This window comes from Panthera leo, chromosome D4 (assembly GCF_018350215.1).
Source record: "Panthera leo isolate Ple1 chromosome D4, P.leo_Ple1_pat1.1, whole genome shotgun sequence".
In the NCBI taxonomy this organism is placed as follows: Eukaryota; Metazoa; Chordata; class Mammalia; order Carnivora; family Felidae; genus Panthera; species Panthera leo.
The window spans coordinates 11,983,581-12,085,000 of NC_056691.1; the positions used below are offsets into that span (position 1 = coordinate 11,983,581).

The 101,420-nt window shown below is 45.8% G+C and overlaps 2 protein-coding genes and 1 pseudogene across 5 annotated transcripts in view; 1 reads left to right on the forward strand and 2 right to left on the reverse strand.

Moving 5' to 3' along the window:
• Nucleotides 1-7,667: 7,667 nt before the first annotated feature.
• FAM189A2 (family with sequence similarity 189 member A2) lies at nt 7,668-74,383 on the forward strand. The gene is made up of 11 exons (XM_042912666.1): nt 7,668-8,084; nt 18,150-18,206; nt 48,457-48,567; nt 57,154-57,282; nt 59,121-59,228; nt 59,317-59,450; nt 65,322-65,451; nt 65,621-65,699; nt 67,538-67,696; nt 70,205-70,497; nt 73,547-74,383. The coding sequence occupies exons 1-11, from the start codon at nt 7,668-7,670 to the stop codon at nt 73,748-73,750; spliced, it is 1,821 nt and encodes a 606-aa protein (XP_042768600.1). The 3' UTR covers nt 73,751-74,383.
• LOC122204877 lies at nt 18,518-19,046 on the reverse strand (annotated as a pseudogene).
• A 20,138-nt stretch (nt 74,384-94,521) lies between the features above and the next one.
• Nucleotides 94,522-101,420, reverse strand: part of APBA1 (amyloid beta precursor protein binding family A member 1) — a 211,583-nt gene continuing 204,684 nt past the window's right edge. For all 4 annotated transcript variants that reach the window (XM_042914031.1, XM_042914032.1, XM_042914030.1 and 1 more), the window contains 3 exons: nt 100,306-100,425; nt 97,330-97,470; nt 94,522-96,551 (listed from right to left, as the gene is read on the reverse strand). In XM_042914031.1, coding sequence (XP_042769965.1) covers nt 96,480-96,551; nt 97,330-97,470; nt 100,306-100,425 — 333 coding nt within the window. In that variant the 3' untranslated portion in view covers nt 94,522-96,479. The remainder of the gene's footprint in view (nt 96,552-97,329; nt 97,471-100,305; nt 100,426-101,420) is intronic.

Consider the following 101,420-nt stretch of genomic DNA (forward strand, 5'->3'; position numbering starts at 1 on the left):
GTTGGAGAGATGGAAGGATTCTCCTTTTCTTGGCTGCACGTTGTAAAGATGAGATGCCAGAGTATCTACAGTCCTGTCTGCCATCATGGGGACAAGCCTGGCACAATGTCATGAGATAGAAAAGTCCTGGCAGGTTACATCACTGTTTCTTATCTCTGGTGGGCAATATATACCTCTTTCCATTCATTTTTTAATTTGACAATTAAAATAATAATTTAATAATCATGTGATGTACATATAACTTAATACATTTGTTATTTAAGATAAAGCCAATGCAACAAAAAAATATAAAAGAGTGTATTAAAAACACACTTAAAGTCAGAAATCCTGGCAGGTATAGATGCTTCAAAAATAATTTTTTAGAGACTGCTGTGTCTATGGGGGTAGATCCAAGAATACTTTTTCTTTTTAATGTTCTAAATGTTTTATTTTCTTCTAAAAAATTTAAATTTTTTTTGCTTAAATCTAAGTTAGTTAACATATAGTGTAATAGTGATTTCAGGAGTAGAATTTAGTGATTCATCACGTACATATAACACCCAGTGCTCATCTCTTTCCATTCAAACTGACATATATTGGGCTCTTGAGCTTTGGGGGAAAGGATCTGAACAAACAGCCAACTCCTTCATAACCAAACCTTACGCTTCAGAGATGGTCTGGGCAGACTTAGTTTTTGAGAGATGGCAAGGAGGACTCATGGCTGCACTTCATTTGGTAGAACGAATTACATGCTCTTATCAGCAGTTGCTGGTAGGGCTGAACAGGAACAGGAACTTCCAGCGTTTCAAAAAAGATCTTGTCTTGACCATGCTCAACAATATGGGTGTGTCCAACATGCAGAGTCTAGACAGGAATCTAGACAAGAAATCAGGCAATCACAATACGGTGTGGGGAAAACTATGAAGGGAAGCAGAAGGTGATACAAAGCACAAAGCAGACTCACCTCCTGTGATCTCTGGGGTGGCCCATGGGGATGCTGAGGATGATCTCCTGGACAAAGGAGCTCCAACTTGTAGTCTGGGGATGGGCAGAAGTGTCCCAGGAAATGTGTATGATTTTTAGTTGGGTACCAAGGGGGAGGCATGGAACAGTGTTCTTTGTAGAGGGAACAGCACATTTGAAAGTCCAAAAGTAGAAATGAGTTTGGCACAAAAGACTGACATTATGTCAGGATGCCAATTTGTTAAATCAGAACTAGGTGTGCCGGTAAGTATGCATAGAACTTTCGAATGCACAGAACTTTCAAATGCACAGACCAATAGAAGGGCAGCTGTTTACTGGCTCAGAAGTGCTAGGAGAGTGATTTAATATCATAACACTGCATGCAGAGAAACTATTTTTCGGCAATCCTTATGGACTGTTGAAAGGCAAATAGGGACTATGAGCGCAGGAGGCACAAAGATGAATAATGATCCTTCCCTTTCTTCTTCTTTCTGGCCCAGTGAAGCCAAGGATCGACCTGACCTATTCTACGAGGGTTAGAAATAATGTGTGCAAAGCTGGGTCATGGCAGACAGTCAAGCAAAGTGGTGTTCCTCTTCCTGGACCTAAGCTCCAAATTTCCTCAGGTCTCGTTTCCTGTCCCAGGAAGGCCCTCCCGCTGGATGGCAGACAGTAGTTGTGCCTTCTCCTTCTGGGGATACCCCACCTCTTGCCCCCGGGGTGACTGTGTGGTCTTCAGTAGGTCAATGGCTAAGACATAGCAGATCCAGTGACTTTGTACATTTTCCAGTTAGGGTGTGTCAGTCTGGAAAAACCCAGTACGTGGGGGCATGTCCAGCTCAGTCTACATGAGCCCAGGCCAAGTCCCTTTTATTGTCTCTTCTGCAGCTTGTTGGGCAGTAATGCCCATCCTCTGACTCAATCTTTGGGGGGCCTGAGATTCTCTCTTCCATGAATGGTTGCTGGAAAGAAGAAAACACACACACACCCGCTTACACAGTCACAGAGGTATATTTGAGGGCATCTACAAACTCTGGGGAGCTTTTTACTTAGTATATCTGCATGGGCCTTACCCCAGTGCAGAGCTCACAAGTCAATATCTCTACAACTGGGGGCTTACAAATTATCTGTGTGAATTATATGTATGTGTATACATACACACACATATGTATATGTATATGTATATGTATATGTATATGTATATGTATATGTATATATATATTAATTTTTTAAATGTTTATTTCTGAAAGAGAGAGAGACAGTGTGAGCAGGGAAGGAGCAGAGAGAGAGAGGGAGACACAGAATCCAAAGCAGGCTCCAGGCTCTGAGCTGTCAGCACGGAGCCCCTTGAGGGGCTCAAACTCAGAAACCGTGACATCATGACCTGAGCCAAGAGCATGACCTAAGTCAGACGCTTAACCGCCTGAGCCACCCAGGCACCCCGAAATTGTATATATTCTCAAAGTTCCCCTGGTGAGTCTGACAAGCACCCAGACCAAGAGCCCCTTAGTGGAGGAGGCTATGTACCACTGCTCACACCGGCCAGAGGTAGCCTCTCATGCGTGTTATTACATGGCTCTTTCCTAAACATCTTTGTTTCCAAATGGTCTAGGCTTCACATTTGCATCACTGAAAGGCCTGTTGAAGAGATTTCCCCAGAACAGAAGGAATAGTCTCTGCTCAAAGATGAATTGCAGTTTTGACTTCTACTGAAATGTGAGTCTTCAGGAACCTTGGCTATTACGAGGTTTCTCCCTCTCTCTCTCTCTCTCTCTCTCCCCCCCCCCCCACCTCTCTCTCTCACACACACACACACACACACACACTCTCACACACTCATACCCTCACACATGCTCACATACCCACACATTCACACACACACACACTCACACACACACACTCTTACGAGACACACTTTATTACATCTCTCTGTGTAGCTTATCTACCCTAGAAATTTATAAGCCATAAATTGTAGGGCAGTGGACTTGAATTGTCTTTTGTGGGATTTGCATCATAGGAAGTTTTCAGTGTTTGCTTCAACAATGCGAACAGTACGGCTGCAGCCCTTTGGCTTAACAAATAAGTCTGTCTCGAGGCCAGTGGCATTAGAAATCTGCTCCATTATTTCAGAAAAATGGGGGGCCCAGCCTGCCAGCACTGCTCAGGGTTGCTTGCTTTCTTCTATTCTTGCTCTCTTAATTTAAAAAAAAACAAAAACCGTTCTGCAGCCCTTTCTCTGTGAAGGGAAACAGTTATCATTGAAGTTGCCTCTCCGTTTCCTTGACACAATTCTCATGCAATCCTGTACCTCATGGAAAAATGAGAACATGGAATGCAAGGCCTTAAAGTTCAGGATGAATCTCCGGTTTGGTCCTGGGTAGTTTGGGTCTGCAGGTTTAGCCATTCCACACCCCAGTTCATCTGCTTTTCTTGGTCCCGGCTGTCTTGATGGTCAGCTGAGAAATCGGGGAGATAAGAATGGCTGAACTTCAAAACTGCAAGTCTCAGGGACTCCAGCTGGCTGCATGGCCCCGCCTCAGGCTGCTGGAGCATCGCAAACTTGCACTTGACAGATGAAGTAACTGAGAGCTAGAGAAGCTTGGAACTGGCTCCAGATCAGAGTGGAGGAGGGCCTGGAGCTCAGGAAGTCTGGCTTCTAATGTGGTACCCTTCCCCTTAGAACACGGTGGTCTCCTTCCTCCCTGTGCATACAAGTCACCTGGGCAGCAGTGTGTGGCTGGGGACCTGCAGAGCCCCTCCCTCCAGCATATTTCCATCTCAGGTTGTTTTCGAGCCAAACCCTCTACCTTCCCTTCCAACTAATTTGCTACCCAAAGTCCCCTCTCCTACAAAAATTCCCATGTAAATATTCTGGAGTCTGAATAGTACCATCCACCAATGTTGTTTTGAATTTGTTAAAATGCAGGTTCCCAGGCCTCTCATCCAGACTGTTGGATTCCACGGGTGTTAGGGAAGCCCGCAGACTTGCATATTGACATGGCCCCCCAAATGGTTCTGGGGTCCAAGGACCACACTCTGTGAAGCTGCCCAAGTCAGACGCTTAACTGAGTCATCCAGGTGCCCCTACGTGTGTCTTTATTGAGAAACAATTTACCCATTTAAAGCACAATTCAGTGGTTTTTAGTCTCTTCACAGCAGAGTACAATCCTCACCACAATCGATTTGAGAACATTTTATCACCTCAAAAAGTAACCCCAGACCTTTATCTCTCACCCTTCCCCCCATTCAGTCTCTCCCCACACCCCCTGCCACGGATGCAACTGCTAATCTACTTTCTGTCTGTATGGATTCATGTGTTCCGGGAATTTCATACAAATGGAATCATATAATATGTGGTCTGTTGTTACTGGCTTCTTTTACTTAGCATAATGCTTTCAAGGTTCTTCATGTTGTAGTATTCCTTTTTATGGCCAAAAATGTTCCATTTTCATGGATTAACGCATTTTGTTTATCCATGTATCCACAACTCGGTTGTTTCTAACATTCGGTGCAGGTGAATAATGCTATTTGTGTACAAGCTTTTATTTTCATTTCTCTTGGGTGTATACTCTATGTTTAACTTTTAGAAGAATTGCCACACTGTGTTTCTAAAGTCTTCACTTTATTACTTTTTTAAGTCCACCAGAAGCCAATGACTCTGAATCACCTTATATGGTCTCACTTATATACAGCTCAGCTTGGTCAGGTGTCACTAAGGACTTACTGTAAGCGAGTGTTGGAGGAAGCCGAGAATCAAGCTTGGGTTACGACATCCAAAGTCCAAACACTGAAGAGTGTATTTGGTGTAACTTTAAAGGTTGGGGCAATGTCACTTGGGTTCACATTTATGAGAAGCAGAAAAAGAAACCCACAGCTTATAAATGTGGCCAAAAAACAAAAAAAGAAAACTACAGGACAAAAACTCGTAATCAGCAGCTTTGGAAAAGGTTTAGTGGCTTGAAACTATGGGTTTTCATGACCCATGCTAGCATCTGTTTCCGTATAGTAGTCCCCTCTTTATGTGCAGGAAATATGGTCCAGGGCCCCCTAGTGAACACTGGAACCCATAGACAGTGCCAAACTATAGACAGATCGAGATATAGATGATACAGATAGATAGTACCTAACCATATGTATATGTATATATATATATATATATATATATATATATATATATATATATATATATATTCCTCTACATATATACCTATGATAAAGTTTTACTTATAAATTCGGCACAGTAAGAGAGCAACAATAACTAAAAATAAAATAGGACAATTATAACGATATACTGTAGTAAAAGCAAAGCTGTGTGAATGTGGTCTCTCCATCTTTCAAAATGTCTTAATATACTATACTCACCCTTCTTGTGATGATGTGAGAAGATAAAATGCCTACAGGATGAGAAGAAGTGAGGTGAGTGACGTCGGCATTGTGACCTGGTGCTAGGCTCCTAGTGACCTTCTGATGCTCTGTCAGGAGGATCATCTGCTTTGGACAGCAGTTGACTGCGGGTAACTGAAACCACAGAAACCGAAACTGTGGATAAGGGAGGACTCCTGTAGAGGGACATTCACTTTAAAAATTTAAGGGGAAAGTACTTAGAATTACTTTAAAGTGTTTAAGTGTAAAATACAGAGAAGTATGCAAAGTGTGACTACATGAATTTTCTCAAAATGAACCTCACCCTTGTAACCAGCACCCACAGCAAGAAACAGATGGTTATCAGCTTCTCTGGAACTCTTCTCTTTCTAGTCATTAACCATCTGCAGAGAAGGAGGATAACCAAGTTCTAGCACCAACATTCCCAGACCCAAACAATACATTTTTGATAGTACATTTCAGGTGTCAAGGATTGACCTTCGGAGTACATTCATTACGCTGAGTGTTTCTCAAGACTCATTCAGACTTTTTTTTTTTTTTTATATTGCACGGTGTAATAGAATCTTAAAAATTAAATACCTTCAGGCTTGCATGTAAAATAAGGTGTAAACTAAACACACAAACTTTTAGCATTACCTGCAATTTAAGAACATGTACTGTAAGATGTTTTTTAAAGTGCATGTAACAACATACTTTAAACATTTATTTTAAAATACAGTTCCTGGGGTGCCTGGGTGGCTCAGTTGGTTGAGTGTGGGACTCTTGATTTTGGCTCAGGTCATGATCCGAGGGTCCTGGGATCAAGCCCAGAGGCAGGCTCGCCACTGAGCATGAAGCCTGCTTAAGATTCTCTCCCTCTCTCTCTGTTTCTCCCTCTGCCCCTCCCCCGCTCTCTCTCAAAAATAGAATAGAATTGAATATAGCTCCCCGTTTCTCCAGAAAATGGAGTTTGAAGTTTACTTCCAAGGAGACTTTGTAAAAGAAGCCCTAGGGACTATTAACCACAGATGCTTGAATAATTCAAAAAGTATATATGTAAACACACATGCCCATTGGCAATGCATCACATTGTGGGTTGAAGTAAGTAAGACCAAAATAAATACAGCTTTTGCAAGCAGCGCATAAAAACGGATACATATTTCTCGTGGTTTATTGGGCAGGAGGTTAAATACCTTCACTCTACTTACAAAATGAACTGCCAAATACAGAGACTGACTTGCAGCAAAGCGACACTGCCCTGTTCTTAACCTGGAAAAAAAATCTATTATAATGGTATTATGCATAAGAACACTTTCAATACATAAGAAGAATCTTTGGAAAGAAGGGCATGTATTCTTAGAGAAAATCCTTTTGCAAAGGCTAATCATTTTTTTTAAGCTCTAAATATGCCTTATCAATGACCAAAAAACAGATTAGGATTTTATTAGGATATATCTTCGGGAAGTTTGGGATTCTGTGTTCCACCAGATGCTGCCTAATAGAGCGCACAAGTCAAGGAGAGGCGGACACCCTGGAACCTTTGCCCCGGGGCGCCAGACCGCCCCAGTTCGTTCTTTCTGGATGCTGGACACCTCCAAGGTAACCTCACGCTGACGCTGGCTCTTACCCCGGTGCCAGGAACGCACCCCTCCGCCGCCGCCCCTCCCCCCTCCTTCCACGCGCAGTGTCAGTGCCCGGAAGCCTCACGCGAGTGGTGACTTCGCTCTGCCTCGTCCTTCCCCGAAGCCCTGAGGCTTAGACTTTTCCCACCAAGTCACCCACAACCCCTCCTCCTGCCTTCCCCCCCTCAGGAGGGGGAAAAAGTTTAAAGCCGGACTCCCTTTGCGTTACGCTGGCCAGGGGGTCCCTCTTGGCTGGACTGGAAGGGGGCGAGGGTCCGCGGCGCTTCTTCCGCGCCTCTGCCCAGCCCCAGCTCGGCGCGTGGGGGACAGCGTGTTAGATCGTCCGCCACCGGCTCCTACGCGCCCAGACTGCGAGGTCCTTCCTAGCCCGAGCGACTCCCTTAAAAACTTGGGGCCGGGCGCCTTTCCCGGACGCCGGGGAGCGGGGCGTTCGGCGGTGCCCCGGAGCGGGCAGCAGCCGCGCGGCGCGGGCGTGTGTGGGTGAGAGCGAGGGCGCGCCCGCGGCCGGCGGGAGGCGGACGCCCGGGTGGCAGGTGGGTGCGGCCGGCGGGAGCCGGGGCAGCGGCGGCGGCGGCGGCAGCAAGTGGTTGGGCCGTGCTCATTTCCTACCCTCCCCCTCGGCCTCGGGGTCCGCCCGCGGTGCCCAGTGCGCGGCGCCCGCGGCTCCGCGCCGCGTCCCCCCTCGCCGCCGCCGCCGGCCGCTCCCTTCCCCGCCGGTCCATGTCCCTGCCCGTGGTGCTCCCGGGCTCCTGCTGCCCTGTGGCCGGGCTCTCGGGCGGGCCGCAGGCCGGGGGCCCGGGCGCCGGGGCCGCCGCCGCGCAGGAGCCGCCACTGCCCCCGCTGCGGCCGCGCTGGCCCCGGGCGGCTTTGCAGCCCCCCGCGCGGCCTCGCTGCGCGGGCACCGCCGCCGCCGCCGGGGTGCTGGCGGCTCCGCCCGCGCTCTCCTCCCGCCGGGCCGCCGCCGCCGCCGCCGCCGCCGCCCCGGGCTCGGCGCTGCTGCCCGCTCGCCCGCTCCTGTCGCTCGGGCTGCTGCAGCTGATCCTGGGCTGTTGCATGGTGGCACTGAGCTTCGGGGCGCTGTCGCTGAGCAGCTCCCCGCAGGTGAAGAACTCGTGTCCGTTCTGGGCCGGCTCCTCGGTGAGTGCCGCGCGTGCCCCGCTCGCCTGGACAGGGCCCACCGGGGGCGGCGGGGGGGGGGGGGGGGAGCAGGGACCTCCGACCGGTCCCCTCCGCTGCCCCAGGACTGGCTCCCCAGCCCCGAGGGCTGTGGTTGGGGAACACGGTCCTTTGGGCCAAATGAAGTTTTTGGAGGCGTTGAGGCTGGGGGAAAAACAAAGGCTCAAACGGAGAGCAGCTCAAGGGTGACTTGGGATGCACTTGGACAGTGTTCCGTACCTCACAGCTGAAGGATTGTGTTCCTGGCAAGTTACTAGAATACAATAGACTTCCAGCTCCGGGAGAGTGGAAGAATGGGGGTGGAAGATAGGAAAGTAGGAGAAAATGATTCAACTTTGGGCCATTGAGTATTTACTTCACCCACCGTGTCTGCGCAGGGAGGCCGGGCATTTGATCTCTTTTCTCCATGGAGGCATCAACAGTGCCTGGCACATAGTAGGTGTACTTGTGGGGTGATTGAAGTGACAGCTTGACTTGGGGCACGTCATTTATTTTATTCCACTTTAAGGCACATGTAAATGTGAAATGTATCTGGTGTAGTATGGCTCCACTCTATTTGGGGACAAGCTCAGGAGGTAATGACAGGGTGTGTGCAAACATACTTGTACCTGGTCATTAAAGGAGGCCCCTACTTGATTATTGGAGCCAGGCAGGCTGCTGCACAGAATTTAGTTCTCAAGAACCCAAATGGTCATTATGCTGAGCTCCCAAAGCCCCAGGAGCAGGGGGCAGCTCACTGGAGATACCTGACCCCCTTCAGTGACCTGACCCTGTTTCCTCCAATGGGGAAGGCTGATCTGGAGAAAAAGGTGCCCAGCCCCTGGAGAAGGTGCTGCCTCCACTGTGTTTGGACTCCAGGAGGCCCCTCACCCCTGCCTCCTAAAATGTCACAGCTTCTAAGGCGTATGTCCTCCTGAGGCTTGTTGGGGGTTGACAGACTTGGAAATAGGTCTTTGTGGAATGATTGTAGAAGATGCGTATTTGAAAGTAAACGACCTTTTTATGGAGCAAGTCAGTCTAAGTCTGGGAGTGCCAATAGTTTGATTAAGATCTGCAAGGAGTGTATATGCTGATAAAATCGTCCTTCTGCAGTCCCCACACACCCAGATTCAAGGCCAAATTTTAAGACTATAGGGAGAACTAATTGAACCCAAAGTAATTGTTTGAATGAGAACATTAAGAATATTAAGTACCCTGAGCCCTGCCTGACATTTTATACTTAAACCGATGCCAATTTGCTCTCCCTTGGAAATACTTTGACGCTGGATGGTCTTACGCTGGATCAGCCCATGCTGTGGTAGCCAGAGTTCATGCTCTGTGCCTCATGTGAGAGGAATCCCACCCTCCTGGACCTGCTATTGGGCTCTCCCTGTGGCCTTCCTGAGTCTTTTTTAAAACAACAGGGTAGGGATTAGATTCATTATGCTCCCTAGTCCATTCACCAGACTAAAGTCAGCCAAATGGTGGATGCATTTCATTTCTCTAAATACCATGGGCCAGAAGTGAATGTTGCATACATTTTTAGGGATTTCGTCTTTATAAAATCATAATCTCTTGTCCTCTCAAAGATAGCTAGTTTGGGCTTAAAAAATTTTTTTTTAATGTTTATTTTTGTTTTTAGAGAGAGAGAGAGACAGAGCACAAGCAGGACAGGGGCAAAGAGAGAGAGAGGGAGACACAGAATCCGAAGCAGGCTCCAGGCTCCCAGCTGTCCTCACAGAGCCCGATGCAGAGCTCGAACTCACAAACTGCAAGATCATGACCTGGGCTGAAGTCAGATGCTTAACTGACTGAGCCACCCAGGCAGCCCCAGTTTAGGATTATTTAAAACTATTTTTTCCCTTTGGAAATCAAAACCTCGAATCAGTGTACTATTGTGAATTATTTCAGAGGTGAATGCCGTTAGATGTCCGTCAAGCCACAGTTGGGTTTGATGAAGTATTAAAAAAAAAAAAAAAAGGGCTTTAGCCAGAAAATGAAAGTCGTTAACCAGGACCTGCTGACTTGCTGACTGGGAGCATAGTAGGTGTACTTGAACCCGGCAAAACAGAGCAGGGAAAGAATTACTAACTTGGAACTAAATTCTCTTTTATAGGGTTGTTTTCCACACCCCACCCCACCCCAGCTCTATATGCAAACCTGCAGTTGTTCATTATTCTTTTTTTGTGTGTGTGGCCTATTTCTGAGGTTGACCACAGAATTTACAAAGTAACAATAGAACCAACAAAAACTGTATGTTCAGAATGACTGGATAGGATTGGAGGATGACATTAGGCACCATGACCATGGTATTATAGGAAGAAGTTTTACCAGTAGCACATACCTTCTGAATTTATGTACACGAGAGAGGCTTTGTTCTTGTTTTTTAATTCTGCATTATGGGAAAATTTAAATTTATTCGAACACTGCCCAGCAAACCCTCCTATCCCTCTTACCCAGCGCCAACAATTGTTTTGTCTCTGCCGCCTCCTGGCTTTGCGGCTGGCTCCGTGTGTTCTGATAATATCAGAAGGATGAGTGTTTGAGGCAGGGTAGGAACGAGCTCCATCATGCTCCCTAGGCTCTTTGTCAGATTAACTTCCCACATTATTTTGGAGCAAATCTCAGCCATCACATCATTTCATCTGTAAATGGTTCCATGTGTGTATTGTTTTTGAAAGAAAATCTAAACAGAAAGAAAATATAAACAGAATAGAGAGACAGCATAGAAGTGACCGGGCAGTCTTAAGACCCCCCCTTCCATTTTTAACATTTTACTAGGAAAATTTTAAATCTCCGCAAAAAATGTACAAAGAATACTATAGTGAACCCCTATTTATTTATCATCAAGCCTCAGTAGTGATCAACACATGGCCGTTTCCCGCCCACACCCACTTCCCCTATTGGATTATTTTAAGGCAACTCTCTGGTATCGTAATTTTAGCCATTCAATATTTCAGTATGGATTTCTTAAAAAAGGGGGTTACTAGATAAAGAGAGGGACTCAATAGCATATAGTAATGTGCTGATTATAAAGATAGCTAAACTAAGATTTTTATGAAAAAAGCTTAAAAATTATGACTCGAGGGCTGCAGGTTTTTTTTTTTTAAGTAACAGCTTTATTGAGATCTGATTCACACTCCATACATGTCACCTATTTAAGGTGTGCAATTCAGTGGTTTTTAGTGAATTCACGGAGGTACACAACCATAACCACAATCAATCTCAGAAAATTTTCATCATCCCGTAAAGAAACTCTGTTCCCATTAGCAGTCACTCCCCATTTCCCCCGACCCCTTTATCCCTAGGCAACCACTGATTAACCGCCTTTCAGTGTCTGTGGATTATTCTGGACATTTCGTATAGATGGAATCATACAACATGTGGTCCTTTGCAGCTGGCTCCTTTCACTTAGCACAGTGTCCGCAAAGTTCATTCATAATTACGGCATGTCACTACTTCCTTCCTGTTCGTTGCCGAATGAGATTCCACTGTATGGATATGCCACGTTTTATTTTTCACTCGGAAGTTTTGTTGGCATATGGAACTAGGTAGTTGAGAGGCAGTGCCAGTTTGTCGCAGGTTGCTTTGGACCCCCGTAGGAACACAGAAGATAGAAAAAAAAAAGCTCATATTCCAAGCTTTGAATGACCATTATGTGCCTTAGTCTGCTCTAGCCATTAAATTGGCAGATCTTTCTTCAGTTTCAGTAAAAATTCTGCTTCTGTATTTGATACAAAATTAAATTCAAGGTACAGATATATTCACTGAAAGGACTATTAACACAGTATAATTCAAGAATATTTTTCCATATGTACTTCCGTAAGTGCTCTCACCTTGAGCTTGAGATTTGGAAGCTTCCTTCGTTTGCCTGGACCTTGAAGGTATTTTATCTATTTTAATATATATTTAAGAATTAACAAGTTCTATAAAGGGTCTTTCCCCATGCTTTACATGTTTTTAACATATTCATTGTTTTTGAGCATTCTCTGATCATTTTTCTTCCTGGTCTCTTCGGTTAATGACTCAATCTGTTATTATTCCTGAAGGGCATGAAGCTAAGAGATTAGCCACTTTTAAAAGCATCTTCAAGTTTGACTCCAGGTAGGTGACAGATGGAGGGTCTCCCAGACCGTGTTCAAGACATGCTGTCCTGGCTCTTGATTTGGGGGCATATTTAGTTACTACCATACTACACTGGATTAATGATAGAGAGGATTGCATTGGTTTGCATCTCCTCCTTCAGAAAACAAAATATCTGGGGCGCCTGGGTGGCCCAGTAGGTTAAGCGTCTGACTTTGACTCAGGTCATGATTTCGCTGTTTGTGGGTTCAAGCCCCATGTCGGGCTCTGCGCTGACAGCTCGGAGCCTGTAACCTGCTTCGGATTCTGTGTTTCCCTCTCTTTTTGACCCTCTCCCTGCTCATACTCTGTCTCTCTCTCAAAAAATAAATATTAAAAAAAATAAGAAAGAAAACAAAATACCTTACTCTGATGACATATACGATCCTTGGAAGATATCTGAGGCAAATGGTAGAGAATTGGCTATTATTATTTTTTTTTTTGCTCTTCTCTGGGAACCCTAATACCCTTAATGTTCTGCTTTGAGTCACTGACCTAAACTCATGGTTACCCCTCCCTTGAGTCTGTAATTCTTGGACAAGATTCCAGTTCCTTATAAAGAGACAGACAAGAGCGAACGTTAAGGTAAACCATTTTTTAAAAATTGCAGTGATGAAACAAACTTAAAAAAGAATGAATGGTTCAAAGGAGAAACTAGCTCAAAAATTCTGAAGTCTCTACTAGTTAAACAAACAATAAATACATTTTTTTCTACCGTATCATCAAATACTTAATATTAATGGGCCGTTTAAAATATAATTTTTTGTGATGAATTTTATTGATTTTCTTTGGTCATTTATTTTCCACAGCAGCAGAGTGACATTGATAAATTCTTGAATGAGTCATTGAGCCTCCCAACCTCAGTTACTAATCTGTAAAATGGGTGCAATGATTCTTGCCTCAGAACTGATTTTGTGAGGGTGTAGTTAGAGAACAAACTCTATCAGTGTTTTTTAAACATCAAGGTCATATTTAATCCAAATAAGGTAAAAAGGCCAGTTTTCTGTGGGACATTCTAGTAACCACCATGCATACATTAGAAATATTCAGTTGCCTACTTCCTCAGTTTTTTAATGAATCATGCTGGACATATAAGGAAGAATAATATACATGAACACATACACACATGCACACACACACATTTTTTCAAGTTTCCAGTATAAAAGCTATAGGGCAAAGTAAATTTTTGAGAGCTTTGATTATTGTGTGTTTAATTTATAAGGCAAACATGGGACATTTACAGCTTGGCTCTTTTTATCTCTGTGTTTAGATATAGCAACTTTTGGCAAACAATCCAGAACATTTCTGCCCTGAGGCATGTTAATGGATAGCAAAGAAAAATAATAAGGGCAGTAAAATAATAAGCTTTTGATCTTAATGATTTGATTTTCAAGTTGGGAAATTAAGGCACATTAACCATATGTGGTGAGTAACAATGATTCTTGCATGGAGTATCTCAGAATCCTTTGCAATATCAGAAAAAAGAAAGGCCTCTGCTTTTTCCTAAAAGCTACAAGGAATGGGTTACAAGTAAGTGAAAACAAAATTATAATAAACCTCATTATAATAATATAGAGCTAATTTAATGTTAGAAAATAGGTTTTTGCTTGTTCATTCAGGGCAAGCTGTATCTTGCACTTGGTGGAAAGAATGCTATGAAGTTGCTTTTTAGTGTTGAGTTTAATTGAGCTTGAAGAATGGGAGAAATTGAGTAGAAGTAGGTATATGCCTTTGTTGCTGCGTTCAGGACTGGATGTAACCACAATTTTCACCTGCCATTGGAGTATAATTTCTTAAAACATCCCTGTAAAGAAGGGTGGTTTACAAAAATCCTGTTGTGATTTAGTGTGAGTGTGTGTTGAGTCTATAAATAATTCAAATGGAAATTTATTACCTTTAAATATTTTGCCTTACAATCCATGAGCATAGTATATGTCTTCATTTATTTGGGTCTTCCTTTAATATTGCTTACTAAGGTTTATATTTCTTCCTACTAGGTCTTAAGTATTTTTGAAGTTATATGTATTTTGAAATTTCTGGTATTTATTATTTGTCAAATGCATTTTTAAAAAAGTTTTATTTATTAATTTTTGAGAGAGAGAGAGAGAGCATGAAAATCCTGAGCAGGCTCTGCTGACAACATGGAGCCTGATACAAGGCTCGAACCCATGCACTGTGAGATCATGACCTGAGCCAAACCAAGAGTCAGATGCTCAATGATTGAGGCACCCAAGCATCCCTGTACATATTTTTAAAATTATGTTTGGAGTTTAGTTTTTTGCTTATATATGTAAAATACCCCTCAAAAAATAATAAAGATAGCTTAGTTCCTTAATTCCAGAGACCTTTGATTTTAAATGACAATTGTATCTGCCATGATCTACTGAATACATCTATATTCACCTTGGCAACACTATTCCTGGGACTTTATCCAACAGAAATAAAAAGCAATTGTTTTTAAGCATTATATGGCCATGGATGTTTACCATAGCATTGATTGTGAGGGCAAAAAGCTGGAAATAGAGTGAATACTAATGAATATGGAAATAATCGAATACAGGAGGTAAGCCATACAAGGAAATATTATGTAGCCATTAAGCAGAAATGAATGAGAGCTATTCCAGTGGACATGAAGCGATTTCCTTGAAGTATTTACTGAGAAAGAAAAAGGAGGAAAAGTATCTTTTATGACCCATTTTTTATAAAATACATATGCACATATACATGTTTGTCTAGTAATAAGAATTTAAAGAAAAATATGTCCATGTGTAATATATGTAAACGTACCAAATTGTTAATGTGGGGAGGGTTGGGTGATGTGGCTGGTGGGGGAGGTGGAAAGCATAGCTGAGGCCTCTTGCTACTTTTATGGGTGTTTATGGTCTGGGCTGGACACCTCATTTTAATGATAATGCTGTTTTAATGAAAAACATGTGTTCCAAAAAGCTGAATCACAGAGTTCTCTATTAATGGAGATGGTCTAAATATCAAACACTAACTGATAATTTGCATTATACTTAGATTTTAGTGAAGTGGGCAGGTTGTGTTTCCCTCAAGGGCAGTCAAAATTTTCAGTTTTGTTTTTACAAAAATAGTTGCAATTCTGGGTCGACTGGGTGGCTCACTCGGTTAAGCGTCTGCCTTCGGCTCAGGTCATAATCTCACAGTTCACGGGTTTGAGCCCCGTGTCTGGCTCTCTGTTGTCCACACAGAGCCTGCTACGGATCCTCTGTCCCCCTTTCTCTCTGCCCCTCCCTGACTCATGCTCTCTCTCTCTCTCTCTCTCTCTCTCTCTCATAAATAAATAAATAAATAAAACCTTAAAAAAAAATAGTTGTATTACCTCAGCTAAGTCCAGTAAGCCGCTGGTCGGGCGGGCAGGGAACACGTGCCCACGTGGGTGCACGCGCACGCACACACGTATACACACACACAGACATAACATGCGCATGTCCACACACAGCCTGCAGGTGGAGCCAGCACTGGATTGCAGGGGATCCTGAGGACTTTCTATCTTCACAGCAGGGCACATTTTTGAGTTAGAAGAGACCCGCAGATGGAGTTTCCTTCACTGAAACCACACTTCTAAGGAAACAAGAGTGAGGACCAGAAAAGCGATAAGACTTGGCCAAGTTCGTATAGTTATTTAAAAGCCAGGTGGGGAACCCACACCCCAAGGTCTCCTGGATTTCAAGTCACAATTTGTAAAGTAGATGCAACCACATGTAGACACACGCCCTGTGTGTCTCCAGGCAGAAATCATTCAGAACAAAGAAATAGCCTATTGACTTTAAAAAAAAATTTTTTTTAATATATGAAATTTATTGTCAAATTGGTTTCCATACAACACCCAGTGCTCATCCCAAAAGGTGCCCTCCTCAATACCCATCGCCCACCCTCCCCTCCCTCCCACCCCCCATCAACCCTCAGTTTGTTCTCAGTTTTTAAGAGTCTCTTATGCTTTGGCTCTCTCCCACTCTAACCTCTTTTTTTTTTTTTCCCTTCCCCTCCCCCATGGGTTTCTGTTAAGTTTCTCAGGATCCACATAAGAGTGAAACCATATGGTATCTGTCTTTCTCTGTATGGCTTATTTCACTTAGCATCACACTCTCCAGTTCCATCCACGTTGCTACAAAAGGCCATATTTCATTCTTTCTCATTGCCACGTAGTATTCCATTGTGTATATAAACCACAATTTCTTTATCCATTCATCAGTTGATGGACATTTATAGCCTATTGACTTTAAGATGATTGCAAGAATACAGTGCCTGGTGGGCAGGCAGCTGACAGTATGTTTAAACATAAATGGGATATAAGGATCTGTTGCCTGTCTGCCCATACATGGTCTTTAAGTCCTTGATATAAGTGGGTAGACTTGTCCTCTGCTCATTTGACAATGATTTACTCTCAGCCAGTAAATGGAGAATGGTGAGTCTTTAGAAGCAACACTGTAAAATCCCTTCAGACTTGTCGTTGAGAAACCATCACTGTGAACTGGTACATTGGAGGGATTTTGGTTAAAAGCGCACATAAAGGAAAACCCTCATAACCGCATTCTGCAGATGCGTGCACCCTGTTATACAAAGGTAAATGTGCCCCAGTGACATCGGAATGTCCCTGAGCTGAATAATTACTTTGATTGTTCTTTCCCAACTGCTTAGTGAACCGTGTTATCCAAAGGGCTGACATTGATTTCCAGTTTTCATTTTGGCAAAATGCTGATTCTTCTTTACCAAGGGGTTTAATTAGTTGTTTATTGAAGTGTCATTTTACAATATGAGACTTCTCTCACTGTAGTCCCCTCTCCCTTTTGTGGAATAAATGCTCAGGAACAGTTATCAGTTGCCCGTCACGTGACAGGTGCCAGGCTGGGAGCTGAGGATTTGGGAGACAAGAGTTCATGGTCAGTGGGCAAGGCAGAGATGCACCTCTCAAGTTATAATGACAGAGAGTGTTTGGGGGGAAAATTGTGTAGAGGGCTTCCAGGAGTGTGGGGTGGTGGGATCAGCGAAGGCTTCTTGGAGGAGGTGAGTGTTAGCCAGGATCTTGCAGGATGTGTAGGAGTTCTCAGATAGCTATGAGGGGAGCTGAGAGGAGAAGATACTGCAACCAAGAGAAGTGCAGAGCCCCTCAGTGTTAAAGCCTGGCCAGTCTGGGGTGCCTGGGTAGCTCATTCGGCTAAGCGTCTGACTGTTGGGTTTCAGTTCAGGTCATAATCTCATGGTTTTGTGAATTCGAGCCCCAAATTGGGCTCCATGCTGACAGTGTGGAGCCTACTTGGATTCTCTCTCTCTCTCCCTCTCTCTGTGCCCCTCCCCAACTGATGCTGTCTCTGTCTCTCTCAAAATAAATAAGTAAACTTAAAAAAAAAGAGGCTGGCCAATCTGATGGGGGACAGGTGTGCCTGGGCGGAAGATGGGCAGGGGGCAGTGGTGCATAGAAACCAGCCTTGAGAAGTGGGCAGAGGAAGATCCTGAGAGACCTTGTGTACCATTTCAGAGCACTTACTTGGCCCGTAAAGGGTGGGTACCCACCTAACGAATGGAGGGTTGTAGCCACACACATGTCTTACGAGGCTGACAATGGTAACAGGTTGGGTGCTCTGGGGCAGGGAGCTTGGGTCAGCAATACTGACTCCTTCACTAACTGGAAGGATAGCCTACTCTCTCTATGTTCCTAATTGACCTTAAGAAAAAACATACACAGTCAATAAAAAAGCTTTGGGGGCTTTGTGGGAAGGAGAGTCCAAAGTGGTCTACCAGGGCTCAGATAATCAGCAGGAATATCAAATGTTTGAGTTAGAAGACTTTGAAATTTCAGGGTTTTTTTTTTTTTTTTTTTGAAAAAAGTATACTTTAGAGACTAGGATTAGTTTGTTGGAATTGGTCCCTTTTCTAGATTTATGATACTGTTTATCCTTGTAGGTGATCCTCTCTGGAATCATAGGATTAACAACTTGGAAACGGCCTATGATACTGCTGGTATGTACTGATCTCATAAATTGTTACCCTTTGTAAAATGTGCTGTGTATGAAGGCTGTGAAATCAGTCACTGAAGAAAAACGCCCAAGCTTTCTTGTTCATGAAAAAAAAGAAGCTAACAACTGACAATATTAGAAGTCAGATGTTCTCCTAATGACAAAGTGAGATGATAATTTTGCCAGTTTTCCTTTTTTTGGGGGGTTACCTTTTTGTTGTTCTTATTATGTACCACATTGACACAATGCATAACCTTCTAGAAGGGGTGGATGAGCATAACCAAGTTATTTTTCATCAATCAGGAAAAGGCTTCCTTAATTGATATTATCCAAACCCTTTGACACATAGTAACGATTAACTCCAGAGACAAGCCTATCTCTTTGCATCAAACTCCACTGAAAAGGTTAACAGGCAGCCCTTTTTCCCTCGCCCCCCGTTACTGCACCTGCGGATGTATGCAGTGGCTATGCTAGGGATGACCAAGCACATGACCATGATGCCGATCCCGGGCAGAATCTCGAACCACATTGCACCGAGGTTGCCAGGACTGAACCCTTCCTTCCTGTCCTTCTAGAGGAAACCCGGCCTCAGTTTTGTCAATTTTCTGATTTATTTTAAGCTTCTTAATGTACCCAGTGCTGTCTATGTGTTTTTAGTTCCAGAATTAGATCTGTTGTAAAGATATAATTAAAAAAAAAAGGTTTACTATGGACATTTTTAAACATACACTAAAGCGAAGGGAATAATATAATGAACTCCCTGTACCAATCACCCAGCTTCAACAACTACCAACTCAGCCAATCTTGTTCAGCTAGACCCTTACCCATTCCTCGGCTCCCCATATTTTCCCCTGCATGTTCTTTTGAAGTAAATCTCAGACATTAAATCATGATACATAATTTTTTATTGTTATAATGCTTTGGTTGGACAACCTTACAGTTTCATTGCTTAGACTTTCTATATTCTCTATCACATATATATTTTCATGGTACTATAAGCATATATTGGTAACTTTATCCCTTTTTTTAGTTAAGGTAAAATTCACATAATATAAAGTTAACTGTTTTAAAGTTTTCATTTCAGTGGCATTTAGTACATTCCCAATGTTCATTTTTTTGTTTGTTTTTATTTGCTATGTCCTTTGGATTCAGGGAATACTATATAAAACCGATGATTGCCAATGGAGTTACCAACTTTCAAGATGAAGTAGAGGATCTAAGAAATTTGATTTGAAGTATATATAATGAAAACAAAATTTAAAAAATTTTTATTTATTTTTTTTTATTAAAAAAAAATTTTTTTTAACGTTTATTTATTTTTGAGACAGAGAGAGACAGAGCATGAATGGGGGAGGGTCAGAGAGAGGGAGACACAGAATCTGAAACAGGCTCCAGGCTCTGAGCTGTCAGCACAGAGCCCGACACGGGGCTTGAACTCACGGACCGCGAGATCATGACCTGAGCCGAAGTCGGCGGCTTAACCGACTGAGCCACCCAGGCGCCCCAACAAATTTTTTTTTCTATAGGGCATTTCTTTTGACTTTTCTCCCGTTCATTTTAATGTAGGGTTAAATAGTTTTCTAAATTCATTTTGTATATACACTTAACAGTTCATCTTAAACAGGCCACTGTTTGCTGGGCAGCGGGTGATAAATACAAAAGTAGCTAAATTCGTACATTCAAGGAGAAGAAACACACTGCAGAAGACAGAGTAATGGGTCCCAGAACTGTGTTGATGGTTTTGAACAACTTAAAAGTTTTCAGGCCCACTAGACAATTTAGGCAGCATTTTGGAAGCCCTTCAATTATTACATTTCGTGAAACTCTGTAAATATTTCTGGAAGGAGTAAATTATTGGTGCAGCATTTTAATCTCTGAGATAGCAGGGTAGGAGAAAAATGAGGCTTCAGATGAGTTTTATGGCATGTGTTATGAGCGGGTGATGTTTATTTTGCAACAATTCTCTAGAAAAATGTTGGATGGTGTTCAATGTTTATACTAATATTTGGCTTTAAGAGTCATTTTTTGCCCTGATTTTTCCATTGGGTCACTATTGAAATGTCGAGTAATACATCCCTCAGGTATTTAAATTAAAATCAGAAAATCTCTAATGCTATTTGTATTTTTAAGATTGTAAGTGGGGAGGAGAATATGAGGCTGTGTTCTGGGTAGATATTAAGAAAGTTGACCTTTTAAGACATTTATTTCTCTAACATTGTTTTCTTTTGGAAAGGTGCCTCATAGATTTATTTAGTGAGCTCAAGGCACTGTGAAAGAAACTGACCTTCATAGAAATGTATCTTTATTTTATGCCTTTAAATTTATTTCTCATCTTTGTTGATAAGTATATGTACAACTTTGTCAAAGTTATAACCAATTTGTACACACCATGTTGTGCTTTGCTTTTTCTGTTTAATATTGCATTAATTAAATTCATATCAGTAAATATGATGTTTCCATGTACAAGGGGTCCAAACCTGCCTGAATGGCCTGCTGTCATATTTCTGTATTACCATCAGTTGTAAGCCTGTTGGACCCATAAGCTTCTATATTTCAATTTGTATGAATTATGTATTTAGAAGATCCTGTAGAGATTGTTTCCAAGTGTTAATTAACATCAATTTATAAAGAAGATAAATTAATTGATAGGAATTGTATAAGGACAAACTTTCTGGGTACATCAAGGGATCATTTGAGCCTTGGTCAATATCATAAGTGAAAAATCCTCAGTTCACATGAATCTTAATATTCTATTATAACTTCTGCCAGATGCTTTTGTTATGTTAAAAAATGGAAAAAAATCATGGGATGTAATGAAAGGAATTGGATATACCAGTCAGACACTCCTAGTCTGTGTCCTAGCTCATCCCCTGGAGAGCTGTGTAATGTACAAGCCACTTAACTTTTCTGAGTCTAGTTTCTTTTTTGCATGCAGGGGATAATCTAGTGACACCAAGGGGTACCTCTGCCCTCCCTCCCCCCACCCCACTTAGTGGATGCTTCACCTTTTCTTTGGCTTTTTGAATTTAAGGACTGTGCCCCTGGATGATTTTGGGCGGGAGGTCAAGTTCTATCAGAGAGCTAGTAGGGACCTTTAGGTCTCTGTTCCCACAAAGCAGAGTGGACTTCGCTGGTCAGTTCTAGCCCTTCTCCCCTTCACGTCTTATACTCTACCCACAGCTTGTACCTTCTGATTCCGACACAGCCAGACTGTCTTATTCCAACTTGGGACCTTCTTCCCCAACTGTTTGCTCGGCTAGCTCCTTTTCTTCTGGGTCTCAGCTCAGCAGTCCCTTCCTGAGACAGACCTTCCCTGACCACCCTGCTAACAGTGGCCCTGCGTCCCTGCCTCTCATCATGTCTCAGCACTGACTCTGGGCTTCACGGTCCATAATTCACCTGTGTGCTGCTGGCGTACCACTTGCTGTCTGTCTCCCCACCATAGATGGTTGTATGAAGACAGGGGTCCTGTCTGTCCTCTTCACCCTGTTTCCCCAGGGCCAGTGTGCTCACTACACCTCTGTTGTTGACCGTGAAGTTAATTTGGCAGCCAAAAAGAAATTTAGGTCCCAGGTTCTCGACATTTCTTTTTTACTTTTGTCTTAAATTTCTCGCACTTGTTTTTGTTCTGTAGAACGTTGTATTCTTCCCCTTTTTACTTCAGGGTGGTTAGTATGATGGTGATGGAGGCTGGGAGGGGGCAGGTTGGTCTTTCCAGGGCCCTTTGAGAGGCCAGCTGGCCTCATTTTGAGTTGTTGGGCACACACTAATCTAGAACACTTGGATATTTCCTTTTGAAAACCATTTCTATTTGTGCTCCTTCTTTTGTGATTGTCTCAGCGATTACATTAGGTTTTATACTGGTGTGAACAAAGAAGGCTCAGTCTGACCCAATTCTTTCACACTCAAGTTTTCATGGAAACTCAGAGTTGGAAGCTTTCATTTACTGGATCTTCTTCCTTATGCTGAGAAAATACTCATGTGTCCAGAACAAAAATAATAATGTTGGAACATAGTTTGTAAATACTTATAGTTATTTTTTTTAAAGAAATCTTTCCTATTTAAAAAAAAGTTTAGAGTAAGAGAGAACAGGGGAGATGGGCAGAGGGGGAGAGAGAGAGAGAGAGAGAGAGAGAGAGAGAGAGAGAGAGAGAGAGAGAGAGAATCCCTTGGGACTCAATCCCATGACCCTGGGATCACAATCTGAACCAAAATCAAGAGTCAGGCACTCTACCACTGAGCCACCCAGGCGCCCCATATTTATAGCTGTTTTTGACTATGAATAGAATGAAGCCAGGGTGTGTGTGCATGTGTATGCATTTGTATGTGCACATCATTCCAGGTTGTGTATTTTCTATCAAGAAGAAACATTTCCTTTATGTATGTATGTATGTATGTATGTATGTATGTATTTATGTCTATTTATTTTTGAGAAAGAGAGAGAGACAGAGACAGAGTGTGAGTGGGGAGGGGCAGGGAGAAAGGGAGACACAGAATCCCAAGCAGGCTCCAGCCTCTGAGCTGTCAGCACAGAACCCAATGGGGGGCTCAAACTTACGAACTCTGAGATCATTATCTGAGCCGAAGTCAGATGCTTAACCCCAGGCACCCCCCAAACATTTCCATTTAAAAACATTTTTTTAATGTTTATTTAGTTTTTGAGAGAGAGAGAGACAGAGTGCAAGCGGAGGAAGGGCAGAGAGAGAGGGAGACACAGAATCCGAAATAGGCTCCAGGCTCTGAGCTGTCAGCGCAGAGCCAATGTGGGGCCCGAACTCACGAACTGTGAGATCATGACCTGAGCTGAAGTCAGATGCTTAACCAACTGAGCCACCCAGACGCCCCAAACATTTCCATTTTTAAAGAATGTTCTTATTTCTTCTAGGTATCTCCTTTTTCATTCAAATAAAATGTTTTATAAATTTTTAGAAATTATAAACTCACAGCTGGAAATGACCTAAAAGATAGTCTTGTCTCAGCACCTCAGTTAAAAAATGGAATTGCCCTACTAAGATGTTTTTCTTTGGTGGTGCATTTGGTAAGAATTGCTACCATGAAAGTCCAGCCAGAGTTTTGGCCTGTAATTTTGGTTGCTTATGAATTTTGATTTGAACTATTGTTATTTATTTATTTTTTTAATTAAAAAATTTTTTTATGTTTATTTTTGAGAGAGAGAGAGAGACAGAGAGTAAGTGGGATAGGGGCAGAGAGGCAGGGAGACATAGCATCTGAAGCAAGCTCCAGGCTCTGAGCTGTCAGCACAGAGCTCGATGCGGGCCTCGAACCCACAAGACTGCAAGATCATGATTCGACCTGAAGTCGGATGCTTAACCGAATCAGCCATCCAGGCGCTCCATATTGGTTTTTTTTTTTCCCATGCAGTTTGGAAGAGATTGGGTGAATATGACCTTAAAGCTGATAAAAAGACAGGTTTATTCTTTAGCATCAAGAATGAAAGTACTTCCCTGGTAATGTTCTTCGGTCACATATGTGGTTTATTCCCAGCTATGAGCCATGTGGATTTGCACCCTAGATGGACAATAGAGAAGAGGTTAATGAACTGGCTATTTTAAAAAATGATCCGTCAGTTTCCCTTCTAACTTCAATATTATGGAATTTAGGGTAAAACTTCATTACCCAAAAGAGACTCAAAACTGGTTTCAGTAAGATATACAGACATTCTGCCCCTCTCATCTAGTGGTCCAAATAGGCTAGGCTGGCAAGGTGGTTCTTTTCCACAAAGCCATTTGGGGATCCAGGTTCTTTCCATTTTATTGTGCCTTGAAGGGAGAGTCATGGATCACACAGATCCTTGGTGAAGAGATTGAGAAATTAGCCCACCAGATAGTTAGAAATACTTGTAGGTAGGGGTGCCTGGGTGACTCCATCGGTTAAGCATTTGACTCTTGATCTCAGCTCAGGTCTTGATCTCAGGGTCATGAGTTCAAGCCCCGTGTAGGACTCTGCACTGGATGTGGGGCCTACATAAAAAAAAAAAAAAAAAAAAAAAAAGAAAAGAAATACTTGTAGGCACGTTAGCTGCAAGATGGACGGTGGTCCTTTCATTCTGATGACATGGAGACCAGGAGGGTTCAGAATACCTGTGGACACTTTAGGAATCCGTACATTTATAAGATGAGCTCTGAATTTGTACATTCTGGTTCTTTCACGTATATTTCCTAGCGGTCAAAAATTTGGAATAAGCCTTGGTTTGAGAGTTCAAGAAACCTGCATTTTAATGCTGACACGTTACCACTAATTATCCGTGACCTTGGGGAAATCTCATGGTTTCTGTGACTGAAAAATGAGGCACTTACATCAGAACGTTCTTTTTAAGAGTCTTTTAACTCTCATTTTGTAGATTTCCAGAATCCTCTTTAGTTACCCAGAGGGCGTTTTAACTTTAGATGGACATTTTCAGCAGGCCATTAGAAGCTCCCTGTGGATAAATGCTATGATTATTTCAGTGTTGTTTTTTTTTTTTTTTCCTAAGGTATAAAATGGATGGCTGTTCTCCCTCTTCGGAATACTTAATAATACTCTGCTGCACATATATAATGCTTAAGAGTTTATATCTTTAGTCATGTGATTTGCATGGCAGGTAGTTTTCCTATTTGATAGATAAGGGACCCGTGGCTCAGGAGTTAACGGGCTTGTCCAGTTCACAAACACAGGAACTATTTTTAGAAAGAACCAGGGACGGTGACTCCTAGTCTAGTGCTCCTCTCATTATACCATTCCATCACCTCCATTAGCACATTGCTGGGTACTTCTCTCTGGCAGAAGTGTGTGTGTGTGTGTGTGTGTGTGTGTGTGTAATTCAAATTAATTATTTTCTTATTTGTGACTGCCCAGTTCTTCTTTAAGTTCCACAGTGGCAGGAGGTTCAGCAAGTTTATCCTTGATTGAAAAGAGCCAGAGGCAGAACTGAACAAGGTAACAGGAGGTAGGCTTGGAGTCTTAGTCATGCTACAGCCAACCAGTGAGCGGCCAAGGAAATGATCTGATCCATTTCCTCACATGTACAATGGGGATGCACCCACCTCTCAGGCTTGTAGACGGGGATGCATGTTGAATCTGTAACATGTAAAACAAGATCTAAGGCTAGGCAACCACCTTATAAATCATTTTCAACAGCCACTGAGAAAATCTTCGAGAGGAGATTTGGTCTGTTGGTTGGCTGTGTCGTTAGGGAACCTATGGCAGCAAGGTATGGACTTAGGCATCATGAAAGGCCCCCGGGCTGGCTTTGGGCTTCTCTGCGACCACAGTGGGTTTAGTCTGCTGGCAACCGAGCTCTTGTTTTTCTGCTCTGATTGGCTGCTCCCCAAAACTGTGAATTGGGTGAGAACCTGGCATCCTCAAAAACTGGAAGCACTTTGGGTGGCCTGTCTCTGGGCGGAATCAAGGCCCGGGCGACTCCTTGCTTTGCAGAGTGGCCTCAGCCATATGGGTGTGCTCTCATTAGCAGGTTTGGTTTGTCAGAGACAGGTAATCACCAAAGCTTTGGGGTAACCTTCCTGCCAAGTCAATTATTACAATGAAAGTGAGCCTCAGGCCAAATTCTGCTGTACACGCAAACACTTACTAGCCAACAGACAAAACAAATGTTCATGCATTCTGTTCTGTGAGTGTAAAGGGTAGAGGGCTAAGATTTTTACTGAGCTTACAGAGCAGTGTGAACAATTTTTTACCTCTAATTTTAGTTGCACCCATTCGTCTTGAAAACCATTGCTGATTCCCTGAAATCCTGTGGAGCAAGCAGAGCTCAGTTGATTGGATCTGCGGCAGTACGGGAGGTGTTCTCAGAAGGGGTGAATCAAGAGAGCATGTTTGTAGGGTTGAGGACCCCTGCTGGGGGATTGTAAGGTGAGCTTTTTGAGATAGGGAATTGATAGGGTTTGAGCAGAGCTTATCACATAATAGCTTTGGATTGGTGGGTGAATGGAGGGGAGGGCCTGGAAGCAAGATGTGATGAATAACCTGTTAGTTTTGATCAACTCTTCTAGTTGGTTCCCAGTCTTACATTTGAGGAACAAGTATTTCCTGGGGCAAGTAGCTAAGTTATCTTGCTTGTTTTCAGTGTTGTTTAATATAGAGTCAGAAAAGTATGGCCAATCCCAGAACTGATTAACGTTGGGACGGACAGGAAATATGTTGGTTTTAGATCTCACCACGAGTTTCACGGAGAACCCATTTTTATCATCCATTGTGCTAATTAAAGAAGCCAACGGTTCCATCCACTGAACAAAACTCATTTCCACAATCACTCTGCTAATTTAACAAAGTCGCTCAGATGCTGTTGAGAGATGAAGGCAAAGGAAGCTTCTGGAGTGTGGCCTTTCTCATAAATGCTAGCTGACTGTCCTGGAATTTGAATTCCTGACTGTCCTTAGGGTGTCGCTTGGACCAACCGATATGTACATAGTATCCCACTGTCTGTGCCGAAGTATTTCGAAGTGCATTGCAGACACACTGTGGTGGTAGCTGAGTGTCTGGGTTACAGACTAACAGACTAGAGGGATCTATTTCTGATATGACTACAAGAGAACTGCAGGAACCAAGAGTGATTTGGGGCAAGAGGAGAGACCATTTTGAGTTGGCGAGCATCTTAGATACATTGTCATGGGGAAAGTTATGATGTGTGGAGTGCTACTGTGTGTGTGTGTGTGTGTGTGTGTGTAAGCCTGGGGGATCTATACATATGTGTTTGTTGTCACTTGGGAAATTTTTGAAATGATATGCAAGAAAGCATTTACAGAAGGCACTTCTGTTGAGTGCAGTGGGAAGGGGAATGGGGGAGACTGACTTTCCACTTTATATCTGGAGAGGACATGCATTAGATTGTGCAACCAAGAGGCTGTTTTGGTTTCCTTGTTTTGTTTGGGTTTGGTGGCCCGTATCTCTCTATCAGAGCTCTCTTTTTGGGTTTTGTTTATTTGCCTTTGTATGAATCTCAGTGGGAGGCAGGGCCATGCTTCAAGCGATGGAAGCTTCCGAGGCCAGATGCTAACACTTCTGGATGCCGGCAGCCAGGATGTGAGCTCCTTGACCTCCACTCAGGAAGCTCCTGCCCAGGACTCTGAAGCTAGAGCTGTTGATGCGGAACAGCTCAGGCAATGTCCAAGGCTGGCAACCGAGGCTCTGGTTTTCCTGGGGCACGACCTTGGTAGAGGTCCCAGTTCCCAGCTTCCCTTGGCTCCTTCCCAGGTTTCTGAGCCTGGTTCCTGGGGATTCTGTGAGCTACCTGATAACCCTGCAAGAAATTCCTCTTCTGCTTAAATAGCCTGAATTGGTTTCCATTATTCATAAGATAATTAAGAAATCTGCTGTAGGACCGTGATTTTTTTTTCTTCTATGAATGTTACTTTTATAACAATTTAAAAAACTAATCCAAAAATAAATTAAAGGGATTCACTTTAAATGTTTGGCCATTTATGGTACTTCCACTGAAGAATAAGGAATGCAGTGGGTAATCAAATTAGATTCATTAATGGTGAGTGCTTGATGTTGGATGTCAGGGCTGGGGTGGTGGCACAACTGGGTCTTACTAAATGTAATTTTTTTTTAAAGATTATTTATTTATTTTGAGAGAGACAGAACACAAGTGGGGGAGGGGCAGAGAGAGAGGAGGGCAGAAGATCCAAAGCAGGTTCCGTGGTGACAGCACAGAGCCCGATGCGGGGCTCCAACTCACGAACCATGAGATCATGACCTGAGGCAAAGTCAGCTGCTTAACCTACTGAGCTGCCCAGGTGCCCCTCTAGCTCTAATTTCTTATTGAGGATAGTAGAGGGTTGCCTTGGGAAGTTCTTACTTATTTATTTAAAAAGATTTTTAAGATTATTTATTTATTTTGAGAGAGAGAGCATGAGCAGGGTAGGGGCAAAAAGAGGTGGGAGAGACAGAGAATCCCAAGCAGGTTCTGCACTGTCAGCACAGATCCCCGTGGAGGGTTTGATCTCACAAATGGTGAGATCATGACCTGAGCCAAAATCAAGAGTTGGACAGTTAACCAACTGAGCCACCGAGGCACCCTGTGAAGTTCTTTAATGAAGAAAACAGAATAATTTATAAACAGACATTGTCTTTTAGCAAGTATTCTGTAAGTTTTTTTTTAATGTTTATTTTATTTTTGAGACAGAGAGAAACAGAGCATGAGTGGGGGAGGGGCAGAAAGAGAGGGAGACACAGAATCCGAAGCAGGCTCCAGGCTCCGAGCTGTCAGCGCAGAGCCCGATGTGGGGCTCGGACCCACCAACTGTGAGATCATGACCTGAGCCAAAGTCAGACGCTTAACCAACTGAGCCACCCAGGCGCCCCATTCTGTAAGTTGATGGAGACAAAAGAGTATAGATTTGAGTCAGACCTGGACCTGATTGGGGTCCCCTAATTAGCTTTATAATTTAGGGCATAGTAAATAAATCACCTCTTTCAGACTGTCTCATATTTATTTTATGTCTATATCTACAAAATATATTTATTTATATTTATAAAGTTATAAATTTAAATACATGTAAAATATAAATTTAAATATATGTAAATATATTTATAAATTTATAAATTATGTATCTATTAGCCAAACATATATGGCTAATATAAACACACTGTATATTTATCAAACATATATATGGCATATACAGGCACTACATACATATCAAACACACCACTGTGACATCGTGACATTTGCTACTTTACTAAATGCCTTTTAAGAGGAAGAAAATCTTAAAAAACATCTTTTTAAAAATTTTATCTTAGAGAGAGAGAGTGGGGGAGAGGGGAAGAGGGAGGAAGAGAGAGTGAGAGAGAAAGAACCTTAAGCAGGCTCCACACTCAGCACAGAGCCCAATACAGAGCTCCACCCACGCTCAACTGACTGAGCCACCCAGGCGCCCCTAGAGAAGAAAATCTTAATTAATAAATTAATTATTTCATCTCCAATTTTAACTTTACTTAATTTTTTAAAATTTACATTCAAGTTAATTAACATATAGTGCAACAATGATTTCAGGAGTAGATTCCTTACTGCCCCTTACCCATTGAGCCCATCCCCCCTCCCACAACCCCTCCAGTAACCCTCTGTTTGTTCTCCGTACTTAAGAGTCTCTTATGTTTTGTCCCCCTCCCTGTTTTTATATCATTTTTGCTTCCCTTCCCTTATGGTCATCTGTTTTGTATCTTAAAGTCTTCATATGAGTGAAGTCATAGGATACTTGTCTTTCTCTGACTGATTTCGCTTAGCATAATACCCTCCAGTTCCATCCATGTAGTTGCAAATGGCAAGATTTCATTCTTTTTGATTGCCGAGTAATACTCCATTGTATATATATACCACACCTTCTTCTTTTTTTTTAAAATATGAAATTTATTGTCAAATTGGTTTCCATACAACACCCAGTGCTCATCCCAACAGGTGCCCTCCTCAGTACCCATCACCCACCCTCCACTCCCTCCCACCCCCCATCAACCCTCAGTTTATTCTCAGTTTTTAAGAGTCTCATGTTTTGGCTCCCTCCCTCTCTAACCTCTTTTTTTTTTTTTTTCCTTCCCCTCCCCCATGGTCTTCTGTTAAGTTTCTCAGGATCCACATAAGAGTGAAAACTTATGGTATCTGTCTTTCTCTGCCTGACTTATTTCACTTAGCATAACACTCTCCAGTTCCATCCACGTTGCTACAAAAGGCCATATTTCATTCTTTCTCATTGCTATGTAGTATTCCATTGTGTATATAAACCACAATTTCTTTTTCCATTCATCAGGCTCTTTCCATAATTTGGCTATTGTTGAAAGTGCTGCTATAAACATTGGGGTACAAGTGCCCCTATGCATCAGCACTCCTGTATCCCTTGGGTAAATTCCTAGCAGTGCTATTGCTGGGTCATAAGGTAGATGTATTTTTAATTTTTTGAGGAACCTCCACACTGTTTTCCAGAGTGGCTACACCAGTTTGCATTTCCACCTACAGTGCAAGAGGGTTCCCGTTTCTCCACATCCTCTCCAGCATCTATAGTCTCCTGATTTGTTCATTTTAGCCACTCTGACTGGCATGAGGTGTATACCACATCTTCTTTTTCCATTCAACCATTGATGGACATTTGGGCCCTTTCCATACTTTGGCTATTGTTGATAGTGCTGCTGTAAACATTGCAGTACATGTGTCCCTTCAAAATAGCACACCTGTATCCCTTGGATATATATTTATTTATATATAAATACCTAGTAGTACAATTGTTGGGTTGTAGGGTAGTTCTATTTTTACCTTTTTGAGGAACCTCCATACTGTTTTCCAGAGTGGCTGCACCAGTTTGCATTCCCACCAGCAGTGCAAAAGAGATCTTCTTTCTCCGCATCCTTGTCAACATCTGTTGTTGCCTGAGTTGTTAACATTAACATTCTGATAGGTATGAGGTGGTATCTCATTGTGGTTTTGATTTGTATTTCCCTGATGATGAGCAATGTTAAGCATTTTTTCATGTGTTGGTTGGCCATCGGGATGTCTTCTTTGAGAAGTGTCTATTCATGTCTTTTGCCCATTTCTTCACTGGACTATTTGTTTTTTGGGTGTTGAGTTTGGTAAGTTCTTCAGGATTGTGGATACTAACCCTTTATCTGATATGTCGTTTGCACATATCTTCTCCCATTCTATCAGTTGCCTTTTAGTTATGCTGATCATTTCCTTTGCTGTGCAGAAGCTTTTTATTTTGATGAGGTCCCAATAGTTCATTTTTGCTTTTGTTTCCCTTGCCTCCGGAGACGTGTTGAGTAAGAAGTTGCTGCAACCAAGATCAAAGAGGTTTTTGCCTGCTTTCTCTTTGAGGATTTTGTTGGCTTCCTGTCTTACATTTAGGTCTTTCATCCATTTTGAGTTTATTTTTGTGTATGGTGTAAGAAAGTGGTCCAGGTACATCCTTTGGCATGTTGCTGTCCAGTTTTTCCCAGTACCACTTGCTGAAGAGAGTCTTTATTCCATTGGATATTCTTTCCTGCTTTGTCAAAGATTAGTTGGCCCTAAGTTTGTGGGTCCATTTCTGGGTTCTCTATTCTGTTCCATTGATCTGAGTGTTTTTGTGCCAGAATCTTTTTTATTTATAAAAGGGGGAACTCATGAGCCTTCCTACACTTATTAAAAATAGTCAGTAGACCTCTGTGCTTTTCTCTAAGCCCCCAAACCTGATCACACTCCCCAAATTCCCCATTACAAATTTTCTGATTTTAGTGCAAACCTGATCACACTCCCCAAATTAGCCATTATAAACTCTTTCTGATTTTAGTGCCCTGGTGGTTGTCTCCATCCTAAAAGTGAGGGATTCATAACATGCTCTCCCATTTATCCTCTCCTATTTTTTTTTGAAATTTACTACTCCTCTCAATGACTTTACAATTTTAAATAATATTATAAACTTCTTAATTCATCAACTTTGAATAGTATCTTTTGACTCTTTTTTATAAGATGAAGAAATTAGCCCTTCAATCTAGTTCTATTCTCCTTATGATTGTAAAACCATTACTGTTATATTCTTAGTGTTTTAACATTTATATTTCGCTCTATATTATACCATTCAAATTTTGTCTATAAATTGTTTCCAAAATAGTGAAAACCAATGATAGCATTTGGAGTATTTTCATTATGTGAATGTGATTGTAATAGGTTGTCAGAATTGGATTCTTTTTTTTCAGATTCACCTGGGGCTGCATTACAGCCAACATCTCCCACATTCCAGCGTTAGACTATCTAAGCAGGACTTGTAAAGCTTCTGGGTGAAAACCAGTTTTGCAACCCTTAGCTGATCTTCATCCCCCAGCCTATAAAAAGATTAGGGATTAAAGAGACAAATGTTTTGGAGAATGTTACCGAATTGCTGTGGCATTTTGAGTCCACCTCCGCAGGGGGGAGGGAATGAGTGCTTAAAGATAAGCACTTGGAGAACCTGATATGGGTCCTTTGGTCGACTGGACCGGTGTCAGGCACTTGCCTGGGGAATTTTAAAGGGTTGGTTGGAGTGCCTTGTGGCCTCAGAGTTAAAGACTGCCGGGAAATTCTTGTACTTTCCTATACCCAGCCCAAGAGGGGTGAGGCCTGGCCTGCACTGCTGGGTGCTCGAGTGGAGGGAACAGCAGGCTCAACAATCCGTGTCTCAGAGGAACCAAGAACACCATCTGGGAGAATGTCCTCTGTAAACACTGGCCGAATGTAGACATGAAGAGTCAAGTGAACTTTTGGCGCCCTTATCCTCTTTACCAACGGGGCCCAGTCTCCGCCTTACTCCCTCCTCTTCAAAATGATAGAGCTGTGCCTGGCAGACCTCAGAAGTGGCCACAAGATTTCAGTCACTGCCTGCAATGATCAGCCTGATAAGAGCGAGACAAGCTTAAATTTAAACATGAATTTCCAAGTTTTGACTGGGACATTTTATGGAAATGAGCAGGGGAGGGACGGAGGCGGGGTGCGGGGGGAGGGAGAGAGAGAGAATCTCAAGCAGGTTCCATGCTCTGCACAGAGCCCAATACGGGGCTTGATCGATGACCCTGGCATCATGACCTGAGCCAAAACCAGAGTCGGAGGCTTAACTGACTGCACCACCAGGGGCGCCCCAGGAAAAGAGACTGTTTGTAACTTAAAGTGAATGGAGAACTTTCTGCACCTGATATTGACCAGAGAAGTCATGGGCCTGACCCCAGATTTCATCTAAGGGGTCTGGACAAACTAGCCCTACAAAGTGGGCTTGAACAACATTGAGGAAGAGACCAAAGTGGTTTTCTATTGGCCCCCATGAACCTTGCTTGCTCGAGGGATTGGTGACATTATTTTTAGTAGCACCATCATGAATGATTGGGTCTAGGGAGACGAAATGTAACCCCATGTCCCTAAAAGGAGGACAGTTTTGGGCAGCCACGTCAAATCTATTATTCTTTCTTATTCTCTGTCATTTGCTTAGTATCATGCCACATTTCAGTTTGCTTCAGCTTTAGGCCATGACTTTGGTAGATAGGTTTATATTATTTCTGGAGGTTTTTTTTTTTTTAATATTTTTTAATGTTTATTTTTGAGAGAAAGAGAGAGAGGGATAGAGCATGAGCCGAGGTGGGGCAGAGAAGAGGGAGACAGAGAGTCTGAAGCAGGCTCCAGGCTCTGAGCCGTCAACACAGAGTGCGATGCGGGGCTTGAACCCACGAACCACGAGATCATGAACCAGATGCTCAACTGACTGAGCCACCCAGGCACCCCTATTTCTGGAGTTTCTAAATGCCTTTTTTTCTTTTTAGTCTGACAAAGAAAGCCCCTAATCTTGGAGATCATATAGCTGCTCTTTCTCCTCTTCCTCCTCCTCCTCCTCCTTTTTCTTCTTTATTGAAATATATTTGACATAGTATAACATTTACCCATGTAAAATGTACAGTCCAATAGTTGTTAGCATGTTCACAGATAGGCACAAACATCTTCAGCAACAATTCTAGAACATTTTCATCATCTCAGAAAAAAATCTAGGACCCATTAGGAGTCCCTCCCATTTCTTTCCAATACCCCCAGCCCTCAGAAACCACTAATGAACTGTCCCCATATATTTGCCTATTCTGGTTATTTCAAATAAATGGAATCATATAAGGGGCACCTGGGTGGCTTAGTCGGTTAAGCGTCCAATTCTTGATTTTGGCTCAGGTCATGATTTCACAGTTTCCTGAGTTCGAGGTCCACGTTGTCAGTTCAGAGCCTGCTTGGGATTCTTCCTTTTCTCTCTACCCCTCTCCCACTTGTGCTATCTCTGTCTCTGTCAAATAAATAAACTTTAAAAAATGGAATCATATAACATGTGATCCTTTGTAACTGGCTTCTTTCACTTAGCATATTTTTTAGCAGAGTATTTTTAAGGGTCATCCATGTTATAACATGTATTAGCATGTTTTCCCACTTTTATTGTTGGATACTATTCCAGTGATGGATGTTAGTTAATACATTTTATTTGTCTATTCATCACTTGGTGAACATGCCCACTTTCTGGCTATCATGAATACTGCTGCTGTGAACATTAGCTTGCAAGTTTTTTTGTGGCCATGTTTTCATTTCCCTTGCCTATTTGCCTAGGATCGAATGGCTGAGTCATATGGTAACTCCGTGTTTAATATTTTGATGAGCTGTTTTCCAAAGCAGCTGTGTCATTTTACATTCCCATCAGCGGAGTGTCTGGGTTCCAGTTTCTTCGCATGTTTGTCCACACTTTTACTGCCTGTCTTTTTGATTAGAGCCATTTTTATGTGATTAGAGCCACATTTTATGTGATGTGGTCTCTCAGAGTGTTTTTGATTTGATGTTGAGAATCTTCCCATGTGCTTATTGACCATTTGAATGTCTTCTTCGGAGAAATGTCTATTTAAAAATTTTTAATTTTTAATGTTTATTTTTCGCACACACACACACACACACACACACACACACACAGAGTGAGTGGGGGAGGGGCAGAGTAATGGTGACACAGAATCCAAAGCAGGCTCCAGGCTCTGAGCTGTCAGCACAGAACCTGAGGTGGGGCTTGAACTCATGAACCGTGAGATCATGACCTGAACTGAAGTCGGACACTTAATTGACAGAGCCACCCAGACACCCTGAGAAATGTCTTATTTAGATTCTTTGCCCATTTTTCGATTAGGTTATTTGTCTTTTTATTGCAAGTCCCTTATCAGATATATGATTAGCAGTTTACTTTTTTGATGGTGTCCTTTGAAGCACAAAAATGTTTTTATTGTGATGATGTCCAGTTTACTTTGTCTTTAGTTGCAAAACAGTCGTATTTAAGAAGGCTGATCTAACCCAAGGTCATAAAGATTTACTTCTATATTTTCTTTAATTAATTAATTAATTAATTTTGTGAGACAGAGCACAAGCAGGGGAGTGGCAGAGAGAAGGAGAGACAGAATCCCAAGCAGGTGCCACACTGTCAGCTCAGAGCCGACGTGGGGCTTGAACTCATGAACTGTGAGATCATGACCTGAGCTGAGATCAAGAGTCAGATGCTTAACCGACTGAACCACCCATGGGCCCCACTTGTATATTTTCTTGTAAGAGTTTTATTGTTCCAGCTCATGCTTGGGTCTGTGGTCCATTTTGAATTAATTTTTGCATATGGTGTGAGGCAGTGGTCCAACCAAGTTCATTCTTGTGCATGCGGGTGTCCAGTTGTCCTAACATCATTTATTGAAAAGACGGTTCTTTCCTCACTGAATTGTTTTGGAGCACTTGTTGAAAATCAGCTGAGTCTGACTGTGAGATTTCTTCACCTGGCTTCTTAATCACACTCCCCATTAGTTATGCCACTTTTTCCTTTGGACATTTCTAAGACTCCTGACTTCTTGTTCCAGTTTGGACCTAATTGTTTTCTAGGCTTGCTACACAGATGTCATCTGAATATTTCTTTTCTTTGTATTCTTGGATGACAGCCACTGTTTCTGAGACCTCGTGCCTCATGCATTTTTTTTCCCCCTTGAATCCCTTTTTCATTTTACCAGAGAACATGATCAACTAAAACTTTTCAGAAATGATGTGAGGGAAGAGGGGAGCTCTCTTAGGGTTTAAATGTCTTGATGTGTCTTTGTTTTGCCCTCCCACTTGAATGATGGTTTGGCTGGATAGAGAATTCTAGGGTCAAAAAGTTTTCTATCCAAAATTTGAAGGTATTGCTTAATGAGACCTCTGCCACTGATGAGAAGCTTGATGCTGACTGATTCTTGTTCCTTAGTAAGCAGCCTCTTTTTTTTTTTTCCTCCTGTCTGGAAGCTTTTAGAATCTTTTTTTTTTTTTTTTTTTTTTACCTTGGTATTGATAAAACTTAATTTTCAAGAAGATAAAATCACAACTCCTGGGAAATCGTACAGTGTACATGTGTCATTAATGAGGGAAAACTGTTTCAAGGAACATTTGAGAAGTGTTTATAGATGATGCTAGGAGCTGACTGCCAGGATGGACACAAAACTGGTGGATGTCCAGCAGGGCCCTATACGGCACCTTTGAGGTTTTCTGTTCCTTTGGACAGAATTCATCTCTACTGAAAAAAAAATCTGCAACGTCAACTGTGCCTTTACAGAATTGTAAAGTAGTCAAACAGGCAGATAACTAAATGGAATCCTCAGTAATCTCCTTTGCTTTTTTCCAAGTTTCAGATAATTAAAAATTTTTTTAATTTTTTTTTTTTTTTTAATTTTTGAGAGAGAGAGAGAGAGAGAGAGCGAGCACGGGAGGGGCAGAGAGAGAAGGAGACACAGAATCCGAAGCAGGCTCCAGCCTCCAAGCTGGGAGCACAGAGCTTGACGTGGGGCTCAAACTCAGAAACCGCAAGATCGTGATCTGAGCTGAAGTCAGATGCTCAACCAACTGAGCCACCCAGGCGCCTCTCAGATAATTTTTTTGACGGTCTTCTGAAATTACATGAGGATGTGTCTAGGTGTGGGTCTCCTCTCCCTTCATCCTTTTTTGAGTACATTTACTCCCTGAGGCTTTGAGGTCTTTTACTGAGAAGACATGTACCTTTCTCCAACACTGAGAAATTTTCTTTATCGTTTCTTTGATTATTTTCTTCCCTCCGTTTGCTCTTTCTTCCTAGAATATCTAATAGGCAGATGTTGGACCTCTGGAACTTTTGCTTTTTGTTTCTTAATTTTTCAAAGCCTTAGATTTCTGGTACTTCACTCCTATGTATGTTATGAGGCATCTCCTAAAAATAAGACATTCTTCTACCTTCCAGTAATAACATTATCACAACTAAGAAAGTTATTGGTAATTTCTTAATGCAATGTGATATTCAGCCCATTTTAACATTTCCCCCATTACTCCAAAATTTTGTGTAACTTTTTCAGAATCAAAGCTTAACTGAAGTGTGGTGGTGTGTGTATATTTCCATATGTGTAAGTAAACAGTTTGGTGTGCTATCAAAAAGTAAGCCTGTGTAGACTAGCTCTTCTTTTTAGTTGTTGTAAAATCCAGTACCCAATCAAGTTTCAGTCATTTCATTTGATTATTCTGTCTCTTTAGTCTTTCATGTTCTAGAACACCCTTCCTGCTCCTTTACCCCTCTTTGTCCCCAGGAATTGACTTTGTGAAGACATGAGTCCATTGGTTTATTTCTTCCTTTCCTCCTCCTCCTTTATCTTTGCCCCTTCCCCATTTCCTTCATTCTTCTTTTGATATGGGAAATTTCAAATATGCTCCTAATCTGAGAGAAAAACAACAGCTCCCCTAGCACCTACAGCCCAGCTATCATAATCATTGGCCCATGTTCAGACTTGCCTCCTCTATACCCCTTACCACTTCTCTTCTCTTTCTCTTGCCATTGGATTGTGTTGAAATCAATCAGCCTTCAGAACATTTCATCCTCAAATATTTCAGTGTGTATTTATAAATGATACAGCCGGTAGCTCAGCAAGGACTGTTGGCTAGAGCGTAGATGTGTGGCCTTCCCACATAACAGCTACCCAGCATGGTGTCTGGGTTCTGAGAGGGACTGTCTCAGGTGGGTGTTCCAAGGGCCCAGGGGTTGGGGTGGGGTGCCCAGGCTTCCTAGGATCCAACCTTGAATGTCTGCTACATTCTGTTGGCACACAAGATCCTAAGGCCAGCTTAGAATCAAGAGAAGGGAAATTGTTGCACTCTACCTCTTTTCCTCTTTTCCTTTTTTCTTTTGCAATTCTTAAAAATTGGGATAAAATGTACCCCAATTAAAATTTACCATTGTAGAGTATACAGTGGCATTAAGTATATTCACAATGCTGTGCGACCATCATTACTGAACTTGTTCATCATCTCAAACAGAAACTCTGTACCCATTGAACCATAGCTCCTCAATGCCCCCTTGGTAATTACCATTCTTCTTTCTGTCTCTGTGAATTGGACTACTCTAGGTGCCTCACTACAATACGTGTCCTTTTGTATCTGGCTTACTTCGCTTAGCATAGTGCTTTCCAGGTCATTCATGTTGTAGCGTGTGTCAGTACTTGCTTCCTCTTTAAGACTGGATAATATTCCTCAGAATGTATTAAACTCCACCTCTTGTGAGGGACAGCCTGTGGGTAAAGAGGAAGGACTTGATGGCGGCCGTCTGTGGAGACTGTTGATTCTGCAGAGCTTCTTGAGAGCTAAGATCTTCCCTACTGGGGAGTCAAAAGGTCTGACTCTCCAACTTGCTGAACCTTAAGAAGCTGACAGCAGTGGAGAAGCAACTGGAAGCAGGGAAAGACCAAAATCAGAGAAACATGGAGGAAAGCAAGAAAGAATAATGGAGTAAGGAATGTGGTGTCTCAAGAATCACAGATCTGCAAGTTCGTTTAAACCTCTCTGTGGCTTCTTGTATCTTCAGATCCAAACTTACTTCTGCCACCTAATTCCCAAGGGCCACAGCAAACCACATTCCTGCTCCTTTCACCTTGTTCAAATAGCCAATGTCATGTGTCATGTCATTTCTCCTGAGACTCTCATTAGGATATTTTCCTCCTGGTCCTTAACACATTCCCAGTGGGTACATGCTAATTTAGGTTGGTATCTCTAAGTTGTATTGGGGAATAATGGAGCTAAACACACTAAGGGCACCCCCTTCTCTGCTATGCCTGATTGCTAGGGTCATGAAGAAAGAGACTTTTCTGGGCAATGAGGGTGATGTGTTGAAAAGGAGGCCTAGGAGACTGGGGGGCCAGTGTCTGCCAGGAACAGGGGAAAGGACCCCATGGTAAGGCAGAATTTCTTTTTCACAAGCAAGGAACCTCAAAAGTGCCCCTGAGATGTGTACATTTTCACTAGGAATTAACAGCTCTCAGTTCCAAGTGCTTTTAGCTCACCTTGAAGCTGTATCCCAAACTGATGACAATTTGTCTGACTGTGGTGCAGATAGGAGGAAGCCTTTCACTGCTATTGGAAAAGGAATTGGAAATAAATGTTCCTGTATTTTAAACACTTTTGGAAAAGAAAATCTGGGGACAGCCATAACATGAATAAATCTGATACTTAAACATCCTTGAGAGAAAAGGGAGATGGCTGGTTCCATTCACAGCAACAGGCCTGTGTTTGGTTTGTTGGCAAAGAGAACCAGTCTGGACGTTGGTAATATATCTGCCAAGCTTCTGGAAGAAGTTTAAAGAGTGTCAGGGAAGTGAAGGCCTGGAGTAGGTTCTTTGGGGATCTAAAGATTAAAGGCACACACAGGCAAACCAAGTCAGTGCATGTGTGAGCTCCTGAAATAGGTTTAAAGCAAGAGTCTGGGCTTTGTGAGTGGCTGTGATTTGTTATGTTTTGTTGGTTGTCATGGTACTGGGTGGTCAGTCTTAACATTCATTTTGCTTAAATGGTTCAGAAAAGTTTTAGTTTGGTGTCTTCAGTTTTTTTTTTTTTTTCTCTCAGTGCCTGTGTGTTGTGTTCAGATAACTTTGCTTATGATTCTAATCTTTGTATTAAAATCCTTCTCCAGGGGCACCTGGGTGGCTCAGTCAGGTAAACATCTGACATTGGCTCAGATCATGATCTCGCAGTTCATGGGTTTGAGCCTTGTGTCGGACTCTGTGCTGACAGCTCAGAGCCTAGAGCCTGCTTCAGATTCTTTGTCTTCAGCCTCTCTCTCTGTCCCTCCCCTGCTTGTGCTCTGTCTCTGTCTCTCTCAAAAATTAAAAAAAAATGCTCTCCAAACTGAATTAAAATGTTAAACATTAAGAGTTAACTAAATAGTTAACCAACTCCTATGACATTTGTCTTATTAACCAGTGACTAATCAGTGGCTTGGAGCTTGGACTCCCTGTCTCTGAGGACATAAATGTCAAAATGTTGGTTCGATTCCCAGCTAAATCACACAATGTTCTTGTTTCAATTGGAAAATATAACTTAATTCTAAGGACTGGGTTCTTTGTTCTTCTACACACTCACTCACCACCCATATTCCTTCTTTCTTTGAAATAATGGGACAGGAGTCCCAGCTTCTTTCCCCAGAAAGTGATAGTTCCCACCAGGAGCAGTGGTGGTAGCCATTTTCACACAAGCAGTGGTAGTAAATCCAGTGTTTGTCTTTCAGAGCCTGTTCTGTATATGTTCCAGAATATTCATAAGAACGCATGATGCCTCCACGTAATATTTATCATAATGAATTGACTTTCTTTCCTTTGTTTATTAATTGATTGATGGATTCCTGTGTCCACTCATTCAGGATAATTTCAGACCACCTATGTTTTTGTGTCTTTGGTTCAGATTTGGTGCCCCACTGGAGAGAAGTGTATTTTGGTCTTCATTTATCTTGAGCAGTATCAAAAGGCTATATGGGGGGAGCAGGGTGGAAGAAAGTGATTAAACAACCACCAGTGATAGTTTCTTGGGAAATGGAAAGATGAATAAAAGTGTGAATGGGAAGAATTCTGAGGCGATCCTAGTATTTTTTAAATTGAAGTTTTTCGAAACTTTCTCTTCATGAGGAAGGAATTTGGTGAGCTTTTGACATTTAAATAGAAGCATACGTACACCAGTTCACTAATCCCGTTCATGAAGCTCCACCATCATGACCTCATCACCTCCCAGAGGCACCACCTCCCGACACCCAACACCTCAGAGTTAGGATTTTAACATATGTGTTTTTGGGGGACACAGACATTTAGACACAGCACTTGAGTTTTATTCCATTTGTGAGCTTCCTCTAATTCATTCCTCCATTCTCCTATTCTTGGACATTTGGGTTGTTTCCAGGTTTGGGCTGTTATGAACCAGTGCTGTGGCATTCCTGTACATGTCTTTTGGTGGACATATGCATTAATTTGTCTTGAGCACACACCTCAAAGTGAATTGCTGAGTCATAGGGCAGTAGATGTTGAATTTTGTTAGAGGTAGTAAATGCCAGTCGTTTCTCATAGTGGTTGTTCCAATGTCTAACTGCTTCTTAGACTCTCGGTCAGTCCTATTTTCAGCCTCGCTTCCTTTCATTGCTGCAGCCTATTTCTGAGTACTTGGAGAGCCTAAGGAGTGAATCTTGTGGTTTTGGCTCTCGCTGCTGTCGTAGGATTTCATTTTCTCAGGACCACTGAGTCCAGTTTGCACTGGCCCATTGGCTAGCCAGCTTTTAACATTTTCATGTTATTTTCCTGTTCTTTCTGTCCTTATGGATTTCTGCATATAAGGTTTTTCTTTTACTGCTGTTTTAGTGGGTTTATCAGGAATTAGTAGAACTAAATGCTTATGTTCACTCCGTCATATTAAACCTATTCATTTTTAAACTATGCTACCTTTACACGATCACTGGAACTGTTTATTTAAACACACGTAGGTGGGTTTCAGTTGCATCTTGGGTTTGGAGCAGTAGGAAAGAAGCAGCAAAATGCAAGTCCTTGGACAGTAGGGAAAGGTCAGCCTATTTAGGGAATGAAATCTTCTACCAAAAAAGAGTACTCAATAATACCAAGCTGTGATAGGCATAATTATTTAATGATACTATGTTATGGGGATTATGAGAACTTTTTAGCAGGTGGGAACAGGTAAGTTGAAGGTGATGTTTCTTCTTGGTAGCCTTAGCATTCTTTTATTGGGTCACTTTTTAAAAATGTTTATTTTTTAGAGAGAGAGGGGATGGAAGATACAAAGTGGGCTCTGTGCTGACAGCAGAGAGCCTAATGCGGGACTTGAACCCACAAACGGGGAGATCAAGACCTGAGCAGAAGTCAGACGCTCAACTGACTGAGCCACCTAGGCGCACCTGTTGGGTCATTTAAGTGAGACCTGTAATGAGCCGGGGGCACAATTGCAAGAGATCAGAGTGGAGGTGAATTCCAAATACTGAAATGAAAAACATAATGCCTTTGCATCAAGCTACTGGTATATAAGTACCATAAAATACTTCTGGTTCAAGTTAGTTCAATAAAACCAAAGGTATAAAAAGTGTCACTCACATGGTCAGTCCCTATGAGCGGACCAGCTTTTTTGGATCTCGGATTTTGCATCTTACCCTTAAAAGCCACAGGGTGTCTGTCACAGAGAGCAAGTCCGCCACTTTTTGAGTCCCACTGTCTTTCATGTCTAAAATACAAATTCTAAAAAGACATCTCTGCATTGACTCTGGGCTTTCCTGTTTTCTTGATGGTACATCCCAATGACGCACTGGTGTCAGTAGAAATTCAGGAACTGTAACCCATGGTGTGCACTTCACGGGGGAGGTGGCAATGAATTTGAGTCGAGAACAATAGGAGCTAAGCTTAAAGATCAGGAAAAAAATGAGGTCAAATGTAAGGAGAGATTTTATAGACACGTTGTGTCAGCCAAGGTCCTGGCAGGGCACAGATAACGCAATAAAATTATAACTTGAGAAGAGATTAATGAAGGGCTGTTCACAAAGGAAAGCACAAGGTGGAGGGAACGGTGAAGCCAGGGCTGTCCCTACGCCTGACCAGAAAAGAGGTGGCTGGACTCTGGAATCTGGGATCATGTACAGAGAACCCCTTAAAAGAACCCATGGCTTTCCATTAAGGGTCACAGCCAGCCTGAGGTGACAGAGAAGGAACCTGTAGAATACCCCAACCTCACTCTCTTCCCTCCCTCACATCTTCTGCGAGGGTGCCCCACTGGCTGAACTTAACCAGAGGCAAGAGGGCAAAGGAGCCCCATTGATACGGTCTTCGTAGGTCAGCCTCCTCGGGAAGATCACAGGGTAGTGAGAAGTGGAGAGAGGATCTGGAAGGGCAAACAGGAGATATCTGGCACACATGTGTCAACGGTCAGCATGGGTGAGTTCTCTTAGGAACTATCTGCAGGCTGCAGGAAGAATTCTTTTTAGAGAAGTTTTGGAAACAAGTGTACCTGCAGATTACTCTCTCTCTCTCTCTCTCTCTTTTAATGTTTATTCATTTATTTTGAGAGAGTGTGCAAGTAAGTGAGAGGCAGAGAGAGACTCCCAAGCAGGCTGTGGACTGTTGGTGCAGAGCCTGACACAGGGCTTGATCTTACGAGCCTGGGATCATGACCTGAGTGGAAAACGAGAGTTGGATGTTTAACTGACTGAGCCACCCAGGCGCCCCTACCTGCAGATCATTCTTCCAATTAGAGTACTTCTTCCAGCTGCCATTAATTCAGGTATGTCATAAGTGTTAAGAACAAAGTACAGGTACCAGACCTAGTGAAATTCATTTTGTAATAACAGGCTTCTCCCCTGAAGAGGAAATGCCCATTATTATTAACAATAAAACTGATTGCACAACATTTTGCAGCATACAGGGACTTTTATGTACATCATTTTGTGTGAGTCTGTATTTAATTTTGTGAGGTGGCTAGGAATATGGACCTGGGGGTGTGTGGGTGGCTCAGTCAGTTGAGCCTCTGACTCTTGGTTTTAGCTTGGGTCATGATCTCATGGTTCATGAGTTCAAGCTCTGTGTCGGGCTCTGTGCTGCCAGTGTGGAGCCTGCTTGGGATTCTCTCTCTCCTTCTCTCTGTGCCCCTTCCCTGCTTTGCGTGTGCTCTCTCTCTCTCAAAATAAATAAACTTAAAAAAAAAAAAGAATATAGACCTGTTTCACAGATGAGAAAAATGAGTCTCACAGAGGTTCTCTAAAATAAGTGAAAGCCTGATTTTGAACCAGGTGTCCTGATTTCCAACTTCAGGTGCTTTCCACAAAGAGAAACTCAAATCACCTGCAACATTTTTTTTTTTTTAAAGCAAGAATGATGACAATATAAGGAATGTAAGAAATTCTTCCCCTTTCCAGATATAGCTGAGTGGATTTTGTGACTATGATATTCCTCCTTTGCAGCTAATGTTTTCCTGCCTTCTATTTGGGAGACACCCTCTGGTGATGATAAAAGGGACCCTCGGGTCCCTTATAACTCCAGTATTGTGTACCCTTGAACCTGAGCCAACCTCTGAAAGAGATATGCTTGCTATCCTAACAGCCCCCATGTCTGATTATGCTGCAGTGGTCTACACTAGAGTAATTCAGACGACTGAATAGTCAACAAGTTTGGCCAGAGTTTTAATGATCATAATGGAAAAAGCCACATGCGGGAATACATTTGGGGAAGAGTGCATGGTGATTTTGTCGGCAGCCTATGTGCCTTGGCCCACGTCCTCATCCTGGGGTTTGCAGGGGTGACATTTTGGTAATTTGACTTTGACTTCTCATTGGCAGCCCATCCAGTGCAGGAGAGAAGCTAAGTCTACCAGGCAGTGAATCCCTGGAGCATTCTCTCTTGTTTGTTATTCTGACATTTGAGAAGTAGCCTCATTCATGGTATGATCTCACACTCCTCGCTTGGCAAGTGGATTCAGAATCGTCTTTCTGACTGTCTTTTTAATATAGTAAATATAATTTATATAAATCCCTGATCGTAAGTGTTCGGTTAGCTAAGTTTTGCGAGTTCGATACACCTACGTAGCCAGTATCCAAACCAAGATATGAGACATTTTTATCATTCCCGAAAATCCTCTTCTCTCTTCCGAGTCTGTCCCTTCATTTCACACCTCCCCTCAAAACAGGCACCACTCTTCTGACTTCTAATAGCCCTAAATCTTCTAAGATTATTTTCTAAATGATCATCAGCATGATTATTTTGTCTATTCTTGAACTTTCATGTCAGTGGAATCATACAGTATCTGGCTTATTTCACTCAACCTAATGCCTTTGAATTTCTTTGTGGTGTTGTGTATCAGTAATGTGTTCCTTTTTATTGCTGGAAGTATACCACGGTTTGAAAATACCACAATTTGTTTGCTTTTTCTCCTGCTGTTGGATATTCGAGTTATTTTCATTTTTGGCCTAATATACATAAAGCTTCTGTAAACATTCTTCTATAAGTCTTTCTGTGGGCGTCTGCACTTGCTTCTCTGGTCTATTCCTAAGGGTGGAATTGCAGGTCATAGGTAGGTGTATATTCAGATTTTTTTGCAGTTTTTGTATTTTTTTTAATATCTATTTATTCTTGAGAGTGCACGCGAGAGAGAGAGGAGAGAGAGCAGGCAGAGAGAGAGAGAGGGAGACACAGAATCTGAAGCAGGCTCCAGGCTCCAAGCTGTCAGTACAGAGTGCAATGCGGGGCTCGAACCCGCGAGACGTGGGATCGTGACCTGAGCTGAAGTCAGACACTTAACTGACTGAGCCAACCCGGCACCCCTGCAACTTTTAAATACACGTTTTGTTGTAGAATAATTTTAGATTTACAGAAGTATTTCGAAGATAATACAGAGAGGTCCTATATATGCCATACCCAGTTTCCCCATTGTTGACATGTTACATTAGTATGGTACATTTGTCACAATTAACGAATATATATTGATACATTATTATCAACTAAAATTCATACTCTTCAGATTTCCTTAGTTTCTATCTACTTTTTTTTTGTCCATGATCCCATCCTAGACACTACATTACATTTGCTTGTCATGTCTCCTTAGGCTCCGCTTGTCTGTGGCATTTTCTCAGACTTCCCCTGTTTTTGATGACCTTGACTGTTTTGAGGAGTACTTGTCAGGTATCTGGTAGTGTGGACCTCAGTTGGGATTGGCTGATGTTTTTCTTCTGCATAGACTGGAATCACCATCAGTTTGGCAGAGGAAGAACACAGAGGTAAAATGCCGTTTTCATCACATCATATCAAGGGTACATGCCATGAACATGACTTTTCAGTGATGGTAACCTTGGTTACCTGCTTGAAGTCATCTTTGTGAGGTTTCTCCCCTGGAAGACTGCCCTCGCTCCCCTTTCTATACTGTGTTCACCGTGTACAAGCCACGCTTAAGGAGTAAGGAGTCGAGGATGGAGTATCTCCATAAATTACAGTTGACCTTTGAACAATGGGGGTTTGAACTGCACGGGTCCCCTTAGATACAAGGTTTTGTTTCCTTGATAAATACAGTCCAGTACTGTAAATGTATTTTCTCTTCCTCATGATTTTCTTAGTAACATTTTCTTTCCTTAGCTTCCTTTATCGTAAGAGTACAGTATATAATACTACAAGATACAACATATGCATTCATTGTTTATGTTATTGGCAAGGCTTCCGTTCAATAGTAGGCTATTAATAGTTAAGTTTACGGGCAGTCAGAAGTCCTACTCGGATTTGGCACTGCATGCAGGGGCTGGGGGTTGGCACCCCTAAACCGTTCATTGTTCAGGGGTCAACTGTATGGAATCGTATTGAATTCTTTGGCATGGGAGATTTATGTTTAGTTTTTAAGAAGTGGCATTACCTTTTTATCCTTGGACAAGTAATGCCCAAGAGTCTGTGTGTTTCTCATCCTCACCAACACTTGCTGTTGTCATTCTGACTTTGACCGTTCTAGTTGATGTGAAGGGGTATCTCACTGTGGTTTCAACCTGCATTCGTGATGACTAATGATGTTGAGTAACTTTTCACGTACTTATTGCCCATTCCCGTATCTTCCTTTGTGAAATAACTCTTTGACTCTTTTGCCCAATTTTTTGTTTGTGTTGTCTGTCTTTTTATTATTGAGTCGAGGAGTTATTTGTATATTCTGGGTAAAGTTTCTTTGTTTCACAAATGCATGACATATTTTCTCCCAGTCTGTGGGTTACCTTTTGGTTTTCTTAATGGTGTCGTTTGATGAGCTGGATTTAAGATTTTAATGAAGAGATTTGGGAACCAGCGTTGGAAGTAATGAGCCTTCACTCATTCTATATCTGATGCTGTGAATTTTTAGTTACAAAGATGTATGATATGCTGACAGGCATAAGGATTGTAACCATGCTTTCTTTTCAAGGCATCTGATAGGGCATGAAGAGAAAATTCGCAGAGGAAAGTTAGACTTCCCCATAGTAACAGCAGTTGTATTGCGGAGTGTGAAGATTCCAGATGTATTAGGTCTCTTGAGTAGCAAATGCCAGCGCATAGAAGAAGCCCATGTAAGAAGGTGGCGTTCTGTCCTTGGCCAACTTTGCATTCTTATTTTCTAAAGCATTGGCATCATAGTGAATGACACAGTGCACGAGAGGGCTGTGCTATGTGCCGCTCAAGTTAAGCCCTTGCAGACACTTGAGGAATCATGAGAAACAGTAACACAGCAGCTGCTGCCAGCTTTTCCCCAAGATTTGATGACCGACTGCACAGATTAACAAAACAAGGAGAGAAGCAAGCGCCAGACTCCTCCTCGAGAGGCAGAAAGAATTCCTCTTAGGAGAAGGGGCATCATGTGATATTAAATATTGACTCATTACATGGTTCTGGGGAGATGCTTTCAAGCTTCTTGGAATACCAGCAACAGAGAACGAGCTTTCTGAATTAGCGTTCATGTGCGAACTCACTGACATTAGCCACCTGACAATGCTGACATTAGCTACCTGAAATGATGCTTGGTTCTAACGCTGATCATTGTTAGCTCCGATCTTTTATTATTTGTGATAAGGTTTGATTTTGATAATAATCATAGTTCTCAAGTTGAAAAGCCTTAGCAGTCTCTAATTTACGCTAAGTAAATTCTGGCTTCTTGGTTGGTTTCCGTCAATTCTGAATTATTTAGCATACCGTTTGTAATATTTAACTTTGGAGAAAAGTATGTAGAAGATCATTATAGACTTGTTCTTTGATACCTATCCTGTTTGGAACTGAAACAAGACTTATCTTTATTTTTGTTTGTATATTGTGACTTTTGGCTAATAAGGGCTCGAGTACCTTCAGTTTTCTTGGGTTCCACCTATATTCTAGAATTCTCCATTTGTATACTTACCATTGATCCTGCAAAACTCAGAAAAAATAACAACGGCTCACAGAGGAAGTGGCCATGGCTTAATGCAATGAACAGATAAAAGCTGAAGGGGTCAGAACACCCTTAAATGCAAAGAAAGAAAAAATTAGGGACTTGACATTATTTAGAAGACTTAAAAATCATGGCATTCCTCAACACAATTTAAAAATTCTAAAATATGAATAAAAAGTTTATACATTAAAAACATTGTTCTGACTTTTTTAATTACAAAATTTGTTTATTTTTATTTATTTATTTATTTGAGAGAGGGCGAGTGTGCACAAGAGGGGGAGAGAGGCAGAGGGAGAGTGAGAGAGGCTCCACACTCCGCACAAAGCCTGACACGGAGCTCGATTCCTTGACCCTGGCATCCTGACCTGAGCCGAAATCAAGAGTCAGATGCTCAACTGATTGAGTCGCTTAGACGCCTTGGTTCTTCTTTTTTTTTTTTTTTTTTTTTTTTTAATGTATTCTTTAGGAAGAGAATATGATTTTTTTTTCTCAGACAAAACTATCTCTGAATTTAGCCATCATCTTGTTCTAACTGCCTCTTTCCTTGCTACTTCAGGTGAACCTCTTTGTGCTGCTCTCTGTGGTGTGTGTCCTCTTAAATCTAGCTGGATTTATTCTCGGCTGCCAAGGGGCCCAGTTTGTGTCCAGCGTGCCCCGGTGTGATCTGGTAAGTAATCCTAGAGCATGGCTGTGCACCTGCATGGACCCTGGCCTGTCTGGCTTTCCAGGGGTGCCAGTGTGTGCCCAGCAGCATCCTAAAGTGAAATCTGAAGTCAGGCAGAGAAAGTGGGAAAACAAAACAAAGAACTGGCCTGCTAGTTATTTTACTCACATTGTCAACTATTTTCTTCCAAAGCGGGGACCATCTAGCAGAACCCCAGCATCACAGTAATATGCCGTGTCGTTAGTTAGTGGATGGATGGATGGGTCAGGTCTCCACAAGCAATAACCGTCTGCTCTCGTCTGAAGAGGGAAAATGGAGATTATCAGAATACAGTTCAGCAGTGCTTTATCTGAAACCTTTGGAGGCCAGGTGTGTTTCAGCATTCAGAATTTTCCAATGATGAGCGTGGTGCATACATTATTTCTTCTGAAACGCACTGTGGGACTCTGGGACAGCAGGCTTTAATCAAAGCTTTTGGTTTTCAGGGCTTTTTGGACTTCAGAATTGTGGATAAGAGGTTGTGGTCCTGCACAATCTATGAATTTTTTCCTTTAATTTTTAAGGGTGGTAAAATGCATGTAGCAAAAAAATGTGACATCTTAACCATTTTTAAGAGTTAAGTTCAGTAGTTGAAGTTCATTCATATTGTTGTGCAACCGATCTCCGGGACATTTTTCTTGTTGCAAAACTGAAATTCTGTATGTATTAAACAATTCCCCTACCTTCCTGGCCCTCCCCCCACTCCACCGCACCCCCCCCCCCCTGCTTCCGGCAGCCACTCTTCTTCTTTCTGACTCTATGAATTTAACTGATCTAGGTACCTGATATAAGTGAAACCATACAGCACGTGTCTTTTTGTGACTGGCTTACTTCGCTTATTTCACTTAGCCTAATGTCTTCAACACGCCCACATGTAGCATGTGTCAGAATGTCCTTTAAGGCTGGAGTAATATTCCATCGCGTGTGTATACCATATATAATTTTTTAACCACAAAAATGCTTAAGTGTCATACAAATCGGCTTGCAAATATCTCTCTGAGAGCATGCTTTCAATTCTTGTGGGTCTATACCCAATTGCCGGCCATCTTTGAACTTTTTTTTTTTTTTTAAGTTTTAAAATTTCTTAGAGAGAGAGAGAGAACGTGCATGCGTGCAAGCAGGGAAGAGGGGCAGAGAGGGAGAGAAAGAGAATAGCAAGTGGGCTCCATGCCTGGCATGGAGCCTGATGCAGGGCTCGTTCCCACGACCCTGGGATCATGACCTGAGCTGAAAGCAAGAGTTGGCTGCTCAATGGACTGAGCCACCCAGGCACCCCGATCTTTGGACTTTTTTTTTTTAAGTTTTTATTTACTTTTGAGAGAGAGAGAGTACAAGCACAAGCAGGGAGGGGCAGAGACAGGGAGACACAGAATCTGAAGCAGGCTCCAGGCTCTGAGCTGTCAGCACAGAGCCTGACTCGGGACTCGAACCCACGAACCATGAGATCATGACCTGAGCCAAAGTTGGACGCTTAACTGACGGAGCCACCCAAGCGCCCCCATCTTTGGACTTTTTAAAAGGACTTCTCAGTGACAAATACCTCTGTGTGGCACAAAGCAAAAGAAACAGACTCTTGAGAAGCCGTAGTCAGTGTCGCCTATTTGGAACTTGGTTCCCAGGCAGTGTCGTCCCTTAGGAACCAGGAGGATGTAAGTGGAAGAGTGGCCGCGTGTCTCACGATGGATGTGACTGTAGAAGTCCTGGCCTTACCCAGCAGGAGAGCTCCTCAGGGACTCACCCCAAACCTGTTGCCCTTTCTTAACACCCCTTTACGAGTTTTCTGATTTGTCATCGCATTGTGTAATAACCCTAAGTTACGGGACCCCAGGCTCACGGCCGTTTCTGGTTTTCAAGGCCCCCTGCGATTCGCCATCGCCCTGCCTGCTCCCTAAGGCAGCTCACGCTCCCGGTAACACTGCAAAGCCTGCCTGGCATTGCCCTGCTTTCTGACCTCTAACAACGCTGTCTCCCCACCCCTCAAATTCCTCATCCCTCACTTCCCTGTTCTTCAAATGGCATCGCTCGTTTAAAGCCCCATTCAAAGATTATTTTCTTCAAGAAACAGTCCCTGAAGCCCCAGGGAAGATCATCTTCCAGAATGTCCTATGTGTACATCTCGTAGATATTTATCCTTCTCATTTTTGGGGTCGGAGACATTTTATATACCTGTCTTCTCTGTTCCTCCAAGCTGGGATCAGCCCGAGGGCAGCGTCTGGTTCTCTCTTATTTTGGGCCCAATGGCCCCCTTCACTGCCTTCTATTCCTTCATGTACAGAGTTTCCAGGAAAAAAAAAAAATGTTGAACAAAACTTGGTTTTCCAATTACTAATCACACAGCAAATTAGAAGAGGCTAAGAGACCAGACACAGGCTGGAAGTGAAAAGTCGTAGTATATTGAAAGACAGTTTGGCAAAATTGTAGCATCTCTTAGGTGCAAGACACTGTGTTAGAGGCTGCTGAGAGTAGGAAGGAAAAGTCAGACCTCCTTTCTGACCTGGAAGTTTATCACGTAGCAGGAGGAACGGGATAAGCCTGGCAAATGCTGGATTAGTGTTTGGGCAGGACATGAATATGTGCCCAACTGCAAGCAGCTAGAGCGGGGTTGGCCGTCAGACTGACACACGGTGCTCAGGGCGAGCAGAGAAAGAAGGGCTTGTATCCGGGGGCAGATAGGGAAGGGCTGCCTGGAGTCTAGGTGTCTGAGTTGGACCTTGGAGAATGGATAAATAAGGAGAGTGTGTAGAACCCAAGAGAAGACAGGACTCAGAGGACAGTGAGGAAATCGGCCCTGGTGGTGCTGGAAAATTGCAAGGGTTAAGGGTATATTTAATGGACTTTTCTGAGAAATTCTGTGGTTCAGGGGCACCTGGGTGTCTTGGTTAAGCATCTGACTTCCGCTCAGGTCACAATCTCACAGTTTGTGGGTTCGAGCCCTACATCGGGCTCTGCTGACAGCTCGGAGCCTGGAGCCTGCTTCGGATTCTGTGTCTCCCTCTCTCTCTGCCCCTCCCCTGCTCACGCTCTGTCTCTCTCTGTCTCTCAAAAATAAATAAATGTTAAAAAATATTTAAAAAAAAATAAATTCTGTGGTTCTCTACTCTGAGTGCCCATTAAAGTCACCTGAGGGAACTTTTTAAAGAAAAAAAAAAGAGATTCTATACTCAGTGATTCTCAGTCAGCCTGGAGTGGGGTCTTGGCATCAGTATCTTCTTATGGGTTTTTTTTTTTTGTATTATTCAAAAATAAATAATTGAGAGAGAGAGAATGAAAGGGGGAGGAGCAGAGAGAGAGGGGATAGAGGTTCTCAAGTGGATTCTGTGCTGACAGCAGAGAGCCCGATGTGGGGCTTGAGCTTATGAACCACAGAATCATGACCTGAGCAAAAGTCAGACGCCTAACCGACTGAGCCACTCAGGTGCCCTGTGTGTCTTCTTATGTTTTTCAATGTATTTTTAATTAAAGTTTTTTTTTTTTTTCCCCACCACAAAACCAACTCTGTGATTGTTTCTGATTATAAAACTAAAAATTTGGACAAGCCCTAAAAGTATAGGACAGAACTTAAAAATCATTTGAAATCACACCCTTCTGGGTTAGCACTGTTAACCACTGATGGGTTTTGGGGGCACCTCTTTATGCATAAAAACACACATAATTTTCCATCAGTGGGAACATATAATTGTTGTTTTTCTTCAGGGAGGCTATTTGACAAATGAAATCTTTTTGGGGATGGGGACACTTTCTGTCCTTCCCCCTCCACCATGTCACCCCAAATCCCTGGTAACAAACTGGGGAGTCTCCATTTGTGTTTCCATGTTATGTTATCCTACGTAAATATGTAGGAAGTGGGGGCATTAATGATTTATCTTCCAAAAATGGGACATAGTGTATCTACTTCCCTACATACTGTTTTTCTCACTTAAAGGTGTATTAGATACTCCCCCTCTTTTTTATTCTTTTTTTAAAGGTTAGCCCTCTATTTCCTTGTTGTCTATGATGGCTTGGGGTTTGGCCCATAAAAACAATGTTGTCACACATACTATTCTCTCCCTGGGGGCGTTTCGCTCCATGGAGGAAGCTCCCAGGTCAGAGATTGTTCCTGGTGGGGAAGGCGTATTTTTTCTTCTGTTTGTCTCATTTTTTACAAAAATTACATAATCAGGGGTGCCTGGGTGGTTCAGCCAGTTAAGTGTCCAACTTCAGCTCAGGTCATGATCTCATGGTTGGCGAGTTTGAGTCTCGCATCAGGCTCTATACTCATAGCTCAGAGCCTGGAGCTTGCTTGCTTCAGATTCTGTGTCTCCCTCTCTCTCTTCCCCTTCCCCCCTCAAAAATAAATAAACACTAAAAAAATTACACGTTCAACCATTTGGTGAGCCTATTTTTTAAAATTGAGGTAAAACTTAAAATGAAATATACAGATATTAAGGGTGCAGTTCATTGAGTTTTGACCAGTGGATACGTGCATCTTGACGAATGTATGCACTGGTGAATAAGAGATTTAAAACATTAGTTTTGCCCGTTGTTGGACTTCACCTGAATGGGGTCAGGTATGTACCTTTCTGTGTCTGACTTATTTTGCTCAGCGTAACACTTTTGAGATTCATCCATGATTTTGTGTTGTATCAGTTCCTTCTTTTTTTTTTTTTTTCTTTTGCACATCAGTATTTCATTATATAAAAACATCACAAGTTGTTTACTCCGTTCTCCTGTTGATGGACATTTGTGTTGTTTCCAGCTTGGGGATATTATGAACAGAGCTATTATAAACATTTTTGCATAGCTGTGGTTTTTCTTGTGAGCCCGTTTTCTTTTCTCTCAAGTAAATAAGTGATACGGTATTGCTCAAGGCATGTGGCAAAAGTGTGTGTCACTTTATAAGAAGCTGCTAGACGGTTTCCCAAAGTGGTTGGGGAAGAAGTATTGTTTTCAGTTTTTTTTAAAAAATTTAATGTTTATTTATTGGAGACAGACAGAGACAGAGCACAGGTGGGGGTGGGCAGAGAGAGAGAGAGAGAGAGAGAGAATCTGATGCAGGCTCCTGAGCTGTCAGAGCAGACGTGGGGCTCGAACTCATAAACCACAAGATCATGACCTGAGCTGAAGTCAGATGCTTAACTGACTGAGCCACCCAGGTGCCCCATTTTTAATTTTTAAAAAATGTGTTTATCTATTTTGAGAGAGAGAGAGAGAGGCAGAGCTTGTGTGGGGGAGGGGCAGAGAGAGAGGAGAGAGAATCCCAAGCAGGCTCCCTGCTGTCAGTGCAGAGCACAAGTTGTGTGTCTATCCTGTGAGATCATGACCTGAGCTGAAATCAAGAGTCGGACGCTTAACTGACGGAGCCATCCAGGTGCCCCAGGAGAATAAGTATTTTTAATTTAAAATACGTGGCCGGTTTCTTCGTTAAAGGGCCTCAACTTACATTTCTACTGGTGCCCCTCCGTCAGCCAACAAGTGTTTCTCTCCAAAATTTGTCAGTCTGAGGGGCTGGTGTGGGAGCTCATGGGTTATAGTGGCTTGCAGTCCCCTCATTGCTCGAGATGGGGTCCTCATTTTTCAGAAGCTTCCCGGAAGATTCTAACAGGCAGCCGGGGTTGAGAACCGCAACACTGGTGATAATGAAAAGGAGGGGAGGATCTCTCTGGTGGCATCAGGTAACACTATCAAGGTTGAAGGGTGAATATTGTTCATGGAGAGGCTTGAACAGGGTTGTTTGTGGATGGTTAAAGAGATCAAGGAGAAGTTGGAATATAGCTGCAGAAATATTGGGGGCACCGCTGGGATTGAGAAGGGAGGGGGAGGATCAGGACAGAAAGAGCAAGCAATACAAAATACATGGTTGTCTGGCATCATTTTATACAGAGCCTCAGGGTTGCTTGTGTCTGCTGGGCACAGCGACTGATATTCATTATTATTTGGATAATGATTAAACTTTCCAAAAGTCTTGTGTAAAGGGATTAACATTCACCAATCTGGAAAGCTGTTCCATCCAGACCAGCTCACCCAGGAAGTTCCAGAGAGCTGAAGTTTCCATATACACAGAAGCCTTGTTGTGTGTAAATAATGCAGCCGTGTGTGTGTGTGTGTGTGTGTGTGTGTGTGTGTGTGCGTGCCCACGCACACGCGCGCAGCCCGCACAAGCCTGTTTTCTCTCTTAACTTGAATGCCTTGTATCAAGAATGGACTTGAGGGGGAGGGGAGTACTTTGCAAGATGACACCTAGTATTACCTGAGGGGGGCAGAATCCTTAGGTAGGATTTTGAGGCTTACATAAGTATAAGAAATAGAAACCACACTGCATGGTGCTGAAAAAGTGAACTTGGTTGAGCTTGGTTGGTGTTTGGGAAGAAGAGAGCCTCGTGTACATAAGCAGAATGTAGCAACTCTAATAGCTGCTTATTTGTAACTACTAAAAAGTACTGTTAGTAGTAAATCAGGGAGTTCTCAGCTGGAGACTTTGAGGGAAGCAGCTCCCTGGGAGTAATACTTCCCAGCTGAATTTAGCCCAGTGTAAGGACTATTGCTAATTATGAAGAGGGGCTAAGAGAAAGCCATTGATCCCTGAGAGGAAATAAAATCCCCCCTCCCAGACTCTGCCTAGAGAACTCCTGTCTGAACGGCCACAGTAGTTTTCCCTTAGAAGGCAAAAATTGAGTGCAGATATTAGCAGCAGGATGTACCTTCAGACATGTGAGACAGTGGAAGAAAAATTCAAACACAGCCTTTTGCTTCTATGTGCGTCTGTGGGGTATGTTGTGGATCTAGGTGTGGGGACATTGTTAAGACAACAGTCTCTGTGGACAAACCAGGAAAGGACAGAAACCAAGTGGAAATGAATGGATAGGGTCCATCCAGGTAACTCTAGTTGCTGTAATTTTTTGTATCTGAGGCAGAATTTATATCAAAATCTGGGCATCAGTGTTTGATATAATAATGCATCCCTTTCACTGTGGTTTAAGGACAGAGAATAAAAAATGTTACAGAATCCATGGAGTTTTGGAAGAGGCAAAACTAATCTATGTGGAAAAAATCAAAACAGTGTTTGCCTGTAGGAGGATGGGAGCAGGGATTGATGGGGAAGGGCATGATAAAACTTTCTCTGGTGATTCTGTGTTCTCTATGCTGATAAGGATTTGGGATGCACAGGGGTTACGCGTTACTTAAAATTCTGCAAATGGCGTGCTTAAGATCTGTATGTACATTTTGTGTGTGTGCATGTAAATTTCACATCCAAGAAAGAGAAAACCAAACCAAAAAAGAATGTGTCTATTAACGCGTGTAATCATCAGTGGACATTTTTCCCTTCGCTTCATAGTCAACATGTATTAAAAGAACTATGTTTTCTCCTAATTTGGAAAAGTACCATGAATTTGTTACAGGAGGGTAGCTACAGGGTGAGTTTGGTTAGAAGGTAAAAATCTTAATTCAATAAGAAAGAAGACTCATATTTCCTCTTAAGTAACTAAAACACTGTAGATGTTCAGTTATTAAAGATTACTAAAGAATTTTGCAGCTAGTGATGTTGAAGCTGCCTAATTAATCTAACAAGTATGAAAAAGGTATGTCTCTTCCTTTTAGCCAAAATTTAACAGCCAACTCTAACAGCTCAACAGGCAGAGCAAGTTAAGTATGAATTTTGGCTCCTAAATTACGGGTCTTAATTAGCCAACATCAGGTTTTGCATATTTTTATAACTTGATTCAAGGGAAACTTAGAAATATGGCCAAAAGTTTGCCAAACATTTCACTATAAATATGAGATTACTCATCTCTGATGTCATCACTTCAAATAAAGAAAGCTAGAACCTGTGACCACATTGAAGATGTCAGCTGAGAGATCTCGTTAAAGTCTATGTGGTTTGGGGATACCGTTCACCAAATATACCCTGTGTTTCTTATAGGCACACGATAGCTTAAATTTCCCTACCCACTTGGAGTTAGGTAGAGCCATAAGATTTGTTTTGGCAATGAAATGTGAGCTAAAGCGAGGAGTGTCATTTCCAAGAGGAAGATTTAGGCTAGAGTTACGAGACTTAGCAAGTTAAAAACACAGGGCACCCAATTAAATTTAAATGTCAAATGAACAGCTGATACGGTTTTGTTTTTTGTTTTTGTTTTTTACTATAAACATTTCTCATGCAATATTTTAGGACATAATTATACTAAACAATGATGTTGTTTATCTGGATTTGAATTTAACTGTGTGTCCAATATTTTTCCTGGCAACCCTATTTTAAGTGCCAGTGTGCGTTTTATCGTGTGCTCTCCACCTCTGGCATAGTGATCATTAATCTCGAGATGGTGGGTGGTCCATCAACCAAGGTCCCTAATGGAATATGATGACCAGAGCCCCCGGCTGACCTGCAGTGGGCATGCAGAATATTCAAGAAATAACTTTGTTGTTACAACAGCATACCCTAGCCTACCCTGACTGATATAGGTACTGCCTGGCATGGGACCTCACCATATCTCATTCTGCAGGATTGGTGCTCCAGGGTAGCCTGTGTATTCATTCTCAATAATCAGATTGTTGTTCTGCCTTTTCCCCTTTAAGGTGGACTTAGGCGAAGGCAAGATTTGCTTCTGTTGTGAAGAATTTCAACCAGCCAAATGCACAGACAAAGAAAATGCCTTGAAACTCTTCCCGGTTCAGCCTTGTAATGCTGTTCACCTGCTACTCAAGGTACTCGAATGGATTTGAACCTCATCAGTAAATAGGCTATAGAGCCCCCAAGAAGGCAAAGTTACTTGAAATATTCCTACCCTGTTACCTCCCTCCAATAATTGGGCTGCTGAACGCAGATAGGAGCCAACCCTCATCAGTGACCCAGGGACAGAACTGAGTTAGGAAAAAGCGCAGATTACTGTGTGTCTCTTAAATTACGAATGGATGGCTTTCTTTGTGTTCAAGAATTATAAGATAGCGAAAAATGTGAAGAAGCCTAAATATATACATATGTACGTATATATATTTATGTACATGTATGTCCATACCACACACGATGCAACTACACATATATGATGTAGCTTTTAGCAAAGCCTTTATTTTATATTTTTTAACTTTTTTTAACGTTTATTTTTTGAGAGGGAGAAAGACAGAGTGTGAGCAGAGGAGGGGCAGAGAGAGAGGGAGATAAAGAATCCAAAACAGGCTCCAGGCTCTGAGCTGTCAGCACAGAGCCCAATGAGGGGCTCGAACTCATGAACTGTGAGATCATGACCTGAGTTGAAGTCAGATGCTTAACTGACTGAGCCACCCTGGTGCCCCGGCTTTTATTTTATATTTCAAGTAGGCCCACACATATGTGGGGTTTGAACTCATGAACCTGAGATCAAGAGTTGCATGCTGTATGAACTGAGCCCACCAGGTGCCCCGGCATTGAGCAAAACGTTTAAACTGCATGCCCGTTTGTCCTTGTACTGATGCTCCTTTGTTGGCTTCATCGAGTCCTGCGGGCTGTTGGGTGATGTTCAGCCAGGACACATAGGTTTGGGAGAGATATCCGTTAGTAAATGCAAGAGAAATTCAAGCACCTTACCTCTTGTTTAATAGGCAGCAACTATAGTAACTGAGAGATTAAAAATAAATGCTTCCAGTTGCAGAGAGGAGTTCAGAATTACCCTTTCTTAGGGAATTGGATGAAAGTTGTGTCCTGACTTAAGCAAGGCCGCTAGTCCCGTGAGTGACAAGATCAGTTGGTGAACCCTGAGGTATTAGCTTTTGGATAATCCCTCACTGACAGACGGGCTTTCTTCAGATCTTTCTTTTGGGTTTATTTTTTGTTCAAAGGAGGGATCTCTCAGCTGCCAGCTCTCTGAATTGTGTAGAGTGTGAAAATGGCCTTCTTTCTTTGGCTTCTTGGTTTTCTGGTAGCTGAGTCACCCCCAAACTTTCCGAGCCACAAACCCTCTTGGGGAAAGCCTCGCTAAGGTGCCAGGACTGTGGCAACAGAAACTTCTGGAATTGCCTTTCCTGCTATTTTGAGACGTGTTTAGAGAAGAGACGCCCTATTTACACTCTGGCTGGCCTGCCCCCCTGCGTTGTCATAGTTAGGTGCCCAGGGCAGCCCAGCCGGTCGCTCCTGAAATAGAATCCGTGGCCACAGATTAAACAGCACGCTGTCCTGCTGGGAGGCTGCAGGAGGGGGAGGCTGGGAACTGCTATCATCGACGACCCCACCTTCAGAACCGACACTCAGCTGCTCTCCTGGAAGGAATGTTTCCAGACCACATTCTGATGCTTGCAAAAAGAAAAATCGTAATCCTAGGGCTTTTGGGGACAGCAAGCTTCCGAGATCAGTTTTTAAAATTAAGAAGTATACATTACTGCCTGAGAGTCCTAATAATAACCAGCATTTATCTGGCACTTACCATAAGCCAAACGTCAAAGTCCTTTGCGTGGTTTTTCTCATGAGAATCGCCTTGTTGGGACATTACTATTATTATTTTTTAAAGTTTTGATATTGCCTTCTGGTCATCAGCTTTGAAGTACTCGGTGGTGTTATTATTTCCCTGTTCTAGAAAGTTCTTTTCGCCCTGTGTGCCTTGAACGCCCTGACCACCACCGTCTGCTTGGTGGCAGCTGCCCTTCGCTACCTCCAGATATTTGCAGCCCGAAGATCCTGCATCGTAAGTCCAGACACGGGGACACCAGGACTGTGTTGCACTGAGCCTTTGTAGCAAAGGTCGTTGACTAACCAAGGTGCTGTTTCATTAGGATGAGTCCCAGATTTCTGTCGAAGAGGTGGAAGAACATGGACGGATCCCAGACCCCGATGATTTCGTGCCGCCAGTGCCCCCGCCTTCCTACTTCGCCACATTTTACTCCTGCACACCCCGGATGAACCGCAGGTAGCCTGGGTGCCCCCACCCCAGCTCTCTGTGAGGACTCATGGAGGATTGTGTTATTTTCCAGGATTTTCTATCCCCCCATCCCGCCCTTTTGTCTGATAAACTGTGCCAAACCAAAGAAAAGTCACACCTTGACCTAAGGGTACACTTTTTCCACTTCAATTAGCTTCCCAGGAAAACTGACACCCAGTGAGATGGCTGCTATAATGTGACAAGATTGAGAGCTGCCGTTGCCCTGGAAACACGCTCAGGCCAAATCGATGTTCATTATAACACCATCAGCAGGTTCCCAAATCATGACATTCTTCCCAGCCATTAAAAAAAGATTAATTATTCATGACATCTCCCTGGTCTAGAAAAAATAGACACCATGCTTATTTTCTTTTTCAAATTCTAGCTCAAAATTTATCATTTGTTTCTTAAATCTCAGGAATAACTATTTGCAGAAAGAAATGCTGCATGTGTTTTTCTGGTTGGTAGCAACTTCTAGAATTATACCTCCTTAAATATTGACTTCATTTATTCATTCAACAAACATTTAATCAGTCCTCGGCTGCTTCCTAGTCACCATGCTGGGTTATTGACATTCCGAATGAGTTAGATCCGCCTTCTTCCCCTCTCCATAGCTCAGAGTCTGGGTCATTATGGAGGAGTATTGCAAGGATCATAGTAGATCTCAAGAGAGAGATTTGGGTGCACAGAGGAGGCCCACATAACCCATGATCGTGAATGGGCTGCAGAGAGCTTGAAGGCAGAGTCAGCCAGCCAGAGTTGGCTTTCTGGATGAAGTGATCTTAAGCTGAATTTAAAGGATAAGCAAACTATATTTAAGCTTCCAAAAGAAAAATCTCTGAATTCTCTAAGACTGGTGTCTTTAGCTCAATATTCAGAGGGCCAGGAATTTCTACTTTTAATCCCCAAGGCACCCAAAGGAGAGTTGTCAAATTTGGTGCCAGGCTTGAGGTTTTTGGAAATCCATTTTCTAATGCTCAGGGCAGCCACATGTGGCTTTGAAATAGGCCACCAGTGGGAGCCACTACACAGATGCCATTAATGTTCTTTTCAGTGGGTTGTCTTCCTGCCTTGTCACTCAGAGTTGTACCTAAACCCCATCTCCATGCCCTCCTCTGCTCACCCACCTAGGGGCAGGTAGGGATGGCCACAAAGCTGGAGGGGACAGCTTCTGGGTGCACGGAGGACAGCTCAGCCTCCCTGTTGTTCAAGGGGTGGTGCACTGGAATGTCAAAGCTTTGGGGGCTAGGATGGCTTCCCTAGTCTTTTAGGAAATGAGCCAAGAATTACAGCGGCCAGAGAGACAGAGCAATAGAACACATATTCCTTGTGCACCTAGAACACATTTGCTCATACTGTAGCCCAGTTTCAGGCTGTGTGCAGTGGACATATTGGAAGGCTGTAGAAAATGCCTGTTATTTCATGGTTGGGAAGAGAAATGCCCTCTTCAGGAAGAAGAATTAATTGGCTTTCTGATACTGTGGGTGAGCCCTTGGTTGACCTACGAGGAGGCAACAGACAGATTTAATTTCCTGCGGTGGCAGAAAGGGAAAGTGACTCATGTGGGTGTAGGAGTCCTGCTGTCCAGCAGTGCCCCTCCCCACTTCCCTTCCCCTCTCTTCCATTTCTCTTATCAGTTCCTCCATAGTAATGCTTATCAATGTGGGTATATCCACCTTTGGGTGCATCCCTGGATTTGCCCCTCTGAGTCCTGAGACTGTCCTCTCCAAATCCAGACAAGCATCTCCTCAAGAGCTTTGCCTTTCAGAACTTGCCAGTAGGAACATGGAGGGGGGTGTTAAAGTAATCCATCCCTGTGAGAAAGAAGGCACTGCTGGGCCTGAAGTATATACCTGGAGGCCGAGATCATATCTCCAATGGGCAAACACCCTTATTTTCTGCAATTCTCCCAGTATCAGAGGGCGGTCCACTTTGCTTACTAAAATGGCTAAATGTATTCACCTTTGCATACATATTGAATCAAAAGCATTCTTAAATTTGGTCGACTTTGCTAGATTTTTAGCTATCTACCTTATAGACACTAGTTGTTCAACTTTAACTGGTAATTTTCTTTCTTGTAAGCAGGCAGGCAAGAAGACTGATGAATGTTTTCTTTAGTATTTCCACAACCGGTTAAGAGTTTTCACACAATGGAAGCTCCCACTTCCTGTAAGATATCATGACCTCTCAGAGAAGTTTATTTATTTTACTTCTATAAATACAACCACTTCGTGCATTGCTACCTCCCTGAGAAAGGGCTTCTCAAATTACCATCATAAACAGAAACCTGATTGCAGTGAAGGTTTCTGTGCAAAGATGGGTTTCTGTCTTGTGACTTGATTTGTAAGGGCAGCAGGGGCTGCGTCTTCTTCTTCCGTCACCCCGGGGAGCCCCCCATCCTCAGAAATTGGTTGGAGCCAGGAGTCAAGAAGCAGAGCTTCTGACCTATTCCGTGACTGTGGACCTAGTTGAACCATGGTGATGTAATGTGTTACGGAAAACTCAAGATTATAGAAAGCAGAACACGGGCAATTTGTTTCTTGGTGGTAAACATAACAAGCTCATTTCCTTTCCTAATGAAGTTCGAAACCCAAACTCAAGTGGAGCCAGGCTGTGCTGGTGGGCGACTCGGTGCTCAGTGCACCCTTGCCTGGCGTCCACATCACTGTTCCAGGACATAGGGGAGGACCACTCTTTGGTCGTATGAGTTGCTGTATGACCCTTGCCTGAGTTCTCAAGGCCTAGTGGTCAACGTAAAGCAGAATGCATTTGGCATGGTCTGTCGGGGTTTTCTGTCTACCTTCAGTAGTGAAGGCTTCCTGGAGAGTTTGGGATGAACTTGAAAGAGCCCAAACTCTGGAGTCTGTTACCAGGCTGCCCTTGGGGGATCTCTTACCATTTCTGAGTCCAGGTTCCTTCTTCAGCTGTGGTGTCACATGGCCACTTAGCTGATTTTTAAGAGACAAAAATCTCTTTATCTGTGTGGGCCCCACCACAAGCAATTAGAGCAGACTTTCTAGAGGTGAGGCCTGGGCCTTCCATAGTTTGCAAACCTCCCCGGGTGATTCTACTCCCTAGCTGGGATCGGGAGCCACGAGGGATCAGGAGAAAACCTGCCAGGTCATAGCAGACCTGCTTCCCTCCCCAGATCCCTGTGTACCCAAAGGAGGTGAAATAGAGAAAACTATTTAATAGGAAAGGAACTTTCCTTTTCTCCTCTAGAAGCATCTTCTATCAAACAGAGGCTTTCTTGGTCATTATAGTAACCACCATAAGAAGCCATTCATTTGCAGTCAATTTAGAGAAAATGTGCCCCCTTTCCCCCTAGCTTTCCTTCTTGAAGAGTTTAAGATTTAAAATGGAGGTCGGTTTGACCACTTGGCCCCAAACAAGACCTCTCTTCTCTGTGAACATACAGGTAGCCACTGGGTGGGGAATATCAAACAAAAGACCACCAGAGCTAACAAACAAATTGGCAAAGCTGGGGGTAGTCACCTTCCTGGGGAGGACGCTGCAGTGAAGAAACACAAGGGGAGGCAGGCGCCTGAGTGGCTCGGTCGGTTAAGCGTCTCACTCTTGGTTTTGGCTCAGGTCATGATCTCGAGGTTTCGTGGGTTCAAGCCCTACATCGAGCTGTATGCTGGCAGCATGGAGCCTGCTTGGGATTCTCTCTCTCTGTCTCTCTCTCTCTCTCTCTGTCTCCCCTCCCCGCTCCCCCCCCACCGTTTGCCCCTCCCCCACCCACGCTGTGTCTGTCTCTCTCAAAAATAAATAAACTTAAAAAAAAAGAAGCGCAGGGGGAGCTGGCTGAGGGTTTTGGGAGTACAGGAAAGATGGCTCTGGAGAGGACAGAAGGAGTCCCTAGGGCTCACTGAGTGAAATGAGCCTCCTTGTTCACTGGTTGTATTGTTAGGAAAAAAGAACATCACGTGTTTTTCAACTTTTTTCCTCCACCAGAGTGGGCACAGGAATAAAATGAAACAACCGTAACCCCCCAGAGCAGCTTTCTGAGAAAAGCAGGCCCTGCACCCAGCTGGCCCAGAATCTGTCACCAGTCTCTTCAGGTTACGTCCCATTTTCACATTTCAAGAACAGACGTTCAACTATTGCTCCTGTCCCTTATTTTCATTCTCTAATACTCCACAGCCTGAGTACAGATGTTCTGGTCTTCCTTGTGTCTTTTAAAGAATGAGATATAATTGACCTAGAACATTCTATTAGCTTCAGGTGTACAGCATAACAATTCAATATTTGTGTATATTGTGGAGTGATCACCGTGGTAAATCACCACACATAGTAACAGGATTGTTTTTCTTGGGTTGAGAACTTTTAGGGTTTACTCTCTTAGCAACGTTCAAATATGCAATACAATAGTATTAACGGCAGTCACCCTGCTGTGTATTATATCCGTAGGACTTATTTATTTTATAACTTGAAGTTTGGTCAACAGATACAAGAGTCTGTGTATTTTAAGCTACCATTTTACAATTTAGGTTCTTTACAACCTTTTTGCGCGTGTGCGTGTGTGTGTGTGTGTGTGTGTGTGTGTGTGTGTGTAGTTTTTTACGAACACAGGCAGAAAATCTTGAGATTTGTTCCTTCATTTAAATTTTTTTTAATGTTTATTTATTTTTGACACAGAGAGAGACCGAGCATGAGTGGGCGAGGGGCAGAGAGAGAGGGAGATACAGAATCCCTGGAGGCTCCAGGCTCTGAGCTGTCAGCACAGAGCCCGACGAGGAGCTCAAACTTGTCAACTGCGAGATCATGACCTGAGCTGAAGTCGGACTCTCAACTGACTGAGCCACCCAGGCGCCCCTGTTTCTTCATTTATTTGCTTTGGAGGGTCCCTCACTCACAGGACAAAAGCCACAGTGCCTGGCATGAAGCAAGTGCTCAGTCAGTGTTTGTTGACTGACTACATTTAAGATGGGTTACTCTGTGACTCCTCCTGCAGTACACTGCTTTGTCTTTGAGCTGTGATGTCGCTCGCTTTTCTGGAAAAATTAATTCATCCCTTCAACTATTTAACAAACAGTGAGTTTCCGTGAGTGAGTTTCCATGAATCAGACATTAGGGAAGCCCAGGCAAGAAATCTGTCGTATCCTAATGTAAGAAATAATTGAGCTTCCCTGAGTTCCTAGTTTTGTTTTTGTCTTTCATTGAGGTGACATTCTCATAACATGAGTGGAACCATTGGAAAGCGTACCATTGAGTGGCATTTGGTACAGTCACCATGTTGTGCAACCTCCACCCCCATCTGGTTCTGCAGCGATCTCATCACCTCCAGGGAGGCTGGTACCCACTGAACAGTTATGCCCCAATCCCCTCCCCTCAGCCCCTGGCAGCCATTAACCTGCTTTCTGTCTTTGGGATTATGGCTTGCTTTGGATTTAAAAGGAATGATGGCAGGGACACCTGGGTGGCTTAGTCGGTTGAGCACGTGGCTTCGGCTCAGGTCATGATCTCATGGTTCGTTAAGTTCAAGCCCCACATCAGGCTCTGTGCTGTCAGCTCTGTGCTGGAACCTGCTTCAGATTCTGTGTCTCTCTCTATCTCCACCCCTCCCTGACTTGCTGTGTCTCTTTCTTTCTCAAAAATAAGTAAAGACATTGAAAATCATAAAAGGAATGATGGCATTGCACTTGCCTAAGAAACTCTGGGCTTTCCATCGGAGAGCAGCTTAGACTATCCCCTGCTCCAGGGCCGGGAGATGGTCATGCAGGAGTGAGGGGTCATCCACGCTGTCAGTGGATGACCCTCCACGGGCAAAGGCCACCATGCAGTTAGTTGCAGCTGCTGTCGGATGCGCGGAATTCCCGTAGAATCTGCTTCCTGATGCCAAGATGCTTTTTCTAGGATGGTCGGTCCTGATGTTATTCCACTCCCACATATCTACGGAGCGCGAATCAAAGGTGTGGAAGTGTTCTGTCCTTTGGACCCCCCGCCTCCCTATGAGGCTGTGGTGAGCCAGACGGACCAGGAGCAGGTACAGTCTATAGTTTCTCCTTGGTACCTTGACTGCTAGTAGGAGGTGCAGCATGGGGCACAGAGAACGGCGGGAGACTGGGCCCTGCACTTGCTCTGAAGTTCAGTGGAGTCCAGATGGGGGCGGGGTTGAGTATCACCAGATAACCCTCTTTTCTCCTGTGACGTAGGGATCTTCATTCCACATGCCAGAAGGATCAGAAGGTGCCATGAGCCCCTTGGAGCCAATCTGCATGCCAGTGACTCAAGGTAATAAACATTATCACTGCTCAAACTCAGGGTTCAGTAGCGTAAGAATCAGAATGGTGACCTATAGGATACTTTGTTGGGGGTCAGATACCTTGGAGCCAGTGGTCCACACTGTATCCTTTGTCCAGGTGTAAAAGTACTGTCAACAATTAGGGTTGGCAAGTGGGAGATACTATGTAAACAGAAATAAAGATATCCTTAGAATTTTTTTAGGAGTGGGGCGCCTGGCTGGCTCAGTTGGTTAAACGTCCAACTTCGGCTCAGGTCACGATCTCACAGTTCATGGGTTCAAGCCCTGCGTCGGGCTCTGTGCTGACAGCTCAGAGCCTGGAGCCTGCTTGGGATTCTGTGTCTCCCTCTCTCTCTGCCCCTCCCCTGCTCGCACTCTGTGTCTGGCTCCCTCTCTGTGTCTGGCTCCCTCTCTTAAAAATAAATAAACATGACAAAAAAAATTATAAGAAGAATCTTTGAGGAGTAACAAGGCTCTTCGCCCTGTGAAATGGATTATAGATTATAATTTGGCAGTCCCATGTTTTCCCATCTCAGATTTTCTTTCTCCTGGTAAAATAAGCTGGGCTCTTTTAAAGGGAAAAAGGAGTTTTGTTGATTTCAGGATGATTTTCTGTGAGATTGCGCTGTCATTTTTTTTTTTTTAATTTTTTTTTCAACGTTTTTTATTTATTTTTGGGACAGAGAGAGACAGAGCATGAACGGGGGAGGGGCAGAGAGAGAGGGAGACACAGAATCGGAAACAGGCTCCAGGCTCCGAGCCATCAGCCCAGAGCCTGACGCGGGGCTCCAACTCACGGACCGCGAGATCGTGACCTGGCTGAAGTCGGACGCTTAACCGACTGCGCCACCCAGGCGCCCCTGCGCTGTCATTTTTAACCTAGGGTCTATGTCACGCTGCCTTCACACAGAGTGAATGCTGATTTTCAGTCCTGCCTCAAAACGCTAGAGTCAGTTTACAGCTATCCTTGTCCTTTAAGGGAACACTGTTACAGCTTTCTTTCTTTGGAGAGGTTTTAAATGGCCCAGAAAACTGTCCACCAGCACAAAATGGCAGTGGTGATAAATAATGGATCAAGTGTAGCTATTTTCGACGGAGGTGAATTTTCAGTGGCGCCATTTGGAACAGGTCTCTGTTCTGCTCACCTTCCATCTTCGAATAATGCAGCTGCATTCTCCCTCCTAAGCATGTTTGGGATTCTTCCACTTCTTAAAAAAAGTTGTCCAGACCACACTCAGGCTCACAAATGACGTGATTTGGTCATCCTGAGCAGAAGTCACCCCTTTCTTGAGTGGTTTTACCTATCTGCTCAGCGGCCCTGGCTCTTTCCCTTGGCCTTCAGGAGTTCCCGAGCCTGGCCTCCACTCTGGGCCGTGCAAATGCCTCGTCTTTCTGCCTTTGGTCTGCAGCCCTCACAGTCACCTTCCCCGGGCAGGCATGTACTTCCACCCACGCAAGCTCACCCTGGATTCTCAGAAACGGGAAAGTGGCCAGGAGCTTTCCCTGGAGAAGATTCTAACACTCTTAGGAAAACAAACACGCACACACACACACACCCTGACATTTTGGAATGGCTTCTTTATTTTGCTCTGCTCTTCGACTTAAAGTTTTTTGTTTGCTTGTTTTAGGTGTGGAGGGATGGTTTGGAGAGGCGGCGGTTCCCACAGTGCTGGGAAGTAAAAACTCACTGGGCCGGGAGCCGAAGCAAATGTTGTTCACTGTATTTTCCTGCCCCTACAGGTTGGGGCTCACGGGTGTTTCCCGCCCAACATTTTGAAGGCTGCAGCTGGTGAAATAATGTGCGTTTCTCTTTTTTTTTTAAAAAAAGAATCAGGTGGGGACAGTCCTAACACACCTGGAGAAGAAAGTGGATCCGTGTCAGCGCCCGATGCAAACCAGCTGCGTCCTGCGGGCAGCTGGAGAGCCCCGCCGCAGCTGAGGGCGAGATCCAGGAGCGACCCTGTGCTCCATCATTCCGCGGAGAGAGGTGATGGCACTCCCCAAGCTACTTGCAGGGCCCCGTGCACGTGTTTGCCCAAAGGTGCCTGGTGAAAGCTGGGGGTGGGGTGGGGGCAGTTTAAGAGATGTCTAGAAAGAGGTTAAGAGGTCTTGGGAAAATAAGGTATTCTGCATGCACATTAGGAATATATATCTGCCACATCTTTTAAGACTGGTATTGAGTTTTTCAAGTCATTGTTAGCAAAAGCATTTGGTTGCACGTGACCACGGAGTGCTACTATGTGAAGAAAACAATGCAAACCTGACTCTGATTTCTGGGCGCTCACAGTCCTGTGGAAATAAACCTTCTCTCTGAAGGAAAAAGTTAAAGGGCTGTATTTTTTTTACCCCCTCTCTTTTGATTTATCTTTTTTTTTTTTTTTTTTTTTTTTTTTTTTTTTTTACTGTGTATGAGTACTTGAGTTATTTAAATCGGGCTTGTTTTGAGAACTTTAGCCAGAGTGAGACTCACTCCAGTTTTCTCCCTCTCCGTTTTGAGTTTGTGTATAGATGTTATTTGTATAATTTTAAATCAAAAAAAAAATTTTAATTAAAAATTTTTAAATAAAGTTTTTTTTTAACGTTTACTTATTTTTGAGAGAGTGCATGCAAACGTGTGCACGTGGGCAGAGGAGGAGCAGAGAGAGGGAGGCAGAGAGTCCAAAGTGGGCTCCACACTGACCGCAGAGGGCCCGATGTGGGGCTCGAACCCATGAACTGAGAGATCATGACCTGAGCCGAGGTCAGATGCTCAACCAACTGAGCCACCCAGGCACCCCCCAAATGTAAAAATTTTTAAAAATGTAAAGAACATTGAGTCCTTTTTCTGGATACATGAATACCTGAATACGTGAATACCAAATAGCTCTTCATTGTGGAAAATTGTAAAAAATAAAGGAAATAAAGGAAGACAATGAAACTGTAAGGCTACCAGTACAGGCTTCTTTCGGTGACCTGTTCTAACAAGTGGCCTCCGCTCTCCTGAAGCTCGATGCAAATACGACTTTGCAAACGCTCTCCCCCTGCTCTCTCTGGGGCCCCGTGTTGTCCCCTCCCCCCACTTGTAGTGTTGGTTCTGTCCCTCTGACAGCCTGTGTTGTTTGCCACAGCTCTGGACTGACCTTGTGGGCGCCAGAGGGAACATTCCTCTTGTCTTCTGCGCTGGAGGAGTCCCACCGCCTGGGACTGAGCACCTCTGCAAGCCCACAGGCCAGCAGCCTGGCCCCTCAGCTCCCCAAGCCCATTTCACAGAGGGTCTCTACCCTACCTGGCAAGTTGAGGACTCGAGCTGGCCACCTGCCTGCTTCCACGGGAACTTGGCTGTCTGAACAGCTTAGTGAGATCCTTCCAGAGCCCCTTCCCCATTCTGCAGTGCTGCGGGGGCAAGGATGACACATGTTTACCTGTTGGAGCCCTCAGTTGTAGAAGGGACCAGATGGCCCTCCAGTGACAGTATGCAGTCTCTGACTATCCTCACACATGAGTGTCTGTAGGGAGCATTTCTGAAAACCTCCTGCTTTGTGTGGGAACATGCACATGGCAGCCTGGAGGATGCCACTAACCCCTGTTTAGAGCTCCCCATGTCTACTTTTCTCCAGAGGAAAAGGAGTGCTCCCCTTCCTCCTCCTGTTCTCCCACCCTCCGCCTCCTTTCTTCCTCGAATATCAAATTTCCGCTTGTCAGGCCTTCACAGACTCAATTCTCCAGTGTTGTGTACGCTGAAGGCTGCTGGCTGGCTGACGAAAACGTGGAGACCAGGTCTGAGTTTCACTTCACCCACTCGATGGTGCAGTAATGTTCTGCTGGTTCTGAAACCCTTCTGATGTAGGTAGCTGTGGAAATTAGGGCCTGTGGTGGATTTCCCAGGCCATGTGTTGACTTTGAGAATGACATGTGATTTTTCTGCACCTAGATTTTTCTCTCCTTAATAGTCAGCCATAGAGCTACCTCCCAGCCATGGTGTGAGCATCCATAAGTCAGCACCATGCCCTGAGGATGTTTAGGGCAAAGGTACAGTCAAAGGGAGCAGAGCACTCCATTCATCCCACAGTCTTGTCTCTCCTCAGTCTAAGTGCCACCTTCACCTTCCCCCCCGCCCCTTGGAACATTCTTTCATCGGGCCGGCCATCTCTTTTCCTGTTTCCTGCTCACCACCCATCCCCACTTACCAGTCATTACTCCATGGACCGTTGCTCCGTTGCAGTTTGCATTCTGGATGCTCTTCTCTATCATCTGTCTTCAGCTTGGTGGTTGTGTTTTATGTGCCACAATAAAATGCTTCGGGGACATGTCCTTTTGGAACTTCAGGGAATAAGTTTGTGTCATCGTCGTTGTTGTTTTATTTTTCCCTCTGCAAGACGAAAAGCAAGACGTGCATGGTCATTGGCATTTGCAACATGCTTTCCACGCCAAGTTTAGTGGCCCTCACTGTCTCCGTCCAGGCGTGTGTTCACGGGGGCGTGGCCAACGGGCACGTATTGTCTGTCTCTGCCCACAGCTGCCCCGGTGCTCAGCTGTGAAGCTGCCACACAGACAGAGGGAAGACCGCAGCTGGCCACGGTGACCTTGAGGAGAGGTCTGAGATGCAGAGCTTCGCGATGCCGGCCTCGGTCCCTGATAGATTACAAGTCCTACATGGACACCAAGCTGCTGGTGGCCAGGTTCCTGGAGCAGTCCTCCTGCAGTATGACCCCGGACATCCATGAGCTCGTCGAGAACATTAAATCTGTTCTGAAGTCTGACGAGGAGCACATGGAGGAGGCCATCACGAGTGCCAGTTTCCTCGAACAGGTAGTTTTATTACTCATCTTGGGCGCGAGTCGGAGAACTTGTTTCCATGGCAGCTGAGGCAGCTTCTCTGATTTCCAGTCCAAGGCACATAAGTTCCTGGTCACGTATCAAGGGAATTGGGAATCTTAGGAGGTCTGGGGAGGGAGAGAGAAGAAGCTGAAGCACTTTCTTTTCAGGTGTGATGACTTTTCCACAGGCTCCTTGTCCCAGGGAGAGAAAGTGATTTTCCTAGGACGTGGAAGCACTCCTGGGAAAAGAAAGGGGTGCAGCTAGGGCAGAAAAGCAAGGAGTCTGGGCATTGATTGATAGGGCATGGTTTCTCAGCCCTGTGGCAATGATGGACATCCCTGAATTTTAAAATTGGCAGCATTCTGGGAGCTGTTGATATTCCCATGAAGTATTGGCAAGATATCTAAACCAATAGGACTTAAAGGAATAAATGCCTTTTCCTCTGCATAGATTAAAAACCACAAGGCAATTCCCTAATCTGAAGTCACCCAGTGGAAACATAACATTGGGCATGTAATATAATCCATTTGGGTGTCGGTTTTCTCATTTTTACCTATTTTATTTGATTATTTAATGTGTATTTATTCATTTTGAGAGAGAGAGACAGAGAGAGAAAATCTCAAGCAGGCTCTGCACTATCAGCACAGAGCCCGATGTGGGGCTCAGACTCATGAACCGTGAGATCATGACGTGAGCCGAAATCAGGAGTCGGACACTTAACTGACTGAGCCACCCAGGTGCCCCAGTTTTCTCATTTTTTAAAAAAGTGAAGCCTTGGACTGGATGGTCTCCACCCCTGTACCTCTGAACGAAGAGGGTTTGCTCCTGATGAGAACTGCGGACGGGTCAAAGCTTTAATTACCCACCTCTTTTAAAAGCCATTATGTTTTAGGCACTTACTTTGTTGCCCCTTGTACGAGGCGCGGCCATGGTAGATCTCAGAGCACAGTGGCTCACGGGTGATGCCTGCCGGTGTCTGTGTGCATTAAGTGCCCAACGCATACACTGGGCTGCTGGGCCCAAGGGAAGTTGCTGCAGGGTCCTCGATGAGTTGTTAAGACGGACAAAGTCCCTGTTCATCTTCCTTTCCGTTTCCCCTTTCTACCTGCTGGCCTCTTTTGACAGAAGCCAGTTTCTCTCCTGGCCCCTCAGGGGACCCAGGGGAGTAGAAGAGACATCTGATTACTCACATGAGCAGGTACATGAACCGGAGACCCTCTTGTTGGCTGCTTTCTAAACCAGTGGTCAGCCTGTGGTCTTGGGTCAGGCTCTCGTTAGTGTCTGTGTAGGGGAGACATTTACATCCTCATATCCCGGGCCCACGCCGGAAGTCATTCCCTACCTCTTCCTCTCTGTCCAGCCCCGACAGCCCGAGAAACAGCAAGCATTTGGAGCCACTTGTGCAAGGCTGCCAAGCCCTAGGTAGGTGAGAGCTGGCGTATCTGCCAAGCCATTGGCGTGGACCTTCTGCACGGGCTCCTCTGGAAAACAGCTTTGGGGAAAAAGAACAAGCACTTTCAGTTCGACAGATGCCGTCACCGCGAATGTCTGTCGGGTCTTTGTGCCGAGTCTGGATAAAAGTTCAGGCACTGGGATTGCTGCAGTGGACTCCGGGTCATCTGCTGGCTCCTTCCAGGAGTGGCCCCCAGCGGTGATGTGTTGTAATGCCACGTCTCTCCCCAGACAGAAGGAAGTAGGGACAAGCAGAAGGAGAGCTTTTATTTCTGACTCCACTCAGCTTTGCACATTTTTACTTTTCCTGGTATTACTAGAATGCCTTTTTAGAGCCATTTTAATTTTTATCCGTGTCAAAACCACTTGCCCTAATTTACACGTAATGACAATTGACGTCTATGATTGCTGGAGTTTTCTTTTTAACCAGAAGGACAAATATAATAACAGTATGGTAGCAAAATTTAATGTCCCATCTCTTGGAGGGATTTTCTTCCCATGACCTTAAAATCTCAGAATGGTACAGGGGTGCCCTGGTGGATCAGTCGGTGAAGCGTCCGAGTTCAGCTCAGGTCATGATCTTACTGTTCCTGGGTTCGAGCCCCGCGTTGGGCTCTGTGCTGACAGCTCAGAGCCTGGATCCTGCTTCAGATTCTGTGTCTCCCTCTCTTTCAGCCCCTCCCCCACTCACGCTCTCTGTCTTTCTCTCTCTCTGTCAAACATTAAAAAAAAATTTTTTTTTAACTCTCAGAATGGTACAAATGAGATGAAAAGTCATCCCAGCGATTGCTTTCTGATAGAACAATCACAGGTCGTAATGAAGCACCTGGGTTTTTCTCAAGTCACTAACAGTACTACAGGTCATATAGTCATGACTGTGCCGCTTCTGGAAACTTCCACGTACCTACCCAACAATTCTCCCCTCGTCAATCCCAATTGGATGAGGAATTCCCTGTATTTTTGCCATTTTACGAAGTAAGTGCTAGCCTGACATGTTTAAAGTCACATATGTGCTCCACTGCAAAACAGATCGAGCAGTAGAACCGTTCTGAAACATTTTTACAAATAGAGTGGCTCAGTTTTTATGCTGTTTATTGTGTTTTTTATCCAAGGGTTGTCAGGTTGATTGGAAGGGTCGCTGGTTTTGGTTGACATTTTCTAACCTCATTAGCTGGACTCCATGCCAGACTGGTAGTCACTCACTTTTCAAGCACATTGCTGTCACCTGGGCTCCTGTTAGAACTACTGATGCTCCAGCCCCACGTCACAATTGCTGTCGGGGAGCTGGGAATCCACGTCACCAGCTCCTGTCCCCTCCAGAAACGTGGAGACCCGGGAGGTAAAGTGAGGCAGGTGGGCAGCCGACACCATAGAAAATTGGGGGAATTTCGTAGGAACGTTAGAAAAGAGGCAGTCAGTCTGTTGAAAGCATCTGTGAATTCCAGTTGTGTTCCACATGGGGAAAACAGCCTATTTTCTTTTCCAAAGCAACTGAGCTGCAGAGTGCATGGATGGATAGAGGAGGCCGGTTGCAGGGACCTCATGTGGTGAAGCTTAACGTGTCCCTCACCCTCTTCTTCTCCCCAAGATCATGGCCCCGTTGCAGCCCAGCACTTCCAGGGCCCACGTGCCACCCTCCCGGAGACAGCCTGGACTCTTGCACCTGCAGAGCTGCGGGGACCTCAGCACCTTCGTCCCGGCGGGGAGGCCGAGAGCCCAGAGGAGGCCCCGCCGAGCGGAGGCCGAGCGGCCCCACAGCCTCATCGGCGTCATCCGGGAGACTGTCCTGTGAACCTATGAGGCCAGGCCCCTGGGGGGGCAGGAAGGAAGATGGACCCGGAAGGAGGAATGATCCCCCAACCACGGGGTCCCCTGGCTGGGAGTTGGCGCGCCCTCCGGGAACTCCTTAAAAGGGGGGGCATGCTGGAGGACATTTGTCCCCCCTCTCTGGCACCTCGTTCTGCTGACTGAGCCCATTCAGGGGTGGACAGGCAGGTTCTTCCGGGCACTTTTGGCTTTTGGATGCACAGATCTGGAGGCCTCTGCCAGGTCACCTGGGCAGAAAGTGGGCTAGTGAATCTTTGCCCACCTCACGCCCCGTGGCTCTCTTCCTCGCCGTGTGCCTCCCTCAGTGGAAGGACAGATCTGCTGGGCCGCTCTTGATAGCTCCCACGGCCTTTCGCTGCTCCCTGGGAGAGCAGTGGGCACAGAGGCAGGACGATTAACCCCCATGTCTTCTGCACTTGTCAAGCTTCATTTTAGGTCACCCTCAAATCACAGTCTCTTTAGGAAAAACGGGGAACTCGTTCAGTGACAAATCGTGACGAAAGACGTTTGGGAGAGGGTCTTGTTGATTCCATTTACTCGTGCTTGCGAAACTAGAGACGGCTAAGGCCTGGCGGAGAATAAAAATGAGTACTTTGGACCTCTGGGCTCGGTGTATACCATTTGCACGTGTCTAGGTGACCTAGGCCTTTCCTTAGGAAGGGCTGAACACTTGAAGCAGAGGTGGGCAGCTGCTCAGGTCCAGGTAGACCACCAAACCGGCTTCATCTCCAAAGCACCATCCCCCTGGGGATCACAACGCGACCTTCGTCCATTCAGCCAGCGCTTGGCTGAGTGGCTTTAGGGAACGGCTTCCTTCTAGCTGGGCCGTGAGCAGCGGATCAGTCATTACAGACAGGGGATTCGTGCGAAGAAGGGAGAGAAGGTTTCTTTGAAGAGCTGATGTTTGAGACTTTGAGAGTCAGGGAAGGGTGCTGCAGGAGGAGCGAATGGCCAATGCTACCCTCAGCGCTAGAGGCCAATGGGAGCAGAGAGAGGGCAGAGGTGGGAGGAGCCTCAGGCTGGATTTCCCTGCTAACCGTGAGCTACCCCGGAAGAGTTTTCAACTGGAGTAACAGATTCCATTTACATTTCAAGAGATCAGATGCAGCTGGAGAATAGTTTAGGTTGGGGGCTGAGGCTATAAAAGGAGAGACCATCTTCCTTGCCAGGCCCTGCCTGTGCTCCGGGGACTGTGGTAGGGGAACTCTCACGCTCTCGGTTCACCTCCCGACGGCCAAAGAGGTGGGTGCTCTTCCTGGTCCCATTTTACAGATGAGGAAGATGAGGTTCCGTAACTTGCTCCAGGTCCCTCAGCCCTTCAGTGGTAGAGATGTCGTGCCCACCCGAGCAGCCCCTCCAGAAGCCACGGTCTCTCTCCACCTCCCGAACAGCGGCAGTCTGACATTTCCCGTTTCTTTCACGCAGTGCTTGCTGAGGCCTCTAGCTAGGCTGACAGAAGCACAGACTCTCCTGGCTGCAAGCCGCCAGGCCAGGCCAGAGTGGGAATTGCAGCGGGGCCCCTGGAGGGGCTGAGTAAGGAAGAGGGGGGAAGACCGTTTGGAGGCGCTGGTTGGGGTGGGTGGGGAGCACTGGCTGTGGGAGCAGAGCCGGACGCGAGGGAGAGCTGGGGGCTGCAGGCGGGCTGGGGGGCTGGCAGGCTGCTCTGGGGCAGGTGGGCTGTGTTTGTGGAGGAGGTTGATGGCGGCTTCCCCACCTGCAGTTTCTCTGTTCTCCTCCCCCACCCCCAGGCACTGGACTCTCTGTGGCAGCAAGCAATCTCTTCATTTTTCTAGAAGCCCTCGCCGTCAGCCTCGCAGCTGCCCACTGGGGGTTTGGTCCGTTTCCCTGGGGTGGGGGTGGGGGGTTGGGGGGGCGGGGAGGGCCTGGCCTTTCTCACATCTCTATGTTTATGATCTCTCCCATTCTGGGAGGGCATTGTCTTTAGCCACATCCGTCTTCTTCCCCTCTTGTACCATTACCTCCAACTGCCACTGAGGGCCTCCTCACCCGGAAGGCTCAGAGAAGGGGGGTGGGCACCTCACGTGCAGACAGCGTCCGCCTCTCTAGCCTTGGAGGACCACAGAGGTGGTGACAAAGCATCTCAAATGTTGTTATCAGAATGACCTCAGAGGGTTGACTGATTGGCGTGAGGGGTTTTTAAAATACATTTTCACTGGTGAGGTACAAGATGTGTGGCTGGGCAGGAGCCTTGCATGGCTACCGTCGCCTCTGCTCCCATGGGGAGTAAGAATCGGGTCCCCACTTCGTGAGACTGTCCTGGGATGGATCAGGACACGGGCTGCTCCTTCATAATGTTGGCATCTGTACCTCACCCTTTCACACAAGCTGTGTGTCCAAGTGTCTGAAGACCGAGTGGGACTTTCCCAAGGTTCCAAACTGTTCTGCACAGACATGCCAGTGAGTGTTTGTGTCTGGCTGGCGGAATTTCTTTGAAGACCTGCTTTCTTTGGAACAGCCTACCCAACGGTGAGATTAGGGAGAGGGGTCCGTGGCTGGAACTGCACAAGGCTGCCCATATTTGCCAAAAGAACCAGACATTTGCTAAACAGCTGCACTGGGCAGGTCCAATCCTTCTACACCCCTAGTTTGCACATGAGGAAACTGAGTCTCAGAGCAGAAGGAGACCAGTAATTCCGGCTCCAGGACCGGGGCTATGGGTACAGGTCAGAGCTTCTCAGACTATTGGGGATGAAGGACTAATTTTTTTTCCCCCTCCAATCTGTCATGGACCAAAAGCTTTTGTGAATTATAGACTGAGTGAAAACTGTGTTAGTTGACTAGGCCTGTTACAACAGCCTACCAAAGACTGGGTGACTGGAGACATAGAAACTTTATTTCTCACAGTTCTGGAGCCCGTGAAGTCCAAGGTCAAGGTGCTAGCAGATTCGGTGTCTGGTGAGGACATCCCCCTTCCTGGCTTGCAGATGGTGGGCTTCTTGCTGTGTCCTCCTGTAGTGGAAAGGGAGGGAGGGGGAGAGAGGGCAGGTGGGAAGGAAGAAAGTCTGTTCCTCTTTTTCTTCTTCTAAGGGCACTAATCCCATCGTGGGGGCACCACCCTCATAACCTCACCTAAACCCAATTATTTGCCAAAGGCTTTGCCTCCAAATACCATCACTCTTGGCATTAAGGCTTCAACATATGGACTTTGAGGGATGTGAACATTCGGTCCACAGTACTGATTGACCAGGAAAATGAAATCATAGTAAGGAAAAAAACACAGAAAGATGTAACCTCCCAGCCTTTACTTTTTTAGAGCAGTTTGAGGTTTAGAGCAAATTGAACACCAAGTACAGAGATCTCTCCTACAACTCCCGCCCCTAGGCATGTACCATTCCCCGCCCCCCGCCCCCCCTTCCCCATCAGCATCTCACACCCCAGCGCTGCATTTCCAGAACTTGCTCTTTTCAGGGGCCAGGAACAAAGCGTTCTTGGCCTGGGTCAGTGGCCTGCACTCTGAGCGGGGCATGTTGGGATTCCTCCCCTAGCCCCACTTTCAGCCCTGAGTCTGTTTTGTGTGCGGGGCCCTGGGGACACGGATGAGGAAGCCTGGGAGTGGGAAGATGGGCAGACACCCTTCCCTCCGCACCCACGTGTCTCTGAGGCTGCAGTCACAGAGAAGAGCTTTGGCAAGCCCCTCAGGATTCGGGAGAGCTGGCAGAGGAAAGAAGTAGCTCCTGTCTCCACCCAGCTTTTGGGGAAACAGAACAAAGTAGCACATCTCCACCCTCGCCACCACCCCGCTCCCCCCACCAAAGGAGGGTGCAGAAGAGAACAGTGAAGGGGGTGAGGGAGGGACCCGGACAAGGGCATCTTTGTTTACGTGGTTTTCCTCCCTGCCGCTGCTGCAAGGGAAGCCAAGCCTGGGGCCACAAGGCACCACATTGCTTCCATTTCTCTCTCCCCGAAGGCGCCATCACCCTCCCACTCACTCAGCAGGTGTTTATTGAGCTCCAGAGTCCAGGCAGCCGGCCAGGTGCTGGGGAAAGACCGCTCAGAGGAGAGAGGGGGCAAATAAAGTATACAAATAATAAATGCAAGTTACATTTCTCTGGGCTGCTGCTGAACGGCTCCCTGACCCCAAGGGACGGTCTTTTGGTCACCTGGGAAGACTGAAGGTCCTGGGCCTGATTTATCAGGATGGTTTGAAGGGATCCTTCATCCTTGACTGTGAAACAGGTCCTGGCGGACAAGGTCGGAGCTGCAGGGCAGAGCTCTGCCCACCTGGGCTTGTGGCAGCAGGTGGTTACCATCTTGGAAATCCTTTAAAGAAAAGTTATTCGTGACACCTGTTGAAGTTGGGCAGGAAGACTTATTTCAGGAGAAGCTGCAGTGGCGTTTTGCAGTAGGGGAGACAGATCAGGCTCAACTCTGACTACAAGGACAAGTGCCAGGGAGCAGGGTGGGGTCAGTGGATGGAAAATGACAAGAGGAGACATTAGGGCTGTGGGATGTTTGCTAGACCAACTCACTAGGACTCTTTGGAAGGCAGGCTATGGTGATCAGATACCAAGGGTTGGGAGAGGGAGTAGGGTTTTTTGCTATACTGCCCCAGCAGGATCCTTGTTAAAACCAAGGACAGAGCTCAAGGTTGGAGCCTGGTCAGAAAGAGGATTCAGAGGAGCCAATTCAAGTTTGGCCAAGGAGAGAGTCTTTGTCCTGACGAGCACCTTTTCTTCTGAAAGAGCACCTCTTGCCACACTGTGTCCTTGGCCTCAGGCATGTCATTGTCTCAACAGGAAGCTTCTTTTCATGCCCACAGCTGGCAGGATCCTTTGTGTTTTGCCCTAACAAAGGAGCTAGGGCCAAAATTCTGGATGAATCCTAGTTCCTCTCTTTTGAAAAGTGGCTGTAGGACCCAGGTGGATGGAGACTTCTTCCAGTGTCTGCAGATACTGAGCATGAATGCAAAAGGATCCATTTCATGGTGGGAGGGGGGGACACCTATCAGACAGGAAGGGCTCCATGCAAGGAGAGTTGCTGGAATTACTTTGCTTTTGGTAGGAGCAGTTTCTCCCACTGCTTCCATATCTGTTTGGTGGAGGCAAGTGGGTTTTCAACAAGAAATCACAAACCACAGTATCAGAGGTGTCAGGGACAGAGGCCTACCTCTTCGTTTATAGATGAGGAGCCCAACATCCAGAGAGGTTAATTCATTTGCTGAGGATCACCTAACCTACAAATGTCAGAATTCAAGAACTTTACCTATGTCTTCCGCCTTCTGTCATCACAGACAGCGTGTTCTTCTCTGGACTGCCCTAGCGTGGAGCTACAAGAAGGTAAAGGAAACACCCACAGGAACTCTTAAGCAATTGTAACATTAACACCAATGTAGCAATTAAAAATATTAATAATGTCTAACATTTATTGGGAGTCCTTCCAGAGCTGTCATATTAACTTAGTTCTGGTAATCATCACAATAACCGTCCCAATTCACTAAATTCACTAGTTCTTAGGGCTTTACTTGATTTCTCTTGTCTAATTGCATTGGCTGATATCTCCAGTACAAAACAGTAGTGGAGATGAGTGGACATCCTTGATTTTTTTCTGATCTTAGAGGAAATGCCTCTGATGCTTCCCACAAAGATGTTATCTTTAGGACAAAATCATGTATTTTCCATCATATTAAGGACGTATACAACAATCTTGAAGTTTTTGAGGTTTTTCCTTCCTCCTCTTCCTCCCTTTTTTCTTGGAAGAGCTATTGAATTTTTCTCAGCATTTATGAAGATAATCATGATTTTTTTTTTTGCCTTAGATTTATTAACATGGGCTATGGTTTTAATGGATTTGTAATAGTGAACCAACATTGCATTCTTGAACAAATCCCACTTATTCACGATGAATTATTTTCTTAGTGTTAGATGTTAGATTCACTGCTCATATTTTATTTAGAAATTTTGCAGTGATATTTATGAATGGTACTGGTCTATATATTTCTCTATACTGCTTCTGGTTTAGCTATCAGTGTTATATTTGTTTCATAAAATATATTAGAAAGTTTTCTTTCCTTTTCAGTGCTGTGGAACATTTTAAGAACACTGGATTATCTTGTCTGTAAAAGTGTGGTAGAATTTCTTGTGGAAACATCTGAGTCTGGTGCTTTTGTGTAGGCTAGTTCCTTAATATCTCCATTTATTCAATGGAGTTGGTCCGTTTAAACTTTCTTTTTATAATTCTTTAAAATATTTACTTATTTTTGAGAGAGACAGAGCACCTGTGGGGAAGGGGCAGAGAGAGGGGGAGACACAGAATCGGAAGCAGGCTCCAGGCTCTGAGCCATCAGCACAGAGCCCTTTGCATGGCTGGAACCCATGAACCACGAGATCGTGACCTGAGCCGAAGTCAGACGCTTGACAGACTGAGCCACCCAGGCACCCCTAAACTTTCTCATTCTAATGGTGGTCAATTGGAGTAATTTTAATTTTCCTGGGAAATCATCCATTTCATATAGTTTTCCAGATTTATTTGCATAGAAGTCTTGTGAAGTAGTCATAAGTAAAAGTAAACTTCTGTTCCAAAGGTTATTTTCCCCCTTGACGTTCTTCATTTTGTGTTCTTTCCTATTTGTCTTGACCAACCTGCTAATGATTTGGTTAGTTTATTAATTTTTAAAAAAAATTTTTAAATGTTTTTATTTATTTTTGAGACAGAGAGAGACAGAACATGAACAGGGGAGGGGCAGAGAGAGAGGGAGACACAGAATCTGAAGCAGGCTCCAGGCTCTGAGCTGTCAGCACAGAGCCCATTGTGGGGCTCAAACTCACAGACTGTGAGATCATGACCTGAGATGAGGTTGGACGCTTAACCTACTGAGCCACCCAGGCGCCCCAAGTTTATCAATTTTTTAACAGAATTTTATTCGTCAATTACATCTACTGTTTCTCTACTCATTAATTTCTGCTTTTATCTTTATTATTTTTTATGCTTTCTTCTGGTTTACTTTGTTGTTCTTTTTCAACTGCTTTGACCTGGAAGTTGAACTCCTTTTATTTTTATTGATAAATGTAGGTAGTGCAATGATTTTTCTTATTTGTTGCTTTAATTGCATTCTATAGAGTGTGGTGTGTTTTCATTGTGATTAGGGACCCCTCTTGAGGAAAAAGTATACAAAATTATGAATATAAAATTAGGTACCTGGCTTTGAAAGGGGCGCATGTAATTGAGGGGCCATCATACTTGAAATTTTACTAGCTTCACAGTAAGTCCATCTCTGTTTAAACACAAGGCCTGGGATTTACACATGATAGTTGTCGTTGGCATTTTGAGATGACTTAGTAGTCAGGGAAGACCTTGACACATGAGTAGCAAGAAAACAGAATTGCAAAGAGAATGAACTGTAATGGTGTGTGCATCGCTTGTGCTTAGCACTTGGCAGAATTTACCTCCGTACTATACCGCATGCCTGATTGTTTTACTATTACTGTTTTATAAACAATAAGAAGGAGTTTCTGAAACGTTAAAATACTTGCTTCAGATCACACAGCTGGTGAGATTAAACCCAGCCAAGTTCACCCTGGAAGCCCCTGTCCTTGTCACTACACACACGGCATTGTTGGTACCCAGAAGGGACTGGCCATGTGCTCCTCCCCCGAGCAGCCAGTTCAGGAGCTTGTATTTCAGAAAGCCACCTGGAAAGGCAAGTACTGGTGGTGCACGGTTACTTTTTGTGGGTGTTGGACAAAGCACGCTGACTGTATCAGTCACCGATGGCTGTGTAAGAAATCATCCTCAGACAATACATACTCACAACCTCACAGGCTCTGAGAGTCAGTAGCCTGGGAGCAGCTTGATTGGATGGGTCTGGCTTAGGGACGGTCATGAGGTTGCTGTCACGCAGTCAGAGCAGCAGCCAGCTGAAGGCTCACCTGGGACTCAGGGCTGGCTTCCAGGCTCACTCCTGTGGTGTGGACAGGCTTCAGTTTGTCACTGGCTACTGACTGGATACTTGAGTTCCTTACTGTATAGACCTGTCTGTGGGGATGCTTACAACATGGCAACCAGCTTCCCCTGGAATGTGTGATCTGAGAGACAGAGGAAAACTGGAGAGACTGCTGAGAGGGAAGCTGCAGGCTTCTTAAATTGTACCTTGGAAGTGACAAGCCACCATTTCTGTTTGTTAGAAGCAAGCCATGAAGTCCAGCCCACAATCTGGGGAGGGGAATTCAGCTGTACCCTTTGAAGGTGTATCCAAATATGCGTGCATGTAATTTTAAAACCACCACGGTGCCAAAGGGAGACTTCAGCATTTATCTCTGCCATGGGACTTAGAACAGGGATTCTGCCCAGACTGAGGTCATCCTCTGGAACCCACTCCTTGCTCTGCCTGGAGATCGAAGCCCCTCCTCATCCTGCGGGATAGGGAGAGGCGGTTGCCCTCATTCCCGCATTCATTCACTCACTCCCTTGGCAAATATTTATCAAGTGACAACTAGATGGTGGGTGCGGTTCCAGGAACTGGGGATGAGGCAGAGAACAAAACACATTCCACCCCGTCCTTGGGCTCAGAGAGCTTTGATTTGAGTGAGAGGGGCCAGATAATAAAGAAAGAAATGATTAAAAAAACAGCAATAGTGATAAGGACTATGAAGAAAAATAAAGCACGATGAAAGGATAGGAGGTGACCGGTGCCAATGCCCCCAGACAGAGAAAACAGATGAGGTCTTGCTGCATTGTATCAGAGGACCTGCTCAGAGAAATCCTCTTTGCTCAGGTGACATTTCAGCTGAGACCTGAGATGAGAGTGAGCCACAGGGCCCCTGGGAGGGAGCACAGCAAGGGCAAAGGCTCTGGGGCAGGAATGTTCTTGGTGTGTGTTGATGAAGTGTTCTGGTTGGGATGGAGAGAGCACGGGAACGATGGATGGGAAAACGGGTCAGAGAGGAGGCCAGGGTTCTTGGTTTTTAAGTCTATGTGGGATGGAGCCCATTTAAAGGGATTTGAGCAGGGGCTTAACATGATTTTGCCATGCTAATGGGTTCACTCTGGCTGCTGCTCAGACGGGGAGGAGGAGAGAAGGAGACAGGGGGCTGCTGCAATTACCCAGGGAGTGGTGACCGGGTGGGTGGTTGTTTGTTCTAAGGAGGACGCAGCAGAAGTCATGAGACACGGTCAGATTCAGATGCGGCTCCTGCCACAGCCGCTTACGTGTAGGCGGTGGGGTCGCTGACCTCAGACAGTGAGGTTCCTGCCACTTTTGTAAGCTTCAAGCCGAGTGGTGACCATTGCTTGAATACACGATGTTCTGTGTATCATGTTCCAGGCACTGTGCTAGGTCTAACGGGGAAAGAAATGAGCGAGACCACACGGCCCTCCCGGAATAGCAGGGCAGAGGCAGCTGAGCCATGCACCACGGCGTGCTGTGCGACAGGCTGTGAAAAGTACCCGAGGCGTCACAAGGCAGCGAGCCTTCTGCTCTGGGCGGGGACACGGAGGGCCGCAGGGGATTTCCACTGGCAGGAATGGGGTGGCTGCTGTTCCAGGCAGAGGAAGAAGAGTCCTGGTGGTGGGAGAAGCTGTGTCTGGAGGACAGGTGGTTCCAGAAGCAGGGAACAGTTGCAGGAGATGATGCAGGACGAGAGTTAGGATCCACTTACAGAGACCCTGGAATCCCAGGCTGAGGCAGTTGGGTTGGAGGGGAGCCCTGGAAAGAGCTCCCAGGTCCCAGGCGGCATAGGCTGCAGCGGAGGAAACGGAAAATACGGACCCTGCGGAGCTGTTATTGCTAACACTATCAGGACGGGATTTAAGAACAAAGATAATGATCACAGTACAGTTGAAAAATAGCAAGACAGGGGCACCTGGGTGGCTCAGTCGGTTGAGTGTTTGACTTCGGCTCAGGCCGTGATCTCACGGTTGGTGAGTTCAAGCCCCGCATCAGGCTCTGTGCTGAGAGCTCAGTGCCTGAAGCCTGCTTTGGATTCTGTGTCTCCCTCTCTCTCTCTGTTCCTCCCCTGCTCATGCTCTCTCTCTCTCTCTCTCTCTCAAAAATATTAAAAAAAGTTTTTTAATACAACAAAAAAAATAGCAAGAGAAAATTGAAATAAGCCTAATTAAGCAGCCTAGTTAAAACTTCTTGCATTAAAACCTTTTAAATTGGCAAATGTGATAGAATAATGTCCATTAAAAAGTGTTTTCAAAGAAATTCTTAATGACATGGGGAAGAGTTTGCAATACAACGTAAGTAAAAGGATTTAGGAAATACAGCACAGTGCACAGTATATAGTCTGAACAGAAAGGTAGCAAAATGTTTACAGTCATTTTCTCTAGGTGCTGAGATTACATGTGATTGCCATTTTCTTTTTTCTACTTTTCTTTTTTTAAAAATTTTTAAAATTTTTTGAGAGAGAGAGAGAGAATGAGCACGGGAGGGGAAGACAGAGAGAGGGAGACACAGAATCCAAAGCAGGCTCCAGGCTCTGAGCTGTCAGCACAGAGCCCGACACGGGGCTCAAACTCACGAGCTGTGAGATCATGACCTGAGCCGAAGTCGGACGCTCAACTGACTGAGCCACCCAGGTGCCCCGGTTAAGCATCTTTTTAAAAATTTTCTTAATGTTTATTTTTGAGAGAGAGAGAGAGAGAGTGACAGAGAGAGAGTGTGTGAGTAGGGAGGGGGCAGAGAGAGAGGGAGATACAGAATCCAAAGCAGGCTCCAGGCTCTGAGCTGTCAGCACAGAGCCCAACGAGGGGCTCGAACCCATGAACGTGAGATCATGACCTGAGCCCAAGTTGGATGCTTAACTGACTGAGCCACCCAGGCATCCCTTTTTCTACTTGTCTAAATTTTTCCAACATTTCACAGGAATTTGCATTACTTTTGGAATCAGAAAAATTGCTTGTATATAAAGATTACACATTGATTCTATTTAAAATTTTTTTAAATGTTTATTTGTAAGAGAGAGACAGACAGACTGTGAGCTGGGGAGGGGCAGACAGAGAGGCAGACACAGAATCTGCAGCCCGTTCCAGGCTCTGAATTGTCAGCACAGAACCCCACACAAGGCTCCAACTCACAAACAGTGAGATCATATCCTGAGTTGAAGTCAGACACTGAACTGACTGAGCCACCCAGGGGCCCCAAGATTAAACATTGATTTTAAATAAGGACTGGCTAACACGCTTCAGAAAGATGGTCTTGAAAACCTGATTGGGAGGACTAAATACTTCGGAGGCAGAAGTGACAAACATTTGGGCTAACTGGATATGGGAGAAAGAAGGAGGCAAGAGTCAAAGATCTGTATTCTTCCTCACTCCCTTCTCCTTGGCAGCAGGTGGAGCAATCCTATTAAAATAAAATCCAGATCAATTTCCTCCTCTGCTCTAAACCCTCCAGTGGCTCCCACCTGACTCAGAATAAAAGCCAGAATCCTTAGCCACTTACAGGGACCCACATACCGAACTTAGGGTTATCCCTGACATGGTGGTCTTACCCTCTCCTTCCTTCTGCCCTCTGCTCCGACTGCCTCACTGTGCTGAACACGCCCCAGGACCTTTGTACTTACCATCTCCTTGCCTGCAATGCTTTGTGAAATCTCTGTGTTTTGCTCCCCTCACCTATTCCCTTCTCACCGAGGCCTTTTCCTGTGCACCCTCTCCAAAACTGCAATCCTCTGGCACTCCCATCCTTTTGTTGCTTAATATTTATCCCCAGCACACATCATAACTATATATTTTACTTACTTGTTTGGTTTTTGTCTCTTCCATTAGCATATAAATTGCAGGAGGGCAGGGGTTTTGTTTTGTTCACACCTCCTGGCACGGTATTAATACTGAGTAAATGCTTGTTGAATCTAAATAAAGAACTCAAGTGTTCCATTTACCTCCAGGGAACATCAGATCTGCCATCATTTAGTAAAAGGCATTTGGTGGCTTGACTCTTTTCAATTGTAAATTCTCTTGGTTCATTTAAAGTTAGAGTCCATTTTTAAGGATTCCATTTCCATGTGATTTGTTGGTTTGTTTTCAGGAACAACATCACTCTGTTTGTGGCTTCCAGGCTGATGTCCCCACCTCACCAGGGTAAGCTGCACTTGGGGCTCACTGGTGTCCCAAGCTGTGGAGTGCCAGCCCAGGAAACATACTACCTCCTGGCCAGATTGGCTGGGACCCCTGGAACCCTGGCCAGTGAGAGCTACTGCATGGGATGGAAGGTTCTGGAGTCGGTGGAATCCCTCTCTCATCTCCAGGCCCTAGCCTGATGTCTTCTTTGCACCTAACGGGTTTTTTAATGAAAACAACTTGAGCCAAGCAGTAAAATGGGAAGGGTTTATCCCCGCCCCCCTGTCCCCAATCTCACCCACTATAGATAAACCAAGGGAACACCAAATGACTGTTCTCTTTTTTACTAAAGAGAAATTTGGAAAACGCAGGCCCTGGACAATCTATGGGGAGTGAATCTACGCATGCATTTTGCTCTAGGAGCAGAGTCCAGAGTTTATTGAATGAGTTGCTCTGTTCCCATATGGCCCACCAGGTGGCTGTAGAATATCACGGATGGACCCAGCAAGCTGGCCTGGGCTGAAGAAGGCCAGGACAGCCAGGCGCTGCACAGAGACCCCTGGCCCACCTTCAGGCAGGGCTGTTCTGTGTTTTCCTACAGGGACGCCAGACGAGGATGTCGGCCCCTGAGACTTTCCTAGGAGAAGAATGGCTAACACCGTGGAGTGTTTCCACAGCCAGGAGCTAGCTAGCTGCTCTGTGTATCTCATCTGCTTTCTCTCTTACTCTCGAGAGCCAGCCTCTGAGGGAAGTATGGTCATTGTCTCCATTTCTCAGGTGAGGCCACCAAAGCACACTGAGCTTAGGTAACTTACTAGATGCCTCGGTGCTGTTGAGGATCCAGGGTGAAAGGGAACCAGATCCCATGCATTGGCCCAGTCTCCGGGCCGCACGGCAGCTGGCAGGTCCCTGCTGTGCACCCCCAGGGCACGGGACTAGCCCCTACCCTCTGTGTCCCACTCCAGCATGGTGAGGTGACTGGCCCCAAGCCGTGCTCCCAGCTGGAGGAGTGCACTGAGGGAGCAGGCAGGGTAGAAGGTAAGCTGGTGTTTACTTGTGTGAGCCCCTTCCCCTGGAACTCTTCTTGAGTGAAAAGTGAAATAGGTGAAATAAAAGGCAATCGGAAACAGACTTGGTCCTGTCTGGACGGCACGGGCCCCCAAACCTAACGCTCGCCAACCTTTCCTGCCAAACGGTGGGCTGACTATTCTCCGTGGCCCCTGGCATCCTGTTCCTGGCCCCCTTGTCCCAGGTAGCTGCCCATCCACCCCCAGGCTCCCTGTAGGTGACATCTTACACGAGCAGCATCCTGCTTGGTATTTCAGGTGCCTGGGTACCCGCGGGCCACACCGGTGACCACATGGCCCCGCAGAAAACAGGGGAAGGCACTGCACAGCCAGCCACTGGCAAGACAGGATTGAGGGGAAATCACTGCTTCTGGTCCTTCGGGCAAATTACCTACCGCATCTGAGGCCAGTTTCTTTATCAGTGAAACGAAGGTAACATCTGCTTACCTGCTAATGGGTGCTAGTGGGACCGGCTGGAATTCATGAAATCCCGGTGAGTGCTAAGTGTTTTGTTGGTAAGTTACTAGGAGCGATGGAGTGTTAGAGGGTTTCCAGTGAGGATGTGCAGGCAGGGTGATGGATAAAGAGATCAGTTTGCACTGTTGACATTGAACCGCGTCTGTGATGCACTTGCAGCCTTCAGAGTCGGAAGCCGGGCGGGAGCCTGCTCTGAGCCCCCGAGGCCAGCGCACCGAAGGGACCCTCAGATGTTCCCCAGAATGTGTCCCTCTCCTCACCGAGCCAGAGCCTGTCCCCTGCTGTGACAGATACCTAACAAGACTCATTGACACTTTAACTGTTTGCTCCCAAATGGCCCATAAGAACATTATTTATTTTTTAAATAAAGATCTGCAGACCAGCTCTCCACAAAGTAAGCTTGGGGATGGCCCAAGTCGACTGAAGAGCTGGCCTGGAGCAGGTGTGCTGGGAAGGGGTTAACGGCCGGCTCTCTGGGGGCAGAGTGCTTCCCGGGCCACACATACTATAGAGTAACTCGCATAAAGGATGTATATAGAGCACACAAAGTACAATAACTTTATCCCTTATTCCAATCAGTAGAGATGTCACTGACGTCACCGAAAAATGAGTGCCGCTCTGATATGAATGTTAGCTGAGGTTTGTAAAATTTTTAATTTAATATTTTTGCTTTTAGAGAGTGCTTATGTGTGCACACAAGCAGGGAAGGGGCAGAGGGAGAGAGAGAGAGTTTTTTTTTTAATGCTTTGGCTTTTGAGAGAGAGGGTGAGCGGGGGAAGGGCAGAGATTGAGGGAGACAGAGGATCTCAAGCAGGCTCTGCACTGACAACAGGGAGTGCAACGTGGGGCTCGAACTCACAAACTGTGAGATTATGACCTGAGCTGAAGTTGGACGCTCAACCAACTGAGCCCCCAAGGCGCCTGAGAGAGAGAACCTTAAGCAGACTCCACGCTCAGTGTGGAGCCTGACGTGGGGCTCGGTCCCATGACCCTGGGATCATGACCTGCGTGGAAATCAGGAGTTGACGTTCAACGCTCAGCACACTGAGCCCCCCGGGCGCCCCACGCTGCTGGTTTCGTTTATGTTAACGAGTAAGACAGATCCTAAACGAAGGAGGTTTGTGTCAGAACATCCCTGCCCGTCATGCCACAAGTGAATTCTTTGCCGAATTGGCTCATGGTGGGTCGGGTGTGGAAAGACTCCTTCCCTCAAGTTTCTGTGCTAGTCACCACGTCGTGGCTGCAGGCACAAAACTTTTAGTTTGTATTCTTCACGTCTCTCCACCACTTTCTTAATCCTAGATGATCAAGAAAACAATAGATCAAGTTTGCTCATATCTGGGAGCACATACCCCCCCCCCCCCCCCCCCCCCCCCCCCCCCCCGCCACGGCCGCTTGTGAGCCCTCAGTGTGACGTTGCTGAGCTGAGTCATGAAGACAGGTGCTTCTTCCCGGTAGCTGGTGTTGCCATCGTTCAGACGGCGGGGAAAAATGGAAGAGTGTGGATTAACGGTGAAACACAGTAGGTAATGACTGAGTTTTGATGACTGATTACCTTTGTTTTTACCAAAGCTCATTAATTTTAGTAATGATTCTATTTAACCGCAAAATTCTGAAAATGGGTCAGTGGGTTCTCGCGGGGGATGCCAAGCTGGCTGCAGCAGGTGTGGCCACAGGGACCCTACACCGAGGGCAGCTCTGCCCCCCAGGATGTCCGGAGGAGAGCCAGTTGCCGGGTGTCCTCTGAGGCCCTGTGGGGTCAGGTGGTTGTTAGGGCCCTTGAAAGCCATGAACGACCTATCCTTCCTCATCCTCCACATTCCCGCCTGGCGAGGAAGCCCGTCAGGAAGCCGTCCTGACTGGCAGGCTGGAGACCAGGCGTGAATTTGGGGACATGAGGGAGAATGTCACTCTGCTGCCCCACCCTCGCACACAAGGGCACCCTACTATCCTCCTAGTTTCCTCTTAGGACATGGCTGGGACTGGAGTCCCAGACCGGGGACACCCATTACTGTTTTGGAGGTGTGTGTCTTTGGGCCAAGTAGTCTCCTGAGTCTCTGAGCCTCAGTTTCCTCAGAGCACAATGGGGATGCTCTGGCCAATGGCTGTGAGGAGAGGGATGGACAGGAGGCAGCTCACAGCTGCATCCTCCACAGACCCCAGGGGCTGGGGTAGTTTTTCCCGCACCAGAGTTCTTCATGAGAGCTTCAGGGAGCTGGAAACGTCCTCACATCTCCAGATCCCATGACAAAGAGGAATGACTTCCATCTTCCACAATTCAGGGGTGGGCGCAGCACCCAGGAGCTGTGCATTCTCAGCCAGAAGGACTTGCAGGGGAACAAAGTTGACGGTGTTGAGCAGGCCTTCCAGAGTGTTCTGTGATCAGCCTCAGACTGAGCTTCTTCACTCTTTTTCCGTCTCTGTTTCACTCTTTTCCGCCTGTTTGGGTTTGGTCACTCTGAGCGGTATGCAGGAGGCATTTACTGTGGGGAATCAGGCCACATGCGGTTGTGGGAGCTGGTGAAGAAGTCCAGGGAAGGCTGTGCCTCTGGGTGGGCAGGGCTGGCTGTTGTAGAGAAAAGCAGATGTGAATGGGGGCAAGGAGAGGCTGGAAACCACGGGCACAGAGTGGCCCTGAGTCTATCACCTCCCACCTCTGTGACGTGGTGTCCTGTTGGAGCTGGCTGCACACATACCTAGTCCGGGGCTCGGAACCCATCGATGAAACAGAGGCGCCACTGGATGGTTTCTGTCCGAGCCAACAGTGGGCACCGGCCACCCAATGACACTGTGGGAGCCACGAAAGCACCCAGCTTAGCCAAGTTGATGTGGTGAAAAGCCACCACCGCACTATGCTTCTGGAGTACCAAGTGCTTTTGGACCTTCTCGTCGTTCTTCCAGGTTCCTATGCCTCTGCATGGAGTGTTTGCTCCAGCCATGGCACCTGGAAAACTCCTACAGCACCTTCAAAACCCTGCAGAGACATCACCTCCTCTGAGAAGAATTCCCTGACACCTGCCCTCCAGGACTAGCCCTGTACTTCACACATGGTGACTGCCTCTGTTGTACCTGAGACATGCCTCAAGGGGACAAGCTGTGCCTGTTTGACAGCTCAGGTTGGTTCATTAACGTGCCCAGGATTGCACAGGGAGAATAGAATTAGTGTCATACAGAGCTATAATTTGAATCCCTGTCGGTGACTCTTCTGATTCTAAGCCACCATGACTAGAAAGCTGAGAAAGATTTTTGGCCCTTGCCCTTCGGAAACTATTCAGTGGAGGGGAAAGAGAGCTGCAGTGTAGTTAGTTAGGCAGCTGGTGAAATTACCAACAGAGACTCCAGGGGTGGCCCCAAGGCTGAAGTGACAGCACTGTGCTCCCCAGAGGGTCTCCAGGCTGCTCCAGGCCTGGCCGGTAGGAAGGTGAGGACCCCCTCCCTCCAGCAGCAGCTGTCAGGGAGCGTGGTTCCAGCTGACTCCTCACCGTGTGGCTTCGGGCAAGTCCTACTCCTTGTTTGGAAGAGACGGGCCTGGGACGGGTGGCTAAGAGTCCTCATTCACTCACCACCATCTGGCATAGCAGGTGGTTGTCTGGATTGGGCATTTCTTATATTATTCCACCAGAGGGCGCCAAATCCCAGCTCCTGCCAAATTGGTTCTCTCAAAAAGGGGTGGTTTCGGGGATGTGAGCTCAGAGGAGGTGATGAGTGAGAGCTGTGTGTGTGGGTTTGTGTGGAAACAATTAGGGGTGCGTGTGTGCATGTGTTTGCATGCAGCACCAGAGTTTTTTTCCAACTGTCTACATCTATTACCATCACCCCTACCCTGCCGAGTTCATCTCCAGCTTTTTGCTGCCTCCCTTGCTCAGCTCTAGCCACACAGGCCCGCTAGCGCTGCCTCCAACACTCCCTGCAAGATCTGGCCTCAGGGCCTTTGTGCTGTCCCTTCAGCCTGGAACACTGACCGCCTAGACATCCCCAGGAACCTCCCACATTCCCTCTCAGCGAGGCCTTTCCTAGCCCTCCCATAAAAAAAGTACCTCCGAACCCATTCCATGCTTTACTCTTCTTTAGAAAAACTACACAACACAATCTACACGACGAAATGTCACCTATTTAACCATTTTTCCAGTTTTGCAGTATGAAGTCCCTTCTCGTGGTGGTGCAACAATATCCGCCATCCATCTCCAGACTTTTTTCCATCTTCCCAAACTGAAACCCTACGTCCACTGAACAATAACCCCCTATTCTGCCCTCCCCCACCCCCTGGCAATGGCTGTCCTTTTTGTCTCCATGAATCTGCTCCGGCTGTCTCGTAAAAGCCATAGAGTATTTGTCATTTTGGGTCTGGCTTATGTCACTCAGCATAAGGTCTTCAAGCGTCATCCATGTTGTAGCATGTGTCAGAATTTGCTTTTTTAAGGCTGTATGATATTCCATTATATTTATATATTGATTATTCATTTGTCTGTTGGTAGATGCGTGGGTTGCCCCACTCTTGTGAAGAATGATGGTATGCATGTGCTCTTTTCCATGCTTTCTCTTTCTGCACAGCACCGAACCCCATCCAGGCACCCTCCCTTTGCCCCCAACAAGACATACAAATGATGGCATACAAAAGACACAGGCCAGCTAACCTAGCATTTTTAATCTAACATCGCTTTTTAAATGTCTAAAAATGCTCGGGACCTCTCAATGCTCTTTGGACCAGCTTTATCATTTCACTCGTGTCCTCATCAACGAGTTGATAAATCTTTGACCTGTTCATCCTGTATTTGTAGGACAGTCCTATTTTTAAGAAGTTACACCCTGACGTTCCAGAGGTGTCTTTTTCTTTTTTAACCAGGAATTTAAACATGCCTTTGTGGGATGAAAACGAATACATCAGTTCATGCTGCCCTGCCAGCCAAGCTGGGGCTTCTGGTGTCCTGGGGCCATGTGAATGGAGCAGAGACACCGCCAGCGCCTATGTTCTCCGGGACCTTCTTGAGCTGTGGCCGCTGCTCCCAGGGTGTGCAAAGTCCCAGGCAGCTGATGCGGACCCATGTCTGCGGCGCCCATGAAAGACTATGCTTTCATGAGAGCGGCCTGCCCTTTCTGAGCCCTTCTGCGAGCCGTGGGATTCCAAATGCTCTGAATGCATTAGCTGACGCTCACACGGTCCCCATGAGATAGATAGACGCCCTGCGGCAGATGAGGAAGCCAGCCTGGAGGATCACAGTGTAAGGGGAAGTTCTAGAGCAAAGACGAGAAGGAGGGATCTGTGTGTGGCGGGATAGGTGAGTGGAATTTTTTTCTCTAGTTCTGCAACTTGTGGCGGAGATCATGCCGAGGGGGAAAGTGTCGGGTGCCAGACCCCACTCCCGGGGACAGTCATCCCCCCGGGGACAGCACCCTTGCAGGGGGCTTGGTGACGGGGGCCAGAGCAGGCCCACCCACTGTGGCGCCCACCTGGTGCTGGCCTGACGGGCAGGCCAGGAGAGGGCCTGCAGGGAACAAGATGCCATCTTTCCCCCACCTGGCATCCTGCCCCTCCCCTGAAACAACACGACACTGGGCCAAGAGGCGAAGTTCTTGTTTATTGTTGCAGCGACTCTTACAGACATTAGCGTTCAGTGAAATCAAGGAAGAGAACACATTAAATACATCACAACCCCCAAAACGGTACAGAGGAGGGGAGGGCGGGCCGGGCCGGTGACCAGACTGTCAGAGCAAGTACATTCAGTGGGTGTGTGGTGCCATCATTCCGGGCTCACGTGTATATATATTTTATTTATATAATTTATATTTATATATAGAGATCATTGAGTTTTGTGTATACAAAGAACGATATTGTTACAAATACAATACTCTACTTGTCCCAAGCTTTACAATAAGCTCTATTTCACCCTCTTTACAGAACAATAGTACAAGTTCAGACTCTAGGGGCTGTGCTGAATATGTACAAGAAATTTCCTTCCCACGTGGTCCTCACGCCCTGCTGTGATGGAGGGGGGCAAAGAATCGGGTTGTGTGTCCCAGAGGGCCCAAGCCAGGGAAGGCGCAGACAGACACGAAGCTCAGACCAGCAAGCGGCCTTGGAAGAGAGAGAGTAAACAGGTCTAAAAGGAGGTGGCCCTTGGTTGTAAACATTGGTAACAGCCACACCACTGGGTCGAGGGACCCAAGAAGGGCGTGTGGATGGGTTTCCTCAGCGTGCAGATGGGGACGTTGGGTGCGAATGGGGGGGCCTCAGGGGCGGCAGAAGTGATGGGGGAGGTAGTCGTTTAGTCTGGGACTCTCTGAGGCCGCTGTTCCATGGTGGGCTCCAGGCCCCGAGGAGCCTGCTCTGGGGAGGGCGTGCACTCCAGGCCTTGGTCTCTGGGGGTCTCCTCCTCTTGTGAACCCAAGGCTGACGGTGGCTCCCTGAAATGCTCCCGTGTGAGAAGGCAGAGACCGGATGCGTTCTGGTGCATCCTGGCTGGACCAGGACGGGTAGACGAAGCTGAGAACCTGTCCCCGAAGCTGAGTCACCAGCATGTCCCAGCCAAGCAGCAAGAGTGGCTTTTTGCCTGGGCCCTGTTGGGGAAGGCTGCTCTGTACATAGTGTTCCCCGTGACGGGGTGGGGGTGGGGGTATTCAGATATTTACATATATAACTATATATACTGGGATGCCAGAAGAGACCACCACGTCCTATGGATTTTCAAACACCGAGTTACTAACGCTTAACTCCCTCCATCCGACGCGAGCAGGGCCAAGAATACACTCCAGGTGAACCTGTACCGAGCTCCGGGAACGAGAGTGTCTGGGTATGCAGAGCCACTTTCAGTAACAGAAGGTAGGTGGTGGACAAGTAACCTCACTCTTCTGCTAGAAGATGCTGGTCTTCCAGCAGCTCTTACCAAATGGGCTTTTGCGGCACTCGTCAAACGTTCTAAGACTTTTGTGCCATAGCGGCAGAATCTGTGTTCTCTGTCCCCTCTCCTTTGGGTGAAGATGCCTAATTGTGATATTGGCAGGCTGCGTAGGGACTGCTGGCCCATCGCGAATCGGCCTCTGTCCCGGTGCTGGGGCAAGGGGCCCGAGTGGTCACCCTGGGACCAGACAGGCATGAACCCCTCCCATGACCTTCCAAGGCTCCTGAGGCCTCACACCCCACCACTAATGCTTTGTTCCTGTTCTACTCTCTCTTTTTGGCAGAGGGAAGAGCGACACAAGGCTCTTGAGTCCTTGACTATATTGTCAGACACACTACAGTTTGGTAAACTGAGAACTTGGGGCCATGGTTCTGGCTGATTTGGGCTGTGTGGGGCTGAGCCTCCTCTGAAGTCCAGGGGTCCTGGACTGTCCAGCCTGGCTCCCCTGCAGAGGGGGCAGCCCCTACTTTATTAAGGTTTATACTACAAACTGAGGGCCGACCACTGATGCCTTTGGAACATTCGGCTTTCCTGACTCACAGAAACCCTGAGGTACAGAAATCCCAGGGGAACACACTGCACAGTCGTCTGGGGCTAGTCTCTTGTTCCGATTTTTTTTATGTTCATGTGTCTCCCTCCCCGAAATCCCTCCAACAAATAAATACATGAGCCAGTCCACATATGCTCACCGAATTCCTGTTTGCACAGATACAACATAAATATCCCATGTGCAGAGAGCAGGGACTCTTAATATTACAAAATATATTAGTTTCTCTTCCCCTGTCTCTGCTGAGGTCATGAATGAAATGGAACAAAAAAAAAAAAGCAAACCAACCCACACCCACCTACATGAAAACAAAATGCTCTTTGGACCAAGAGTAATTGAAAACTGGCTCAGGATAATATCACTACAACATCTGCATGAACTGAGACAGAATCCACAACACGAGGCACCTGGTGAGAACAAGCAGCATCTCACCCAAGTCCAAGCGCTCTCAGACCCACCAGGCAGCAAGCTGATGTTTCTAGAACACACGTGGGGATGCTCAGGCATCGTGTGAGGTCATCCTTGTCCCCTTAGTTTTGTGGTTTATTACTATTCTGGCCTCTCGAATCCCATCCTGATACGTGGCCCTGAGCAGAGAGGAAAGCTGGTCTTACCTCGGGCCAGGAAGCCTAACACGACTGCATCTGCGTTCTCTTCCTCCACGGGAGCAGTCCGTCCTTCCGAGACCCCCAGGGTGAGTGTGGAGTGGGGGCACGAAGGGAGTCCACTAGGACCCTGAGCCAAGGCGGCGCTGGTGGGGCCAGGCCTCGGGGCGGGTGGGGGGGTCTCGCCCCGGACAAGGCTGAGTAGCCCCTGCAGGCCTCACCTGCCAGGGGAAGGGACCTCGTGGAGAGGCGAGGTCGGCTTTCCAAGGGCTCTGTGTGCCTCACTGGTGAGGGAAGGAGGCGAGGGCGATACCTACACAAGAGAGGCTGTATACGTACCTGTGTGGCAGAGAGGGAGGAAGAAAGTACCTGCCCATGTCTCTCGGCTGGTTGGTGACCTTAGCACAGCCTGAGGCGGCTGGGCTGCCCCAGGACCTGCCGAGCTCTCTGCACCAAGATGGCACCCTGGTCCCAGGCCGTCTCCCTCCTACCCTTGGGGGAGAAGGCTCACCTTTAAGAACGCAATTATGTCGAAACTAAAAGTAGTTATGGAAGAGGCATAAGATTGGCTCAGAAATTCTGGGCGGAGGGGTGTGGAGCCCCAAGTCCAGTGTGGTGGGCAGGGCAAACCCTGAAAGACACAGCTGGTCTCTGCTGATACACCGTGTTCCCATACACTGAGCCAATCAGAGCCAAGACCAGCCGCTGGACTGTAGGCCCTGCTGACTCAGCGCCCTCACTGCCCCCCCAGGAGCACCTCTTGGGGGAAGGGAGGACTCCCCTGGAGCCGTGACGGTCCTCCTGGGAGCCCCCGGGGGCCCTTCAGGATGGTCTGGGCAGACACCCGGTGGGTACTGGCTGCTCTCTACCCTCAAGGGCGTGTGTACAAAACTTTCTGGGCGTTAAAAAAAAAAATGCAAACTGGAGAGAGAGTAAAGAGGTCTGCAGATTCTTCTCTTCCTGTGTAGAACCGGTGCTGGGCGTGAGAGGGAAATGTCTCAGTGGGCACACAGATGCAGCACGAGAAACACACCACGAGTGAGGACAGTCCTCCATGCAAGCCGCCAGGCGGGGGGACACGGCCTCAGATGTAAACGGGTTGCTCCTGGGCCGTCAGCAGTCGGTACATGGCAGCCGGCATCGTCTTCATGTGAATCTGAGGGCAGAAACGTGCATCAGCAGGCCTGAGGCTGCGGGGTGGGGTGGGGTGTGGCTGTGTGGCCATGGCCCCCCGTTGCCCCGAGGGGGGGCAGCACCTCTAACCACGGCGGGGTGGGGGGGGAGCTCCGAAGATCGCCCCCCACCAGCCACAGGGACCTGACTGAGGCCTCCAGGAAGAGAGGGATCCACGGGCTTTCTAAAACGTGTGGGGTGGCACAGAGTGCGCAGTGAAAACTGGGGAAGCTTTGTTTCGCAGCCAAGGCAAAAGGAGAAAATCCCTTAAAAGCAAGGGAGAGTGGCAGTAGGTAGGGGCCGTGGGTTGGGACTCCTCCCCCAGGGGGTCAGGTGGCTCAGGAGGTGGGCCCTGGAACAGCCATCGCCACCTGGAGGAGGCTGGAGCCCGGAGCTGCCCCTGGAGGCCTGGTCCATCTATCAGACGGTCAATCTGAGACTTCCATGGCCCAGCAGGTGTGATGACATTAACCGGAAGAATGGACAGAACTCGGGCGGCCCCAGGGGGAAGCCACAATAATGAGTCTGAGAGTTGAGAAGAAAAGGTGAGCAAATAATGCAGGAGAGAGTGAATCCTGTTTCTAGGAGCCGCTCTCGGACGCTGCTAGGCAGTGGGTGACCTCTGGCCTGAGTCTGACGGTTCTGCTTGTCGAGCAGGGTTTTGAACCACAAAGGACTCTGCCTCGAAGGCCTGTGTGGGGCCGCGCAGGTGCGAGGCCGGGGTCCCCCAGGCACACCCCCACCCCAGCCCCTGCTCCTACCTCCCCCACCGCATTGGAGAGGATGTGGACGATCTTCTCGTGAGGCGTGGCCACCACGCTCTGCCCGTTGATCTCGATGATCCGATGTCCCACGCGGACGCCGCCTCTCTCGGCTATGCCCCCTCGCATGAGGCTGCAGATCTGTCAGAGCCAAAGGCCACACCGTTAACCCTCACGGCAGGACCGCATGTCGGAGAGGTGGGCGGAGACAGGACTGGCTTTCCTGGACCCCTGCCCTCCGTTCTCCACGGTTACTTTTTGGGGCATTCCAATCTCTCGGTTTCCTTTTGCAAGCGACAGGGCTCCGTGGGCGCACAGGGCCACCCGGCCGCTGCACCCCGCCCGGGGGATGTAGTACATCGCAGGAGGTCATGGCACACTGAGTTCCGACTGCCTGTCATCCCAGCTGGGTCCTGGGGAAAAGAGCTTTTTGGACCTGTCACCGAGTCACCAACGGTTTCAAACTCTCAGCCTGTGTAACACAGGCGAATACTATTTCCCACATTCACCGCTAGGACTCAGACATCCAACTGGATCATCTGCAGCCTGCTTTTCAGGGTCACGGTTACATGAGCCAAACCCCGCTTTGGGTTTCCAAAGTGTGGCCAGCTGGCCGGGACTTGCTCCTTTCGACCTTCTCGACTTAGCAGCCCGTGTTCAAACTCACTTCCCCCCGGAAAGGACTTCGGGGCTGGGTTTTGCCTCTGTGTGGCCGCACATCATGGTGTGCAGAAGCTGCGGGCCGGTGGAAATGAGCTCCCCAGGGCTTGGAGTTGGAGGGCTGGGGGCTCAGCCCTGCAGGGGAAGGCCGCCCCCACTTCAAACAGAACATCAGACTTTCTCCAAAAGAGTGTGTTTTTAGTTTCCAAAGTTGACATTTCACACCAGATCGTGCGCTTTTTTTAATTTTTTTTTTAACGTTTATTTTTGAGACAGAGACAGAGCATGAACGGGGGAGGGGCAGAGAGAGAGGGAGACACAGAATCTGTAACGGGCTCCAGGCTCTGAGCCATCAGCACAGAGCCCGAACCCACGGACCGCGAGATCGTGACCTGAGTTGAAGTCGGACGCTTAACCAACTGAGCCACCCAGGCGCCCCAGATCGTGCGCCTTTTAAGCCCACGTAGACAAGACCGTGGCATCGTGCGACAATGCTCTGTGACCGAGTGTGTGGACCCCACAGAGCCCCCCACCCAGTACTCTGGGGTCAGAATGCTGCTTAGGTGCTTCCCACACTTGAGAGAAAACCGAGGGACCCACTGGTGCTATACAACAACTCTTTGTTCATAGCTGAACTTTTAAAATTATTTGCATATGAACAAAGCAAACAAGGAAATATCGGCAGATGAAAACAGGTGTCTGCCCAAAAGCGTAAGGAGTAAGCAACCCCGGCTCCCTTCCTAAGAGGAAAGTGAGGCCGCTGAGGTCCAAGGAACAGATGAAGGGGAACTTCAAAGGTACTTCAAGGGTATTTCTAAACCTTGAAACAGACTTGGAATAAAATTTTAAAAACCTACCACTCTTAATTGAGATTTTTAAGGGGGAAAAGAATAGCGTTCTTCAATCTGGAAAGATGAAGGGAAAGAGAAGGAGAGACATCCAAAATCTAAAAAATCAAGGTCGCAGACAGAGAACAGGATGGTCATCAGAGCCCACAATTATTGTGATTGCAGAATAAGGCAAACCAGCACAAAAAGGGAGTAATGCTGAGTATGGAGTTTCTGTGTGGAATGAAGAAAAAGTTCTAGAAAGAGACAGTCGTGACGGTTATACCACTCTGTGAATGTACTTTAATGCCACTGAACTGTATGCTTAAAGATGGTTTAGATTGAGGGGCATCCGATAGACTGACCCGCTTAGTCAGTCAAGCGTCCAACTTCAGCTCAGGTTATGATCTCACAGTTTGTGGGTTCGAGCCCCGCATCGGGCTCTGTGCTGACAGCTCAGAGCCTGGAGCCTGCTTCCGATTCTGTGTCTCCCTCTCTCTCTGCCCCTCCCCCACTCGCACTGTCTCTCTCTCTCTCTCTCAAAAATAAATAAACATTAAATTAAAAAAGAAAAGTATTGTTTCCGGACAGATATCCATGTGATGAAAATACTCTTCATCCCTAAAGTGCTATTCAGGTTAAAACAAGGCAGAAAACATGCACGCATCACAGCCGTGGGGGCCGGGGCTCTCCACCTGCACTGTGCCCTGGAATCACTGGGGAGCCCGCCCAGTGCTGCCCACCCCTGGTGGGGGGCTGGGCAGCTCTATAGGGGCTAACAGGTGTACCCAGGTGGTGACACAATGGCATCCCCTGGCCGGAGGGGAAGGACGCACTTGGTGACACATCCCAGCCTATCTCAAGTTGGCAGCTGGGAGGCTGACCCTTGCACCATCACAGAGAGATTCAGGGCCAGGGCCCTGGGAACCACCCTTCTCTTCTCATGTGCAAGGGCACAGGATTCTCTGCCCACAGGGGCACACAGGGCCTGCCCTCACCCACTCCTCCCTCTCCTTGCTGGGTTCTCTCAGGGAACTGCCTGGCTTTAAAAAATAAAAATTTGGGGCCTCTGGCTGGCTCAGTCAGTTAAATGTTCAATAAATATATATGCAGATGAATGAATGAAAAATTTTCTCGATCTATAAAATGAGTTTTGACTAGATTTTGGACCGTGTACTTAAATAATCGTCAAGAGGCGCCTGAGTGGCTCAGTCGGTTGAGCGTCCCACTTCAGCTCAGGTTATGATTTCATGGTTGGTGGGTTCAAGCCCCACATTGGGCTCTGTGCTGACAGCTCAGAGCCTGGAGCCTGAGTCTGACAGATTCTGTGTGTGTGTCTCTCTCTCTCTCTCTCCGTCCCTCCCTTGCTCATGCTCTCTCTCTCAAAAACAAACATTAAAAATAAATTAAAAATAAAAGTTAAAAAACAAACACTGTACCACGGTTTTATTTGTCAGATCTTTGGAAGAAAGTGTGGAGCCCTACTTACGATTCCATTCTGGACGCTGAAACCCAGCTGGTAGCGGAGGTCCGGTCTCCTGATCAACACGGTCGTCACTGGAGGACACCTCACGATGTTCAGCTTGACCCGGGGCTGATTCTTCAAACCCTGAAATGTGAATGGAGCACAGTGGAGATGGTGACCGGTGAGGCGGGCAGAAGAGATCCAAGCAGACAGCACCAAAGGCAAATGGAGTCCTAAGGAGTCCCAGGGGATCTTCCATTATTTCTGGGACACACGAAGCAGACCCGCATGCAGGCTGACCGTGCCCAAGCAGGGACAATCCCCTGCTAGCCTGTACCAACTCAGGGCCCAAAGAGCTCATTGACCCCTCACACCTGTGGCCAGTGTGCTCTGTGAGCGCACAGGGCTTGTGGGAGACCTGGGGAGGCTGCTTAAGAATCAGCCACTCTGTGTTGGCACCACGTGTGGGCACCCTACCCTCACGGTCCGTCAAAACCCGTGCAGCCGATGAAACCAGCTGAGCCGCCCGTCACTGAGCTTGGGCTCCTGCCGCCCACAGGAGCTGTCTCCTTCAGTCTCCTTGACAAACTGCAGCTCTAACTATGTCCATTCTACAGAAGAAGACACCGAGGCTCAGAGATCCTAAGCAACTCACCCCGCTTCGCCCGCAGCGGGATCCAACCGCACATCTGTTCTGTTTTCAAAACCAAGCATTTCGCCTACACCATGATCCCCCCTAAAGACAACGGGACAGCGTGTATCATTCATGAGTAAGGCTTGCTCGACCAAGCCGCCAGGGAGAGCAATAAAAGAATGAATTCGTGCCACCAAAGCTTCTATTCTGGCCTTGCACGGGGCCCTGTCGTCAGCTTACTTTCCTATCCGGCTCGAGTCCAGGGCTCCTAACATCTGACTTCCCCACTGCCTTTGATGGATTGCAGTTGGTCCCTTCAACGTGTGAGTTTTGACGGTGCTCAATTTAACTTCCCACCTCCAGCATCTCTGCCCGTCTCCTGGGCGTTCTGAATCGCTCTGTTTTCTGCCGGATCGGAGCCTCCCAGGGGCTGCAATTTGGGTAATGCTCGGTGCTCACACGCAGGCAGCCCTCGCCAGCCACTCTCTGTGGTTTCTGGAAGATC

Coding starts and splice junctions, on each gene's coding strand:
- FAM189A2 (XM_042912666.1), top strand. CDS start 7,668: ATGTCCCTGCCCGTGGTGCTCCCGGGCTCCTGCTGCCCTGTGGCCGGG. Junction 8,085..18,149: donor CGTTCTGGGCCGGCTCCTCG/GTGAGTGCCGCG, acceptor TTATCCTTGTAG/GTGATCCTCTCTGGAATCAT. Junction 18,207..48,456: donor AACGGCCTATGATACTGCTG/GTATGTACTGAT, acceptor TTGCTACTTCAG/GTGAACCTCTTTGTGCTGCT.